Here is a 113,141-nt window from a genome sequence, read left to right as displayed (position 1 = left end):
CATCACAAGGTAGATACACAGACACACAGACACACCAGGGCCAATCTTCCCAGAAGCTAATTAACCTACCAGAATGTCTTTGGATTGTGGGAGTCAACCAGAGCACCCGGAGGCAGCTCATGTGACCACAGGTAGAACATACAAACTCCACACAGATAGAACCTCAGGTGCACAATTGAACCCAGGGTCCCAGTGCTGCAAGACAGCAATGCTAACCACTGCAACCACCATGCTGCATTTCATAAGGGTATACATAACACAGTCCTCTTCAAGACTGATTGCAAACCAGCAAGTTTCAAGGAATAATTCATTGTATGCTTTCAATAACAATATTGTAACTGCAGACATGTTAATGTCTGTGTGCACATCCAAGGAACAAAAACAAACTATTTGAGTTCAGTTCAATGAAAGCAATTTACCAAGCAAATATGCTGTTGTTTTATCCAACTACAATTTAAAGCAGGGGGCCTTTAAAAACAGTACAGTGTTTATAACAGTTTAGTATCTAAATCCCCCCAAACTCCCCATCAGTTGTGTCACATGGGTTTCAACATTTTAACTATAAAAAGGAGATAAAGTAATTAATGCATAGAAGAAAATGTTTTAAGCTCTTCATTCTGTATGAAAGGGTATTTGAACTTAGCTGTTTTTATGGCAGACTATAGTTTTATTGTTATTAATAGTGGTATTACTACTGAAAGTAATTAAATGGTACAAGTGTTGCTGAAATACCTTTGCCCTCTTGTTTAGATGGTTGTTGCTGGTATAGAATTGAATGTTACCATTAAATGAAACTAAACTGCATTCCAAAACAACCCAATCTTAGATTCTGGAAGCTCTGGAGGAGCAGTTGCAAATTCTTAGATACTCTCTAGTACCATGATTTAAGATAATTTAAAAAAATAAGATGACATGGTAAATAAAATAGTTTGAATTGAAATAAGACTAAAAGCAGCTGATGTGATACATTTAAAGTTATAAGTTTATTTAAAATGGCTTGACACATTTATTTGGTGTTTTCCACGAGAATTGTTCATATCTAAAAACGATTTTTTTGCGACCAAAAGACTATTTGTCCCATATGACACTCCGTAGAGCCTCTGACCCGTTCCGCGTTGCAGCCTGGGATATCGGAGGTTCTAGTTGTTGTGGAGCATAATGTAAGATACAATTCATAGGATAAATAAGGTTTCTTTTTGTCATAATTAAATATCTAAGGCTTTAAAATAGAATGCCAAACATTTTATATTATAAATTTAAAAGTGTTACATGTAAATCCGTTCAGCTCGTTTTAGGTGCTAATTCTTACAATGTCGGTTTGTAGCTGAACAGCGTTCAATGAAAATTTTCGTACGTTCTCAAAAGGAATATTGTTGAATAATGTCAAAATTAACAGTACAATATTTTTATTTGTTTCGGGATTCTGCTCTATAATTTGTTTTAATTTACACGGTCTAACACAGGTGTCCGATTCTATCAAAACAGTAAAAGTTTCTAGTTTCTTCAACAAATGTGCGTTGAACGCCTTTCTTTTTGTAATCCAGTACCGTGGGATTTCAGTTTAAGAAGGCAAAACGTGAAATGTACCGTTTTTTCACAGGCGTATTCTAAGTCTTCTATCATCGCATGCTAATAAATCTTGGATTTACGAATTTCTTACGTATTGCAGCAACTTTGAGGCACTGAACGATAATGTTACACGCATGAACATGTGTCCCATTGCACAGAGGTGGAGGTGTCGGCGCTATGTGCTTGGCTGCAGAAAACTGCTGTAATGAGTTTCACCAGGTTTACTTACGGCTGAGAACGAGAGCACCATCAGTTGGCACTTGCGCGTAACACTGCCGTTTAAAAAGTTTGCTTCTTTAGCACAGTGAAAATATTGCCCTTTGCTCTGTTTCACGTTTTTCCAGTGAGTGACGATGACTACAGCTGCCAGGCCTACCTTTGAGCCCGCGAGAGGAGGGAGAGGCAAAGGAGAAGGAGACCTCAGTGCTCTGTCCAAACAGTACTCCAGCAGGGATTTACCTTCTCACACCAAAATCAAATACAGGTTAGGCCTGCTAACAGTGGGAAATCCAGAGTTGGGGTGGGGGGATTTTATTTAGCAGTAGGTTCAACCACTCCTTGATTGTGAATGCTTCTAATTGTACCTTGTATATGATTTGAACCATGTATAGGTTTATTTGTACCTAAAGTTATTTATCTTGCAACAGTCATTATTTTTTTCTGTGTAAAGAAGATGGCAGGTGATGTTCTCACTCAGCATCTTCTTCTGAGAATGAAATTTGTCTTTTGGGGGTGTCTGGAAGTACATAAGCTCAACAGTATAGGTAGATTTCATTTTGAGGTAGAATTTTGAATTGGTTCCCTACTTTGCAACACATCTAAGTCTCCTTGTCTTGTCCTGTTTGCCAAGTCTCAGAAGTATCTTCTGTGCTCACACACATGATATTTCTCTCAGGCAGCCCACCCAGGATGCCCCCGAGGAGGTGCGTGCCCGGGACTTCCGCAGGGAGCTGGAGGAGAGGGAGCGAGTGGTGGTCAGGGAGAAGACCAGGGACAGGCCAGCCAGAGGTGAACGGCACAGCACTAGCAGTTCAGGTTGTGCCGAGGCCTCCGAGCCAAGGCACCCATACTGTTTTTCAAAACCTGTGTGATGGGCAGGAGGAAATTGTGTCCATTTTTTTTTGTGTCAGAATTAAAGGGGCACTGCAACACTATTTTAATATTTCGGGGTTAGAAAGAATTCAGCATCGATGAGGGCATTTCAAACCACAATAAAAGTAAAATGTGCACAGTAACTTGTAAAACCTCCAATTTACATTAAAAATGGATGAAATTTCCAGGTATGCACAGTGTCATATTCAGGGTTTCAGAACAAAATTTCTGGTGAGGTGTTGCAGCCCTGTGACTCTGAAGAAGCAGGCTTGTGAATACATCTCATTTAATACATCTCTCGACTTTCAGATGGTTTTGCCAACAAATACAACTTATTTGTTAACTCTGCATGCAGATCACGTTGGAACATTTCTGCGGTGAAGTGTCTGCTGCACAGCCTGTCCTTATCCACTCATACATCACATTACATTAGTCATTACGGTGACTAGTGAGCAGGAAGGGCTGCATCATGTCACAATCCGTGGAAACTGTTGCTCTTGCTTGCGGTGAGACCAGGGGTTTGCGATAACATGTCCACAGTACTTTCACAAATTTCACGATTTTGTGCTTAATTCAAAATTTGTTTTTTTTTCCTATAACGTTGATAAATTTGTTTTGTAAAGGAAATTTAATAACCAGTCTGAGAAATTCTGACTGCAGTTCCCGTTTAAATGACTCCACAGCCATAGTCGATTTATGGGCCTCTTGAGCTCATGCAGTGTTGTATATGAATCAAAGGCTTCTTGATGGATGTTAATACCCATGGTCTTGTTTTATTCCAGAGCACACCACATCCTCCTCCTCTTCTTCCAAGAGGCCACGGTTAGACCAGATCCCAGCAGCCAACCTGGATGCTGATGATCCTCTCACGGATGTAGGTGCCCTTAATAAAAATAAACTGATTTTATTTCCGAATTTAAAATCTTATGGTTGAGGAAAATGACAGCTGGTGTGTGTGCGTGCTCCTAAACTGTGTCTCTCTGCCAGGATGAGGAGGAGGACGAGGACTCTGAAGAGGACAGTGATGACGACACAGCTGCCCTGCTGGCTGAACTGGACAAGATCAAAAAGGAGCGCGCAGAGGAACAGGAACGCAAGGTAATTCACGCCACGTTCAGGAGCACTCAGCCTTTTCACAGGCTGCCTGGATGGACTGACTGTGCCTCAGTTGGGTCAGTGCTCTCCAGCAGCTCAGAGGTTCTATGAACAGGGGAAGATTAAAATTTGTTCAAATTGTACAGCTTGCCTAGTAAAGGGAAATCACATTTACATGCAGTGTCTCTATTATTATCTCTGGGGGCGGAGCGGTGGCTCTGTGGCTAAGGATCTGCCTCTGTGGCTGGAAGGTTGCCGGTTCGAATCCCGCAGCCGGCAGAGGAATCCTACTCCGTTGGGCCCCTGAGCAAGGCCCTTGACCCCAAGGGCGCTGTACAATGGCGGACCCTGCACTCTGACCCCAGGCTCTCTCCCTATCTGTGTGTCTGTGTGTCTCATGGAGAGCAAGCTGGGGTATGTGAAAAGACAAATTCCTAATGCAAGTAATTGTATAGGGTTAATAAAGTGATATTATTAAAATGAGAGAAGAAACAGATATGGCTCTTTGTTAACAGTGAAGAAGAATGAAGTGTTGTTCTATTCTTTATCTTATTTTAATCATAATATACCTTGTATGCTTTTAATTTTATTGTACTAACTACTTCTAGTGAGTCATTTTCCTCCTTGTATCCTGCATTCGAAGTGTGTTCAACTGAGAGACATAGTTAAACAGTAGAGGGCAGCAGAAGCCTAGACTTCTTGCCATACTATTTGCATCTCATAGAAGGACATGGGGATTTTATATGTACAAAAGCACGAGTATTTATGCAAATATTACTTTTCTTTTTATAGCATAGTACAAGTCTCTGGAGCTTGGTGTTGTATGACAGATGAATTATTTAAAGGGTGAAATACGCACGGGATATAAAACTGAAAGAGTAGTTCCAGGGTTCTCAGACTGATGGATTATGGAGGCATTTCTACTGTAGAATTTTTGAATGTTTGTCTTTTCTGGAGAGAACTTTGAAATTACAAATAGGCCCTTCTCCTTCCATTTCCATTTGTCTTTTAGTGCGTTGACTGCTCAAACAGTTTAATGCTCCCTACTATGTGGGGTGTGGAATTCAGTGCATACACATCCATAGTACACATAGACACATTGTACATGCATACATTCACTGGGCATCGTGAAAGAAATATAATTTGAATTACTCTAGTTTTATACTTATGGAGCAGATGCACTGCTTGCTGACACCAGCATGATTTTGTTTCAGAGGGACAGGCGAGCTGTGTGAACACTGCAGATTCTCCAAAGTCTTTACCGTTTCCATTCTTTTACCAAGAAATGAGATACAGATCAGAGTAATGGTTAATGCAGTTGTGTTTAGTTTACGAGGCTGGCTCAATCGTATGGAAATGTTTAGAAGAGAGCAGTGCTTTACTGCATCTGTAAATGTTACTTAAAAGGTTACATTCCTGTTTTTTCCTAACTAGTACTAGTAAAATTACTATTTTTGTATTATTACTTATACTGCCTAGGTACTAAAAGTAATACTACAATGTGTAGATGTTCCTAGTTAGTCAAACTTTTTTTCTCTGCCTTTTCAAGGATTATTTCACTAGTCTTTCGGGGATGACTTTTTGGTCTCTTGAACACATTGTTGAGAAAAAAATAATCTGGGTGTTCTGGAGACAGTACATTCTGACACACATGCCTAATTTTAGTGTTCTTTAAACTATACAAGCTTGGAGTTTGAAAAATGAAAGTCCCCTCTCTTTATAAGATATTCTGTAAGGAATTTTGGAAATGTTTATAGGTCACTATGGGTGATGGGTTACAACTTTGCCTCATTAAAAAGAGGCTGCAGAGCATAAAATAATCTCTGCAGTGTTGATTTTGTCCAGAGTCTAGAAACAAAGCCCTTTTCTTTTTTCTGTCTCTTCTCAGGTTAGAGAGAGAATCCCTCTTTTCTTTTGGAGCTGTTAACTGAGAGCACACTAATTCTATATGTAACGCGAGTAGTTTGCAGAACATTGTGAAATGAGTAACACATCTTAGTGTACTTTTAATTGCCTTTTGCTTTAATATGTAAGTGCTAGTATGTTCCCTTTCCTCCATATGAAAATACACAGAAATGTCTGGGAATATTTGCACGTGGAATCGTAAGCATAGCATGGAATGAACTATTTTCCCACGTGAAGGAGTCATACAGGCCTTCCCTGTAGGCTGAATTGATTTGGTCCAGGTTTTTGTGGGACCTTGCTTTTAGTGGTCATGATGGTGAGGTCCCTTGTGGCTATGTAAACTTTAAGGATTATTTTTATCTTGCTGGTGAAACCCTGAGATCCTAATTTGTTCCATCTCAATAAGTATAGTAGCGTATAGAAACCTATTGGGTGTAGTTGTGCACTGTCCAGCAAAATAACTTCTTTTTTACTTTGTGACAGAGAGAAAATCTCTCTCACACTTGGAGCTGTTTTCAAAAAAGGATAAATGTAACAAATCTTGACAGTAATGAAGCACTGTAAATCAAGGAAGCCAAAATAGGCATCGGGTTGTTATCTCCTGGTGGCTGAGATGATCTTTCAAAGGTTAAGTTGTCAGAAATAAATCTTTTTTTCTAGAAGGGGAATATTAGTATCTTTTATCAGAAGAATCAGAAGAGGTTCAGTGGCTGGAGGGTAAACTAAAAAAATGGACAAAATGTCACTTCAAGTGTATTTTACTCCAATATTGGTGTTTTTTTATATGAATGCTGAGAACTTTGTGATTTATAACAAGGTCTTAGATCTGCAACTGTCCTTCTGCAAAGGATTTATTTCTGGGTCTTCTGTCTTAATGTTGTCCAGAACACATGCAGTAGCAAGACATTAAAAAATGTCAGGAAAAGTTTCTTGGAACTGTGCAGGAAAACATCACAGTGACTGTAGCTGAGGGGCTCCTGTCCCCCTAAACAAATTTATTGTGGTCCAGACATCTTGTAAATTTCTGTTTCCATGCAAGGCATTTCCTGATTTGGGACTTAAGACACTTTTTCTCTGCAAATTGGCTTGTTTACAGGAAACCCTGCTGTTGGGTCATTAATTACCAAAAGGAATCTAACTGAACGTTTTGGAAGGGCACAAGGTCTTACAAAGAGCTATACAAGAGCATTGCTGTACTCTTACTGGAGTGGCAGGACTGGCTCGAAGATTTTGAGGAAATGTATGTAAAAGCTCAGTGGCATGTTCATCCTACTGTTACAGTAGCACAAACAAAGCTGAGTTCTCAGAACAGAATGGTACTTTGTTTTTACAAGTGCCAGCATTTGAACATTTCCAATAGAACAATTTACAGGACTCGGGACTCTCACTTCAGATTTAATAACGGTGCCAAATCCTCAGATGCACCCTGAATCCTAAGAGGGCTTTTTATTCTCCAAATGTTGAAGCGTTTTCTTTAATGTGGACACTCATTTCCTACAGGACAGCAGTCTAAATTGCATTGAATCGGCTACCTAAAATAGCATTCCCAAGGGATAAAATCCTAGGTTGAAATCTGCTGTGGTGGTGCTAGAATACATGTGATCTTGTGCAACAAAACTAATCAGTTTAGCTGAAATCCTGAAATTGTAGTTTCCTGGGTTATAAAAAGAGCCTTTAGATCCTTTGACGATCTTTAATCTGATATTCTGCATGTTCAGAAGGATTCTGTGAAGCAAGACTATACGCTAACCAATTACCTGAAGGACACTTGTCTGATCAGCAAGAGCTGTACTGTTGTGTGCAGCGATCACCTAGCGGGAAGGTGAGGAAATTATTTTTAAAATTGAGAAATATTTATGGTGTAGTTCTCTCCAGATTTGTGGGGAAAAGGGAGAGATGGCCACCTATGATTGGATATTCAGAAGTTCAGAAATGGCAGTGCATTTAAAAACAAATATGAAAAGTCCTATATTTTGTGGGCTTAGCATAGCTTTAAATATGTGTGCTGTGTTTGCTGTGCTTTTCAGGAGCGGGAGCAGAAAGCAGAGGAAGAGAGGATCCGGATGGAGAACATCTTGAGTGGAAACCCCCTCCTCAACTTGGCAGGACAGCAGCAAGTGGCACAGGTCCAGAACTCCTTCAGTGTCAAGAGGAGGTACGTTGATGGCAGACCTCTTGTCTTTACACTTCCCATGTCTTCTGGCACTTCCCAGCAAATTCCCGATTCCAGTCTTAGTTTCCTTTCCCAGAAGACGCCATGGTCATTTAAGAAACATAAATGTAATGCACAATCTCTCAAATCTGATATAACAAATCTAGTGATACAGCAAAAGTTTAAGAGCAATGTCTGAAATTAAGGGTGCTATGTTGTTTTTTATGAGAGGCGCTGGATAACATGGCTGTGTAGTGTCATGCAACTATTGAAGAATAGTGGGGACCCTGCTTACAGTAGCTTATAAACATTAAATAATTGTGTAGCTTCTCTTGTGTGCATGCATTTAGAATGATCATTTTATTATAGAACGTACTGCTGGGTTTATCAGTTATGTATAGCATGATTTGGGAAGTCGGTTTCAGATTTGTGTACAGGCATCATGGACTATAGTGATATTTTTGTATTACTGTAGAGAACACACTTATCAGAGATGTTTTATTACTGGCTAGTGCCTGTATTGTAGAGACCCTTTTTGCTACTTTATTTGAGTAGTCTGGTAGGTGTCAGCTGTTTGGAAGAACAATGAATGTAAATGACAGCACTGTTAAAATAACAAGGGAATATTCCACACAGCCGACTCATCACACACCATTTTGATTAACGTTTTGTTAATCAAACGACCAATGACATATCATTGGCAACAGCGTTTTATGTGTATGTTTGCATTTCTCTGTCAGGTTCAAATGTAAAAATTGCCAGAATTTAGAAGTTAAGAATTATTGAAGATTTGAATATTTATAAATTAAGAATAGTGCTGTAGTATATTAGTAACCTTAACTTAAATTCATTTCAAGTTTATTCAGATCAACTTTATTTCAATCTAGATTGAATCCACGTAACAAACTAAAATCAGTTCTTACTTGAGTTTCTGTTTGTCCACAAGTAACAAACAAACATTAACATTTTAGTTCCAGACTTAAAAAAAACTACTTTCTCTCTTCTTTCAGGTGGGATGATGATGTAGTGTTTAAGAACTGTGCCAAAGGAGTTGATGACTCAAAGAAAGAGAAGCGGTTTGTGAATGACACCTTGCGATCTGAATTTCACAAGAAGTTTATGGAGAAATACATCAAATAGTCCTGCCTTGCTTGAAGACTTGTTTTGTTGTCGAATATTATAGTGAAGCAAGGTTCTTGGATTTGATGTGTGATGTCTGTGTTTGAGGTCCACCTGGAAGAATTTGTGGTTCTGACACTTCTTGTTTTTGAGCTCTCTTCTGGACTGTTTAACACCGACTAACACGGGCAATGTGTCTTTTCAATTTTAAGACTGAGGTTAATGTTATTTTTCAACAAGATCATTGGTCATGCTTCCTTTGAATTTATGGGTTTCACTTGTGTACCCTGCCTAATATCTTTTTAGATTTTAGGCTCTGTAAGGTGTTAAACAATATTCCTAGCCCTTTATAACTATCAGGGTAGAGTTAGGGTTGGGTTTAGGGATTATGAATTTTTATTCAATATTGTAAAACCCACATACCTGCAATGTGTTTGAGAAGACAAGTTGAAATGGATCTTGAATTAGCCTGTGAGAAAGGTTTATGCCGGCTAAATAAATCTTTATTAAAAGGAAGCATTACTGATTGCTTTCAACGAACACAGCTGTAATTTAGGAATCTCAGTGTATCCTTTTAGATTTGTACAACTCCTGTTGCATTGTTGAATGTTCTGTTTGTCATGTATAAAGAAGAGTAAATACAGGAATACATTTTTTATTAAAAATGCTGGTTTTAATATGTTGAGAATTTTCAATGTATGGTGTAAACACTATTCATCTACAAAACAGCCTTGTGGCCAGATCGTTTTGGGACATTTCATTTAGAATGTTCATCGTTATCAAGTCAATTTATGAAAATATGCAGTCTGTTTCATTTAGTAACTATGATCTCTAACACAACAATTCAGTAGCAACCCATCAGTGGTGTTTAAGAATATGATTCCTGTGATTTGTTCATAAATGCAGTGACTGTAATAAAAAAAATCACTGCATTGTCAGGACATTCTCTCCAAACATTAATCTCTCTTTTTGCAGTGTCCTTTCAATCTGAAATTGTGTCTGAGAACATCTCCTATTCCTTTTTGTAGCTCATTTTCCTTTCTTTATCTTTAGAAGTTTCAGGTTGCTCTTGCAAGCTTAGCTGATTTGTGTTTCAGCAGCTTTCTTGGAATTCAAAGACCCTGTCAGCAGCAGCACTTCCCTGACCAGTGCTGGAAACACCAGGGCATGTGGCAAACAGGTGAAAGTGATGGGTGCCAAAAAAAACGACATACTCAGTAGAAGGCTTCACCCCATTTAATCAGAACTGCTAACTAGGCCGGTTTGAGAATGTGTACTTGTTGTACCTTATTGAAGGCGTGAATTTTGCCACACTGGTTGAATTGTATTTCATTATGACACAAGAATGTGTTATTTCATCTGTATGACTTGCCCTATTGGACATTTAAAAAAATATCTGTGAAGACATTGAGCATGGAAAAATTGAATCAGTGCTTAACTTTCAAAACCAGGATTTTAATTTTGTTGTTTGGGGAAGTCAGGGGTTACATGAAGAGAATTCTTAAGAAGCTTGTATAGGTTTTGACAGCAGTGATTTGTCCGATACAAAACCTTTCAACAGTTAATTTCTTGGCTTCTGTGGAGCATGGCTTGCCTGACTTACGTGTGTTAGTTGAATAACACTCCACTGATATGTGTAAAAGAGCTCAACAGCTTGATGGGTTTAACACATTCTGTTTAACTTTGCAAGTATCAGGCAACCAAACAAAAATGTCAGAGAGCGGTAGAGACATTCTGCTGATGGCAGACACGAATGCTGTGAAACACAATGTAATACTGAGGTATTTACATAAGAAACAATGATAGGCTACCAACAAGAGGAAGCTATTAAATTTTTAAGCTGTTTGGCTGGGTAACAGCTTCAATAAGATTCCCACACTCCTTTGCTTAAAAAAGTGCCTCCTGTTCGTCATTTAAAATGCACTTTCCTTTAGTTTCCATTTGTGTTGGGACTTGGTTGTTAGAAACTATTAGTTTTACTGATGGGATCTGGCTTCTTTGTAAAACACTCTGCTTCATTCAGAAGATATATTTGAGTGAGACATCAGCTTTTCCCTTTTGTTTGAAGATAAAACGGGTGATATAGGCCTGAGGTGTGTCTGAGAGTTGCTGCCTTGTAATCATTGCAGACAGGACAAAATCTAAGCCCTAAATGATACAGATGAAAATCAAGAGCTGTTTTTTTTTTTTAATTATGTAAGGTTAGGTAAAAAGTAATTTGAATCATTCAGAATGACTTTTGGATCCAGTTAATTCTGTTTTTATGTTTGCAATTTTTTTTTAAATGATTATTTTAAAAGAACTTCTGGAAAGCTTCTTTGAAAAGAAATGTTCTAGCCGTGTGATAAGTAGAATAGAAGGCTGGGCATTCATATCTGTCAGTCTTCTGAAACTAGCAAGGAAGTATTCCTGTTCTCCAGCACACACTCTCTGACACACCCTGATGTCCGATGAAAGGTTTGGAACTGCTGCAGGGTTCCTCAGCTGTGCTGGAAATCCCGCAGTAGAAAAAAGTGGTTTCAAAGGTAATGGGAGACACCTGGAAAAGGGCTTGTTCAGCCTTGAATAATAAATAAAGGCATCCTAAGACACACATGTAGTTTGGGGGTTTGCTCAACAATCCTGCTATAGAACACTGCTAAGCTGAAGTGGCTGTTGCTTTTTCACACTGTAACATCCAACATATTATGAAATCTTCAAATACCAAGAAGATGGTATTTGAGATTCTGACCCTGTTTTATGGTCTGAAGTGCCGTAAAGAGAATTTCTGTTTTAGAGACTTGCATCTGTTGCGGTTTCTTTAGCCTTTTCGGTTTGTTTTGGTATTCCCCTCTCCTTGTTTTTACTACAGACGACTGTCTGCTGGCTGACAACTGCAGCCACATGAGAAAGACCATCAGTTGATTTCTACTTAACCAAATCCAGGTGCTGCTATGGTGCTCCTATGATGAGTAAGTGTTATATTGCCAAAACAACTAGGAGTATTTAATATAATGTGACAGCTTTCTAGCAGTCAGTCTGTTGTTGTGCATGCCTGTGCCTTGCAGTAAACATGATGCTCATAGTATGCATATGTAACCCTGCACATTTGGACTATGTGTGAGATCTGCTTTCACTGCGGCGAGCCTGACCACAGAAGCTTCCAGGGGTAAGGTGTCACAGGGACATAATGCAGCTGAAACGTACTGTGGAAACTATGAGGTGAGACATTTCATTCATCTGGAAGCTGAAGTGACTGGTATGAAGCAGAAAATGCCCCGGGGGTCTTTTTAGGTTCACTGTCATGCAATGCCACGTCTTTTTATAGCCGTGTCGCCCCCCTGCGTTTCCCGATCTCTGGTCAAGCTCTCGCTGCAGACTGCCTCCGATTGCCATAATTCTGTGGTGTTTTAAATGTTTTTAGGTGTTAAAAAAAATCATTAGAGGCTTTCAATCAAATTTCATCGCAATATACTGTATGTGACATTAATCTCTGTAAAATTAGCATGGTATGCTAGCGATCCTGTGCTTCTAATTAGTATCTGAAGAGAAAAATCAGTTCTCTGTAAGTGTTAAATGGGTCATTCTTCTATCAATTATTCTTTAGCATTACGCTAATTTATCGTTACTATTGACTAAGGCTGGAAAACCTTCATTTCAAACTGAGCAGACTACTGACCTCACGATGTGGTTCCAAGAACATCAGTAAAACTTATTAACTCGATTTTAACCAAGTAATCAAAAGAGCAAAAGCAAATTTAAGAGTTTAGATCTGAATTTAATCCTGCATATGAGGAAAATCATTTGCAATGCAGATTTCTTAGTTATCAGTGTGGGGCTTGGATTTGAGCCCAGTTTAGTGATGGTCAACATGGTCAATGGAACTGTAACTGATGTTTGACCTAACTGGAATACATTAGTCTTCCTAATGTGAGGTGATTTTTTTAAGAAACAGAAAAAAAAGTGGCCAGAGCAGGGCCAGTACGTTGGGGGGGAGGGGAGGATTGATGAGGGAACAACCCAGTTCTGTCTCTTCTCTATATCCAGCCTGGGTTCCAGGTTAATGAACAAGGAATTCCTGCTTTCTCCCCTCCTCGCTGACACACAGCCATTCCTGTGTTTGCACAAACAGGTGCAGGGAAGCAGAGCAGTATGGAGAGTAACTGCGAAGCTTTCTGGTGGCATTCATGCCAGGCATAGGCGGAACGCTTTCAGAGCCTTGGGACACGATTCAGGAATTTCCTAATAGAATCATTCAGGCATGCGAGGGCTGGCTGTATTAATAGGCTGTTTGTAATGCACTCCTGTCCTTTCTAACAACACTTCAGCTTCTTCTGCCTGATAATTTGGAGTCAACCTTCCTACCCTTTTCAAGCCATGCCTTCCCAGTTCCTGTGTCTGAACCGGTTTGTCCATAGCCTTGAGCTGCAATTTTTTTTTGCAGCAAAGAAACACAGCACGTCTGTATGCTGTACAGAAATGTAAATGTACGCATTAAAAAGATTCAGTATGAAATCTGAAACTTAAAATGAAAGGTTGCAAACCAAATATTAAATATGATTTACCTGCCCCTATGTTGGCAGCATTACAAGACCTAATTAGTCTCTGGGCTATTCCCCTACTGCAGCCAGCTAGTAAAATGCAAAAGGCATAGTTGGTTGGAACATAGCAATTGGCGTAACTCTCACTTAAACGTCTCTGGATGCCCGGTCTCCGGCCAAGTATAGCAAAGTGGCATTCTTCTATCAATAAAAGAGTTTGCCACTCTTTTCTGCCATCTTCCCTGGCACGTGGAAGAAGCTAGGCTGAGTTACCCCTAGCCCTGAGTAGCTTCTGACTATAACTGGTGAAACTGATGGAAAGAGATGGATGTAGGGTCCAATTGTGGTGAATTTGGCCTTTCAGAATATAACTGTCCTCACGGAGCTGGTTTTCCGTTTTCTCTGAACTAATGAGCTGAGTATTGAAACAAGATCTCAATCTCCAGGCAACCTCTCTCTCTAGCATATGGTGAATGTCATTACTCAAGCAGTATATGTCCATATCTTTCACTGTCCTTTCCTTGCCTAATACACCATTTGGAGAACAGCTGCTTCACTCGGAGTGCCTCAGTGCAATACCTGCTCCATTAATGGGTGCAAATGTAAGTCCCATTGACTAAAAACAGTGGGCAAATAATTAGTAATGGAAGCCAAAGACAAAAGAGTGTCATGCGCAGTTTATTCTGTACAATACAATTTGTAAGGCACTGGTAAAAGCAGCAAAATGTAGGAAACTCTTTGGTTGACAAGATCACTATTTGCAAGGAAAGAAAATTCCTTTGTCCTTTTATGTACAATTGACCTTTCTGTACAGTTCTGTACAACTCTTCTGTACAAACCCAGAACCACAAAACCAATATTAATTTACACCTTTAAAATCTACATGGAATGAACTAAAAAAACACAATTGCAAGAAGAGGGAAGAAGTGCGACATCCACATACAACAAAAGAATTTCCTTTGTGAAGCAGGACCATTGGCTTAACACACATTCCGTTGCCAGGATTAGGAAAATAACATAAAACCAAAGTCATTGAAGTGTAGACTGGAAGATGCACCACACCATGATTAAGAAAGCTGATTGATTTTGAAGTGGAATACATTTGTTTCAAGTTAAACTGATAAAGCTCTCAAGGGGGATTACAACATTGATATACCACACCTCAGGCATTTAGTGATCTGTAATATTCATCTTGGAAACCAACCTGTACTAGCATTCTGACTGAACACTGCTTTATCAAAAAGGGCATACATAAAAAGTAGATACATTCTACAACAATTTGAGATGTTCAAGTTCAGAAACATTGACTATTCTCAATCTCTTACATCCTTTCAGACATTATGTATTGAGGTTTCCATTTTTGCGATCCCTGTTAAATCTCCTCTTTTCTCATTTTCACCCGTGATATTATATTTTCTTATCCCGATAGTAACCAGACATCTCTTGTTCATTACCTTGTGCTTTATTTGTGTACAGTGTCCTTCCTTGTTAGAATTTTCCTCAGAAAGATAAAGCGATAGTTTTGTCCGATTCTTAAATTAATTTAATTATTGTTACCATCTATGACATGTTGCCCTAACCTCTCAGATGGGAAAACTGTATTCCTTTGATTTTCACAGGCAGTCGGAGAAAGAAAAGAATCCAGGTGATCGCTAGCATGCTAAGTTGAAGGAAAGAAAATACAAACACAAAAATATGTACAACAGTACAGAATAAATGCAGTGAACAAGATTAATATATTTAACAAACAAACTTTTCACTTATGTGGCATTTCCTTGGTCTTTTTCAGACAAAAATAGATTTTCCTTTGCATCTTCATGTAACTCACATAAATGCCTTAATTTAAAAAAAACTGTGACTCTCATAGTTCTGTATTTCTTCAGCATTCTGGGTAAAACCATGGTGGCTGTGTTGGTCGACCAGCATCACAATATACTATTAACCCTGGCCTTACATTTTGAATAATGTCGTTAAGGGCAATCAAATTGAAAAGGTGGTTGAAAATTGTCTAGAATGGATTACACCCACCAGAAACAGTGTACAGGCCAGTATAAGAAACAGGTCAAGCTGGTCTTTACCCTAAATGTGTTGCTAGATCTCTTCATTCAGCTGTAACAGCTGTTCTAATTTTCTTGCAAAATTGTGATGGCAGACTGATATAGCCATCAGTCCCATACCTCCCTCCTTGATCTTTTGATGTCATGCTAGAGCACACTATGAGTAGGGGCAACAGCCTTAAGGAAAGCAAGGCAGAAACAAAAGGGCCTCAGAAACAAAGCTCACATTTAAAACCAGACATACAAACAAAGCTGATCACAGGACTAGCTTTTCCCCCCCCCCGTGTCACCCAAAGAGCAACTTAGTGAAACATGCAAACAACGTCTTCTAACATTTTTCCTCAGATCATCCTTTGTGGTTAATGTAAATATTAAGTGTCATGTGCTTTTTTAATCCCTCTCTGGTAAGTTGGCTTTCACTTTATTTTTCTATTGAACACAAGCTCCAACTGGTAGCTGTATCGATCCCAGTCCTCTCCTCTCTCTCATCACTGTCCCATCTTAGCCACCCTTTTTCAATACGCTGCGGTCTGGAACTCTCAGACTGCAGTTTGGACTGCCAGTGATTCGTACACAGAACAGAGTATTTAAGACTTCTTTGTACGGTAACAAAAACGAAAGCCAAAATAAAGCATACCTACTTTTTTGTGATTCTCAAGACAACTGAAAACTGTCTTTTCGTTTCATCCAGCTGCATGCCCTCGTTCACTTTCTCCATCATCGTCATGGTGCTGTCTCCATTCTGATCCTTCACCTTTTGTCGTTTTGCTTCCTTCAAGCAGTCTTCCCAACATCCTTTGCCCCCAAAACTTTAATAATACCTTCTCACCTTTACACATTTGTCATCTTCCCCTACATCTCTCACCATGTTCATCTCTCTCCAGGCTCCATGTTCTCCAACACCAAATCCTTGTGCTTCCAAGTGTAAATTCCTTGTAGTAAAAGTGCTTGCCATGTCCTAGATGAGTATTTCCACCACATCAGTATCCAGGAGCTCCTGTCTGTATCCAGGGTTGCTGCTGTTTCTGCCCATCAGGAGTCTGTTATCTGGGGATTTCACTGGAGCTGAGGAGCTCTCTGAACAAAAGATGAGAAAATTATTTCAATAGTTTCGACCAGACAAAAAGGAGTTTTTAAGGCAAATTGTGAAACTGTAGTTCTACTCCCTTCACCCAAAATTCTAAATTTACAGTCATATGAACAAGATACTGTATCTTCTTTTATTTCGAATCTGAATTCATCACAAATTTTGATTTTTGCCTAACTCTGGAGGTCGACAGCTTGTGACGAGGAAAGCTAATCAATCACAGAAAGCCCACCTGCAGAGTCAGACAGAAGACCTTAAAGCACCCCAATCTCTGTACGGGCCAAGAGAGCAAAGTAAATGCCTGGAGAGCTGTGTCGTTATTGTTTCACTAGGTCTTCCTCACCCATCTTCTCTGAGCCCCCTTTAGTGAGGGTGTGCCGCAGAATGGGGCTGCTGCCAGGGGTGGTTCCCAGCCTGGTCCTGCCAGATATGGGGGCAGCTCTCAGCAGCTCAGGGCTCTTGTCTGTCTGGGTGCTGCTGTCCTTGCTGCCTGTCTTGATGTGGCCCGAGAGCAGAGGGGTGGAGGGCAGGGAGGAGGGAGCAGGGACAAGTTGGAGGGAGGGCAGGAGGTGCTCCATGTTCTCTTTCCCTAGGAGGAGACCTGAAAGATAGAATAGTAGAGCTCAACCCACTTAGCAGGCCTACCTCGTTCTTTAACATAATGATCAGATGCCTAAAAGTATTTTCTTTTGTGTTTGGTTTTTATATTTACAACTGTACCTTATCGTTTGGGATTGAGAACATGCACCCCTCAGTAGCACTCTATGGGGTACTGCTCTAAAATTACTCTCTATGAGGTCTGTTTCTTTCAGAAAATAGAGGAATCTATGTTCACTCTTAGCTACTCCACATGTTTGTAATTTAATCAGGTGTGGATAATATCCTTCTAAGAGCACAGGAACATAGGTTAATCTCTGGAAAAAAATAGCTGCTCCTTACTTTTTCTGTATTTAAGTGAGGTCCTGGCTTTCGAGTGTGGTTGCCTGTCAGCACCTGCGTTTAGTTATCACATTACCCTCACCTGCACTGCCTTTCCAGCCTCTGTCTTCCCTCCTCTCCTCAGGGATCTGGCTGCTGGTCTGAGAGCTCTGGCGCAGATGCAGGCCAGTTGCCACGGAGATGGATGGAACAGAACGGGCGGGGCGCAGCAGTACAGCGTCAGTCTTCCCAGGCTCCTTCCTGGAGCGTTGCTGCAGCACCTTGATCATGGCATCCTTCTCGATGATCTGGGCATGGAGGTTCTTTATCCTATGAAGAAACAGCCACACGGCCTGTCACGGCTGGAGTTTCAGATCCACCGATTACAGTGATTTCGCTGATGTAGATGAACGAGAAACCATTTGCAATAGACCCATAATTTTTCATGGACCTTTACAACTTAAACTTAAAAAGTTATCAGGCTTGTGCTAAGCGTGGGTTGTGCTTAAAGAGTGTTCAGTAACACAGCTGTGCCAATCCTTTAAGAAAATAAGAAAATGCATTGAGAAGAGCGAGTCCATTTAGCCCTCGGTAGATCACCGCTGATGCAACTGGTGTTGCATCTACTTCACTTGCTGTGCCTTGCGGTTTTCAGAGGTAAATGTGTGGGCTCCACTCCCTACGGCCTGTGACTTGTGAGGAGTATTTCCATGTCTCTCGGGCATCTGCCTACCTGTGCTCCATATCTTGGCATCTCCGGTTGGCCTGAAGAATCTCCTCCTCTTCCTGCCAGATCCGCGCTTCCAGGGAGCTGTCACTGTAACTGCCGTTGCGGGAGTGGTTTATTATCGTAGTGTCCCTGTGGGCGATGGGCAAAGCCAGAACCGTGCTATTAGAAAATCCCCTCTGCTGCACATTTAGACTTCAAGTAGGAGCATGTCATATAAACAAAAGCCGTGAAGTTGGAAACTGGAAAGCCACAAGAGAAGGCTGAGCAATTTTCTACTCTGGAAAGCCACGAGAGAATGTTGAACAATTTTCTACTCATTAAAATTTCAATCCGTTTCACATTTTTGGGGATCTTTCCTATTTTCAAGACGTAAAGGATAAGCTGAGGCAGGTTATTCCATATTCTGCAATTTTAGTGTCTTTCTCCACATTGACATCCACTGTAAACTTGCCCTGGCGGAGACAGCCCCGGCCACACAGTGTGAGCCGGGCAGACTGCTCTGCAGCCGGGCGCTCTGCCAGCTCGTTGTACCTCTGTGCCGCGGCGGTGGCTGCGGCGTCCATGGCGAAGTGCCGCATGGCGCTCTCCTCCAGGTACTTCTGCTCCCACTTGGTCATGTCGGCCTCCAGCGCCAGGATTCGCTCCTCCTTCTCCCGAAGCAGCTCCATGAGCGCGGGGGCATTGTATTCTGAGGGGGGGATGGCCTGGGCTCCTCCCTGCCTCTGCACGCGAGAGAGAGAGGGGACGACTATTCTCACCGAGAGCGCCCATCACTGTGACCCTGAATCGAAGCACTGGTGCTCCAGGAGGTGCGAGAATGTATGTTCTCGCCAGCTCACTGCGTTCCCTTGCTGGACGTTTGACATACTGCTCTCTTTTCAAAGAGGTTCAGAACTACTTTCAAGCTTTTTTTTGCCACCTGAGTCTTTACTGAAGTGTTTTTTTTTGTTGTTGTGGCTCCCCCCACCAGACACACACACACACTTTGTTGTTACATACTATACACAAAAGCAAAAGAGCTTCCCAAACTAACCCACATGCTCAACTCTGGTTTCTGACAGTACAAAAATCAAACGTGTCAAGTTATGGGCAGTCACACGCTGCAAGGACTCCAACCACACAGTGTGATGCATTATTTGAAACTGAAACGAGACTGGTATGAATCCACATTCACTTCATAGTCTTTACCCAGCACGGCTGAAAGCCTTGCTCTAGGATGGGCATCATTTAAAAACCAATGTAAAGAGCACTTTTTGATTCATTTCATGTGAACATTAGATTTCTGTGTTCACTTTTTTCCCCAACTTAAAATCAGATAGGCCCTTTTCTTGATTTATCTATTATCTTAATTTTTGATCAATCTTAGTTTTTGTAAAAAAATTGTTCATGTCCTATTTATTTGTCAATACACCCAAAGCTAAGAAAAAAAGTAGCAGCATTCAGTTACGGACAAAAGATTCTCTAAGCTATTTTAATTGGCTTTATGTGCAGACCCAAAACATGATGCTATGAACAGAGGCTAAAAATATAACATCTGATAAGGAATTTTGTTATAAAGTCTTTGAATTTCAGAAACTCAACAATTAAAGACTAAAGGGGGAAGCTAAGGAGCGCTTTGAACATGTTACTGTAAGCACTTTTTAATAAAACAATTTACTTTTAATATAGTTTCCCTGAGCTTTCTTTGAAGCTTAATGTTTGATTTAATTGTATTTTCATGGTGGATGCAATTCAGTCTTAGTCTTGCTTTTTTTCTGGTGTTCTGTATTTATACCCTATAATTATGACTAAAGCAGACAACATAATTGCAGGCATAAAAAAATTCAGAAGCATAGAATGTGGAGACTCCCTTTTGCGGCAGAAGGAAACTGGCAAGAGACCTTTGGGATATAAGTGTAGATCTATCCACCAATAATTCCTCCTCATTGGTCACTAACCTCTAACATCTGTGGTTTCTGTTTCATTCCTAGGATTCGGGCACTGTTATGAGCCCTGGAATAACTGTCTTCAGTTTAAAATAAAATAATTCTTACATACTGTAGATCTAGACCTGTATATATCTGAAATCAAGATTGGGATGGACCTGCAAAGTTTAGAGAGAAGTAAGAGAATTAAGTCCCTCATGAAGTGCAATCACATGTACAACTAAGTATTTAAAAAAACAGGATTCTGAGGTGAGTAAAAGAACAATAGCGAATCCTGTTTTCACATCTCGAGTCCTTACGCGAACCGATAGCTCTGGTGCCGAGCTCGTGTCTGAAATTAAAAATGAATGGCGGTCTCGTTCGTGTCCCTGTCCTGACGTCCCATGGAATGTGGCGTGCAAGCAAGAGGTGGAGGTGGTGAGTGGGGGAGGGTTGGGCCTCACCTGTTGTGTTCGCAGCGACTCCAGTTCCCTCTCCAGCCGCGTGCGCAGCCTCTTCTCCAGCTGCTCCCGTTTCTCGCAGGCCGCCTGCAGCTGAGACAGGGCCTGCTGCAGCTTCTCCACCTTCTCCACGTACACCTGCTTCTTCCGCAGCTGTCGAGAGAGGACAGCCACGCTCGGGAGTCAGGAGTCCGCGCTCGCACGCCCCACACGGCCCTGCAACCTCCAGCCGGGTCTCATGGCTCGGATCACTTTACTGCCACCACTGGCCTTTTCGCCCAACACGCTTCTTATCTTTAAGGGCACGAACAATCTTAAGTACTAAATGACTAACGAGAAGAAGTTAGCAATTGCTTTGACTGAGCAACAGATTAAAAAAATAGTAATCTCCCTGGAAAGAACCCAGCAAACCACAACAATAATGAAAAAGGAAAAAAAAAAAATGTCCATTGTGATGAATGCACAGGTGCCACTGCAACACAAGCGGAGGGTATTAAGCAGCACCATGGAAACGCAAGGGCCTACATTTTACCTCCTCCTCCAGCTTGACTACTTTGCCCTGCGCGTTGTTCAGGGCCTGCTCCAGGATCTCGATGTGCCGCCGCTGGTCCTCATTGGCTGAACGCAAGGCCGCCACCTCCATCTCCAGCTTGTCCCTCTCCTTTACGCCTTCCCTGTCTGGGGAGAGACGGGCCTCAGCTGTAATCGTCCACAGATGGTGGGCAAGGGGCCAGATGACCTCTAACCATAAAAACGAACAGCCAGTAAAAGCTGAGTGGGTTAATTCAGAGTTTACATACCAGTAAAGCCTGCAGGTCTGGGGTGTGAGGCTGTTGGAGACCTCAGTAACAGGAAACATCTTATTCACCAAAGCACATTACCAACTAATCAGCACCACCAAAAATTCAGGAATTAATTATTTGTAAAGTGCAAAAGGAGTTCACATGAGTTTGCACATGATAATTCTTGCACTAATGGTCCCTGTATTAATATTTATTATATTTCTCTATATGAATATAGAGTAGCGCAGGCACTATCAGCAGAAATGCAGAATTGCGCACGGACTACGGTCTTGCTATCACTAGGCATCCCATGACTATCACATCTGATCCATCTGCATAACTGTTTTCAGACTGCAGGGGCTACAGTGCCACAAATTCCAGGAAGAAATATCGTATCCATCAGCAGAATGACTGTAGCTCTCAGTCTCTGCATGAAAATGCTCTGAATACTCAGAGGCCGTTCAGGGGCCATGCTGAAGCTGAGAGTCTCAATCAATATCTCCTGGAGGCCAGATAACACGGCAGCGGAGAATGGTAGAGTGTTTTAATTACCAAAGAGTGACACTGTGACTTTGACAGCCATAACAGAAGATAAAATTTGATGAAATGGGTCAAGGTAGGTGTTATACTGACTGAATGGCGGAAAGTGCCATTGTTACAGATTGAAGAGACTATTATTGCTCGGCAATACATTAACGGTCTTTCCTACAGCTCATTTCGCAATGTCCGTTTTGCAGTAGGACAAAGCAATTCAAGAAAGAGCTAGATTTACATTAGAAAAACTATCAAAAATTTGAGGTCTTGATGTCCAATAGTCCAATAGGGTATCTGTCGGTCTAACTCACCAATGCCATCGAGAGGAGACAATTTTAAGTACTCAGCCTTCACCAGGTGGCTGTAGTAGCACAAGAAAAGTGGCAGAACATCCCACAGCATTCCGTCCAGAGGCTGATCAGGTCTGAGAGTCAACAGTGCCAGTTGTGTGTTAATACTCATACCTGACTCTATGCAATGTTTTTATTTTTACAATGTTTTATACAGTAAACGTGATTCTCTGATATACTGATTTTGTTCACATTTTATTCACAGTGATATCAATATTAAAGATATTTGATTACAGTGTTGCATTGCTATTTTTAGAGGAAAAAATGTGAAAAAATATTGCAATATTTTGCACACCAGTGCACCTGCCCACATGTACTGTATACTGTATGCACATGTGTATTTTTAAACACAAACGTTAGTACAAGGGAATTTCATGTAGAAGCAGAACCCATAAATGTTTGTTATCCAAAATACTTACACAAGAATTAGGACCTATGTGAAGAACTGTGTATTTATGAAGTATGAAGAGGCACGGGGAGGAGTAGATGTCTTTCAAGTGTTGCACCTCCCAGATTCTAATCAGGACTCTGGAGCACATTGATGAGAGGCCTCAATTCCAAATGAGGAAACTGCTGACATTTTCATTTTGCGGCCCTGCATGCCGCTTTGTTCTATAAACGCAGCAGCAGGTTCAAAGAGGGGCCAGCAGACAGTGCTGGCCTTGGCAGCTTAACAAAACACGGACTTCTCTCTCAGGCATGGACGGCATGCCCTGTAACCCAATTTAGATAGGTGCACAGGACGGGAGAGCTGTTAGCATACTGATGCCAGGGAGATGAAGGGACTGCTATCACTCCACAGGAATGGGTGCTCCAAAATAGTGATGACTGACAACTTGCTTTTGGTCCTCTGCCATGGTTCAACTACCATCCGACTACTAAACCTCAAGACTTTCTTTGCAAGATAACAACTGCTTACAGGTTACTCTTCTTTGGCATTACAATGATGTAGCATCAAAATAAAAGTAATTCTGTCTCCTAGCCATAGACCCACATACAGTATCTCCGTTTTACATTCTTTAAATCTCACCGCCTTACAGACACATTCTAGTCGGGAACAGAGAGGAGGAATCTTGACTCATTGGAGACAAGAGCTGGAGTAATTTATGAAGGTGCATCAAGAGCAATATGTATACGGTAACAGCAAGATACTGGCTTGTCCTTGGAAAGCCATCTGTGCTTCTACCACATGGCAGCACAAGGGAAGAGTAACCATATCTTAACAGAAATTATATAAAATACTTTCATGGTGCATAATGTCTGCAATGGAAAGTAATAAGCACATAAGAATTGAATTAACTGTAAGTACAGTGTAACTGAGCATTGGAATTGTCGGGTATCCTTTACAAGGGGTGAGCATTTAGATAAACACATCTCACTTTACCTTTAGACACCTTTAGGGTATCATAAGGGCACAGAAAAGGAAAGTGAATAGGCTTCTTTAGTGTTAATGAAAATGCCCTACACCTACATAAACCCAGAAAGAAATTAAATAGCACAGCTTGGGCTTATTTATCTGCGCCTGTGAGCCAGCCCACGGTGCTGTACAGTATTTATTTTGTAAAGACTGATTTTTCTAGGCTCACAGTGCATGGCTAAAAGCACACAGAGATCACAAACCATGCCTCAGAGCGTGGCCAGAGTGGTCGTGCTTCAGTCTGTAGGTCACAGCCATGTAAGAATGTTTCCTCCTGTGAGCTTGCATGCTTGAGGCATTTCTCTAATAGCAAGTCAGCATTTCAGGCCAACAGTGCAAAATACCAGAGAGTTGAGAGATGAATACCAGGATTAGTCTTAGCGATTTTCAGAACTGGCTGGTGGCAGGGCTAATCGGTTCTAGAATAAGAACAACTGTGCTGACCACTTATTTATTTAAAATAACTCTAATTGTGTTACCTTCTTCATTTATGTGAAAGGACTCTTGAGTTTCTTAGTGTTTTTCTGTCCCCCAGGCTATCTTGCCCAGTGCCAAAGAAGACGATGGCTTACAAATCCTAGTTTTTAAGGTCCAAGACAAGCTAGTCATATTCCAGTCTCATCTTAAAGACAGCATCTAAAAACAGCAGCTTTTGCATTCACTTCCAATCATCTTTTCAAATTTTATTTTTTTAAAATCTTTAAAGATTTAATTCTTATGTCATAACACTAGCATGTGTTATAATGATTAGTACTAGTAAACGTGAGAAAGAATATCCCACAAGTATGCACAAATAAGGCATTTGACACACCAAGTATAAAGAGCGTACAATGATAAGACTATTTTAAGGTAGAGTTGCAATTGTAGCAGTAGCTGAGGGATTAATCCAGTTCCATTTCAGGTAAGAAATCATGTTGCTTTAAGTGGTGCTGGTGGACCTTTAGGTGGCAGTCTTCCCCCGGACCAGAATTTCCAACCTAACAACCCACTATGGTGACAGGGGACAGGGTGCTTTGATTGAGATGTTAGACCAAAATCCTAACTACTTGGTCAATAAAGATCTTATGGACACCTTTCTGTGCCAAGCACAGGGGTATTAACCCCAATGTCTTGGCTAAATTTCACTCTGGGCTTGGGCAATCTGGCATATCTAAAATTGTTAATACCTCAAACACAGACACGATCACAGTCTACATCAACTTCACAAGCCAAGTGGCCTCTTTTCTGACTAACAGAGACATTCATGACAGCCCCCATACGACCCTAATAAACTTAAGCTAGAGACAGGTGTTGTTTGCCAAGACTCAAAGACTGTTATGAGAACACTCACATTATTCTAAATGTTCACCAAGTGAAGATTAAACAAGAAAGCTTTGATCCAAAATAGCCATCTATATTTCTAAACATAAAGATTTTTTTGTTTGTTTTTAGAGCTGTACATTTGCACAGCTCTATGTACATTTGTACGCATTTTTGGAAAGTAAAAATTTGCAGCTCCGTTTTGGTGGAGACATTTTTTTTTATTTCTCTGTATATAGTGAATTCTCTCTCAGCCCAGCCGTGTTCTCATCAGTGATTAGCAGCAGGAGGAAGTGTGTTGAGCAGTCAGAGGGCATGGGATTACCTCTTTCTTAGTCAATGCTTGCCCAGGGGACAAAGCCATCATTAATTACAACTGCCATCTCTAATAGACCACAGAACTAAGAATGAGAGGGCATGACCACTGCTAACTCTCACTGAATCGTAAAGGCCGAAGATATTGTTTGACACTTTCAAACCTGAGGCAGACACTCAAGTGCATCCAACATGGCAGACTGTCATACAACTGCATTTCTATGGAATGCACATTTTTAAAATGACCAGACTTACTAACAATATTATATGCGATGAATTAACATAATATAACAGACTGTTCTTTTTCCAAAGACTATGGTGATTCCATCTTACTTAACTAAAACCAAGTGCCCTGTGAGCTTACAGTAAGTTTAAAGTCATGAAGGTAGCGGGAACAATTCCTGCTCATCTTTAACGATGGCCAAATTGTTGAATGCATCTTTACTGTTGTGTAATGGCGGTGAAACATTCCATAGCTTGGTTTCTCCAGCAATGTACATAAATGCAACATATGAGACACATGATCTGAATGTGAGCTGTGTAAAAGTCTTCAAAGATTATGGGCTATTCAGCTTTCAAGTGTTGCATTATCTGATCTGCTGTGAGTAAAAAACAAAACTAAATGGTACCATTGTAGTACCATTTTATTTTTATTCATTTAATTTTATTTGTCACAATTGGCCTACAGCACTATCCCACTTTTTCAGCCACAGCTTAAAAAAAAATTATACATATATAGCTCCAGAAAAAATGCACTGTAAGAGCAATCTGGAGAAAGCCTTGAACATGAGTGCATTAACGCAAACTCTGTTATTCCAAGAGCATGATCTTGAGAAGCTGAATACTCACTCTGTGAGAGATAAAGACCTTCTGTCCTGCAATCTTCACTCTCCTCCAGGTCCCTGCTGGCCAGCTGCCTGTTGGCAGTTTCTAGGCGATCTGCACACAAACAGGAAATGCAATAAAGCCAACAATTCTTAAATAAGACAGATGCACTCTCAAGGATGGAATTCAAACACAGCCCCCAGGATAGCTTGACTACAGCTCCTGTTATCACCAGTCTGGGACCACCTCATGTTGCTGCAAACTCAACTAGCATGCATGTCGGACTGATCAAGCCTTTAAAACTGGAATGTATTGTAAAATACATGACAAAGAAATCAGAAATCAATACCCATCCTCTAAACCCCAAAGAAATCAATTATTCAAAACCACATGGAGGACATATGGTTTTTGCATGGTATATTTAGGGAAACCATAATATGACCTGGACAGTAAAAATATATAAAAAAAGAAAATATGGGGAATGGTGTGAAGCATCCAGATTATTCCTTGATCCTCCTTTAAATTTGAGCACATGCCATTTTGGGGTCTTCAGAGTTTAGTTTACAGACCATGGTGGTGATCTCTGAGTGAAACTGGGATGAAGTGAACAGTAGAAAGAACATTTTTCTAATGAGCACATTTGTGCAAATGGCAGGCAGGAAAAGTAATGAAAAAGGTCATCTAAAATTGGATAAAAGAGTCTCCAATTAAAAGGAACTGTGAGGTTTCTGAGCATTATGCATTAGACAGGACAATCTCCTGAACACAGAGAGGGTAGAAGCCTGAGGCTTTTTGGTTTGTGTCCTGACCTCTCAGATCCCTGTTGAAGTCATGCAGTCTGCGGATCTCTCCCTCCAATTTGTTCTTCATGGCCTTGTCCAGCGATTCTCTCCTGGAGGAGCTTTTCACCAAGCTTTCATAGGCCTCTGAGATCTTCTGGATCTCCTTCTCAAACTGAAACACAAGACTCACTGAGCACAGCCCTTCACAGTGTGGAGCCATGGTCTCTGTGGGATTACTTGTGTGGTGAACTGCTGCACACCCCCATACATTCTTAACCACAGACTCATTACACGACAGGGCAGGATTACTTGTCTGGAAACTTACAGAACACCATGGGCTGGTATGTTTGTGAAAAGGCTACTGATATTAATAAGCTCAGTGGCAGGATATTTTAGCAGTGCAGAACATCCAGAATGTTTTAACTCATTATTTAGAAGCATCTTTACCTTAGCTATTCATAATATTTTAAATCTGTATAAAGCAGCTGTAAGGCATAAAAAATAACTGTGATATAAGCAACTTCAATGTGTAAAATGGCCTTTATGCAGGGATATTCGTAAAAAAAATACTAAGCTTGCTAACTGGTCCAATTTTATATTTTAGCTTGTCTTTTTTTACATTACCATGGTAAGAAAGCAACAGTTTGTGGATGTGACATAGGTAAATTAGTAAGGTTGTACTCTGGCATGCAAACCTATGCAAGAGAAATTCAATTTTGACCACACTCATCTATATTACTGCTGGAAAGCATTTATTAACAAATGCCCCATCCACCATTTATCTTATGTTTCCAGATCAGCAAGTTTAAAATATGAACTCTCTACACATAGCTGCCAGTCCAGGCCCACACACTTGTGGTGTATGGACAGCAGGAGCATTATCAAAGACACTTTTGTTTCAAGTTTTTATATGGGAGAGGAAGAGTGATCTGGCAATGAATCAAGCTCAGGTTTCTACTCAGTCACCAGTGAGCTGCTAGTGTCCCTTCAAGACCCACTCTCTGCAACACTTGCTGTTTGTGATGCCACATAGAGATACACAGTCCCACCCCCCTCATCAACAGTTCTGGTTGCCAATGCTCTCCAATGGCACCCTTAATGTGCACCAGTCACTTTATTAAAGTTTCATTTTTCTATTGTTTTTCCCTTTCACAGGCTTCTGCTTTGGGTCCTGGGTTTACTTTTTTTGTGTCTTCCCGATAGGAGGACAGGTTGTTATTTTTTCATCTGCACTTGTGGATCATTTATCTCGACCTCTGAAAGCGAGATAGATCCAGGCACGGATCTGTATCTAAGCCAGATCTAACAAGTAATAAAAGCTCCCCTTCACACCAGAAAGTCATAAAAAGAAAAGCTGGAGTTGGAGATTTGGCAAAACGTAAATTAAAAAATTAAAGAAACTTAAATACTAAGCTGATGGTAATTTTCTAAAAACTATACTGTAAATACAGATATACAGTACTTTTCTACTTCAGCAGCAAATCTCTAAATGCAGTTGGAAAATACCATCTGACTTACAGGACGCTGCTACATTTGGTGAAAGGGAAAAGGGGCAAAAGAAAGATCGGCAAAACTCCATCAACAAGAACAAACAACCGAGCTGTAATAGCTACCCGCTGCAGCTTGGAGGCTTTCTCACAGTAGCTCTGCATCTCCTGGCGCAACGACGTGTTCTCCTCAGACAAGATCTCCACCATCTGCTGGGCACGGGTCACAATGGCAAAGGCATCTCCTGGGAGCTGCTGGCTGGTGTGGGCAAGCGACGATGGCGGTGGAGGAGGAGGAGGCAGGGACCCCGACTGCGAAGAGGCCTGCGAGGACATGGGGCTGTGCTGTTGTGAGGCCGGGCTGCCGAGCGAGGGCTGGAACTGTCTGGGGAAAGAGAAGAGCTGAGCTCACCTCCAAAGGACCCAACCAGGCAAGAGGAGAAGACGTCCCGCTGCCTACCGGTTCAAGCAGTGTAATTTCTTAACGCCGGAGAGCAAAGGCAAAAACCACACGCATGGATGCAGGATTTCAGAACCGGCTCTCTTGAAAAAGGTTAAAAAAAGGTTTGCCAGCAGCCATATCACCCTGTAACACACAACTGGCAACCCACTGAAGCTACGCAGGTGTGAGCCTGGTCAGTACCTGGATGGGAGACCTCCTGGGAAAAACTAAGGTCTCTGCTGGAAGAGGTGTTAGTGAGGCCAGCAGGGGGCGCTCACCCTGTGGTCTATGTGGGTCCAAATGCCCCAGTATATTGAAGGGGACACTATACTGTAAAAAGGCGCTGTCCTTTAGATGAGACGTAAAACTGAGGTCTTGACTCTCTGTGGCCATTAAAAATCTCAGAGTGTTTCTTGAAAAGAGTAGGGGTGTAACCCAGGCGTCCTGGCCAAATTTCCTATTGGCCTTCATCAATCATGGCCTCCTAATAATCCCCATCTATGAATTGGCTTCATCACTCTGTTCTCCTCCCCACTAAGAGCTGGTGTGTGGCGAGCGTACTGGTGCACTATGGCTGCTGTCGCATCATCCAGATGGGGCTACACATTGGAGGTGGTGGAGGGGAGTCCCCATTACCTGTAAAGCGCTTTGAGTGGAGTGTCCAGAAAAGTGCTAAATAAGTATAAGGAATAGTAATAATTTTTATTATTATTATTAAAAAAGATTAGAAATGAGAACAAGCCATTCCGCCCTCTCTCTGCCCATTTTGTTGCTTGTAATTAATTGATCAGAGCATCTTATCCAGTCATTTCTTGAAAAAAGTCATTGCATCAATGTATTGACAACATAGCCGGGCAGCTTGTTCCAGACTCCCACAACCTGACTTTTTGATTTTTGTTCTTGTGCTAAATTTTTTGTTGGCATCAATGCATGTCTATCTGTGCCAGTGGTTTATGGGTAATCTACAATTCCATCTTCTTAAAACAATATATCTTGGATCATGGGGGTGGGCGGTTCCTAGCGTCTCCATGTTGGACTATTCTCACAACTAGCTATATTCTGAAACAGTTTTGATTCATAGCATTCCTAGAGCTTCAGGGTACTGTATAACCTCTTAACAGTTTTCTCGTCAAAATAAAGTTGCTAGCACAAATTAAAAATACATACTGTGGTTTACTGCACTGAATAGCTAAATACATTTTACCTCTCATTTCTGGCTTTGATATGCATAAGGGTTCTCTTACAACTCAGGATAAAATAACTCACAAATGTAGGAAATGCTTATACTGCATAATAAAATTGTGCTTATGGAAAGCTAGTCCACAGGAATGGTGAACTGGACTAAAACATAGCAGCGGATTTAAAATGCAGTCACAAGATGTCAGAAACACAGGTCATGGTATACTGTTTCTCTTCATGCAGAAAGCATTTAGAATTGCTTATATTATTCTTTTTTTATCCTGAGCTATAATTATGACTGGACCGTGAGAAAGTCTTGCCATTTCAGGAGTGTTTGTGAGGAGCAGAGATCTGCAGATTTTCAGCTCTTCTGTTAGACATGTTCTGATCCTCTGTAAATACACTATGGAGACAGACTGAAGATCAATAGGCTACTTATTGAAATTTAGACTGAGGTTATATAAACTGCCGTTTCTTCCTCCCCTTTATATCCAATACTCCAAGAAATAAAACAAGTGCTACAAAAGCTATAAAAGCAATATACTCTACTCTGGCAGAATGTTTCTTTTAAAAGACTTTGGGAGGGAGCTTTGACATATAAGGCTGTTATAGTTTAGAGAAGGCCTTAATACTTTATTTCCGCCTTGTTCTGATGTATTAACCTTTTAATGCCTTAAATAAAAGAAACTCCTTATATGTCAAACAGCAATTACTATTTTAGGTTAAAGACAGAAATGGGAAATTGGCAGAAGTTAGATGACTTTGAAAACTGAAGCAAGAATTGATAAGATTTTAACTCAATACATCTCCTGTGTGTACATTTGCTTAAAAAATATGTGCTGTTCTGAACACTGACCATTTACCTGTAATTAGTACTTTTGTATCTTGCTCAGAAACACCTGACATTTTAACTCAGTGTATCCTACTGTAAAAACAACTGAACTCTGTTAAATTCTCTTTTTGCTGTTCTACGCAGGTTTAAGGTGAAAAACCTATCTGTGATTTTTGGTACTGTAATTACAGTGAATGAGAGAAGAGAAGGCCCCTACCTTGTGCAATACTCCGGAGGTGGTTGGTATCTTACGAAGGTGACCTCCGTCTTCATCGACTGAGGTGCAGGATACATTTTGGGCAAGTCCAGCATCGCTCCTGAATGCTGGTCGCTGAAGAAGTGCCCAGTGTCAAGAGGCTTGCTCGTGGGGGACAGGGCCTGCTTTGTTTTGTAGGGGTACTCGGGAGGGGGGCCTCTGGGGTCCCCTCCCTTTCCCGAAGGCGGCTGGGAAGAAGAAGGAGCCGATACCCCTCCTCCACTCTTGAACCCTTTGCTGGCTGTGCTCTGGGACGGCAGGCTGCTGCTCCCGGATCCCTGCTGGTGCTGCTTGGCCCCGTTCCTCTCCAGGGACATCTGCATGATCCGTTCGCTAAGAGAGCGCACGTGCCCCTCCTTCAGCAACTTTAGGGCTTCATCGTTGTGGGGTTGCCCCGTGCCGGACCGGTTCACAGTCGCCCTCCCTTCCGTCCTGGCTTTCTGGGTGGCAGCAGCACTGGAGGTGGGAGCTGTTCCAGAGGCCACGTAGTAGCCCGAACCGATGGAGCTCTGCTGGGGCTGGCCACGGAAGAACTGTGACTGGGCCTTCGCTTCCTCGTAGGTGGGCAGCTCCTCGTTGTTCTGCTGCGGCTGAAGGGGCCGGGTCCCCTGTTTCTCCATGGAAGTGTTATCCACCTGATGCTCTTGCCCCTGGGGTTCCTGCCGTGCTGACTGGTGGACCATTTGTGGGTCTTCTTGGAGGAGGTTCTCGGTGGAAGAAAAGGTACTGGTGACGTTGCTCGGGGAGAGGCTGGTGCTTCCTGTGGCTTGGTGTTGATGTTGCTGCTGCGGCTGCTGTGGAGGTTGGGCTTGCGACGGCAGCTGCAGTGGCGGTTGCTGCTGCTGCATGGCCAGCAGGCTCACGTTGTCACTCTGATGGCCACCATACCGTAGGTGCTCTTGCATCAGGCGCTGCAATACTGTACCAGAGGCCACCTCCTCAGAACCTCTCATCTCACACTCTGGGGGACTGAGGGGGCTTGGCGCAGGACAGAGGCTGAAATGGGTCTCCTCACCTGCACAGAAATCAGACATGAGTTCAGCTGTAAAGAACATCACTAATTCAAACAAGTCACATCATTCAAACAATAGAGGTAGCAGCCATTTTTACAATTCTTCCTTTCCTCAGCAAAGTAACAAGTCCTGATGGAGATTTGCAGTTTACTGATTTGGAAATGCCTTTAATGTCAATGTCATCAAGATGGTTGACCCTAAAAAGCAATGATACACCAAGATCTGCAGCTCTGTTGGAAAAACACAGTATAATGTTATTAGAGAAGAAAATTGAACAGAGAGAAATGGCTTAAGATGTGGTTTCTGAACAAATTTCATTTATTCTGGCAGTGCCTTGTTTGTTTTCTTTACCTGATTCCCTCTCTCCTCTGGTGAGGAACTCTGCTGTTAAAGAGGAGGGTTCATGGTTGTTTGTATATGTGGTGCGCTCAGGATAGCAATAGACAAAGTCATCCAGGATGCCAAGAGGACTGTGCAGACTGTGATAGCCAGGAGAACCTGCAGGATAAAGAAGAGGTTTTCCGACTGATTCACTGTAGTGCTAAACTGGACACGTTTTCTTGAACTAAGCACTATCAAACAAATTCAACACAAGAACTGGAGTTCTTTTTTCCTTAAAGATAGTACTGCTCATCAAGGAGCAGGGCTGTGACCACAGTTACAGTAGTTAAAGTTAGTTTGTACTATGGGACTGTTACCTTTGGAAACCATACAAAACAACAAGTGACCTGTGAAATCAGATATTAACAGACAGGCCCACTTAAACTAAAGCTCCATGCCCATAAAGCAGGCCTGCACCTAATATAAACAATTACTAACACATTCAGAGCTGAGTGAAAATCCATAAAGGAGAACAAACAGAGGTCCAGAAAGGGCTAGTTTTCTTTTTGCAGTAATTAGTTGCTTGGCAGCCAACAGCACTCTCTTATCCGTCTCCCTTTACCGATATCCGATGATAATGGTAATTAGCTCTATTATCAATATTATTATTCATGATATTTGTGTTTATTCATTTTTCATAAATAGTTTGTGTGTTCACTTTGTGTTTCCTCTGGGTGCTCCGGTTTCCTCCCGTGGTCCAAGAACATATTGGTACGTTACTTGACTTCTTGGAAAATTGGCTGTTGTGCACAAGTGTGAGTGTGTGCATATCTGTGTTTGGGTCTTCCACGTACCTGTTGCTTGCCCGGTTAGACTCTGGCTCCCCCCATGACACTGAATTGTTAGAAGCAGTTGGAAAATGGATGTATTCATGGAATGAGTACCCTGTCGACATCAAACTTGTAGAAGTTGCCACACAAAACAGAATTGTATTTAACATGATTCCACCTATTCTCATTTACATTTGTTCTAACTTGTAAACTGCAATGCATCAGTTAGAAACGAATAAAAACTGCAACACAACAATTTCAATACTGAATTTAGTCACAACGCAGCTTGGGTATCTTGAACTAAGATTTCAAACAAATTCCAAACGGTGTAAGTGGCACATATGCTCTGTATAATTTTTTCTCAAAAATGTGAAAAAGAAAAATTATAATAGAGTAAGGTGACATGGCAATTCATTTACCTAGAAACATTACTGGTTTTCTGGCATTATTGTCATCAAGGGGAAATTTCTCCAACAATTGGAAACAGACCAGTCTGATAAAACCATACCATGTAAATTGGGCAGCATGTGACACAGGCTCTTGGTTCTCATGACTTGAAGTTCCTGAGGATGTGTACAGAGTTTTAGCAGCTACAGGACATGTGTGATCACTCCCAGCACAAATACCCTCAGAGAACTTTATGTTTAATAACATCGGAAAAAATGAAGAGGAGAATTCCTTATTTGACTCTGTTGAAACAAAGTCAGGCATTAAAAAAAAACTTTAGGGCTTGACTAAATCAAAACACCAATCCATCTGCCCAATGCAAAGTCCCAGCACACTACTCAATGTTGGTTTTTCATTGAATAGCTATAAGAAATTACTGGTTGAACAGAATACTGCCCTCAAGCTTTGTTCTTGATATATGGTTTACAGGTGGGTAACTTTTTCCTCTATATACATTAGATTTGGATTTTAGCCCCAAAAAGTCCTCTTCTTCTTCCTCCTTACACTATGTATCATTTCTATTATTGTGTGTCAAAAACAACAACCACCATCAGGTATTCATATAAAAAAGAGCCTTACTTTAAAAGCACATTTCATGATGCAACATTCTGTTTAAATGCAAATCTGTGCATAAATAAGGCCTAATCATTAATGACTTCTCACATTATGTATCTTATGGCAGTGGTGGGACATACTGATTTCTGGTGTTACTCCAGCTGAAGACAGGTGGATGAAGGAGAAAACTGAAAAGGTCTTGGGCATCAGAGCCACGCATGAACCCTTCCTATCTGGGATGCATTCACCTCGATGGATGGTGGAAATGCACATTGGGGGAGGGTGTGTACATTGGCAATGTGATGCCTTTGACCTCTAGGTCAGTGACTCAGTATTGTTGCAGTCAGTTTGATATTTCTTAGCATCTGCTTTGTAGGGAATCGTCGTCTTGATGCATCGCACCAGCAAACCCACTTGAAGGTGACAAGACTGGCAAAGCAGTGACAAGAGCAGAGCAGGCACCTTTACATTTGAACATAACACATTACAAGGGTTTTTCTTCAACAAAACGGCATGGAAGTGATTTATTTGATGTTTATGAAAAGATACAAAGTATTACATGTGGTATTCCTTTTATAATTAGAAGATGTGCTTTTTCCAGCTTTGGTGATCCAATGATGTACCCTAGAAGATGCCCATGGAAGGTCTAAACTGCCCTCTCTGTGATCAGGTATGATTTCAATGACCTTTTTTTTATTCATTGATGTTTATTAGTTTTATCTTGACAAGAGCAGGGATACAGACGTTTTTAAGGCTTTCCTTTCCTGAGAAAATATTATGGAGTCTGGTTTGACCAGTGTGGAGTAAGCAAAAAATCTTCCATTGCTGAGCACATTTACAGCAATTCACATTCTTTTAATTGGGTCAGAAACATCAAATAAACCAGACATTACTTCATAAAAGCATAATATAAGTCTAAAGTTCTGGTATTTTCAGTCTTCTTTTTGATCTTCTCCGTGAGATGAATAGTAAAGTGGATAACTTAAATTTCTGATAGTCTATTTTGGGGGGTTCAAATTAAAAATTAAATGTTCCTGTGCAAACCTCTTGAAGATTTTGTACTCTCCAAGTCAAAAATTAAAATTACATTTTAAAATCCCAAGGTGTGTATGAGTATTGCCAAAAGAGTTATTACATGACAAAAGTGGTTTTATTTATTTAAATGACGACATCTTTTAGTTTTTATAAAAATGAGGGACCCCTTGTCGCAATGAAGCAAGGTCTTAATGTGAATCCTTTGGTGGGTAAATATCACTGACGGACTTCTAACTACACAACGGACGCTCCACAAAAAGGCAGATGGCTGTCATCTCCCGTTAAATGTCTAGAAAAAAGACAAGGTCCTGAAACAACCAAAACTATGAGCACATACTGTGTTTCTGAAAAACACATTTTGGCCACAAATTAGGTTTTAAGTACTTTCCGACGCATTATACCAAAGTTGAAACAAAAGCTACTAAGGTACATTCCACCACCCAGTGACACTATACAGAGTATAAAATAAAGTAAACTTGTCAGAGCTATTGAAATGTAAAGCGTGTATTTCATTAGATTATTTAAGATTTCGGAAACACCTCGAGTTATCTTAAATTATTTGGAAACAAATGAAAATGTAATAAAAAGGGCATAAGATCATCTTTATTACTATGGAATGCAGAATTAAAACAAATTAGTAAATTGGGTTACATCGATACCATCTGCTCTTAAACATACCTAAGCCTAAGGATGAATTAAGGTTACAGTGCATCCAGGACTTCTTCCAGCTTTTAAACAGCTCACATATTTAAAGTGTTCAACTTTATCTAAAAAAATCTTTAACCTGAAGTCAACAAGCGCACAAATACCAATAAATGTTGAAACTGGGACTACAATTTCTTGTGTTAAATACTTGAAAACCAAGATACTTATCAGCATGGACACGATTGTACTTTTCTCCGATTTTGGAAAACAATCTGCTGTTAATACGTAAATGCAGATTACATTTTTGGGTAATTACATTCTGACGAAATCAGGAGATAAACTAGTACGACCGAATGTTCTGAATTTGGATGCCGAAATAAACATTTTTAAAAAATCACGGAACAGCTTAGAATGTTCTTCTGTATTACAGCAACATAAAAGAAATGCAAAGAAATCCTGCTGCAGTTCTTTGCCTCAATACACACAGCCCCTAAGAGAAGAGCAGCTCAACAGTACGCTATCACAGTACAGTAAAAGCCTAGCAGAGTTAGTGCATACTATTGACAGACACAGAAAAGTTCACTTTCAGCGGCACGAAGGACATAGTGTAACTCTCAATAAAGTAGTTACTATTTCTATTTTTTATTATTAATAATAAGTCATACAATCGGTTGTTTCAATAAATTCTACCATTAAAATGGACGAGAATGAATCGTCAGTACAGTATGTGACTTTCCTCTAGAAACCTGCTGATGAAAATTAAACACTTAATATTTGCTGAAAAATATATAACTTGAATTCAGTAGCTTAGCCGCTGCGAACAATGGGATACAAATTGACAATTCGAGTTCATTGAAATATTGGAAACTGCGGTTTTTTCTTTTTGTTGCCTTTGTAGCCTTGACTTCCCCGCAACATAAAAAAACAACACTGTAGCCTTTTTAGGTATAATGAAGTCGCAAAAATAACATGTGATATGTACCAGTCAGCGTTAGCTAATGACACCCAGCAGCAATAAAACAACAACAAAATACTGATCTTATGCATGAAAAATAAATTTTCTGAAGGGCTTACCCTTTTTACGTTTTTCTTTCAGCAGTTTTCGAAACGTTTCAATAGTCCAGTGAATCGCACAATCTGTCTTCTCCAGCACCGCTAATAATGTACGCAGAATTCAATCAATACTTTCCTTAAAGATGTGCCTGGCATAACGTTTTGAAAACGGTTCTATCTAGACAGAGCGGAGAGGGATAGCCCGACCAACAACAATCAGATCCATTCATAGTGGAATGAGAAGAATGCCTAACTTTTACCTACAGCTAGACCCGCTATTCAGCCTGCTGGGTCTTAAAGCCGATGAAGTTTGAGCTCATCTGAGTTTTGACATTCTACCGCATGGTCCTAATGTCCACTGAATCTGTTTTGGATTGCCATCCGTCATTTGGATTTCTATGTCCTTAGACAGCTGGTTTTTAATGGATAGGATTGTGTGTTATGTGTTACTTATTAGTTGTAATACTTTACAAGCCGAACACTATCATCCGGTTGCATACTGTACAACAGTACAAGTGCAAGTACAGTGTACGTCAAATTATTTGGTGTTCATTATTTCTTGCTTAAAACACCGTACACACAAGGCAGTTCAGGAAGGTGCTGTGCACTTTCAGTTAAAAAGTGGTTCAGCCTAAAAGAACAAATTTGACTTACCTATCTGATCCACAGCAAACTGATTCCCCAGATGTTCCATTTCATTATCTGCAAATAATGAAAATAACATTGCTGGCAAAAACGTATCTGTGTATCCAATACATTTGAGCTGCTCCTGTTATATTGTTCAGCAAAAAGACACTTATTACCTGAATTTAACATACAGCAAATTGGCATTACAGATTAAAATTAAAATTAAAGTTTGGTATATTCAAATTTCAATATACTGTGATATATATATATTTAGCTTTGGAAAACATCCATTAATATTTCTCAGTGGTTGAACCTGGCATTGAGCATACCATCCTGAAAATCCTATATATTTAACTTAAACCATATTGGCAATGTCAGGTAAAAACAAAAGGATAGCTATCACGGGCCTGAAGTAGGGATTTCTATCTATTCATCTGTATAAATACATATTATCATCGGCCTTGTGCTCACCTCTGAGACTGCTGGAGCAATGGTGGATTCCAATATGAGCCAACCACCGGGCCACATCATCAGGGATCCAGTTGTCACCAGGATCCATTACTGCTCCTTGTGTTTTGTAGATGCTCCTGGATTTTCAAGGTTTAAATTTCAGAAGGAGACATAAGAATCAGATGTTAATTAATGGCCTTTAATCGAAGAATCCCAAGGTGTCTTACTTATGGGAGGGGACTCACTTCCTTCACGAGTGAAGTGCAGCATCCATCTGGTGATGCATAGCAGCCATCATACACCAGCAGCCCCACTCAACAGCAGATTGAGCAGATTAGAGAGAAATTGCTTTACCAATTGAATTAAGGGGGTGCTTAAGAAGACCAGAGTGGAATTTATTCTGGACAGCTGGGGTTAATACCCCTACTTGTGCAAAGATTGTCATGGGATCTTTAATAACCAAGTCTGCAGTTTAAGATCCCATTTGAAGAAACCACACCTCCTGAGTGTTTCCCAGGTCACCATACTGGGTCAATGGCATGGAAGTTCTGAAGTACGATTTTTCATATGATTGTTACAGTCAAGGAGGCATATGTAAATCCCTGCATCTAATAACAGTTTAAAACAATTCTTTCAAATAATTCTATCCCAAAACATCATAACAACAGACTAGTATGAACTGATTCTTTGTCACTTTCTTTTTTTTTTCTGATGACCTACTTCAAAATGCACAGTGTTTGAGTGAAGGTGGATTAGTTGTGCTGTAGCATTATGAGAGTGAACCCGTGAGGCAATTCTGCACTGATTGGAATCATGATATGTATACAACTGTGAATAACGCAACCCATATATTCCCATGTAGTTCATATACAGTATATCACCTGTCATGTTGTGTAAAGCAAGCATTTCATGTAAAGGCAATGGAAAAACGCTAACGCATTATAATAAAACTATAATTTATTAAGATTCACTTAACCACAAACTAATGTTTGATTAATGTTTAATTGCTGTTCAGCAGATGTGGTTTGGATAAGGAAATGTAATCACTAATGGCATTTATGACTTTATATTGCTTTTTTAATATTAAATATGGGCTTTAAGTGGACATCGGAACATAAGAGAGGTTACAAACGACAGGATTGTGCCCATCTAACACATTTGGCTGCTTGTAGCTATGTGATCCAAGAATCTCATCCAGCCATTTCCTGAAAGATATCAGCTGGGGTATCAGCTACAACATATGTCAGGGTAACAGATGTACTTCTCATTCTGTAATAGCATAGTAACAAAATATTATAAAGGAAACCATAATAAATTAACAGACAAGCATATATTTTAGTAGGACTGCAAGAAATATGTAATATAAGTCCCTAAATAACTTTGAAATTTGTTTATGAAATTTGTTTTTTAGCGATACTTCCAAACTATCTTTCTTTATTGACTGATTTTTCTACCTTGGAAGAGTTTCTGTAATTCACCATGGTTATGGTGCTTAAGACAAAGGTCTCTGGAAACAGCATGCTGCAAGAATTTCAAAGCAGCCCATAAAACTCTTTTACTGCTGGAGAGATTAAAGCACTTCTGAGGTGCTTCTAACACCTTCGGAATGCACCTCAGGATAACCACTCACATGGAACTCCAAAGATCTCCATTACATGTTTTTATTAGTTGATGTTAACTCTTTCTGTTAATGCATATAGTAAATACAGGTTCCCATTTGCCGAGGTAATAACCAGTTTCCAAGAAAGAGTAGCACCAATGTGAAAATGTGTCTGAGCAATGGAGCAAAGACTTGGACTCACAAAGCTCATTTTTACATTTGGAAAATGTGCCATCCTTAAAAATAAGTATAGCAGTCTGCATATCTTTCTAGAAATATAATAAAGAAAAACTGAATTTCAAAAACACCGTGGGTTTACAGTACAGTTTGGATGTTTTCTGTCACATTTGTGTAATCTGTGGTCTCTAGATAAACACACTCAAATTGAAGCTATTGAAAGATAGCCTGGAGGAAGTAATATAACAATGGCAATATTATGATGTGGAGATAAAAGTCTTTTGATCTTGGCAGTATGCAGTGTATCTGTTGCCCTCATTGTTGTTTAATTGTTTTTGCTTTCTTGGTCGTGAATTACTGAAAGTTTCTTCTACATGTATAAAGTGTGGTTTGTGCATGTGAGGTGGCAGAAGAGCAACTTGTCTGGTCTCTTTCTGTTAACTCTGTACTTCAGAAATTACAATAAATAAAAGTTGTCTTAATCAAAAACAAAAAATAACCCCCTAAAACAACTGATATAATTTTAGGATAATTTTTCCTTTTCCTTTTCAATGTTTACTTTCTCGGGATTGAGCTGGCGAACACAGTAAATACATATTTCCTGGTAAGGGATTCATAATAGAGAAAAAAAAAACAGCCAAACTCAGTTGATGAAAATAACAAGTTTTCATGGCTGAAGTGGTCTGGCTGAATAAACCTGAATATGCCCTTCAGACTATGTGCATTAAGGCCACCATCTTAAACCCCAATATACACAGTAACAGCACTTACAGACCGCATGCTTGTGCCTGCCTTGGCAAAGCTCATAGAAGGTTTTTTACATACATACAAATATGTATACATAGAATTTGATAAACAAGAATTACTCTCTTCTGATAGTTTCCAGAAGATGGATTTCTTACCTGTGTTGTCTCCCACGATCTTGCTGATAAGCACGGTTCCTCTGTGGAGTCCAAACAAAAGGCTTTTTCTGGTTTTGATGTAAAATGTTTGTGAACCAGGCAGGGTGACGCCGGTATCAGAGGTATGCAGCTGTTGCCCAGACTTGCTTGGTGCACACTATGAAAGGCCTTGAAGCAAGTAAGCAGTGCTTTGCCAATGAATCTTCATTGAGCAGTCACACAACTTGAAAGAACTCACACACAAAAATGAGTGACCTTCTCAGCTATCTTTTCCACAGTAACAACACATTTCAAAAGGACAGGATTTGAACTCTGTCTCAGTACTTTTTTATTTTAATCTTGCCACATTTAACAGTGAAATTTAGATTGTTTTTGTGACATTTGGTCACAACAACCATAACAGTTAGAAGAGGGTTGGTGTGCGGCGTTAACCATGGATCGTGTTAATAACTAAAAATTACTTTACTTCTCTGGATTTCAAAATGTTACTTTAAGCTGATACATTTACCACATTTCCCTTATCTCTGTATTAGAAAATTAGTACAGCTGGTTGCCAATTTTAAATGGTCCTGAGGGAAGGAAACTATAAAATGTGAGTCATTCAGTTTTGTGTCCTTATAGGTACTGTTAGGAATGTTATATCACAGCCTTGGGTCAGTGGGTCAGTACATTAAAAACAATTACGAAGCGCCCGTGGCTGAATTTCAGTTCAAATAAATCCAGGAACATTTAGTAATATAAATTAGCATGATAAAAGAAACAAATGTCTCTGGAATTCCTTCACTTCCTGCAGAGTCCTCTAAAAGGAATGGTAGGTTTAAAGAAAACGCATTCAAATGTCACAGCTGAGGTGATAACTTGCTTTGTTAACGCCTGGAATGCAACATCTTTCCCTTTCTAGCCACACCAAAACAAACTAAGTAAAAAGAAAGAGAGACAAGCAAGACAAAACCCCAAAAAGAACACATTGAATTGTTTTTTTGCAAAGAGCCATGCTAGTGCTGCTCTTCTGCATTTAAAATTACGTCACTGGGTGCGATGTGAAAAACCATACACAAGTACTTTTGAATGCAAATAAGAGGAACCGATTTTAGATTTTTAGATGAGAGGTTATTTTCCTTATTTGACAAGGTGGCCCCCAGATTAATATAGAAAAGCATTTTAATTTATCTATCCATTAACTATAAAATCCATTCTGACAGAAAGAAGTATTTATTATGCTTAACCCTCAATCTATGGAGAGCGTTTCATGAATATGGAGCTCAGGAATGACTGGCTCCTCTGTGCCTCACCATTAAACAGTCTATTTGGGTGAAAGGGAAAAAAAAAGATTCAAGAAATTTCCTGTTGGCACCAGTGAGAGTAGATTTATAACATATAGGTCAAATGAAGTCAATGCAGCTGGGAATCAAAGGGCTGTCCAATGAATGTATTGTGTTACAAAACCAGATAGCAGAAACTTTTTTTAAGTTATTGATTCCCATAGTTAGAGTCCACTTTGAGGGAGAAGGTTTATTACTTCTATTATCTGGGGACACCTCAACATGCCCACAACAGCAACTTTTCATTATATTTGCTCATTCACAGCCGATTACAAACTGTTTAGCTCTGCATTGTTTTTTAAAAAACAAAACCTATTTCTGTAGGGCCATAAATTTGAATCAAGATGAATAAAGCTCTAGAACTTACAGCCACCATACCTGCAATTCAGAGGTGACGCATGCCTTCCACACATCAATGTTCAATGGAAAGCTGTACAAAATCTCCATTAACAATGTAATTAAGCACATTTATATCAGCATAGTTTCCATCATTGATTGCAAGCCCTATTTGGAGAATTTCTTAAGGCAGACAGCCACTCCTGGTGAGAATATAATGTGGATCTGGTGTTTAAAAAGGTGTTGGCTATATCTGCGATTGTATCTGTAATTGTAATTTCCAATTGTGCATACTATGACAATTTAGGTACACATGTCCTGCGAGTCTTTGGATGGTAGGACATTTCATCACTTATATAAGGCAAACATGCAAACTCTACACAAAAGCTGCCCTGGACCAGAATCAAATCTATCATGGGGCAAGGCAAAGAGTTCAAATTAGCTTCTTCAGAATCAACAGTAGAACATGGAACATACAGTAGGGCACAAATACAAACTAAGGATAACTGCATTTAAAACAGAGAATAAGAGGCTCTTTTTTATGCAAAGAGTTGTGGGAGTCTACAGCAAGCTTCTGTACCAAGCCATGTTGAGGAAGCCGATACTTGTTTCAAGAAACAGCTGGAAGAAACCCTCAGACTGTTTATGTGCTAACAACAACTGAGCTATATAGGCCTCATAGGTCTCCTCTCATTTCTATCCTCTCTCATGTTCTACTGTTCTAGGTGAGAATATGTTGAAGTGTATCCCCACTGAAAGGATGAAAGGCTATCAACACTTACTTTCGTTAACTGGGGTCACGACTTTAAACCTTCCTTGAGTGATCCACACTGCTAATTACTTCCAGACATTCGTTTGAATAGTTTTCATAATGTCCACTGCATTAAGACGTCCATTTGTGCTCACATTCGAAAGGAAGCTCCAAGCTATAAATAGGTAGTTTAATTAATGGTGAAAGGAAAAGCTCCATGCTCAGAGGGAAGATGATTTAGACACCAGGGAAACTTGGCCTCAGGTTGAGTAATTTGACAGTCTCTTGATGAAGATGCTGTTTACTTGTGTGCACAGAAGGGCATCAAACATCCCCATAAATAAACCCTTGGATACTGGAATGAAGCACTCCACAGATCGCTCATCTACTCAAGAGCTGTGTGGACTTATGGACTCAAAAATCCCTAAAAATAAGTTTGGAAAATGAGCTGGACAGCTTTTTTGACTTTTGTGTTTCTGCTGCCACTCCAAATGGGAACAAGTGAAAAAAGGTAAACTGTTGGTGGAAATGGTCAGATCTGTGGCTGTTGCTGCACTCTGCCAGTGTCTTAGTCATGCCTTCAGAGCAGAGCCAATCTTTGTATTTTGCTCTGCTGCTGTGTCTCGACATGTTGGTTGTTAATCACATGAGGGGAGGATTCACATTTTTCTGTCAGTATGAGAAACCCACCACTTCCTGTTGTGTAACAGATTTACATTCCACAGCTCTATTATATAGTAACCAAAGCTTATTCATAAATAAAAATAAAGAAGGCACTGAATCTGGGAGTGGAATAAACAGAAAATAACAATGGGAAAATGTGCCTCCTCTTCCTGACTTTCAGCACTTCTCAATATATAATACACACTCCCAGCCCTAACCATAATTACATGTCACAACAAGGCCCTAAAAGTGTATATACACAAGCTTTCTATATAAGAATAAGCACCCCCCCCCCCCCCCCCCTCAAACACTCTGGGATGTTCTGCTTCTTCTATCACACTCCTACACTTATAGTATAAACATAAATTTACGAGCATATGTATAAGACCCCACATGGTGTACAAATCCTGCTAGGTAAAAACACAAACGGTAAAAAACGAACGTATACAGTACAAATGACTCTTTTTCTCATGCTATAGGTTTGTGTTTTTTTTCAGCAATTCACATGAGTTCACATTAATGTACAATAGTTACTTTCAGGACTATTAAAACAGCTTGTCTTGACATCACCAAGTGGGCAGAATTCAGTCCACATGCAATGGTAAAGTTAACCTGGGCTCTGATTACAAACATTCGACTTCGCTGTCCGAATAAATCGAGACCGTGAAGAGTCCAAGTTATTAAACAACTGAAACGTTACTTTATGATCAAGGTGTTTTTAGACGAATGTCTTTCTGAAATCTACACTCACCTCACCTAAAACGTATTTACCAATTTACTGTATTTTAATCACATATTTTCATTTTTGTCATAACCAGCTGCTGACGACAGATATTTCAGACGTTTAACAGGACATATAATGTAGTAGTAAAATAAGTTATATCTATGATGTGAACAGTAGCGGTATTATGATCAACAGACATATTATTAAATACAATAAATACACCGCTGAAATTATTTATTATTTATGAATTATTATTATTATTATTATTATTATTATTATTAATAATAATAATAATAATAATTATTATTATTATTATTATTATTATTATTATTGTTGTTGTTGTTGTTGTTATTATTATTATTTGCTTTAGAAGACGGCATTATCCCAGGGGACTTCCAATAACATATATGACAAGAAAAAACATCTGCAATGCAGATTGAAAACATTGCCCATCAAGAGGTAAGACGTTGCAGTTAGCAACATTGCGTACATTAAATAAGGAATGCTACTGCGCAGAATGCGGTATAAAAAGTTATGAAGATTCATGACATTGTGAGAGAAATAATACGTGTTGTCTATGAGTCGATGAACGAAGGTCAAGGACTGAAAACAGTCCACTTTGAGCTCTCAGCGACCTGACTGAATTGGTGATGAATTTCCAGTGTTTCCAGGTCAATATCCATTCAAATAATTTAAGTTGTATGGGTGGTGGGGTTCTGCAAAACCCTGAGTTAGAAGCACTAGTTTGGAGTCAGACTTGATACCCATCTCGTCATTCAGAAATGCAGCGTTTCCAATGTAGAATCATATGTCCGGGTGTCTGTTTAGTTTGTGTAACAGTAGTTTGTCTTCTTGATACAGATTTACAAAGTTGCAAATTTAAAGCATTTTATACAAAAATAATGCAATTGAATACCCCGAATTTATTAGTGCGTTCAGAATGAATTTTGATTTTCTTTTATTGCATTATTGTCGGAATGCAGTTTTTAAGCTTTTTAAACAGCAATACATTTAAATATTCCTTACATTGGCTTAACCAGTGGGCTGCTGTTCTCGGAAGGTGAGGTGTTCTCGCATAATTCCCTTAGAACAGTCTTCAAAAGCGAGGTGTCACTGCCACATTGTGGTAAATGCGTTCATTGCGAACTGACCAGGAGATTTTCAAAAACATTCCGCTCCAGAGCAGAATTACTTCATGCCGACTGTAATTATAGAAATACGACTCAATCTACAAACAAAAAATGTGATAAAAATGTTTTTTTTTTAAATTCACCAAAAAATATTTGGAATTTTAAATAGTTAGCATTTGGAGGAAGGAAAAGAGAGAACAGGGCTATCCTTTGCTTAATTTAATAATTTAACATCTTATCTCAGTCCTCCGGGTTCCAGAACTGTGCCCACGACTGGACACAATGCATTTAAAAATGCCATGTTATTTTAAAATAGAGAAACCTGAAAGCAAGCATGTCACACCGGTGCTGGTGTGTTTCATGATAATTTCCGTTAAATCTTGTGCGTTATTGAGCTATGAAGACTCACTTTCCATACGGTATAAAAAACTAAATATTTTATCAAAATACCCTGCTATCGTGTCCAATACAATTTATCTTTTCAAATGATGCCAAGCATAGCTTTTCAGTAGAACATTTTAAATTATATAATTGTATGTAATTGATTCTCAGCTGATCTTGTGCGTTTAAAACCTGGCAAGAGAACTCTGAAACCTCACTGTAAAACTGAAGATGAAATGTTCGTAAAATATGTGCTACTGTTATTGGACACTCGGTGGTGCTGTAGTGCTTGGCTCGGAAAATAATATGCATACATGAGTCTCTCCTAAAAGGAAAGTTTACCTTCTACAGTGCATCGCAGTCTTTCCTCTTGGCGGACAGAAAACCAGGAGAGAAAAGGTATACGGTGCCGTAAGATACAGCGAAAATATTTTTTAAATAGTTTTTGCAACTTTTAACAGTGATAAAAAGCACTGGTAATTGCAACAACAATGCTGACACAATCGTTTCTGCTTGTTCAAAGTAAATGGTGCACTTTTTCACTCCAAAAAGAATAAGGTAAAGATATTTTGATATCTCCGTGATGCTTCTCCACCAGGTAAAACGATACCTTTGCATTACTCACCGAGTGTCAAACTCAAATCTGTGGCTATTACAGCCAGATTATTATTGGGCACCCTAGTGGACCACTTTTGCTGTTATGTGGGAAGGCAGACTGAAAACTGAAGCCTTGTGCTGTTATGTCACTAGGGCGACATACAAAAAATTAAACATATGATCCAAATCTATCCATTTTTTAACCCCTTTTTTCCAATTCAGGAGCACAGTGGAGCCAGAGCCTACTGCAGCAACAACAGGCACAAGGCAGACTGGATGGGATCAAAGTCCATCGCAGGGCTGACACAGACAGGGTCAATTTTCCCAGACGTCAATACACCTACCGGTATTTTTTATTGGACTGTGGAAAGAAACCAGAGCACCTGGAGGAAACCCATACAAACACAGGGGGAACATACAAGACCCCACACAGAAAGCACCCCAGGCCCCAGTAACTACTGCTCCACCATGCCACCATGAAAGAAAAAAAAATAAGAGCAAAGTCTCATCTACACCCACAGCTACAGTGACTGACACTCCAATTGAAAACCAGGGCCCAAAGAGACAGATCATTATTCACTTCTGTTTCTGTCAGAGATGACTGTAATACATCCTGGGTTCAAGCAGCTTGTTTTTAATTGTGCTAGTGAACACATGTAACTGACACCCATTGTAAGGCTGCCTCTGTGAAGTAATGCCATGCTACTCATGGGATTAAGAGTGGACCAATAAAATCTGTGTGCTATTCTCAATGAGCCACGATTCAAAGCCATTGGCAGTAATGAAAGCAACAGAAGACGTAACAGCCTTGATGCACCACATTTTTAACAAATCAATGTATTCATCTTTAAAGGTCCCAACCTTTGTGCTGCCATAAACCTGCTAAACCCCTTATTTTAGGAGTTTTCTTGTTATTTGACATTCTCTGGATTGCGATGGTTCTCTTCAGTCTGTGTCCTGCGTATGTATACTTCTGTGATTACTGTACTATTACATTGCATGTGTTGTACTACATTTCACAATGTTTTTACTATGGTAAATGGTTTATAAGGGACTGTCTTTTTAATCATTTTTTATATTAATACATTTTGCTGCCTGCATTCATAAGATTGCATACCTATTTTTCATATTCAGGTTAGGTGCGAACATGAAGTGAAATTGAGTTGAGTGCTTTTGAACCAATGGTCAGCAGTCAGTTTTTCAACTATTTGCGAAAATAGCTCAAATAATTTAATTTGAATCTGCTGTGCCACAGAAGTAGCTTGTAATATTATATTGTATAATCATTATTATGCATTGCTACCATTAAAACATCAGATGTCCTTATTGAAAAGTGCTCTTCTCATACAGAATAATCTAAGAGACCCTGATCTTGAGTATCTCTTTAACAAGGAGATGGTGATGAGCTGGACAGGCTCAGTGCAACATTGATGAAGAAAAAAGACCTTGACTGATACTTCAGTACTCACTGCAACCTGATTATGACTTGTATGCCGTGAGAACTGCACAAAAGCATCATTTTACTCTGGGAAATCCTGTGATATGAATTGAAGCTCTAATCCTAACACACAGTAAAGTATTTAAAGCACAAAGACAGTATATGATTATAACAGACACTAGGGAGCATGATCAAAAAATGATTTCACAAAAAGCCTGGAATGAAGAGAAAAATGGTTCTGCTTTAAGCATTTTTACTCTTCCCGGATTCAGACTCAGTCATCAGATAGCTTGTACTGTAATTTCAAATTTTGTCTTTGAAAAAGAATCAAACCACTTCATACTTTGGCAGAGGAATAGTACTTCTTTAAGCTTGACGGGTTTGTCGCTTACAGGGTTTTGATATTACAAGATTAATTTAGGGAAAAAATGTTCTGACGCAACTACCTTGTACTGTTTCAGGAGTGCTCTTGTTTACGGCATTAGAATTAATTTAATTTTAGAGCCTCCTGCATAATTAACATTTCACTGTGCTCGTAATTGATTTCTCAAATGTGGTGCCAAGATGGAGTTTTCAAAGAACCATGAATTTCCCATCTATGATATGTAAGCCTACATCAGAAAGCATAAGATTTACTACAAAAGTTAGGAATAAGATAATAAAAGATTACCAAAATAAATCCCACTTGAGTCATTATTGCTTTTTAATGTGATTAATCTAAGTAGAGCCAGCATCTGTACACCTGTCCAAGAGTTCTAAAAATTCTGCTCTGTTATCAAATCAGACAACTAAAGACGATCAAGAAAAAAGGTAGCAAATTAAACACTTCACATTCTGACACGGACATGCTAGCGCCTACTGATACATTCTTGGCCTCCATGTTAGGAAAGGGCAGGAAACACAGTCACAGTCTCATGCTATATTTATGAGGGTTTGAGATTCAGTGTACTCCTCTGTCAATAGCAATGCTTTGTTTCCCACGCACCAAGTGAAGATACTGTGAAGCCTGCTTTAAATAATTCACATACTTACTGTAATAAATGAACAAAGGCAACAAAATAAAATGAGAAACAGAAGAGCTGTTTTATTCACAATAGAAAAAAAATCTTTTTCGACACAACCCATAAGACCCATATCCACTATGGTAGAGGAACTGCAGTACTTGACAGGAAATAGAATGAATAAGCTAAACTTAACTACAAATTGCTGAAATTCATTTGATCTTTTACTGTTTTTAATAGAAATTTGCTACATTTGCTCAAATAGTCAAAAGTACAAAATCACCCTGTTAAGATATGAATTAACAATTGAGAATTGTAAAGCACAACTAAATCTTTTCTAAGAAACCTTTGTAAATCATTGCCTAATTAATTTACATTTATCATCAATGCAAATGAGATCCATGCTCTGTAAAAATGTCTTAACTGAAGTGAGCTTCACTTTTTCCTACCATTACAGTCATTATTGCCAAAAACTGAGAAATTGTAATATGATACTAGATTGACAAGAACCTAGCAACAATGTCCATTTTCAAAGTCCATAGAAGGCTCTCCAAACTCAGAAAAGTACTGCTTAATAATGGCCTCTATTCTAAAACATATGTAGTCCAGCAAACAAAGAGGGGGTAATGATATGGTTGTTATAGTGATGAAAAATAGTTATAGCTACTGTGCACTTCGTACTTCTATACCTATTCACAGATAAAATTACCACTTCCTGAGACAATCCTGCGTATTGTTGCAGTTTCAGAGTAGAAACAGAGCTGGGAGGTGGCCGGCTGAGTTGATTGTGTGCTGAATTCAACAAGAAAGACATTATATGCATTTCACAGTTGAATGTCTACATAACCTCACCTGATAAAGATATCACTACTTGTACTTTTTTTTTTCAAATAATACAATGATCTAAAAAGTAGCTACTAATCTACATACTGTTGAAGTTAAATATTTGATCTTGTGAGGAATTTCAGAAGCATATTTAGTTACATCCTGGATGAATAATGCACCGTGTAGCACAAGAATAAAACATACATTGTCTTGTGCATTGAACAATTGTACTTTACTTGTAAAAGGTAATGCAATATTTAGTAAAACTAGCCTCATAGTCCTCATTAACATGTGGACTGCCAACAAAAAATAGTACATTTCTTAATTTCTGTAAGTACTGTAGCTAACTGAATAACTTATTTTAGAGCTTGGAAAAAAACAGTAATCCTGGTTTCCTGGAGTGAATATATACATGCGTTCACATTTGCCTCTATAAAAAGAAATTTATAAAAGCCAGTTTGTGCTGTTTTCATCTGAAGGCAGTTATATAATAACACTACAGTAGAGACTGTTAAGCCTTCACTGTAATTTCTCTAAAAAGCAATGAAACTGTCCCACTCAAGCTTTAGAGTATTTGTTCTCTGACAACATTCAGTCATAAATGAAATACAATGTTTTCCTGAGGTGTGGCATTGAGATTGCATTATACAGGCTGGCACTTGAAACAGCCTCAGTCCCCTTGGTTGGTCCAAGAATGATTCATGGAACATTTTTATATAAAGTGCTCACTGCTGCTCTGAGGCTGTGCTCTCTGTACAGTATGTGCAGCATTTCAACTTTTTAAAATACTTGTTTCAGTGGAAATTAACAATGCTGATAAACATTGCCAAATTCATTGAGAATGCAAATTCTAACATTATACACATGCACATCATGGCTTTTCATTTTCATTTTCCCAGAGCTATCTCCCCCCCTGCAATGATTCACTGTGGTTTCTCCAAGTGTTGGAACATCAACTTTAGACCACAGAGGAAACTGGTATCGTAAACTAATCGTTTAATTAATGTAATTAATGTGTATAGTTATATAAATATAATTATACAGTGAACCTTGTTAAAGTGTTCAAACCTTTATTATAGTGTAGTTTTGTGAAATGACAAAATGATGCATGCGCATTTTTTAAACTTAATATTTTATTCAAGACATGAATGCTCAAGCTGAAGTCTTCCAGGGGAATGATAAGTTACAGTAAATATCTGCAAAAAGTAAAGAGAAAAAAACAAATAGGTTGATTGCATATGTATTCATGAACTAATATTTGATGGAAGCACCTTGGGCAGCCATTACAGCTGCTAGCATTTCTACGTATGTCTCAAGTTGGCACATTTGCTCAAGATCACTCAAGTTGCTTAGCAATTACTTATAGACAGCTGTTTTCAAGTGTTTCCACAGATTCTCTCTAGGATTCAAGTCAGGCACTCACTGGACAACTAAGGACATTCACTTACTTATTATTAAGCCACTCCAGAATTGCTTTAGCCCTGTGTTAGGATCACTGTCCTGTTGAAAACGTGGATTTTTGTCCCAGGTTTAGTTCTGAAGCAGGTGTTCTCTTAAGGTTTGAGAACAGTACTATGTTCACATCAGTCTTGACAAGCTTCCCTGTCCCAGATGATAAGAAGTGTAACCATAACCTAATGCTGGTACCACAATGTTTGACAGTAGAAATGAGTGTTGAGTGAGGGAAGTATTATGCTGGGCGTGTGTCACATGTAACACTTTGTATTAAGACCAGTAAGTTCCAGTTTTGTCTTATCTAACCAAAAATCCTTTTGCCACATTTGCATTATCACTTACTTATATTTGCATGCAGGATGTGAGGGTTTGTGCAGTTTCATAGAAGCCCCCTTTGTGCAGTGACTGGGTTATTTGACGACATGACCATTTTCTCCCATCACAGCCACTTATCTCTGGACCGCCTTCAAAGTCCCCAAGTGCATCATGATGGCATATCTAACCAGATTTCTCCTTTCCTATCTTCTCAGGTTGGAGAGAGAGTCTGAGACTGGCAGTGTCTGGGTGCCTTTCAATTCTAAATGCTACATTTGACCATGCCTAAAGAGTTATCCAAAGAGTCTTTAATATTAATGTTAGGTTTGCCACAGCAAAAAGATTTGACAGATGCTATTATGGCCTTTTTGTCTTTCAGATTATCTATTTACTTGTTTCCTTTTTTGCTTTAAAATGTACAAAAATTAAATGGTAGCAATTTGTGTATATTACAAATATAATTTGCTACTGCAATGTATCATGTATCAAACAAAATTTAAGTATTGCGCAAGAGTTTGAATACCTGTACTGTGTACTTCTAAAACAATCTGCATGTTTATGCTGAAACACGGTAGTTGTGTCATATTGTTACGACTCCAGTTACAGAGAACTAATACATGTATTAATTTCGGCAAATTTAGTTTACTAGACTGCCAAATTGATCCGGAGTAAGTTTTAAACAAGTTGACGAAGTGTCTCCCAGCTGGAGCTCACTCAGTTTCAACTAGAAAAATCCAGGGAACAATGTAAAATAATGCGGAGGAAGAAGGAAAAACAAAATCATTATGTAGGATTATGCACTAGCGCACCTTTTTATTCTGTGTACCTGTAAATTAGAGAATCAATTAAAAAAACGACTTTTCACACGTTGAAAGACAGGTATAGATCATTACTATAGGTATTCTCTGGCGCGGGTGTAGTGAGATTTCAGATCCCTAGAGATTAGAGCACCACTGTAATGCGAAAAATCAGTCACCTCAGCCCAAAGCGAAAGACAACGCCCGCACCTTCAGCACCACCCACCAGGAAAGCCTGTTTTGACACTTTAGTGGTGGCAGTCTTACACGTATGTGTTTATCGCCTCACCACACGTTCCTGAAGGTTTGTAAATCGGCTAGTCTTCAGGTTTCAAACCACAAGGCAAGATCTTTGACGGTTTTAGTCTGATATTGTGCTGCCCGGACTGCTTTGCACACTGCGCAGTAGTGTTCACTCCAAAAGCTGGTCACATGTACATCGTACTTCTTCCTCCAGTTGAAATATTTTCTGTACAGCCTGGGATTTTTATCTAGAAATTTCAGATAGGCAGCAAGCACTCGGGGGCTATGAAAGTCGTCCACGTGGATAAAAGAGTCAGAAGGGAGAAAAAGTTCGTAGTTTTCCCTGGGTGGCCCCAACACCACTGGTACCGCGCTGGATTTGAAAGCGTTGTTCCATAACTTCTCTGTAATGTAGTCTGGGTGCTGGGAATTTTCAAAGGCGAGGTAAAACTTGTACTGAGAAGCAGTCTGGACAATACTGTTGTTTATCAGCTCCATCCCTTCTCGGCCATATATGTGAATGGGAACATGCATTCTGAGTCTGTGGTAAAATTCAACCCGTGCATGATCCTCATTCCAGTTGCTAATGATCCACGCAATAAGACCTTTCTTCCGCGGCAACAGCACTTTCGTGGACTTCGAACCCGTTTTCTTCGGATGCAGGTAACCGTAAGGCATAAAAATGTCAGAACCCACCTTGTAGGACATTGTCCAGTTAAAAATTCCCTCCAGTTCTTCTAACCCCGAGGTGTGAGTAGGAGACTCGAAATTCATCCATATCCACTTTTGATTGAATGGTCGGGGTCTCTGTGGAAGTCTGCTGAGGTTCCCATAAATTTCCCTGTGGTGAATGATGACTGCTTCAGCCTGCGGGTATAAATCCCGATGAGTAGTCAGCGTGCATCCGTGGATGCCATACAGCCCCCCGCAATCTGTGAAGTTGTTCTTATTCCCGAAAGGGCGCCACCATATCAGAATGGTGATTCGATTCGCCTCGCTATCTAGACGAGGGAAGTTCTGGAGCGGCTGCGGCAGGTTCTGGTAGCAGAGAAAAAGTGCAAGAAGTACGCAGGCAAAAGCAGCAAAAAATACCTGCGGGTACAGAGTCTTCATTACAGTCGAATGGCATTGTTTATTGTCACACAACCCTTGTCGCTTCCTGGTCAGAAGTGCCTCGGTTTCCCAATCGGTGACAGTATTTTCCATAAATCGCGTAAGAGTCAGAAACTTCTCTCGGCTGTCTCTTCCTTGATGATCACGCACCACTTAGCATAAAACACTGAAGCAGGAGAGAGCCTGACTTCTGGATTTACCAGATTAATCCCAAAAAGTTGTTTGTCGGACGTCTCGCGTCTCTACTTCCCTTTATCAGCAGAGTTTAAAAACCAGTTCGGCGCTTTAGCAGAAGAACAGTCAGTGCACTTGTTCCGAACGCGAACACACGGCTGTATCAGATAATCTATTTAACAAAACGTGACAGTTAAAGAATATTTTAGAATCCAAAGAAATGATAAATATGGTTGATGTTTGAGAAATACAGCTAAAGTAAATGCTAAAAAAGCGATAATATTTACCCGATATATCAAGTGACTGACGTGGCAACAAGCACCCCAGACTAGTACGAAGTCAGGACACAAAAAGGGCTCTTTGTTAATTGCAGAGACAGCATGTTTAAAACTTCAGCTAATCCACCTCTCTCCTCCCCTCCCTTATGTAAAAGCGACTGCTGTTTGCATCCTGTTACACTGTACATTAGGAGAACCACTTAAATGACGTTCGGTGTCTTTGTGTTCATGAAAGAAAACCCTTTTCCCTAAAAATCCATGCATGTAAAATCCATATATTTCTAACTATCCATTTAGATTAAGCATGAATGGGTGGAGATAAATGTGTTACGGCTGAAGTTGTTTGCTCACCTAGAACTGTAGTTAACATGATCTGTACCACAGGCGCGTTAAATAGAAGCCAATTGTGTGAAGATTTGTGTTTGCGGGTTCTAGATCATAGCCTTGCATTATAACGTCGCTGTTTTTTTAAGACTTTCCTTTTTATGGTCACTCAAAAATAGAAGGTTTTTATTGGGTTTTCTTGGATAGCCACTATTGCTAAAAGTTAAAAAAGCTATGGTAAATAAAATGTAATTTTAAAAGTGGTTATCGGATTTTATAAAATAACCCATGAATTGAAATCTCTTTTCGAGATTAATTTTCACAAGGAAGAGTGGAGTGCTGACAATATCGTATTGTATAAAAATGTGTAAAATGGTCTTCAAGAACTGAAAATAAAATGATCAGTAATGTTTTCAAATACATAAATTACGTAATCAATGTATAATAAAAATCAAACAAGAGATCTTTGTTAATTTTAATCTTCTGGTCTTCGAAAACATTGTAATAATAAAATATATCCATGAGACATATTTGAGGTACAGAGGCCAGAACTAACTCAGACAGTGTTTATTTCTCTCCAGCAATATTATTTAAAAAGTAGACCTCTCTACCTTGAAAGTCTAGTGACAAATGTATGATAGTAACAAATAGTGTTCTTTAAAAGCCATAATCATCTTCTTCGATCTTTTGTGAGTAGGAAACCCTCATCTTCTTCTTTCTGTTGAAATTGCCATCTGTTCAAAGGATTAAAAAGGCAGTGATTATAGATCATATTTCTTTTAATACAGTGTGTTTTAAATCTTACGTTACTGCTTTGGACAAAATGGTTTCTACTTTATTTGCCCTTCCACTTTTATTTACATAAGGAGGCTGTAATTTGAGTAATATGTTTTGTAGGATCTTGGTTTATCTTTACTTTAAGTGTACTGCACAAGCCAAGAAAGACTCCTTGGATCCAATGACTAATTTAATGTATTTCATTTTCATCAAAGTTCATTGTATTTTTCTTCCTGATTTAATGAACACAAGAAGTAAAAAAAAAAATTATTACCTGAGATTTTGGGTGTTAAAATAAATACTCCTTTAGGTTTCTTATGAGCTGCAACACAGAAAATGGTTTTGAAAGAAGCCAATAAATGTGCTTCTTAAACATCAACCAGGAGAACTGTATGTTAATGTACATTGCAGATACATCGTCAAATAACTAGCAATTTTGTTCACATAATAACAAAAAGAGATTTTTTGTTGCATCAAACTCAAATCTGACTTTCAATCAGAAAAAATATTATTTTCTACCATAATACTAATTTAATAAAAATTGAAGACTAATATACATTATACATATTTAATAATATTATTATTCTGTAATAATTATAACAAAAACATTAGTACTATGGTTCTTTGATACAAGGATGAGACACTGAAATCACTGCTTGTGTAGAATACAGCTGATGTTTTTCACCACACTAAATACTACTGTGGTTTTAATTATTATAGACAAATTGACAGATTACAAGTAGCAATCAACAGCACAGGACTATTAAACCACATGGAAAAAGCAATGATACACTGGAATAGGTGCAGTGCTGGAAAATGTAATAAAAAAGAATGGAAATAAAAACATCAACCATAAAAACAGAATAATTAGATCCGGCCAATTAATAAGGAATTGGGGGAGAGACAAGTAGTAAAGATAAGGGCCCAAAGGGAGCTTTTTTGTAAAAAGAAAAATGCCAACATTTATCTGTCCTACTTTAGTCAGAGTAAAGTAAAAATAATACTGTTTTTTTAACCACTTCCCTTTGTGCTGTGACTCAGTTTGGCTGGTGAAGTTGTTCCTGGCATCACTACTAGTGTTATGTGCACAAGAGTATTTAATCACTTTAAACCTTATCCCTTTATCTGAGCCTTTCGGTGAAACCTTAGATTAACCATATATTTATATTTTAGGGTAACCAGATACATAGTAGTGGTATCTGGGCTGGCAACACATTCAAAATATGGTGCTTAATCTAAATGAATTGCAAGATGCAGTATTATGTTCTGTTTTCCTATTGTGGCTGTTCTGGGTAGCACTTAACCAGCATAGCAAAAAAATATATATATAATGTGAACTCAGCTAAGTAAAAAAAGTTACAGATATTTGGTAAAATCTATAAAATGCCACAGTGAAGATTAGTCACCAAGGTGAAGATAGTTTATATATACATTGACTTTTGATCCTACCTTTCACTGCTCCAAAACGGGAGAAGAATAACGTGTCTAATACCTCAGTGCTTTCCTTATTTTCACAGATTCTAACTAATGAATAAATTCTGTTGGTGCTCCACAACTCATCAAATTTATAGGCTAAAAAAGACAGAGGTTACAATGTGAAATGTAAGGAACACAAAAACAAAATACAGACCATTGTACCCTTTCCGAGAGTGGGCGAGAGAGAGAGGGACAGATTATATAAATAGCATTTAATTACTTAACTCAGTTCATCAATCTATAATTTATAGAACTTCTTCTAGTGACCACTACTGCAAAACAGTAGAACCTATTTTAATGCAGAGCACTGTAGGAATACTTTAGGCCAAAAAGGTCTAAGATAAGAAAGAAGAATGACAATTATTTAATCTATGTTAGTATAACTCTAATTGTGTAGGCAATGGAGAAACTATGTTGCATTTCCCATGTCCTAAACATTGCAGAATTAAAAAAGAAGGCTAAGGAAATTGTCCTGTGTAACCAAGTCCCTTGTAGAAGAAAAGAAGTGAAAATATAAGGACTATCAAGCACTTAAAAGGCAATTAATTCAAAAAGATGTGGTATTTCATGTAGATAAGTGCACAAATGCTAAGTATTACATGTAGATAATAAAAACAGTATATGTAGATATAGGAAATACTGAGCTTCAAAAAGTCAACCCATTGGATTCCTTCAGAACCAACAGTGAAAAATGAAGCACCAGGACACAAGTGGAAACTGCAGGGAAGTGCGTTTAGAGCTGAGGCCAGCAGGCACTTTTCTACACAAAGGATTATGGGAGTTTGGAGCTCAGCCATGTTGTCAAAACTGACACCTTGACTTTGTTCAAGAAACAGCAGCTGGATGAGATCCTTGTATCACTTATCTCCTAATGAGCTACATGGGCCAAATGTCCTCCTCTCCTGTAACATTTCTTATGCTCTTCAATCAGCTATCATTCAATAGAAAAATGCAGAATTTTCTTTCATGGCAACAAAAGTGGTCAAAATAACCATATCGTATTTGCAGTTGTTGAGTAAGCAGTAATAACCCACCAGACAGATTTTTCATTGACGGTTGACCATTCCTGTGTTCATTTGTGTCTTCTTCTGTTTCCCAATCCATGTTGTGACAGACAAATGTCTTACCTATTTACATGAAGATGAAGAAGAACAAGAAAGCAGGAACAAAATGACATGCTAAAAGGTTGCTAGCAATTGTGACCTATATCACTATGAGGTGTAGTAAATCTCTTTCATTTATGGTTCTAAGTTGTAGTTAAGCAGCTAAAATGCAGTTGTGTTGATGGAAGCCAGGATGCAGACATGCATCATGGAAAGTATCACCATGTTGCCCATATGACTAAAGTCTTGAACTTCAAAAACATTTTTGTTATATTTCCCTAACCCATTTCACATGGTGAAATTCCTACCCATGTAGTATTGCAATTTACTATCTTCTTCTTTTTCACAGCCTTAGTCCCAGACTGTCCTGGGGTCAGCTGCCTTGGTTGCTCTTCTCCACTTGTCTCTGTCGAGCACATCTTCCTCACTCACTTCACATACCTCCATATCTTTTCTCACACAATCTATCCATCTCTTTCTAGGCCTGCCTCTTCCCCTGTTACCTTCCACCTCAAATTCCATTACCCTCTTTGTTACTTCCTCAACGTTACTATAGTGCAGTTTGATGCAATGTATAAAGCATTGAAAAGCTTTAGAACAGGTCAAGAATGGTGGTGTACCTGGAATATGTAACTCACTTTAATCCCTTTTTTATGCAGCTAATCATGTATAATCAGAGAGGGAGTACATCTTCGATTCTGCCACCGAAAGCATTCTTCAAATATTACAAGGAAATATTATGTTTTTCACCTAAATTAAAAGATATATGGCTATAATAAGATAATGAATATGATTTGGATTCGGACTGGCAGTACAAATTATATTAGTAGCCTGAACCGAAAAGTTTTTACTTTTTCTTTGGTATTTAATTTGAGTAATGTATCTGTTTACTCAATTAGTTAACAACTCAATTAGTAACAACTCACGGGTAGTTTAGGACAGAAATCCATTTAAAAGCGTGCTGTCACAGGAAATGAACAAATTGACGCATTTTGATGTTATAGTATGGACGTACAAACAGCAAACGTAAAGTTTAGCCATTTCTTTTAGAGCATGAAATAGATAAATGATCGCTAGAGAATTCAGAAAATAGAAGAATTCATATCCGAAAAGATTAAACCAATATTCGACGTCTTTGTTCATATTCCTGCTTTTGTACTCACGCTGATCCTTATGGTGATCCGTTACATTATTTTCGCCTCTGACATGAAGACATTTCATGTTATTACGGTTGTAATCTTTATCGTCTATTTTACATCGGTGTAATGCTTACAATCAACAGAAAAAAACTTCATTGGGTGTTGTTTTCTTACAAACGTTGTTTATTTTTTTCCAGTTGTGATGGTTACCGAATCTTTTGAGATGACGTAACAAAGTGAATTTACTATACTGACATAAGTGTAACCTGCATGCACTAAAAAAGTAGGATGCATTTCTGTTGTCTTAAAATGCTATACAATTACATATGAACTGCTGTTCTGGCCAATATGTTCCTACACACGAGTAAGTATACTAATCGATCTATTTTTGTTTTGTATGAAAGGAAGAAATAAAAGTAATGAGCTACGTTGGTAATTGATGTGTATGATTGTATGGTTTAATTAAATCACATAGAGTTCATAGAGCGTGTGATGATTGTGCTAAATAAATTTTAAAAATGTTATTGTAATGGAATGCAACAATAATAGTAGCACTAACACTGTCAGTAATGATTGTGGTGGTAGTAGCAGTCGCTTAATTGACTTTATATTCTGGTTAGAAAACTTGGTCGGGTAATAATGGAAATGCTGAATGTGGAAATAAAAAATTGCAATTGGCATTAATAGTAGGGTAATAAGTGATACATTTAAATTCAATTTGAAATGCAAAGTTAAATTAGTTCACGGAAACTGAAGAACCGCTTATGGCCCAGCACCTCATACATACCTAAATATATAAAGACCTACTGTTTAAATGCCACTAAGTTGTAGTTTGTTATATTACGACAAGCCCCACGTACATTTCTAGGACCTCTGTATTACACAGCAGGCTTTCTGCTAAAAGTCATTTACACAGCAGTGGGTGGTATGCAGATCACTGCACCTTAGATTTGATGACCGTTAGTCACACCGAGTTGCATAAAAATCAACAATAAAATGCAGAAAAAATGTTCTTTAGCATTTTTATTGTTTTCTATGTCTCTGCCTTTGATATATTCCGAGCATTTATAGAAAAATCAGTTTTAAATGGACCTCAGTAACCCTGTAAATACAGAATTCTTAGTAATGGAAATAAAGAACAGCACATAAAACTACAATTTAAACTTAAATTTTCCTTCAGGAATTCCCACATTTATTGTCTTTCTTTCGGTGCGTGCTCCTTTTTCAGTAGGTTTTTGAGAAGAACCTCTGTTGTCTTGACTTGTGAAAACTGACACCAAACATTCTTTAAACTAAAATAGGTGTGGAGAATCTTCTAGCAGGCTCTTGTATCCTTGTGCACTCTAAATAAAGGAAAAAAAAGTATTTCCTCAGTATCCCTCTTCCATACTTGTTCTTCAGAGATGCCTGGGTATAAATCTGACTTGGTTTAAGTGTATTTCTAGTTTCTACACTAATGAACCCGGACATAGCAGTTCATACTCATATATATTTGTTGCACCTGTTTTTTTCTGTCTACAGAATATTGCAGACATGGACTTGTACAGTGTCACTTAAACATTACACCATAACAACTGACCTTCTGCTAGCATTTTTGGTGCTTTTTTCAAGTTTGTCAGATTTGCTGGCACTGTTGAAGAGTGATGTCTGATGTTTGAGACTATTCTGTCTCCAAACATTTCCAAACAGAGGATATAGTGTCGTTATCTACTTATATATATATATCACTATATATACACTATATATCACTATATATACTCACAGCCCACTCAGTATTGATGGAACGGAAGTGGAAACAGTCACCAGCTTTAGGTTTTTGGGAATTCACATCTCTAAAGATCTAACCTGGACTGTGCACACTGACTCTATCATGATGAAGGCTAAGCAGCGCCTTTATTTCTTGAGGTGCCTCAAGCGATGGGGGATGCCAATACATGTGTTGGTAAACTTCTACTGCTGCACCATCGAGAGCGTCCTCACCAACGGGATCACCGTGTGGTATGGCAACACCTCTTCGCGAGAAAGAAAGGCACTGCAGAGAATGGTCAATATGGCCCAGAAGATCATCGGCTGCGGTCTCACCGAGATTAAACAGCTCTATGAGGACCGCTGCCGTGGTAGAATTCTGGCCATCACAGAGGACAGTCACCACCCCGGGCATGAGCTCTTCACCCCAGTGCCCTCGGGCAAGAGATATAAGAGCATACGGACACTTACCACTAGATTCTTCAACAGCTTCTATCCACAAGCAGTGAGACTGGCGAACACTTTTAGCCATCCCCCTCGGACCACACCTACACCATCACCATCTACCTCTTTATGATTTCTTATTTCCTATTGCACATCTCCAGTCATTGTTTACACGTCTGTATTGTTTACGTTCAAACTGTCTACATGTTTACTTGCACATTGTCTATTGTTTGTACATTGTCTTGATGCACTGTTTGCACTTTGTCTTGTTTTTTACACTTGTTTTACAATCAAGAGACTTTCTGTGAGTAAGAATTCCATTGTACCAGTACCGGTTACATATGGCAATAAAGTTCAAGTTCAAGTAAAACTACTGGTTTGCTGTTTCTAATGAATGTAGGATAGGGTAGTAGAGTTTCTGCTTTTGCTCACACCCCTTCCCCACTGCCCTCACATAAGTTCAGATCTTGATTTGATGCACATTAATTTTATCAGCACATCTGAACAATGAACCATTGGTCTCCGTGCTTTCATATATCAAAACAAAATACAAAATGAAATACTCTTTCAGAAAAACATATCAGTAGTAACCAAATAAACTGTCTGATGTTGAATAAGGATATTTCTGTTTTTAAAATCAACAAGACCAAACAACTGATGGTGTTTGTGCTGCGGAAAGGTAGAACGAGATTAACTTCACTATTGTTTGTCCCAGTGGGAAACATGGGTTTGTGTAATTTAGCTACTGGTGGTCAAAGCATTCCATATCTGGGGGAAAAGCACACCTCAAAGAACAAACGTCGAGGGAGGAAGTGACAAAGAATGCTTCTGCTTTAAGCACACTTTCATCCTACATACCAAACCGTATTATTGCTACAGTACATACTGTTTAGAGCTTTTGTTTTGCTGTCATTGTTTAGATTCTCATGGAATGAGGATTTTTATTACTGTCTAATTATAATGTACTGAGATTAAAGTCAGTGTTTCGGATAGCAAGGAACCTTTTAAAGTCTTTTCTCACAAATATATACCTACAAAATAATGTATAGTATCCCAGATGCAGATAAAAGCTCTTACATCAGAGCCGTTCTTATTACCTGTACATATTTTCTATTCCATATCTCATACTGAAACTTTTGCTGGTATTAATAAAGCTTTTATTTCAGTTTCACTTCAAGCTTTATTATCCCTGGGGGAAATTTGTTTTATAGCAGTGTCCAACACATCAATACAATAGAAAAAGACAAACATCACCAACAAAAAATATACAGGAGAACAGTGCTTCAGGAGATAAGAGAGTTATTTTACATGGTTTTTGAGTGAGATTGCAAAGGGGATGAAAGACTTCTCGAGTTTATTAGTGTTATACCTGGGGACACAGAGGAGTCACCCAGATGGGACTATGGTCCTCCTAAAAGTAATTTCGGATTCTACAAGTTGCCAGCAGTAAAGGGATAAAATTAGGCTGAAACTGCCTTTTCAGAAATTAATGTAAGACACGACACTGGTGGATTCAAGCTCTACAATGTCCCTGTTAACTATAATACTATCATTAAACTATAGATTCAATATAAAATCACGGTACTTTCTAAAAGGATTGGTGTTATTTGATACAATAAGTAAGTGTTATTTACTTAAAGCAAAAATAATCCTACTGATTCTAGTTTACCTGTGCAGGGAGAATTTGGGGTTTTATTTTGAGGCTCTTGGAAGACACCAGCATTCATGTACTGACTAGATTATAAAGACATTCAGTACAATATAATAGAAAGAATGCTAATTACAGTGAATTGTGCCAGGTAGATTTTTGTTGTGGAAAGAAGTGTTATGTTTCAGGACCGGGCAAAACTGCAGGGATTTTCCAGTCTCAATTTATAAGGAAGTTTCTCAATTTAGTGTTCATGAAACCTAAGTGTCCAACAAGGTACAGCTTAGTTAATAAACATATTAATAAACTGGTGTGCCACCTTCTGTCATTTTCAAAATAATTATGCCACAGGAATTGATTTAAAATGTGTCAATTGTTTTGCATTTATTTTCCCTTGTGCTACAGTCCTTTAATCTGTAAATTGTAGAAATCAGTAATATTTGCCCCCCCCAAAATATTTTCCAGTTACTTGAAAATGCTCTGCAAACACTTACTGTACATTTGCCAGTTAAAGGTGCAATAACAACACATTCAGTTATAACTACATTTTGCTCAATTAAGATTTCTACTAAGCACAGGCAATTACTGTGTGATGCAGCAAGTTCAAGCCTCAATTTAGGTTTTAGGGAGAAATTCTAAAAGCTCGCTCACAAAACGACTGGAGTATCCTTTTCAGATTGCCGAGAATGAAATCTTTTTTTCCCTAAATGAATTAAAGAATACTTCAGGTTTGAGGAGTATTTTTGTGCAAAGAGGCATTTCCTGAACAATAAAACCAATCCATGAAGACTTATAAGAGACTTTTTTAATGTGACACTGCCACCAGAGTTTATATGCCATTGACACTCATGGGATAAAGAACATTTTCAGGAGTTCAAATGTGCCTCAGTCCCATCCTCCCTTCCACCATCATTATTCCGGTAGGATATTATTGCAGGGCTCCACAATTTCAAACAGGTGGTAGAGCGCGCTAGTCCTGCGAGCGATGTCAAATGCGGTCTCACCACTACTGCTCTTTAATTTGGGGTTGATGTGGCGGCTCATGAGCAGCAGCTCCAGGGTCTGTTTGGCCCTGCTGTTGCCGGAGGCCAGGTGTAGCGGTGTGAGCAGGCCGTTGGTCTGGGCGTTGATGTCCGCCCCCTGCTGCAGGAGATAGGAGGCCACCTGGGTGTTATTCCACTTACAGGCGCTGTGCAGAGGAGTCCAGCCGTCCACCGTCCTGGCGTGGATGTCCGCCCCGTGCTGGGTCAGCAACCGCACGACCTCCAGGTGTCCGTTGTACGCTGCACGGTGCAGTGGGGTGTACTCGTCATCATCTGTAATGCGCCCCAGCTCTGCACTGGCCAAGAGCAGGCGCTGAACAGTTGCAAGCTTGGTTAAGAAAAAGGAAAAAGAACAGCGAATAAATAAATCAGGAATGAAAAAGAATCCAAAATAATCCTGCGGGGAACATCTACTGATTTGTTTAAGCAAGAAATACTTAGGGGATTATTCTTTCTTTCATCTTGACTAGGGGAACTTCACTGAACTGGATGTTGATGGAAAATGGAAAATTATTCTGAAGAGGCAGAGAAGCTGGGAACATGAGATTTTTCACCAGGGACGTGGGACACAAAGCCCGTCTAACTGATTTAATTAAGCCCTGCCCGAAAGAACACGTTTCTCTGGAGAGGCAACATTTTAATAGTAGGCTGTGTCAAAGAAGTTAAGTATAAAGAAACGCTTTTCAATACCTACTTAAAAACACGGGACACTAGCATGGGGAGGTGCTGCCCTGACATTCATTTCTAAATGCCAAAGTAAAAAGGTTTTAGCCGATGGGCACACACGCTTTTATCTTTGTAAATTTACATATCTTTGCTATTGTTATTAGAAACTTGTAAGTCACAATTATTTAATTAGGATTTCAAAAAGCGACTATGGATTCTGGTAACGTGACATTTCAGTGGCATATTAAAAACAAACAAATGTATTGATTTGACTTTTTATATCATTAATGGTGTAAACAAACAGTCCAGTTAATCATTTTGCACACATTTATATAGGAGCACAAAGCTGAATTTTCATTTTGCAGAACACATGTACATATATTCCACCAACTGCATTATTAATTGGAGAATGCACTCAGTGAGGGAAACTGGCCTATTTGCTATGTGCTTATTTTGGATTTCATTTCGCAGGTTTCCCTGGTAGCTCGTCATTTGCATTGTCATTGAGAATTACCAGCCACTTGTGACCTAGACACTGACGATCTCTGCTTGGGCACAGATCCCCAGGAACATTATGGAAATCAGATTATATACAATTTAATTATGCCTGACGAATAACTCCCTATTATAATTAATGACTGTGAAAAACAGTCACCCTCGACTTCATTTTCTTTCATGGCAACTCATAAGAATAAATCAGCTAATGATTAAAATGATTTGTTTAAACTCACACCTCTCCTGGAATACACTGTCATGCATAAAGCTTTTCCATCTGCATCCTAGTTAGTAAATTAAGCAGCAATTTTTTACTGTGGAAAAAGTTGCTTTGTACCAAGATCTGGGCATGGGGGGACTGAGGGTCATGAGGAGTGTGGTTCCTTATATATTAACCTTGGATAAGTGGGTACAGTTTACACATAATTACTTTGGGAACTACAGAGAGTGCTGTTTGTATTATGCCTATTTCTTCTTGTCTGGAGAAAATAACCAAGAATGAAAATGTAAAAAATAAATGCAATAATAAAAAAACAGCATAGAAAAGCAAATAAAACATAATGAGCAAAACAGATGCAAATGCAAGGTTCTGTGACATATATTATCTTAATCACTTTTAAGTAAGATAATTCATGGAAATTCTTATTTTCTTAAACTGTCCTCTTTGAATGTCTCCATTTTAAAGCACAGCTCTTTTAGCCCAAAGCTGCTGTTATGGATTTTTAAGTCAAAGCTGTGCGTGAACAAGCAGGCCTACAGTTAGGTCTAGTAACATTTGATGTTACACACTTTTTAAATTTGGAATACATATCATACAAAAAGCACAAAAATTAAAATGTTCTTCAATTTATGCAACAGAAATGTTTTTTTTTGCTTTAACAAATGCAGAACTTTCAGAGGCAACAAGTGAAATGACTCAAAATGCCTCTTAAATGGCATTCAACACACAGCTCAGATGTCCACTTAGTTAATAACCTGCTTGTCAATACAGAAGACAAGAAAATCACCAGTAATGGTAGGTGTACTGGTGAAAATATAGCGCAATTTCTGAGATTACAAAATTATTGCCATTTTAAAACTGAAGTTCAGGTTATGAACTTTAAAAAAAATCGATAGCACTGCAAAGATCTTGCAAACGCAGCCTTATTGACTTAAAAACGTTAAATTCACAACATACTATTCAAAAGCAGGGTAATTCATAGTGACCCAAATTTGCATTTTACAATTCATTCAGCCTCTGAAGAGTATTTTAATATTACACATCAGACGGAGCTGTAAGTAAGACCCCAAATGCAACCTTTGTAATAAATTCACTGGCTGTTTGAGTTTCCTGTAACAGTAGAACACAACTCAGGACCTCATAGACCACAACCCAGCAGGTGTCACTGCTTTCTTCAGTTGATCAAAAGCTTAAAATCTAGGCCTACTGAATTTTCTGAATTGCATACATGGATCCAGTTAAGGAAATAATCACCACTGATAATTTGTAGCTTAAATAGTGCAAAAAAACACACACACAAATATTCCATTCCAGACTTTGTCCTGCATGAGTTTGGACTGAGACAAAGGCCACCTGCTACTCAAAAATGACAAAAAAAAAACGGCGACTGCAATTTCCCCCTTTTTTATTACTTCTGTCCTATGGCCAGCTGCCTTCACGTACAGCACCGGGCTTCGAACGTGTGGGTGGACATGAGTGTAGATTTTGGGTGCTGGAGGGGTGAACCGTGTGAGGTAGGGGGGTGGCGATTTGAAAGCTGTGACAAACAGCGGAACAATAATAATAATAATAATAATAATAATAATAATAATAATAATAATAATAATAATAATAATAATAATTATTATTATTGCTTTCACTTATATAGCGCTCCACCACCACCAATGTGCAGCATCCACCTGGATGATGCGACGGCAGCCATAGTGCGCCAGAACGCTCACCACACATCAGCGATCAGTGATGAGTAATGAAGCCAATTTATAGAGGGGGATTGTTAGGAGGCCATGATTGATAAAGGCCGATGGGAAATTTGGCCAGGACGCCGGGGTTACACCCCTACTCTTTTCGAGAAACACCCTGGGATTTTTAATGACCACAGAGAGTCAGGACCTCGGTTTTACGTCTCATCCAAAGGACGGCGCCTGTTTACAGTATAGTGTCCCCGTCACTACACTGGGGCATTAGGACCCACATGAGCCGCAGGGTGAGCGCCCCCTGCTGGCCCCACTAACACCTCTTCCAGCAGCAACCTTAGTTTTTTCACAGCAGGTCTCTCATCCAGGTACTGACCAGGCTCACACCTGCTTAGGTTCAGTGGGTTGCCAGTTGTGAGTTGCAGGGTGATATGGCTGCTGGCTAATGAAACCAATTCATAGAGGGGGATTATTAGGAGGCCATGATTGGTAAGGGCTGATGGGAAATGTGGCCAGGACGCCGGGGAACAACAGGTTCTGCACTCACGCGGTTCCTCTCGGCAGCCCAGAGCATCAGCTCCGCGGGCCTGCTCTCAAGTCTGCGCTCCTGCTCCTGATACCACTCCTCTGTGCGCCTCCCCTCCTCCTCCTCCTCCTCCTCCTCTTCCTCCTCCTCGGGCCAGAGACTCAGGGTGCCCCTGGGGATGAGGTGCCGGTGTGTATCGAGCAGTTCCAGCTGATTGAAGTCCTCTGGGAATTCCATCGGGATAACCGTTCTCTCACGACTCCCCATCTGTCTTCGCCTGTCTCTGTAGGCCCAGGTATAACACTCTTGCTCCCACCTCTCTGGACAACACAAAAGAACTTGATTTCTTATTTGTCTCCCTTATATGAAAACAGAATTAGACTATTTCTCAAATGAGTGCTCAAGTCCTCTATCTAAGGAGAGATCGTAAAGCAATCACAAATATAGACCTCACAAGCCTCACTCATTCCTCTGAATCTTGAAGTTTCACCTAGCGTTATCTGAAGGGAACGTCAGGATGAATGAAAGTTTCTACATACGTGTTCATGGCACAGCTAACCTTTTAACTACACAGGTATAAAAATATCGCTGCAATGTTTGCTCTGGGTATTCAGGCTTAAAAAACAAAATCAAGGAGCATTTTTACACGTCAGATTCATATGTTCTGTATTTTTATAAAAAATGACTGAAGCTTCTGAATGCCCTAAAAATTCATAGATTCCAAAACAGAAAGACTGTTGTGTGTGTTGCACTGTGCACACTAGTAGTAAATTAAGACGTATAACTGGCATCCTCTTCTAAAACAGAAATGCAGAACCAGCATGGACAGCAGGAGATATCTTAATTAATTCATAATAATTGCTTACACTTATATAGCGCTTTTTTGGAAACTCCACTCAAAGCGCTTTACAGGTAATGGGGACTCCCCTCCACTACCACCAATGTGCAGCACCCACCTGGATGATGCGACGGCAGCCATAGGGCCAATGGGAAATTTGGCTAGGACGCCGGGGTTACACCCCTACTCTTTTCGAGAAACGCCCTGGGATTTTTAATGACCACAGAGAGTCAGGACCTCAGTTTTACGTCTCATCCGAAGGACGGCGCCTGTTTACATTATAGTGTCCCCGTCACTACCCTGGGGCATTAGGACCCACATGAGCTGCAAGGTGAGCGCTGGCCCCACTAACACCTCTTCCAGCAGCAACCTTAGTTTTTTCCCAGCAGGTCTCTCATCCAGGTACTGACCAGGCTCACACCTGTTTAGCTTCAGTTGTGAGTTGCAGGGTGATACACAATCACAGCTTCTAAATGGAAGCATACATTAATAAACTCAAACAATGTGATCTTAAATACGTTTTTATAAAGATGATATTTTATTTATTGTTGCTTGAAATGACGCACCTCCCAGTTCCACTCCCGAATACCTTACAACGAATTAACGGCAGGTTTTTGGTCGGACCAGATTATGTTGCATTTAAGACATCACGATTTAAGATCCCTAAATCCACTGCCATTGATTATTGACTAGCAACAATACAAATTGAAGTGTAAAAGCATAAGCGACAGTAGGTCATCAAGACGAAGATTTATAAACTGTTCAGGAGGTCTGGGAAAAATTAATTTTCCAAGTAGCCTCTCAAAACACATGAAGAACCAACGTGTCTCTCGAGAATTGTGATGCCTGTCAAATCTCTTCAAATGCCACAAAAATGAAGTCTTTCTGAATTTGCAAATTCAGATTATAAACAATAAAACATGGTAGCTATATGCCGAAACGAGATAAAAATTATTTGGATTGTAATAACATCTGTCCCAAAATTTAAAACAATATCCATACTCCTCTAGGAGCACATCCCAGAAGAACAGGGCGCAAGGAGAGACGGCATTCTGGACGGGCAGTCCATCATAAGATAATAATAATAATAATAATTGCTTACACTTATATAGCGCTTTTCTGGACACTCCACTCAAAGCGCTTTACAGGTAATGGGGACTCCCCTCCACCACCACCAATGTGCAGCATCCACCTGGATGATGCGACGGCAGCCATAGTGCGCCAGAACGCTCACCACACATCAGCTATCAGTGGGGAGGAGAGCAGAGTAATGTAGCCAATTCATAGAGGGGGATTATTAGGAGGCCATGATTAGTAAGGGCCAATTGGAAATTTGGCCAGGACACCGGGGTTACACCCCTACTCTTTTCGAGAAGCGCCCTGGGATTTTTAATGACCACAGAGAGTCAGGACCTCGGTTTTACGTCTCATCCGAAGGACGGCGCCTGTTTGCAGTATAGTGTCCCCGTCACTATACTGGGGCATTAGGACCCACATGGACCGCAGGGTGAGCGCCCCCCGCTGGCCCCACTAACACCTCTTCCAGCAGCAACCTTAGTTTTTCCCAGGAGGTCTCCCATCCAGGTACTGACCAGGCTCACACCTGCTTAGCTTCAGTGGGTTGCCAGTTGTGAGTTGCAGGGTGATATGGCTGCTGGCTTAAGATATTAAAGCATCCATTGTCTTTTTTTAAAGAAGTGAATAGATTCATATCAAGTGAACATAACATTCAATCTAGTAAACAAGATATTTAGTTAATTAGAAATGTGTGAAGTACAAAAGTTATTTAAAATTACACAATAAATTTAAATACATCTATTCAATTAAGCATTTAATAATAACGATGAAGAGACTGCGTTTTACACTCTACAAATTACACAACGCTGCTTACTAACTACAGGAAGCTTAAAATAAAACCACAGTTCAAGCTAAAACTGGGATGCACTCATAACACGCTTAAAAATGCTTAAAGATAGGGTAATCTAAACACACTTACCAATATTGCCTCATTCTTTTTTTAAACAGGCCATCCATTGCTCCCTTTCTCTGTCGCTATCGGAAGTGTTTCTGGGAATTGTAGTTCTTTTTTGAGCACACCTCTACAGATTTCGTTGCTACCTTCGAATTTAAACAAACTACAAATCCCACAAGGGATCTGTTGGCTCGTAAACAATCATTTACTTCCGTAGGAGTGAGGTTTCACGTGGAGAGCGAAACTGACTTAACTTAGGAAAAAACAATTCCAGAGGTTGTCCTGAAATACAAAAGGTATCAGAACATTCATTCATAATGAATTAATTGAATGCATTTCTGTTAATTCATGTCGGAAGTTCAATGACACATATTACATACGTAAATAGGCCATTTTTGCTGTTACGACTGCGTTAATGTAATATCATAATTATTTCATTTTCAGTAACTTGTTTTTATTAAGTATTAAGTATTTCAAGTAGTTTTAACAAATGTCGTATGAGCTTGCAGTTCCGGCCTTTAAAGAAACAACAAGCAGTTAAAAACAATGAGGTAGCTACACTTGGTAATTTAATCAATCTTTATTGGGTCTTACGTAGCCATCCATTCAGTTTTCCTAAGGAATGGATTTAAATGCCATTATTAACCTGTTACATCTACCTTTTTGCACAGTATTGTTTTAGAAACATTAGCATGAATACTGCAACAGCTAATCAAATATTTGTTACCTATTATTGTCCAGTCATTTTCAATTCATGTACCATCAGAAATAGTTCCTTTTCTGGTCTTTCTGTTTTTTTGACAGAATGGTTTCCGTTTTTGCTTGCATGTGTAGTATAAATAAGTAAATCATGACATGTTTCTTAGATGTCTCCACCCATCTCTACAGTATTATTGAACTAAAATGATCCAAACATGTCATCTTTGCAGTTAAGCAATTAAAATACTCATTTGCATGGACAAAAATAGAAGTGTACAATGTTTTGCAACTTAATGTAGATTTTAAAATGACTGATGCTTTGTTGCTTACAGTATTTACAGCTTTTCTTCATTTTTCCCTAGGCTTAGGCTGTGGGTATTTTGATGTGCATCGGCTGAAAACGGTTTAACTTCAGAATGACATCTGGAAATAGCCTGTGAGTGTCTCATTAAAGATTATAAAATTTCTCTGCACAAACCTTATGATTCTCAATAGTAAAAGGGAACCCGATCCTTCTAAACTCCGATGTCCTCACTAACTCCACTTTGGGGCTTTGACAATCTGGCTTTCCTTCAGTTTCCTTTAAATTCAAGCAGTAAACTAATTTCTCACTTTTCCATCGGATTTGCTGTGTAGTATTTGTTTTTCGTATTTAATGGTTGCCATGCATCACCCTGCTGGATCCTACACTGATGTGATGGATGAAGTACATCTCCTCCTATAAATGAACCATTGTGTTATCTTTCAGGGTGAAAATCACTGTTTCAAATGCAAGCAATCCTTTATGATTGTCTTCCTGAATTAGTAGTTATTGTCATGGTGCCATCATCATTATTTCTGTTTTTTTTTTCAGGGATGATGAGGACACTTTCAAGATTTTAATAGCTACTGACATTCATCTTGGCTACATGGAGAAAGATGCGATCCGGGGAAATGATACCTTTGTGACGTTTAATGAAATTTTAAATTGTGCAAAAGAGAATGAAGTAAGAGACAGAGGGAGGACATTTAAATTTGAATTCACCTCTCATGTTTCAGCCCCTCATTTGTCACGTTCCCAGTCCCAGTTCCCAGTCTGGAATAAAGTATTTTTAACTTCATTTATAATTGACAGTTTTTAGTTTTATGTGTGAGAATGTGTTGCTCTCTGTATTCTTACCAAGGCCAAGATCTGAGTTTGTGGACAGTTAGTCCCATTAAAACTGCCTTGAACCCTGTTATTAGCTATGTGTTATACTTCTACCCTCATAACTGTGCTTTTGTAGGTTGATTTTATATTGCTGGGTGGTGACCTGTTTCATGACAACAAACCGTCTCGAAAGACCTTGCACAGCTGCATGGAGATCCTCCGGAGATACTGCATGGGTGACCGACCCATACTCTTTGAAATCCTGAGTGATCAGGCCGTCAACTTTTCTAATAGCAGGTGAGTATGCAACATTTCATAGGTGGATTACCACGTTAATCGTTTCTGCCCCTTTTCCAGCTTATTTCTGATCTGGCTTTGGAACAATCACTCTGATTGTGATTGTTGTGTTTGTTTCAGGTTTCCATGGGTTAACTATCAAGATGGGAATCTAAACATCTCCATTCCAGTGTTCAGTGTGCACGGCAACCATGATGATCCCACAGGGGTAATGAGTTCTGCAGCATTCCTGGAATGTTTACTAGCCATGAACTAAGTGTTTAGATGAGGGGGAGCAGGCAGGAGTAATGGGTAGCACTGCTGCTTCCCAGTGTTTAGATTGAATGCATGGGTTTTCTCTTAGTACTCTGGTTTTCACCCACCAAAGATATAGTATGATGCAAGGTTAATTTTTGTCTCTAAGTTGTCCATTTAAGCTTGTGTATGTGTGTGCAGTGAAGAACTGGTGTACCTGACATCCAGACATGGTTACATCTTGCTCCCCATGATTCTGGGATAAGTCTTTGAGGTGCCCTACCCCTACCTGCATTAAGTTGCTTCTTGATAATGGATTGATGAATTGTTTGATGGGGAAAATGGAACGTTGCCAAAAAGGATAGTAAAACTAAAACAAACTTCATTGCAAGATTAGTTTTTATTGCGGTGCGCTGTTAATTTGTTTTTGTCCCATTTAGAACTGCTGAAAATGCATGTGTTTGTATCACATTAAGTAGGGTCCCCTTTGAAAATGGAATCTTTTGTGCCCCAAACTAAATTCCTGCTTTTTAATTGCTCCCAGGCAGATGGGTTGTGTGCATTAGACCTCTTGAGCTGTGCTGGGCTGGTTAATCACTTTGGCTACTCTAAGTCTGTGGAGAAGATTGAAATAAGCCCAATTCTGCTGCAGAAGGGAAACTCAAAGATAGCACTTTATGGCATCGGTAAGTTAGTTTTGAACTTTTGATCTTTAAACCTACTTTACAAGGCTGATGGAGAGAAACTAATAAGTTATATAGTGACAATCAGATTTCAGTCACGATTTCAAGACTTGCCAAGTGTTCCCAAGAGGTTTCTTCTTTTTCTCTTAAAATGAGCCTTTAAAGTGATGTTGTATTAGGATGATCATGACAGCAGGCTAAATCTAAAAATATTTTGTTTCTGGAGTCCCAATTTATTAGAATGACAATTAGCCTGGAAATGTTAAGGAATATTTATTAATTATACAGTACTTGTGTGGCTTTTATTTTACAGTGTTCAACATTTTAAGCATTCAATTTAGTCAGTAGGATTTTAAATCTGGAATTAATGATTAACTTAATTTATCACCTTTTATTTTGATAATCATAAATCTTCTGCCAGTAGTAGATCAAAAGTATGTGATAAACATGGTAGTTTATCACAGTTGATACTATTCAATGTCGTTATGCATTAATGTATGTGTCAGATAATTTTCAAATGAATTTCAGTATAAGATATGAAAACGTTCAAAAAACCAACACCATAATAAATGATAAGTGAAAAAATGTATTGGATAAAATGGCTATTAAAATTAAGCAGCCACATCTTTCAGATTTTTATTGCCTTTTTTGCTGAAAATCCATGAATGAATGCAAATTATAAGGCTACCTGATACATTACAGAAGTTTAAGGAGACCTTTTCCTTTTCTGTTGCTTAATCTTGCCACAATTTGTTCATGTGTCGCATGAACTATGTGAGTGTCTTATTTCCTGGTGTGAAAAGGCCTTGGACAAAGGTGGGAAATAGGGCAAGATTAGCCTACGATCATGAAAAGCACATTTCTGCTCTTTAAAAATGTCCTGGGAAGATTGTACAGTAGGTTCTCAATTTCACAAATAGCCCAATGCGCATATAGCCAATTCCCCTATACTGTCGCGTAATGTACTACAGTATATTATATGTATGGTAATGAAGCTCCCCAATAAAACTGTCGGGGAGTCTGTAAAGTCGTCTCCAGCCTGTCATTCCCTGACACAGGACCTGGAGTGTTTGTTACGATATAAAAAACAAGACCGCTTTGAGATGAGGATGCTGGGTAGTGGGTACTTGGGCAAGTGGCAAGGAGTGAGAGGCTCACTCACTAGCTAGATTTGTCTCTCAATCCTAGTCTGTTGTACCGCCAATTTTAAATTTACGCGTAGTAACCTTAAGCTTGGTTTCATCCCACTCTGCTGTTCTTTCTAATAACTGAATTTTCGAATGTTAAATTCACAGCTGTCAAAATTTCTACCATAGCTCTCTTTGGTTTGGCATCGCACTATACTCCCAGGTGCCCATGGAACCACTTCAATGGCAGCTCAACTGACTTTCCAAGGCACACCTGGTGCCTTGTAATCTTGTGTAGCAGTCACAGGCTCTAACACTCATAGGTCCTCTCAATCACATTACACATTACACACATTGGCTCTAAGTCTTAACTAGTGGCAATGCGGGAAATCTGAGTGGTTGCCCTTTGCTGATATAAACTTTCACCTTGCAGATCTTATACACTTATATTTTTGCTGTGTACAAAATACTTGCATAGAAAAACATTGTTTTCATTTGGAGCTTCTGCTTTACTTCTTTTTACATGTTTAGTCTGTTTAAATATCCATAGCCTGTTTAAATAAATATATTCTTCACCTTTCAAAACAAAGCCTTTTGTATGAAATGTAAGTGTTCAAAAACCACATACCTAATTTTTTCAAAGGCTCAATAGATATATCTTTCCCACAGTATCTAAATTTAGTCATTTCATTTTACCACTAATCCGCACACACAGAATAAACAGTTAATGAATCCACAATTCCAAAGTTAAAAGATGAAGCTCCCCAGCCTCCTGTCAGGCAGAAAGCAATTAGCAAGTGTCAAAGTCAGTTTAAACAGAACAGTTAACAGACTTGTTTTTCTGACCAGAAGATACCAGGACAAAATACTTGGCATTGAAAAGTACCAAGCCTGTACATAATTGTATTAATTGTATATTTCCTATACTTGTTTAAAATACGATGTGGAAAACATTTCTTTAAAATGGCACATTCTTTATGTATTGATGAGGAGCTAGTGTCAGGCCTGCATGTTATTAGTCAGTTTTCAAAACCAATTTATAGTTGCTCAGTAAAACCAAAGTAAAAGTGTGGCAACTGCAGTTGTTATCTGCCTCCACCTTTTTAAGATCTGGCCTGTTCTCGGGAGGCGGTCATATTCACTGGTTCAAGGTCGAGGATCACTTGGCCAGGCTGTGTTTTGCACTCAAAGCGCAACCATTGTTTTCCATTTATGGGCGGAAGTCAGGGATTTTTTTTTTTATCGTTGGACAAAGTAAAATGTCTGCATAGATACAAGCTGCATGGGTGCAGCAGTGGCTTTGTTAGCTTTGTAAAGCAATAAGACACCCATATCTTTAGAGAGAGCTGATTGTTAAAACATTCTCTAAAGGGGAAACTAGGCCCTTGTTTTTCATGTTTTTTTTCTCTTCATGGTCTTTATTTTGGTGTTTGTAGTGTAATCTGAGTTCACCAAAAGCCACAAGTGTAAATAAAGCACTTTAATACATCTATTGATGCCGTTCAACATAAAATACCGTCCACACAAGGTGGAGTTTTAATTTTTTAGTATGTTGATTAAATGCTGTCGCCATCATTTTGTCTAAGTGATCATTCTTGGCTGACTTACTCTTGAGTGCCTTTAACTGTGGCATTAGTCAGAGACTTGATTGGGTACAGGCGATGAGGTGATTTAATCTGCTGAATGTCAAGCCTGGTGAAAATCAAGAAAGAAAAACAGAAAAAGTGCCGCTCGTGCAACAGTGGAATTCTTGGGAGATGAGAATGCCTTGTTTGCTAGATGTGAGTTTGATCGAACATTTATGAAATGCGCTCCGATGGCACTTGGCATTTACAGTAGGACTTAGGAGCCAGGGAACAGACAGATGTTTGTCCAGGATGAATGAAAGAAATGGGACAGACTCCCACAAGACAACCTAGTGCAAAGCATGAGTCACAGCTTGTAATGTTTCCAGCTGTGGATGCAAACCATACCAGCCTGAGGATCACAGCAGATCCCCTGTTGATCAATCCTCTTGATCACAAATATTCATGAACCTAATGAATTGAGCTATGTTCTGTGTGTTCAATAAGATATCAGAGCAAAAAAGATAATTTTTCAGGTAATAGCTTTATGAATTTGTTGCAATTATTAACCATCCTTTTCTTTTAATGTTCAATATACTTTTTTAATGGTATTTGACTCTTTTAGCTCTCCACCTAACATGGACCCTCACAGGGAAGCTCATTTGTTTATGATGAGATTATTCTGCTGTTCTAAAGCTAATGAGCTGCTTGATATGAGGTCTTGTTCTAAGAAGCACACTATGGTTTTCAAAAGTATTCTTTACTATTGAAAGAGTACAGAAAGGTTTTTGGCTTTAAACTCAAATTAATAAAATGAATTTTCCTTTGCATTTTATAATAATAAACTTTATTTTATATAATGCTTTTGAAGGTGGCTTCTCAAAGTGCTATTTTGTGCCATATGCAGTACTTAGCACAAGCTGGTCCAAGTGTACTACTTTAGAGTTACAGTAAGTGACTTGTTTTTTTTCTCTTAGGGAAATCTACTTCACTTTTTTCCATTTCACTCTACACAAAGGGCTGATTCAATCTGCGGTGTGACCATGAGCCAAATGTAAGCCTGTGTAGAGAAGAAGGAGAATTGAATGTAGAGCATTTTTTTAGAGTGTCTTATTTAGGAGGTCAAAACTGTGATCTACAATTTTAGACCCTTTTTGTAGTCCTGTCCTGGTTTTGTTATTTAAGGCACTTAAGCTGAAAATAGTGTTTAAAGACTGCAAAAGTGCAGTCTTTAAACTTTTATCACCAAGTCAGATTTTTATGCTTCAGAAAGTAATATTTATTATCTTTTAAAATAGGATATGTTATATTTGTTTTGTCTCGGTGTAGGCTTGCAGTCCAAGCAATATGGTGGCCGTCTAATACACAACTTGAATTGGAAGTACTCTGTGCCCCAGAAATCTCTCATTATGTGACCACTAACAATCTACTATGTTTTTATCTCATTGTCACCTGGGCAAGTTTATTTTAAAGGGTTGTCATCCTGTTAAAGGTTTTGGAGTTGATTCCCTGCGTGGTTGATAATTTGGGGATTGCAAAGATATCCATCAGGAGCAAGTGTAATATCTTTCTGCTTTTCTTTCAGGCTCCATTCCCGATGAGAGGCTTTACAGGATGTTTATCAATAACCAGGTGGTCATGCTTCGACCCAGGGAGGATGAAAATAGCTGGTTTAACCTGTTTGTTATTCACCAGAATAGGTACAGCTGCTTTCTGAAACAAAAGAGCACTTAATTCCTGCAAAATAAGCTTTGCTTCTGAAATGTATCTGGGCCAGAGATATAAGAGGCAATCTAAAGTATGTCACCTATATGACTGCATCAACCACAGTACATTGTCATTCCTGATCAGTGAAGTGTGAAATAAAGGTGTTGATAGAAACATATTTTCTTCATTTGTCTGCCAGCTTAGCTTTGAAATCCTTTTCTTAAGTCCCTTCCTGCCTCCTGTACTCATTGAAGGACCAGTTGGTGGTTTTCAGAAGTATTATTTTTGGCATGTCGACCCGGGTCATTGTAAATCCATTGAATGTCATCTCATCTTTCAGCTCTGTCTCAGAGTAGTAATAAAGAGAGGTAAAATAAGTGAAATTCTTTCCGCTTCAATAGCAAGATTTCTTTAAATCAAAGTGGAATGTACTAGAAATTTTTATCAATGATGACTGTATTCAGCTGAATACCAATTCAGTGGCCTCTGAAGTTGACAAAGAGCTACTGCAAGAAGAGATGATTTACGGTCCTCTTTGTGTGTGTGTTTTTCTGTTCAAGGAGCAAACATGGTGCCACAAATTACATCCCCGAGCAGTTTCTAGATGACTTCCTGGACTTAGTGGTGTGGGGCCACGAGCACGAGTGTAAAATCTCACCCGTTCGCAACGAGCAGCAGCTGTTCTATGTCACGCAGCCTGGCAGCTCTGTGGTCACCTCCCTGTCCCCAGGAGAGGCGGAGAAGAAGTAAGCATGACTTCCCTGTTCCCAGTGTTACTAAGCTGTGGTGTGACTCGCAGGAGTGCAAGCAGACCTGGAGCTGCTGTGAATATCGCTAGTTTGATTTTTAAGAGAGTAGCTGTATAAAAAATAGAAAATGCTTCTTTCCTGGGAGTTCTACAGCTGATTCTGTTGTTAGTGGAAGTATTTCCCTTAAAACCTGAATTCTGTTTATTTTCTGTTAATGACATGGTTTTTTGGCAACAAATACAACGTGTTAACTGCAGATCACATTGGAACATTTCTGCTGTGAAATGTCTGCTAAGCAACCTGTATTTATTTGCTCGTACATCGCATTACATTAGTCATTACGGTGACTAGTGAGCAGGAAGGGCTGCTTTATGTTGCAATTTGCACAAAGTCTTGCTCTTGCCCATGGCGAGACCAGGGGTTTTGCGACAACATGGTGACTTACAATACTTTCACAAAGTTTACGATTTTGTGCTTAGCTTGGAATTTCTTTCTAGAACGTCATTGAATTTATTTAGTTACCGAGATTTAATAACTGGTCTAAGACATTGGGACTGCAGTTCCCCTTTAACCTTGATGTTTGGTTTGCCAGGCATGTGGGTCTGCTGCGAGTTAAGGGAAAGAAAATGAACCTGCAGAAGATCCCTCTCCAGACTGTGCGTCAGTTCTTCATCCAGGATGTGGTACTGGCGGACCACAGTAGCCTCTTCAACCCTGACCACCCCAAAGTCACACAGAAAATCGAGACTTTCTGCATCGCAAAGGTACATAGCCATGATCCTGTTTATAATGGTTTTGTTTGGTAAGGGCAAATTAATTTTCTTTAGGGTAGCAAGCGTTATGTTGTGGAGGTTTATACAGTGAGTCTTCCCTGTTGTTTCACTGTAGTCTGTTATACATTTGCTTTTCTGTAGGATCTTTTTAGTAACTAATTGAAAAAGATGATTTGAATGGTCTCCTCTCATTGTATCCTTTCTTTCTCATATTATTCCTTGTTCTGTGAAGAGGTTCATACAGTATACCGGTTCTCCTGTAGCATAGAATTTGCGCTGCCTGATGCTTAAGTTTATTTGACTTTGAAACCTATTTCATTTACAGTATTAGGTTGTTGTGATGATTCTTTTTCAGTTATTTTTCTCAAGCTGCTTAGTTTTTCCCCGAGAAATCATCCTCAAAAAAACCTGAGGTGACAGTGCAAAAGCAAGTCACAAAGAAAAAAAATTGCTTCTTGGCATCACGTAGTGTGTTATTTTCTCCTTGCACCTCTTTTTACTAAATTTACCGTATAAGCTGGGGAAGTCATTTTGCCTTGAAAGAAATCTACAGAACCTGTCTAGCAAAGGGCTAGAAAAAAGTTGTCCTTTTACTTGATCACCTAAGCTTTTCAAGGGCATAATAAAGCACCCACTGCATCCTAGAGAATTTTAGAATTATTAAAAATGTAATTAGACATAAAGACTAATTCCCTTTGTGCTCGTTCACTTAATGGTAAATTTGTGAATTAGAAAAGTGTTTTTTTCCTTTAGCTAAACTGTATTTCAATAGATCCACTTTCAACAGAAGAGCATAGTACATCAATTTGTGTGCATCTTATGTAGAATGTGAGGAATATAGCTGAGGTATGATTAATAGCTAACATTACTTCAAGGCTGTATGAGAAATGAATCATTTCCAATATCTCAGTATAAGTGCACTTATAGTGCTTTCTAAATGCTTGTCATTATGTCTCTCCATGCTTTTCACTGCACACCCATCTGAGCTTTTCCTGTCACTACACCTAGAACATTGGTGATGTAGGTTTACATGAAATTGTGTTAAAAAAGATCCCTGTTTTTTGTTGTTACCCAGAAAACTTCTAAATAACAGCTATTCATTAAGTTTGATTAGACAACGTGTATTACATGGTGTAAATGGTATAATTTACAAATATAGCTGTTTGAAATGCAATTAGATTTAAGGTATCTTGTTAAATGCTGTATTCATATAAGCCACAGTTTACTTATTGTAGTTTTAAGCTTTTGCAATATCTTTAAGACATAATTAAAAGTCTGTTTGAACTTGACCTTCTTGTGCTGCAGGTTTTTTAATGAGCCACTGGAGGGTGACAAAAAAGATCAATAGTTAATCTTCTCCTTTACAGCTCAGATGAACCCTGTTTTAACACCACAGCTCTGTTTTATTAGAGAGTTGCTTAATCAGTTTTAAAGCCCAGATGAGCAGAGAGGTGAACGCAAATGGTAATGACTGGTATCACATATGTTGTCATAGTTCAGAGGGAAAACAAGTATTACCTCATGCTATAATGAAGTAAATTTTATTTCGTAATAAAGTTTGCTTTAATTGATTTCTGATATTGTCATTTTTTTAGTTTGCTTAACCAGCCTTCTGAAAATGCGGCTTGAAACTCACAGTGTTAATTGGATTTTGGGTACTTTTCTATTTTTGAATTAAATTGTAAATGTTTAAATATAGCAGACTTATTAAGTACACTGTTTTTCTTGTCAATAAAGTTTGTGACTGTCTTGACTTGTCTAAAATTCGTTATTCTGCTTCTTTAACATGGAATTCTGGGAAGGCACTGAGGGTGCCCCCTCACTTTGCACTTAAAGGGAGTCCTCTTGCTCAAATCTAAACTGAAATAGTGTGTTCTCTTTGTCTTTCCCTTAACCATGTCTTCAGTACTGTTGCCAATGAGATATGTATTCTCTGAATTGTGAGACTGAGACCATGATTAGCTTTTCAGCTCCACATTAACTCTAGAAACTGCTCAAAATGACTGAAAATTACATAGATAGATACTTTATCCCGTGAGGGAAATTGCAGTGCAACAGCAGCTTAACACAGACAACACAGACACGGTGTAACGAATGATACAATAATAATAATACAATACATACAATACAATCAGTAGAAGAGTAACATGGAGTATGTTTCAAATTGTAGCTTTTATTGTGGTTTTTAATAATTAATGCTTGATTTTTTTCTGTAGTTTACCATTGTACCATGCACTTGCTTTGCCTTTTTGTCAACCATTTTCTTAAAAAACCAATCTGGGCTGGTGCTCACCAGAAAAAGGCCCTACAGAAAACCAAAAATTAATGGCATCCAGTCTCATGATAGAAAATACAGAATGATCAGTAAGTGACTTACTATCCAGTACGGTTTACTTTATTGAAGTTTTTGGTATTCTGGGTAGTAATATTTGATGCCCCGTTTTTCGCACAGGTTGAAGAAATGCTTGATGAGGCTGAACGAGAGCGAATTGGGAATTCCCAGATTCCAGACAAACCTCTCATTCGGCTGAGGGTGAGTGCGATTACAGTGGAGTGGCTACTTTTTTGCAGACAGACTAACACTCAAGGAACGGAAAGTCGTTTTTTGATAAGATACACTCAACAGAGGTTTCTAAGAGCAAAAAGTGGGTGAAGTTTTAACTAAGTGAGGAGATCTGTAAATGCAATTGATTTAGATTTTATACAGTATATGAAGTTGCTCTGTACATATTATATTTATACTCTTGACAATATATATTTTTTTATCTTCTAAGTATGAGGTCTTGATGTGTAAGGCCCACATCTTCTAAAGCATGATTTAAAAGAGAAAATAACTACTTTCCTCCCAGACGTTTATGATTGACTATTTTGTATAAGCTAGCACAGAAGCATACTGTAGTTGAAGGAGCACTTTCAATCAAGTGTCTAGGCGCTTTGTGTAAATATCTCTTGCATTTCAGCACTTGCCTTTTGAGTTTTTTTTTTAGGGTGTTAGGTGTGCATTTTTTAGAATAATTGTTCCAACTGGAGTGATTACTCATGTAGCACCCTAACATTACAATCAGGGAATTGTAGTGTACTCTGGGGGTATTTGTGGATTTTTCAATTTGGACCTTCAGGGGGAAGTGGGGCGGTGGAATTTTGAAGGCAGGGAAGTGGGGTTTTGGCAGGAATAATTTGTAACCAGTGTCATTGACAATAAGTTTTCTAAAGCAAAAATGTATCCTTATGAAGAATGAGAACTGCTTGAAAATCAACCTGTAGCAATTACAGTGCACGCAATTTTTGTTGAGAATTCTGCGGTTTTCTTAACCTTGTAAGGATAGCTATTGTATTTGTAACAAGGATCCCCTATAGCTTGCAGGACTAAAATGTTTGGGAAGTACAAAGGCTTCTTTCCTTTCTGTCTCTCAGGTTGACTACAGTGGAGGATTTGAACCATTCAACACAATGCGTTTCAGGCAGAAGTTTGTGGACCGTGTGGCAAATCCTAAAGACATTATTCACTTCTTCAGGCACAGAGATGCAAAGGATGGAAAAGGTTCCCAGTGTTTGTTCTAGAATGCAGTTTAACAATACACTTCAATTAATTAATATAGTCAGTCCCCTGGGTACAACCCATCTTAATGAAGACATTCTGATAGACTCAGTCACATATTCCCTCAAGTATAGTTAAAGGCACATCTTTTTGGAAAGAAAACTAACTGTTGTGAACTGTTTTAAACTTGTATTTCTTTATTTTGGAGGCTGCAAAACTCAATTTAGATCTCCAAAGCACCATGGTTAGAAGTTTTATTATTTCACAGTGAATGATTCTTGTATTTTTCTTGATTTTTCAAGGAGATGAGAATATAAACTTTGACCAGCTTGTGAGCAGGACCTCTTCGGAAGTAATGCAGCTGAGAGTGGAGGACTTGGTGAAACAGTACCTTGAAACAGCAGAGAGAGTGAGTATGAGAAAAGAAACAGGCAGAATATATACTGTGCTCATGCCAGTCCCTTCAAAGCACTAATGAAAGGTGATATTTACTTGCTGAGCTGGTTTGGAATGAAAACCTACAAACAGACCAAAACTCTAGAACCAGGATTGGACACTCTTGATCTAGAACATTAGAGGCTACTGTCTGCCGTTTTCAAGTTTTAGTAAACACATCCTTAGTTTGGATGTTAATGCATATTGGATATGCTAAAAAAGACTCTCCTTTTCTCTCTTACTGAGTGTATTATTTTCTATGTTTTTTTATTCATGACCTAACATTTAACATTGCACAGTCTTGAGTTTATAAAATGGAACATGAAGATGATATACAGCATGGTTATTGAGTTAAAGTGTATTTAGAATAGACCTTGTGAATTTTGACAGAAGGGTCAGAACAAACGGAACATGCCTAAGTTTTTTTAGTGATATAGCAGCAGAAAAGCCAAATATTTCTCTTTCAGTGCTCCTCAAAACACCCAGTAGGTGGCCTTCAATCAAAATCTTCAAAACAGTTTGACATTCCTGCATTGGTTAACAATGTGTTGTATCATGAATTGAAAAGTACTTTTAGCGGGGGGTACAAATAAACACAGTTTGATGCCACTTTGGCAGTGTGTGAAATATTGTTGCTGTCCCATTCTGAATTAAATTTCTATGACACTTTCAAAATGTAATCCCGTTAAATCTTCACTGATGTCAAAACTTGATTGAAGTTCCTCTAGTTTAAAACTGCTGGCTTCTAGAGATTTAAAAAACTGAATATGGAATGGGGAAATATATTGCACTTCTGCTTCATGCATTTTCATTTTATTTTTTAAGCAGTCCATTTTTATTAAGCTCTGTAAGTCGCTCCAGTTGAATATGCCAATACTGTGTTATGGTATAATGTTTATATAATTTCAGCATAAACATCTCTATACCAAATCTAGCTATAATTAACCTGGAAGTGGCAAGAGTTGCACTGTGGAACATCAGGGCTGTGTGTTCTGGTATCAAAGGGAATTTTTTTAAGTAGGTGGGAAGAAAACATTCTGCGTCATAATAAAAATAAACCTTCAGTCTTATTTTTGGTCACAGTATAGCATTTTAATATCCTTTAATATACTTTGACATGGGAGTGACTTTTGTCTTCAAATTCGTGTTTCCTTTGTTATTTTAAAATGTTCTTTGCTGATAATTGTCTGCCTACAAAACTGTTTATTTACTGTTCCTACTTGTTTCATAATGACACATGACATTTTCCTCAGTGATATTTGAGTCCTTCAGCTATTGGAGGAGCAGTTAATACTACGAAGCCCCTTGAGAGCAGGATGATGTAGAGCTTTCAGAACGACCAATTTGAATTGGTTCCTTTTTTGCATATTGATATGTGATGTGTTAGTGCAACAGTACATGAGGAGTTTATCTCAGGACAGAACGAGAATGAAATTGTCAGAGGTGAATATTAATGAAGAGCAGCATGAATGGAAAGCAGTCCTTTGAAATTAAATTTGCGAGCACGGTTTCTTTATTCTGCGACAAACAGGTGTTTTCAAATTATGCATCCACTATTGGCAGTTTGAATTCATCTGATTAATCATGCCAAACCTCAATTAATTTTCACTTAATTGTGAATAGCTTTGCATTCAAAGTTGCATAAATCCCTTTATCACAGCACCTGTTTAATTTTAACATGTTCAGTTTTTTTTTTTGCAAATTGCAAACCCAGTACCCAGTGGTGCATTTTGTTTGACTTGGGCTCCTTCTCTTAATCCACTGGGAACCCACTATCAGGTATTGGTTTTGTAATTTAACATTGGCAAGTGCATTGAAACTCATGCATTTCCTTTGCCACTGCCCCTTTAATTAAAAGAAGGTAAGAGAGAAAAGAAGTTGGATGCCGAAGGAAAAAGACAAGGCAGAAAGTTAAGCCCAGATGCCATATGTGGTACTTGGCAGGCAATAGAAAGACAGAGCACACTAATCTCATTTTCAATGCACCTTACCAGGCGACTTGAGTCACCTCTACTGGCTCCTCCCAGGTCAGGAGCATAGTAGCTTTATTCTAAGATTTTCACACCCTTTCCAGGAGAGTAAACCCAACAGCCTGCACAGAAACCTCATGTCTTGTATATGTAATCTTGACCTTTCAGTCATTGCCCATTGTTTGACCATAGCTGATAATGGGGACAAAGATCAGTCTGTAAAACAAGAGTTTTGTCTGAAATCTGGGTTCCTCCTTCACTACCACGGGGTGGCACAATGCCTACAACACTACTGATACTGTACCATTCCACTGCTCAGTCTCACCTTCCTGCTTGGCATCACTTTGAGAACAAAAACACAAGATACTTCAACTCCTCCTTTAAGGATCCTCTTTTCTGGGAGAGAACCTAGAAATAGCAGAGATGTCACCACCAAGACCCCAGTGATACTCTTCCATCTTCCTCAGTCCTTCGAGTAGGGAACTGTGTCAGCATGTGTAGGTTGCTGCAAAGGAACAGGAGGCTTCACAGCCAAAACACTGTGCCTTTTTTCTTTTCCTTTCAGCATGGAATAAACCTTTACCCATTCCTTTGCTTACCTCAGTCGTACCTTGATGTCTTGCCCATGAAAATCAGAAACCGTGGAACCAAAATACACCCTTGGCCAATACTGCTCGTTTTGATTGAACTCGACTTCATGATAAGAATTTCCCTTTTTCTGCCGGTCAATGTTTTGTGTTTGACTCCTGTACTCTTTCAGAGTATCTCAACATCTCCCATATCCTGACCAGCAACCCCTACCTCCACTTTGCATCTTTGAATGTGTGGCTGAATTGTTTGTAGATTAATTTAGCTATTTAACATCTCCATGTCCAAGAGAACTACTCTGATGTCTGTGGGTAACAAACGTTTCAGATTCTTATTGGCTAGTGTATGGGTGGGCAGCCTTGGTCAGTTTAGGAGAAGTTGTGCTGATTTAGGTTGTAAAGAGATGAGTTAAAATAAAAACCTCCTGACGTACTGGCTCTAAAGGACCAGAATTGCCAAGCTAGCTCTTTGCCTAACGGCTGTGTAAAATTGGTTTATTCTAGAATGTGCAGCTCTCACTGCTGACAGAGCAGGGGATGGGCAAAGCAGTCCAGGAGTTTGTGGACAAAGAGGAGAAGGATGCCATCGAGGAGCTGGTCAACTTCCAACTGGAGAAAACGCAGCGCCTCCTGAAGGAACGCCAGGTGGAGGCCGTGGAGGAAAAGATTGATGAGGAGGTCGGTGAACTCGCCTGCTTGTTTCGTCGCTAATGCTTTAATTATTTTTTTTGTTCATGGAGCTATATTTGTAACATCTGTTCTTCCCAAAAATCCCACTTAATTAATTCGGTGAAACAATTATTCACTTCCCTATCTGCTGTTTAGTGGGGCTGTTGATGAATTACGGCTGTCAAGTGTCACCCAGGTGGGTGCTGCACTACATTTGTGAAAGATAAGGGTCCTCTCTGTTATGTAAAGCACTTGGGAATCCTTTATGACTAAACACATTATTAAGTATTATTAAAGGAAAAACTTCCACATTTGGCCAAATTCAAAACCAACCTTTAGTTAATTAAACAATTTCCATTGTGAGAGTCATGTGACATTTCTACTGTTTCCTGTATTACCCTTATTATGCTCCTGGCAGTGTGACTTCAGGGAACTTCACACTTTACCTGTATGCAACATACACATTACATGTATGCAAACATAAATCGAGGGTGTTCCTGGCTGTGTTATTGTGGCATTCTTATCATTGAGCCAAAAGACATTACAGAAATTACAAAATAAAACATAACTCTGTCTGAGCTCTGACTATATAGTTGATAAATGCAAAAATTCAGGCACAAACTTTACAAACATAATGACTCGAAGCCCCAGCAAATGTTTTTGCTCTCTGGTCTACCAACCATGAAACGCCACAAGCATCATGGACCCTACCGGTGGCCTCTTTGGCACTGAGCCCCAGCCTCACATGGGCCAGACCGCCAACACACACAACCACACATACAGTACAGTATATTTACAGTACTGATACCTTCTTTTTCCCCTGGAAATTCCAATTTTTGATCTAAAATAACTTTTGACTTAAGGAAATTAAATAGTTTAAAAGTTCTGGGGTGAAGTCTAGTAGTTGCAAGGTGCTTTTTTTTATCAATTTGAGATTCTTAAAGGATATCCATTTTTGTACAGTCTTTGTCATCTTCCATTTGTCGCACTTGTCTTTGGTGAAGTGCTGGCTTTGAGAGGGGGTAGCATCATACATTAGTAACTCTGTTTGATTCTCTCTGCGCCAATCTTCTATTAATGCCCAGAACCCATGTGTTAGCCCAGATGCCTTTTCCTTTCTTACTTTGTCACACGTTGCCAAGGTAACAAAGAAGACAGAAGTGAGAGCAGTAGATGATACAGGGGGCTGCGACTGTGGACTGAAGGAGCAGGGAACCTAGGTGGGCAGTCTGTAAGGAAATGTCAGATACAGTTGTCCTGGCTTGAATGAGTTCAGAACCCTTCACTGTATTTTGTCCAGAGGGATCAGTACTCTCTCTGTGGCAGCAGAAACACTAGCAGTGCCGAATCACATTCATATTACGAGCCAGCTGTAAGCTGCCTTTCTTCCTCTGTAAATGGCACAGTAAAATACATTAAGTTATTACATTAATAGTTTCCATTGAAGGAAAACACTGTGGGAGGTACAAAGAGTTGAGCATGTGAAGAAAAAATGAAACAATTTAACCAATTTCTGAGTTATAAAAGTAGCTAAATTATATTAACCAGCTATTAGTTGCTAGCTTTTCATAAAAGTTAAATTATCTTAATATTGTGTCAGAGACTTATGTTTTTTACACTTATTCTTATGCATTTGGTTCCAATTTAAAATTACAGCAGCAGAATGTGATACAATATTGTTATTTTCAAATATTAAAGAACTTGTGAAGTCAGGGTGTACTAAGTGTTATAATGAACTGATAACAGACTAGTTGTCTTGCTTATTGTAAGATTTTTTTAAATCCCCACAAATACAGTATACTCTATTCTTTGCATGGTACAAAATAACGTTTTGTGTGAGAAAACAGCAAAAGCTGTTGCAGGAGTGAGTTTGCTAAAGAAATGTTCTTAGCTCAACATACTGAAATTGAAGAGCTGGATTTACCTTTTCATGCATATTTGCCCAAAGCTATGCTAAATGGTTTCAAGAGTCAGTCTCAGGCTAAGTTTATAAAACATTTTTATGATACTATTTAAGTTATGTTCGGTTTTGGACTTTTTAACCTCTTTCCAAGATATTATGCTTGTTAAGGAAATGTTTTAAATCGTGGAATGTAACTGAATGATATCTAAAGATGTCATCTAAGTAAGTAGCAGGTCTTGTGTTATATAAGGATGTGAATAGGAAACATTGAAAACAGATTTTTATAATAAGATATAACTTAATAAGCTCTTCAGTCTGTTTTCATCCTTAGTCTATATTCATTAATCCCAAATCATCTAACAATATTATACTTTATTGATGTGTGGATTACTGTGATGGATTGAGATGTCTGAGCCTTATAATAGCTCAAGTGTTTACTAAGCTCAGTCTTCTTTATGTGCCTTAGGTTCTGATTCAGTGATTAAACTTTTTTTTTCCTTGTATAATATGAATGAGAAAACCTAGATAAAAAAAATGATACATCATTTGCTGGGTGAGAGAAGGGATTTTTACTTTTGTATGGATAAAGCATAATCTTAGAAACATAGCACTTTATAAAAATGTTTTTATCTTCATAAACAACTGATTCGGCAGCCTGTGAACTTCACCAGTATGTTACACGTCAGATAGTGTATTAAGAACAGATTAGTCTACAGTTACATATCATGTAACTTCATGTTATTGTGTTTAAAGGTTTTATGACATGAGAGCTGTCTTTCTTGTGCTGTAACACCAACATGACAACACAAAGGATTCAAAGTGTGTTTCTATCATGTGTTTCTGACATTCAGTAATGTAGTGCATTGTGCACTGCGGAACCACTGAAACCACTCTTCCTGACTCTTTGCTGTGCCTGCAGCCTCTGAGTAAGACTGCTAGAGCTGAAAACCTTGCTCAGGTGGTGTAGTGCTCACGCACTTGTTTAATCAATATACTGGAGCGCACAGCATATGTTCTCGCAGGTAGAAGCAATTTAAAAGTAGAACAAATTCATAATGCATATACAGTATACACATCTGCACCGGCACTAACTGACAGCTTTTGCATTGGCATTCACAGAACTACAAATCAGTCATTCACATTTTCTGTTCCAATTACTGTCATTTAAAGTACAAAAAACATATTTTGGTGCAGTTTAAGTTGTAAATTATTGCTAAGTGCTATTTTAGATTCTGACCACCTCATTGCAATTGTTTAAGGCCCAACAACGTATGTGCTTAACCTTTTTCTCGCTTGTGTGTATTATGTGTTTTTCACCTGCAGATTCGCTGTTTGAGAGAATCAAAGAAGAATACTGCCGAGGAGGACGAGGAAGTGCAAGAGGTGAGCGACCATGTCCCAGTTTACACTCTAGTACCTTGTGTGATATGGTGAATTCGAGGGTAGTGATCCTTGTGCTTTTAAATGAACTGTTGCTTTAATTTGGATGTACTAGCCCCTTCTGAAAGCTAATCCATTTCCCCTTTGTCCAGGCTATTAGTAGGGCTAAAGCACACCGCACTCGGGAAGAGAGGCCGTCCATGTCCACATTCCTGGATGACGAGATGGAACTGTTCGGAGACCCCACTGGCCAAGACTCTGATGACAGCATCTCCCCACCTCCTCCCCCATCCCGTGGCAGAGGGAGAGGTCGTGCACGAGGTGCTAAGGATCAGAGTTCAGCCACCAGAGGAACCTCAAGAAGAGGGAGAGGTCAGTGACACACACACACAGATTCTTGAATATGCTGAATGTTTATGAGTAGATCTTCAAAGGATGCTACGTTGGTTGTATTCTAGACTTTTTAATAATGGATCCACTGCTCAATTTGTTGTCTTTGCAGTCCAGTTTCTGTAAGAATTATTTTGTAATGCTCTAAACTGTAGTTCCCATGTCAAGTCAATCTTACAAAACATCTTCCATAGAAAAATAACCTCTAAAAATTCTCTTTTGGTCCTATATTCCTGAATCTAAAGCAAACTCCTAAACTGTATTTCATAATTATTATTGTTCTTCTCCTTTCTTGCATTCATATAGTGATTTTTATCCCAAAGCACTAATATACCCAGCAGTCTTTGAAAACAATATCCCTTTTTCTTAATCTAATATTTCCCAAATAAGAACAAGCTTTACTTTTTAAAATGTCAGATGTAGCTTTTTGAGAGCACCGAAAAGAGATCTAGCTCTGTCTGTTTCACCTAAAGGCAAGAAACAAAAGCTTTAAGTGCCACTGTCATTAAGAAGTCTCCTCCTTAAAATGAAGCGTACAGCATCCTCTTACTTACCGTAACTTCCGCAATATGAAGGGTTATGATGTTTAGTAGTATAAAATGTTAGCACGTAATATCTACTGGACATACATAAAATTTCTTTGTAGGATAATTCGATAAGCTCTTCCTTCATTCTTGGAATTTGTACTTTGACTGGTAATATTTAATAATTCAACTGTTTTTTTTAGAAAATCAATTTCCAGACCTCTTTTGCCCTTGTCTTTGCTCATGTTATTCAATCACAGTCAGGGAAGTGCACATTAAAAATTAAATTTCGACGGCCAGTTGAAGCCAAGCAAATATAGCAAATCTTTCATAGCAGAGGGTTCAGTTCAACATTCCATTTTATGGTGCAGGTTGCCTTAGGCTTTTACTATTCCTGACTCTAAGATACAAGACATTAACATAAAAACAAGCTTAAAGTTAGTCTGTGTCCAAATCAATAGTTTGAAATTATTTTTAGTTACTTTTCTGGATGCAGAAGAAAGTTCATGTCAATTGCAGTGACAGACACTGTGAAATGCAGGTGCCTTGAGCTGATGTACTTCAGACTGAGACTACTGTGCTGTTGTACTTTACGTGACATCTGTCTTGAAGACAATGCTTTTTCATGCTGCTCTTCTGATAATTTCCCTAAATTCTAGTTGGAAATTATAATAAGACTGTCATTGGTACATTATATTTTGTTTAGTCTCTGCATTATTTTATTTTAGATAGGCATTTATTCTTATGTTTCATCCCTCTTTGTTTTGAGGAGTCAGAGTTCTCAAGTAGCATTGGGAATACTGAACTGTAATAAAACAGGTACTGAATGTTTCCAAGAAGACCATACTGACTGATGAATCAAATTTCAGTCTGCTAGTACACTTTTGCTGAACTTTATTACATTGCATACCAATGAAAACATGCAGTGAAAGCCGACAGCTGTCTGACATTTCCTATTTTATCACTGAAAATGTCACAGGTGTTTTAAGGCATTTTAGTGCTACAGAAACATTTAAGAGAGCAGTACATAAATAAAACTGATTTTTACGTAGTAGAGCATACGAGGTTTAAAAAAGCAAAATAATTTATTATGGAACACAGTTTGTACTTTAATTCTGCTGTATGTTAAAACAGTGCAGTCTACGAAGCTTTGGTTACATCTTAGTAGCCAGAGAAGTGAAATATACACTGGAAAAGTTGTGATCATGACTGAACAGTACCAATAAGGTCATGATTATGAACGCTGTCTCAATTCATTCCATTAAGGAGCTGGGGTTCAGTCTGAACCAAAAAATTCTGGCCGAGGACGTTCATTCAAGAACCCCGTCATCAGCCCCACTAAGAACATGTCAATCATGGATGGTGAGTTCCGTCCAGTCTCCTGGATTTGGAGTTTTCAACTTCTGTTTCAGAAAGTTTCCATTTCATATGAGAAAAATAGATAATCATGGAGCCATGGGCTCCTTTTGTTGGTGTTAATATGTCTATGTACATTTGAGTGATTGAAGGTGACATACACAAATGGTTCTCATGTAAAAGGTAGCTCATCTAGACACATCATGATGATAAATTGCACTTCATTGCATAAAAATCTTCTTGTGTGTGAATCCCGTAGTTGTTTTTCGTTTTTATTTAATCAATGAGTGGGTATGATATTATGTGAATCCCACAGGCTTGTTGAGTTGGGTTGCCAGTGAAATCTACTCATCTGAAGAAAGTTTTTGGTTTCTTGTTTCTTTTACCTGCAGCTTTCCTTTCCCGTTCCCAAAGACCTTCTAGAAGTTCAGCTCCCAAAAAACTATCGGAAGAGGTGTGTTTTAAATGATCATTCATAATGTCAGTGTATGCTGTCTGTTTTACATGGCACATTTAAGGATTGAGTTTTAATTTTATGTACTGTTTGCCTAATTTACAGTATGCTAAACACAGTTTTTGTAAACCCTTTGCGAAAATCTAAGAGACATCCCAGTTAAAAAACAAAAAACGAGCTATAACAACTGCTAAAGTAACATATGAAGATCTTTATTTTTCAAAGCACAGCTTTGCTAGTGGAATTCTTCTGCTTATTCTGATAGATTTCCTTCATTTATGTAGGGCTCTGATTCTTAAATGAGGAATGTTCTTTCATAATGAATGAGCTGCCATTGGTAATGTTTTTGTTAATACAATACACTGAAGATTATTTATATATGAATAATTTCTGTAGAAATCGATATTTTCTGCAGAAATGCTCAAGATATTATTATAGGCAAGGTTGTTAATGTTTAAGAATCTTCACTTATTTCCTTTTCCCAATGAGTTATAGGATCTTTTCATTCTAGCCTCAGTTGTTCAGTAATGCTAACGAAATTCGCGTCTCATTGTCGACTCTTGTCACTTTCATTTATCTGCGCTGCAAAGAGCTTATTCTGATGTGTTGAAATTCTTTATGGTGCATGGGTTACTGATGTAATAATCGTTGACAATTCATAACTTTACTTTCCCTTGATTTGTCTAGCAAGGGCTGCTGGAAATTGATTCTGTTAAATGTGTTCCAAGTCTCACAGTAGAGAGTAACCTTAGCGGCGGCAATGAAATTAAATATCATGCTGAATATATTCATGACTGTGTCCATGCTGTTCTGGAAAAGCTGCACGAGCTTAGAATACCGCATCCACTGAAAAACTGGATTTTAAAAACAAATTATTTTCCACGAGTTGCACCTTCACCTCTACCGATGAGCTAAAGCCCACATCTGTGACATGAAGTGCTGTGTTCCCAGTGAGCCACATTGTAGGTGGGATAATTTCCTGAGGACACATTGGTCTTTGCAGCAGGCTCACTCAAAGCTAAGTGCCCAGAATTGAAGTACTAATCAATTAACCCACCATGCCAGAATGAATTGAATGAGATTTTCATTTGTTGCCATCTTCAAATGGCAAACCCTGTGCGATGGGGGCTGTCTTAGTACTCAGAGTTTGCTCTGATTTCCAGAAGTTATCAGTGCACTGAGTGCAGCACCATCTTCTTTGTCTGAACCTTTTTTTATCAGACGGATCACTGAAAAAGTCCCACTCTCTGATTAAATCTAGTCATCACTAAACATGTAGAGGATGTACTTTTGCACAATGGGAACAGTCAGTCAGTGAAGAGTGGAAAGTGATGTAGGGACAGATCCCCAACAGGCAGTTTGTGTTCCATGGATGTAAAGCATATTTATCAATGGATTATGATTTCCCCATTCAACAAAGGAACACAAAAGAAGCTTATGAGATCCCCTAACGTCTCTCACATTGAGGATTAAGTATTTTATTTTTTGCCTTCCTGCATTGATAAAAAACACCCTGCAGAAGAAAATTAGTTTAAGGATTATGTTGTGCTCATATTATCTGTTTATGCTGCACTGCTCTACTTTAAAAGGTATTTCATATATTCCCAAACTCATTTGAACTTTATTTTGAAAAGTATTTCTTAAGCTGCAGTAGCAATCTTTATACAACAAGACACACAAACTAGCTCTTTCTCATGCCCTCCTGTAGTTTCAAAACACCAGACAGGAGAACTAGTTCTGACTGGACCAGTAGCTCATCTTTCATCACTGTTATCCACAAAGCTCCCAGCAAGTCACAGGGAGCCCTGGTTGACTAATCAAGCGTGCACAGTACATTGCCTATTCCTATAGTTAAAGATTTCTCCCCAGATTGTGCTTTCCCTAACTAATATTCAGTGAATTTGCCCTGCCCAAATGTATTTGCTAAGGAGTGCAATAAAATGTGACTTCAGGCATACTGTAGGGGCAGTAATTAATAATTACTCCTGCATTACATACAATATTTGCTTTTTGAGTCACATTAAAGATTCTAAATAACAGAAGTCAATGGTCATTTACTTTTCATCTGCTTCAGAATTGATCTGTTCCTATGACATTTACATTTTAAAGAAAGCTTTGGAGACTTTAGAAATGCACCTTTCAAGATGACATGATGTAACAGAACCTCAGTGCAGGAAATGAAACAGATTTTGTTCTGCTGTAACGGAGGTGCTCTCAGGAGATTTCAACACGGGAGTATCCTCAGAAGCAACCTGGACTCCAGGATTGTCTGATAACTAATACAAGAAAGTAAAGGATTTGAGTTCCTCTGTAATGTCTGATGTGCTGCATAGATTTCATTGTGCTCATTACAGTTATGCAACACGTCAGCCTCTATCATTCTGAGGTACAGTATTAGAAGTGTGAGTATTAAATCTAATTTGATGTGAAAGTGACAGAAGAGAGGCTCAAGAATGCTGCTATGATTCCACTAATGCTGATAGTGAGGCTGTCCGCTTAGGAGGCTTGAAGTGGAACCTGGTGTCACAGTGTTGAACATTTGCTACAGTATTTAAGAGTCATGCTTCATTTCAGTTGTGATTATAGGATTCGTATTTATGTAGCTTTTTGTATCTAAAGCAATTATAAATTTCACAATACGATTTTGTCTGAAAAATAGTGTCTTTACTGTAAAATACTTAAAAATTTAAATTAGATTTTGTGGTTCTCCATTTCTTGTGGAAGAGAGCTAGCATTAGACCTATCTAAATAAATATTTAGTAAAATACTGCCTTAAAAATGTACTGAATATGCAGTCATATGTCTTAAACATGTGTGGAGTGGGAGGCCTCAAGCTCAGAAGAAAAAAAACTATTTTAAATATATATTTTTGAATACAAAATATAGAAAATAATTAAGCTTTGTGCTATTTTCTTCTCACAACGCACATTCTGACTGAATAGAGGAGCTTTGTATATAATAAAAGGGTTATTATTAGACCCAGGCCTAAGTCCAATGCAATACTTCAATGTCATATGCCTCTCAGTATAACAGGTTGAACTCTGGTTAAATTCATTTTTTATTTTATTAAGCAGGGTGGGTAATAAACAGTGACCACCGATAAGTGGTTAAACTAGGGAAATTGTTATATCTTCTTTAATGAGAGGAGCGTGTTGGCTCATATTGCCCCAAGTGTCAATGCTTGGCATTAGTGACATTGTATAGAATTCTGCTAGTAAGTAGGTGTGGGGTTATAAGCATGGTTTCAGAGTAAAGAGCTTTCACCTGGTGTTTTGTAGGCTGCTGTTCATTCTGCCTTTCATTTTGATTGATTTCTGCTTCAAAACCAGAGCATTGGGCTTTTGAGAGGACAAATAAGTGTTTGAAATTGATAACCATTTGGACTGTCTTTCAGTGGGAAAGGTTTTATTATTTAGGGAAGGTGGTTCTAAATAAGATTCTGTGAAAATTCAATTACAGGACCCTTTAGTACCTCTTATACATTATTATGGTACTGTGAAGATCCTGGAAAAGTCAAATCACAAATTGTCCCACTATCTCCAGAGTGACACTCTGTCTTTAGAATGGCTGTTCTGAGTGGTGCGACCTCAAAGAAAGAGTTATTTGTCATTCATATACTGTATCATCATGTATTTCAGAAAGGGTGAAAAATCACAATATCAAGCTAGGTATTTTAAGGGACATAAACTCAAGTTGAAGAACAATATCAACGTGTGAGACAGTAAGGGGACGTTTGTTACCTGTCTGCATTGTTTCCGGTGCATAACTGACATAAAGTTTTTATTTTCCAGATTGTAATTGATGATGACTCAGATGAAGATGTGTCTTTTTCCAAGCCAGCTCAACCATCCAAGCCCAGTCAAAGGTGGGTAATTAATGTAGTAAATTATTTGAATGAAAGTGTTTGTAGGCATTTCAATTAACACATTTTATTATAAATCAAATTCCTTAATATTAAATGCACATAACATAGCTTGAAATATTTTTTTTATTCATTTAATTCATTCATTATTAGCCTTTGTAGTATATTTACCAGACATTTTAATGGATCAGTTTAATTAGAAAGGAGACACAGAGTCTTCTGTCCTGCACAGGGAGTATGTTTCTGATGTATCTTCAAAGTGTTACCCAGTGCTTTGTGAGTACTCAAGCTTCAAACAACATTTATCATCTCTTTCCAGTAAAGCTATTGTCTTATCTGTCTGTGTTTAATAGCTCCAAAAGCACTGCCAAATTATTGTTCCAATTAATGGCAATCCTGAGTCTATTTATATTTTTAGGTCAGAAATGAAATTAGATTGCCTTATATTCTAATGAACCTGCAGTCAGAAACAGAACAGTATTGGATAGGCTATTAATGAGCACAAAATGAATTTAGATACAGTTGTTATGTAACAAACATTTTGATTGGCACATGCTGATATATTTTCAATATAGCTGTGTTCTCCTGGTCTAATGATTGCCATTTTGAAGCTTTGGGCTGGCAGAAACATACTGTAAATGGGCTGTCTCACCTTTCATCTTTTGATGGACTGTTCCTCCCTGTATAATTTGAATCAAGTCTGTCCATCTGCTATATCTATTGTGTGAACCAAGACAGGAAATAGTCTTTACTCAATGACACCCTCATTCCACAGTAGCAGATATCAAACAAATTTGTGGAGATGGATCTGCTCGTATCATATTGTTCGGGGTCGTAACCTTTGTGAAATTAGGTGGTTTTCTGTGAGCTTCTGAGACCAGCTTTTTTCATTTTGTAAAGTATTATGCTCTGTGAGATTAAAGTTAAGGGACCCAACACACTTGGAGCACATTCTAAGTATGAGCTTATTAAAATGTAGCTGTGGGCCCAGCCTCAACTCCTGCTCAGTAATTGCTGTGCCTTTTTTTACCTGTACCTGAAAGCTGTGCGTTTAAATTAGTGTGTAGCTACTGTGTTATGTACAGTATATACAATTTTAATTAGAGAAAACATAACTTTCTGTCATTACTGGTGAAGTGTGCTGGTATTTTCTTTTCAGAGTTTCCAGCCTATCATCAGCATCATCTAGCAGGAGGGGATCTCAGAACCAGTCATTGGGGGGAGTGTGTTTTGAAGATGATGATGATGAGGTATGACGATTCCCATGCACTCTTTCATGGTGTATAATTCCATTTTTAAAGAACTCGGGAAAATTACTTAAATTCTGACCAATTTAAAGCATCCGATGTTTTCTTTAAAAAATCTTGCATGATCAGGATAGATGTGTTTATTACTACTTCTCAGTCCACTAATGAAATATTCATTATATGCCTCTCTACAGCAGAGGGTAAATAAAGTAGTTAAAGGCAAAAGAAGACCGAAGTCTTGGACTAAACATAGACCCTGTCCCATAATATCACTCTCACTAACACTTTATGAGTTAAATATTTAGTACAAATGGAAGAATGCAGTAACCTTCCGAATTGTTTACCCTTTCATCTGTTCACTGTCTTCAGGAGGAGTACAACCCCTTCAAGAGCTCTAGCAGCTCCAGCACCAGAGGCCGGAGATAGCTGTCATCAAACCTTCTGCCTTGCCAGGAGAACCACATCATAGCTGACCTGGTGTTCAATTTTTTGTTTTTTTAATGTCTTTTATTTCCCTCCCCAAGATTCTACTCTTCATGCGTCTCTGGTCGTTCATGTTGTGGGACAGTTGACATATGAAGTTGAAAAAACTGCATCTAGCTGGACATGGTGAGGGGTATCAGGCATGTTCTCGACTACCATCTGTTCAGTTTCTTTTATTAAGTTCCTTGAGCTCTCCCCAGTAACACTCAAAATAGGATTTAGACTGTAGCTAATTCCTTTTAGCTAAGATATTTGTTCTTGCTCCTAAAGTAGCAGCCTTTGGTTGACTCATAAAAGTTCAAAAACATTTCCTACTTCTTTTAGGTTCTTAGAAAATTTCATTTGAATTACCTCAGAGTGTTTGGTACTTTGATATTGATCAAGTATGGCTGACATTCATCTGAATTATTTGACTTGCAGTTCACGGTAGTTTCTTGTTGACATCACATCACACAACTACTAACACTGATTAACTTTGTAATTAGTAGAAAGTTGGTGCACATATGACCTAATTACAGATACAGAGTGATATGTTGTATGTTAATATAAATTGGCACAATAGGTTTTTGTGTTGTTGGGATTTGGTAAAGATACTGTTTGCTTATTACCTTTGCATAATGATATCATCAGTGCATTCATCAGAGCTTCTAAATATCACAGCCTCCTTAGTCTAAAGGTTACTGCCTTTTATTGTTTGAAGTGTATTACTTAAGACTTTGTCATAGTCTTTGAGAGAAATGATGTTGTCCTAATAAACAAGTACAAAGGCAAATATGTTAACAATATTTATATTAAAACACTGCTTAAAAATGTTGTCTCATTTTCTGAAATGAGTTGGTTTCAGTGTAGGAACAGCCATGCAAGGGAAGTCAATGCCAAAGAAGAAGGTAATTAGGCTCTTGGGTTCAACTACTTAAGGCAGGTAGGGAAAGTTATTATTATTTTGTTCAGCCAATGCTTTTGTCACCTGTAGACTCTTATATAGCAGAGTATTTTACTGGAGCAATTTAAGTGAAGTACCTTGCTCAAGGGCTTAACAGTAGCGCCTCACCTGGAATTTGAACCCACAACCTTCCAGTTAGTTCCAGCCCCCTACTTACCCCGATGTTGTGAGTCTGTTGTAAGTCTGCTCTAACTTTTGCTTTGCAGTTATTGCTTTAAACTGGAAAATAACACAAGGAGATTGTAGAAAATGTCTGATTGTAATGTGTACGCAGCAATTTCAAGGTTATAGTTTCTTTTAAAAACAAAAAATGCAAATTATATTTCACAAAGCTGCAGTGGGGGCATGGAAGATAAAACTGGCCTTAAGCAGGCATTTTTCTGACAATTATGCATCACAGTCACTCATCTTGCTTGACTTTTCCTCACCATGATCCCCTTGAGTAATTCCATTGGGCTTTGCAAATTACAGCAATGGCATAATTTCTAGCACTGACATCCGTTTACAAAGAATAATATACAATGTAATTCATGTGACTTTTCCGAAGTACAGAAATATAATTTCCCTAAGGTTTTTATCATTAGAATTATTTTGTTTCCATGTCTCTTTGTCTATTTGGCATAGCAGGCTGGCACCTGTAATTAAACCTTTTGTTGGTTTTCAGTGGATAGTGTCTAGTTGTTGATGCTTCTCTCTGCTGTCATCTGAGAGCTTTCATGCTCTTCAAGTGATGAAAAAGAATTTTCAAAATTAGACACCACATTCCTTCTGCACGTTGAATGTTTCTTCTGTTAGCTGTTCTTTTTTTAAAAGCAGAATGTGGTTGTGCTGCCTTCTTTACCAGTTATGAGTGCTGTAATTAAGGCTGTTTGCAAAGGGTGGTATTGTTACTTTCATTGATTGAGTCTTCCTTGTCAGAAGAATGATTATATAAAATATGTGCATTTACAGGTTTATTAAAAGATTTTTTGTACTCCAAAAAGGCAAGTGTAATTTCTTGGTTAACAGTTCCTGTTCAATATTAAGCTACAGCCAGGATTCTGTAAGCTTTTTAAGTCCAGCTTTGGAGAGATACAGTACAGACCAGGTGTTTGAGGTTGCTGTTGAATTAGTCAGACAGTAGTAAAAAGCATGTGCGACCAGTATCTTTCATTAATTGACCCTGTTCAGACAGCGAGCACCACAATTCGAAAAAGCATTAGAATGTAATTTCTCACTTCTTGAACGACTGCAATTAGTTACTTTTTAACATGTTTGTTTCACTGACCCTTTCAATTAAGCCCCCTTAATGCAAACGTGCAATTAGGTCTGTTCATTCATTCTGTATTTTACTTGTTCAAAACTGTATCTTTTATATGAATAGTGACAATACATGTTTTCAAAAAGAAAAAGATTTTCTTTTTCTTTTAATCTATTTTATCTTTGTTTAGCCTCAAACTGAAATTTCAGGAATGAAAGTGTTGGCTATCACCTTTATTATTAGTGTCACCATAGTTCTGATTTAGGGATGACTTCAGACACATCTGTTCCAGGCTGAAGTCAGACTGAAACGATTGTGGTGGACTTCCAGCAGGTGCGGTACTGTATTTGTAATTTTAGAGAAAATGGGTGTATTTTTCTAAAAAGAAGAAAAATGTGTTAATCTGCATCACAAAATATCTTTCAACACTGAAATAAAGTGTTGAAAATTATGAAAAAAGGTTAAGATATTTCAGAATATATCAACCAAAAAAAAGCAACAGACAGTATTCAAACTGTATATTGATGAAAGAATTTATCTTTATGAACTTCACACTTTTGTTCCTGGCACTATAAAATGTAATGTTTCTTACATTACATTGTAGTTATGTGTTCAAACTTAATATGTATAAAGAACAAAGAGTTATTGCTGAAATATTTTTTAAAGTTATTAAACATATGGTAATCACAGAGGCTGCAAGGTAAATAACTGAAAAAATATTTTCTTTAACACCCATTTAAAAATAACTTGTTGCTTATGTTGGTGCATTTTTTACATGAAAGTATTATGAATAACAAAAGATATCTGAAACCAAAAGTGAAAACAGCTAATGTAACATTACAGATACTGGTTCAAATATCATCATCATTGCCACGAAGTATGTCCTACAGGCTTCAGATCAAAGGTTTTTTTCACCCATTTTGAAAAACTTTTAGGAGCTAATCTGGGATGAAAATAAGTAAATACTGTTTATTATCAAACAGTTATGAATGGTATCTCTTCCTTAAGAAAAACAGAATTTTTAATGTTTTTGCTTGAGGAAATTTAACCACTGTGCCACCATACCACCCTAAGATTAAAACAGCTTTTTAAATTGTTAGTAATGTGTATAAAGCACAAAAATCAATTAGTTTTCTCCCTTATAGTGAAATATACATTATATAGACCTCTGAATAGGACACCTTTTAGTAAATGTTTTATTTTTGTTAATACCGTTTGACTTGCAGTTGTGGTCATCTTTGAATATCTTCAATACTGTCAATTTGGTTTTAGTGTTTCATTCATTTAATAAACGTGAATGCTTTATTGTAGATTTATGGGTTAAGAAGGCCAAAGTTGTCTAGCATGTACTGTATAGTTACTCTCTTTAAGTCTCTTCAGTCACTACTGCATTAGAAAGAAAAACAAACAGTAAACCTTTACAATTACTTTAACCAAAACAACAAATCAATTACTGTACATCTCACCTACAGTAGGTGGTAGTGTACTATATAAATGTTCTTTAATCAATTCATTCAGGGCAGCTCTTTGAGTTTGTCAAAGAGATGAGGAGCATATAGCAGTCTATCGTGACAACATGGACTAACATCAAAAATTGGCCAAATATGTTTTTTGAACTTATTTCCTGCAAGACCTAGGAACATACAGTCAAGGCCTGGGAGCTGAGACATCACCATCACAGATATGAAGTTCTGACACCAATCACCATAACTTCAATCTGTGATGATGCCATCAGAAGCTCAAGAAAGAAATAACCAGTGATTGTTGGAGACTGTTCTCTGAAGCACTGTAAGGGTGAGTTGCAGATGAGACTCCCAAGTCAACAAACTGTTCTCTAGAAAATGCATACAACCAATAAAAAATGTAAACAGAATGTTAAGGTATATAGTTAAAGGACAGAACTTAAATCAATTGGTGTTATGTTAAAATTGTACAATGTAATTGTAAGTCAATTTTAAGATAATCTGTACAGTTTTAGTTACCCTGTTACAAACTATATTTTTACACTGGAATCAGTTCAAAAGACTTTCCTATATTTACAGACTAAAAGAACTATACCATTTTAGTTCTGAGAAGAGAAGACTATTAGGAGACTTGATACAATTCTCAAATACCCTTAGATTTTTTCATAATGAGAACAGGAGGAACTTCTTTTCACAAAGGCCTCTGGGTGTCTGGAACACGCTACCCAGCTGTGTTATTAAAGCTGATACTGTTCTTATGTTATATTCATTTACAGATATTGTTCCTGTAGATAGAAGTACAACCAGACTTAATTGGATTGATACTGTACATGGAATGTCTTGGCCTGGACAGCTGTACAAATCTATTTAATTGGCCCCTTCTTTCTCATTTCTTTTTTCTTGCGATCTACCTATTTTATTACTGCTTTGTAGGTGCGTGTTATAGTTTGCGGGGTTCTTGCCATGTTCTAAGGATTCAATAACTTGTTCACAAAAATCGTTTTTTCTGCCTGGAATGAAGTCCTATTACTCTTGAGCTGCAGAACTAATGAAAATAATTCATTTGATACATATTAGATGTCTAATCTTAAGTCAGCTGGAGCCCTTCTCGAGTTTATCAACAAATGTTATGAGGCAAGTAATGGGCTGCCCAAATTCACTCCAACACTTCTATAAAAGACGTTTAATATTTGTTACAAGTCTAGAGACATAGAGACATACTTAGAAATCGGAAAAACCATCAAATTATTTTATCAATTCGCGTAGCACTGCTGATTCTTGTCTGTAAAAATAATAGCCTATTAAAGAGAGACGTGTGTATTATACAGTATATTGAAAGCCTATTTGTTTCCGAACTCTGTTCTTTATTTGCTCTGTCAGTCTGATTGTCTGCTTTATGATAATGAGAGTATGTTTTTTTTAAAAAAAATAAATAGAAACGTCAGCGTTATCAGATTAACTGCAGACCAATGGTGTTTTCAGTTAGCGCGTCCTAATACAGAGGGTGAAAGACGCACATTTTCAAAAGGGGAGAGACACAGTTGTCGAGCAACAACCGCGAAATGGACCAAGACGTGCTCAGTCAGTAAAACTGGTGGACTTCAACTCATGTTTAAGTGCTGTACGGAGACATGGAGTCTTTACAGTAACCGCAGAGGGATTCGATTTACAAGATTTTTCTCATTTTAACTCTGAGATGCTGCCCTAGATTTAAATGCAGAAATGGTGACCACGTTCGTGTGGTTGTCTTTGACCTACCTGGCAAAAACCTTTCCGAAATCCGAGGCACGATTTTACAACGATACATTTTTTGAGAGAACTTATGAAGCTGCGGCAAACAGGTCGAGATACTTTACTTTGGACAACAATACACTGGCAGACTGGCAGTATGTTATAGGAAAGAAGAAGTACGGAGCAGAATCGCAAAATCCGACCATCAAAGCTCTTCTGATTATTGCCTACTCCTTCATTATTGTAATTTCCCTTTTTGGAAACATCCTAGTTTGTCATGTCGTGATAAAAAACAAGAGGATGCATTCTGCTACAAGTTTATTCATTCTGAACCTTGCAATATCAGACATATTAATAACTCTGCTGAACACACCATTCACTCTGGTATGAATCTGTGCTGGACTCGATTTGCAATTAATATTCTGCGTTGTGTTTATGATGTGACCATAAAGGACGACATTATTTTATGTTTATGGTGGTTTTCTCAAATCAAAATGGTAAACGTAGTCATCTTCCAGTATTTTAGGTATTACAGTTTCTTCCCAATTGGTTTGATTTCAATCGCTAATTACAGATATGTCGGAAACTTTGCATAAAAGAAAAATGTATTCAGGGAATTTCTCGTTCCACAATCTGTATTAGATATAAGATCTATGCATGTGTAACCCGTGGCGTGTTTTGTTTAGTATGTTAAGCATTTGATACAGATCATTTGTACTTTGAAATCGCGGCTAATACCTCTATAAAAAGATCATATTCGTCGTTCCCCTATAATGTGCATTTTGTGTCGGTGACTAACATTTGGACTCTTTCTGCAGGTTCGCTTTGTTAACAGCACCTGGGTGTTCGGGAAAATCATGTGTCATGTAAGTAGGTTCGTTCAGTATTGCTCATTGCACGTGTCCACTCTCACGTTGACAGCGATCGCCATGGACAGACACCAGGTAACTATTATTCCGTCCTCTCGAAGATGTGTTCTTAGACGTTTAATAAGAACCGCAGGGAACTCGTTCCCTTTTAAAACTGTTTGAAATAACTATTTCAAACTTGAAGTCACGAAAACCTAAACACAAATGTCAATTTAGTGTTATTCTTTCTGACTAAACTTTACTGTCCATGATTTGATCTATGTAAATGAGCACCTATGCACTGAGACCAACAACGTCATGAAGCCCTGAACGATGTCCGTCAAATGCTGCTGAAATCTCTGCGGTGCTAATTGGATGTCATTCTGCTGCTCGTTCGGGCAATATTGAAGCGCTTTTCGACTCTTGGGGCGATTAAAACTTTAGTTTGGCAGCTAGCTTTTCTGAGATCTGAGCTGGAATATGTTAAACGTTAAGCTCTCAGAAGCTTAAGGAAACCGCGCTATATTTTCATTCTACCAATTACGAGTGCAGAATGGGATGCCCATCTTAAAGCCAGGTGGCGAGCAAATTAATTCACCTCACAATACTGTTTGAGGGAAAAACCGTTTGCGAACAAACAGAAATCGAAAGTGCAAACTGAGTCCGTGTTTAAGTGCTCACACACGGCGGTTGCACATCCTTTGTCACAGGTGATACTGCACCCCCTGAAGCCCCGAATGTCCACGGCGCGCGGAGTGGTCTACATCGCGATCATCTGGATCATGGCGAGTTGCTTCTCTCTCCCCCACGCCATCTACCAAAACCTCTTCACGTTCGCTTACAGGTACGTGTTGTTGCCGGGTTGTACTAAAACGGCAACCAGCGCTAAAATCTCAGTGCGGCACTACTGAAAGTATTTGAAATCAACTGAGTAAATTACTACACGCTCGGCGATACCCTGTATTGTTCCGAACTCTCTCATACAGTACATGCATTTTTAAAAATAGAGCTCTGAAATGGTTACTGGAATGAAAAGACTACTGGAAAGACAAATGAACTTTTGCACGTTTCGTTAAATTTACGTATTTTCTAGCTTAATCTAGACTGCGTCCTCTTGATTTTCTATATCCTTAACTATAGTTGTTGGACGATACACTATGTAACAGGTATTATTTGCTCTAAAATATTACTATAATCATTATTTAGATAATATTATGTATAACTCGCAATTCAAGGCAGCGTAAAATCAAGGAAATTCAAAGCTTAACTAGAATGTATACGTGTTAAACAATTTCGATTAAAGTGAGTAATGATATTTTTGCTTTTCTACATTTTTAGCAATAATATTTTATAATAATAATGATGATGTAAAGTCATTGCCATGAATAGCTGCGACTCCTTCATTCAGGATTCTTTTGGCTTAATAGCAAGGATATGATCCGCAGTCTGTGCGTCCCCAATTTCCCTGAGCCCTCTGATCTCTACTGGAAGTACACGGACTTGGCCACTTTCGTCCTACTGTACGTGCTACCTCTGCTGATCATTTCCGTTGCCTATACGACTGTGGCCAAAAGGCTTTGGAGACGCAATGCTATTGGGGATGTAACAACGGAACAGTATTTCGCTCACAAGAAGAAGAAGAAAAAGACCATCAAAATGCTCATGATGGTCGTGGTGGTGTTTGCAGTGTGCTGGTTCCCCCTGAACTGTTACGTCGTCCTGCTGTCCAGCCAGACCATCCGTAGCAGCAACGCGCTATACTTCACGTTTCACTGGTTCGCGATGAGCAGTACGTGCTACAACCCGTTCATTTACTGCTGGCTGAACGAGAACTTCCGATCGGAGCTCAAGTACCTGTTGAGCATTTGCAAAAAACGAGAAGGGGCGCAAGAGAGGAGCCTTCCATCTACCGCCCCCTGCCAACGAGTCGCCTGGCCGGAGAACAACGCAAACTACAGCAGGGCCAAAGAGTCTCAGAGTCTCAGGTCCGCCTCCAACATGCAGTCGGCGAAGACTGACATTTCCTCCGTGGAGCCAATTGTAGCCGTTAGCTAATCTCACCAGGTGGCCATTTGATAAATTACTTATTAATGCTCCATTGTGTCGTTTTTCTGCGCAGTAAAAGTCCTGCAATATCTACAGTGAATTCAGAATGGTTAGAAGAATTACCGGAGGAGGTTTAGTTTCTATATATCCAAAGAAAGTGGTGAAATGTTTTGGGGTTCTTGTTTTGTTTTTTTGCATCAACGCTGCAAACCGGTTTCCGTGTTGAAGGCGAGAGAAAAGTCTTTATTCCCAGGTTTAGATCTTGTTTAGCTGCCACTGGAGAGTACAGCACAATTTTAAAGGAGATACAGAATGTAAAACTGAATGCATTCATGGGAATTCACGTGAAAAGTGTTTACGAGGCATATTTCATTTCTAGGCAAAACAATACTGTATTAAGTTATTCATCCAGTCAGCTTTATGTGTATATTAAAGCCAGAAAAGGAATAGTGTTTTTTTTATTTATTATTTGACTGGTATTTGTTTCCAAAGGAGGATTTGGATCTTTTTATACACCTGGACATTTCACTTCAACAGTCTGAAACACTGTGGTATCCTATTAGGATTACAACCCCACAACCTCCAAATTAAAAGCCCTCACCACTCTTATATACTTCTGCCTAACAGGCTATGTTACTAACTATTATAGGTAGATGTTCTGACATGTAAACTACTTTTTGCCAAAGGAAGCTCTTTGATGTGACAGTATGTGATATTTGACATCCGTCAGTACTGCATTTAATTTTCTGTGCACACTGATTATCAGACAGTATTTTCCTTGTGATAAAATACGTTTTCAGTGTGTTTATTTTTTTTTAAAGGAAGGTACAAAAACGCAATGCAGAGTGGATTCTGACTTATTTTTGTTTGCAGGTTATGTTTTGTATGTGGAGGTCAACAGCAGTCTGCCTGTTCTTTTCAAAATGCTGTCATATGAATTTGTTTTAAGTGTCTCGAATTAGCCATATTCTTGTGTTTTGAAAACCACGGTATGCTATAAAGATAAAGCTCTCTTGTGGTGACTTCTTTAGCACAATTTCTAGTGTTTAGTTTGTGACATACTGTATGTTTTTCAGCAGGTCCTGCGGTATTTGAACATTGTTACCCATTTTGTGATATCTCTGGGTGTGCAATAATCTGTAACACAAAGTTTTATTCTTGTAATACATCACCCCAGATTTTGTGATGGCTTTTTGTTCTGCACTCTTGGTTGTTCATGGGAAAAGCTGTAATAAAGATGTTCAAGTGTGAATTTTCTGCCTTGTTGTTCATTTTCTGAAATCTTTGAATTGTGCATTTCTTATGCAGTTTCTATACAGTATATGTTCTCTGAATACACAACATTTTTCTTGTGTATATGCTTTTACCAACAGATGTGTGCTTACTATTTCTAGCTTCCATAATGTAAAACTGCTTGAATAAATCATACTCTTTCAAGAGAATGCTTATGCTTATCAGATCAACAAGAAATAGATAACCTGTAAGATGGTCAGATATACTCTGCTTCCCATCTAAAATTGTTAGCTGGCTGAGTGTCAGTAGGGTCTATGTTTGTCTTAAAGAAAATGAAAGAAAGTGAACATAGAGAAGGATTTTTTTTCTGCCTGACAGCCAAGCTACTTTTGAATTATTTATACTACAGTTGTATCCTTCATTACATTATATAATAAAAAATCAAAGTACTATCCAGTTTCCATAAATATAGAATAAGCCACGTAGGCTGTGAGGTGTCATTCATCTTAGCTTTCTCCAGACTGGATGAGTTTGTTTTCTAAGGATCAACAAATCCATATTGATCTTCTTCAGCATAGTTTTAAAGTCATAACTGAAATAGAAGTAAAGATTCATTTTTGAAATGGTAAGGTTTGGTTTGAATTGATATAAACACAGAAGTACTGAGCTTTTAATTCTGTGGAAAAATATAGATCCACATTCATAATGCAAATTCCACTAATCATTTAAACAGGCAGCTTCAGCATGCAAAGAAACAACATCATGATTCAATCACAAGTCTGCAAGGGCTCACAGACACACCCCTGGGATTTAATTAGTGTGAATGTTTTACATATTCTTGCATAATGTAAATGTTTATTAGAATGACCGTTATTTTGATAAATGAGGTGAGTGCTTTATTTTACAGATACAGTATATAAAAATAACTTCAGCTGAATCTTTAAGCACTGATTAAATATTACATTTTAAAGAACAGGGAAGGGTGTGTGTATCATTCAAGGGGAGATAATCTATTAGGGTCCAGTATAGTTCAGCTACAGTATATGTGATTTGTTAAAAAGGTTTTGAACTGTGACTGTGTAGAATTCAGCTCTTGACTGTCTGATGAACTACAAGATAGAAAACGTAATTATTTCTTGTAAGAATCACAGTTGCTCTATGTCTGCCCTGGAAGCAAAAGGAAAACTACACCCTGGATAGGGCACCTGACCCATTGCAGGCCTTCACACTCATGCTGGGACATTTTAGAGACACCAATTCATCCAGCCAGTATAAAGCAGGTGGCAAGAAACTGCGTGGAAGGCGGGATGAAATCAAAGAACCGGGAAAAACGCATGCCAACTTGAGGAGAACATGCAAACTCCACACAGATAGCACCCAGCCCAAATTTGAACCCAGGACCAAAGGTCTGTGATGCATCAGTATGAAACGTAGTCTACAGAGTGAACCATGATTTAACAGTTATAGTTAATTAAATCTATTAACAGTTTGATTATGGGTTAGCGTTTATCTACAGGATTATAACAAACTGAAAGTTTTACAATTCAAAAGGAATAAACACTCTACCCTTGTGAGATGGCTGATGACAAATGAATATGGCTTGTACAGAGAAGCAGAGTTAACATGTTTGAGCCCTGGAAACAATTTTCATATCCCTGGATACTGTAATGAGAAATCAACTCCTAGGATGAAAAATATTTTCACCTCAACTGAGACTAGTTCTATTTCTGTGCTGACATTTCTGTATTCAAAAAGGAGTCCAAGACTAAAATTTAAACAGGAATCCTGCCAGAATGTCATTATAAGTTGCAGCCCCTGAAAAGCCCAGTACTCTTGTAATTTTCAATGCCCTGATCACTCATTTGCAAGTCTTTTATAATCCTTATGAGTGAATTTGGAAGCAAAACTACCTTCTTATGATCTGAAAGCAAAATCAAGGAGCTTTTGAAAGAAAAAAAATAATGGAACCTCAATGTAAAGAACATTTAGTTTACTAACTTTTAATCAACTAAGCTGTGGAATATTTAGATGTTATTTTTAGTGTTGATGAAGAAAGGAAGTCACATCCAATTGCTGTTGATCTCATTTCATAATGAGCCTGCTACTCTATGGTAGCCAGCCATATGACTCACAGGAGCATACAGATCTGAAATGTTAGGGGACTTGTGTTTCTCCTCCCAGAAATAGCCTCAACAGTCATTTCAAATAATAAATCATACTACATACACAACTCCCTGAATAGGTCAATTAAAGGACGATGACTACAACTAATAACAATGACGCAGTGGTTAGCATTGCTGCCTTGCAGCGCTGGGACCCTGGGTTCAATTCCTTGGGTGCTATTTGTGTGGAATTTATATGTTCTCCATATGTTTGCTTGGGTTTCCTCTGGGTGCCCTGGTTTGTTCCCACAGCCCAAAGACATACTGGTAGGTTAAGTGGCTGTGACTTGTGTAACAACTGACCTTGGTGCGAGTGTGTGTCTGTGTGTGTGGCCTGTTATTGCCTGTTGTCCCATCCTGGGTGTACCTTGCCTTGCGCCCACTGCTTGCTGGGATATAGGCTCCAGCTCCCCCGTGACCCAGTATTGGATTAAGTAGTTAGAACATGGATGGATGGAATCATATCATAAATAATACAGTAAGGTTATTCATTTGAAAGCATTTCAAAGAAGAGAGACAGAATAGAGGAGCACACAGACCTTACCCCTGGAACTTACCCCTGGATCCTAGGGCCCAGCACTCTGAGACAGCAATGCTAAGCACTGTGCCATCATGCCAAACATACAATATGATTCATGTGTTCTAAAAATTAATTGTCATTGCTCAATCATTTGGAACTATCATATTCGTTTTAGTTTTACATAATGGCCTTTTTAAATGTGAGCATCAATATAGATTCCTATCTACAGACATCAAATTTTCATTAAATTGTACGAAGTACTCCTAAAGAACCCTTAAGGGTAATACTGCCCAATATCCTCTTCAAAAATACTGAAAAGAACAAGGATAGCTTAGAACCAAGAACTATTTGCATATCAGATACTCCAGGAAAACTCTGTATACAATGTACTTCATGAAAATGAACATGTTTTTATCTGAATAATGCAAAGCCAGCATTAATTCAAAGCTGGACAATGAGAAGCTCACTTATGTCATTTATAACAGACCATTTGCATTTTGTTTATGTGTTTTTTTTTTACTTCTCCAAATTATTCAAGTGCAGAAAGAGTTGTGTTGCAGCTGTGGAAGACCACCGCTGTTGTTTGTAGCATGGAGGAGGTGCTGTATGTTATTGTGTTTCTGTTTTACTAAAACACTGTTGCATGTAGCTTTTCCTTCCTCATAGATGGATGATTTTGAAATAATATTGCAAAATGATCAAGCAAAAGTAGCCGACCAAAGGCAAAAAAAAACGGATTTATTTGTAGTTTGACAACCACATCTACCTCGTTTTTGTGTACTTTGTTGGCCAGCAATGCATATTGGAAAAGAAAAACAGCATTGGTTGAATTCTATTTAAAAAATCCATAAATGGCAACATTATAGTGTTTTTTTAAACCTTAATTATCCACCTCTTTGTGGACAAAGGCTAGTGTGCTTTATAGACAAGAGTGAGTCGGAGGTCTGGCATTAAGGCTGACACTGCTTTTAAGAATGAATAAAGCAGTGTTTCATTGAACGATTTGAAATGACATATCTACATTGAGGTCCCAATGGTTATAGGGCATACAGGAAGCCTGATGTTTTTCTTATCCTTTCCTTCCTTCAGTCATTAAGTCAAATCAGGAGCCTTAGGTACAAAATCTTTCTTACTGAAAAGCTTTACACCCAGGTGAATCGTGTCAGGGATCGCTACACCTGAATAGGCACTGCATTGTGAGGGGCACATATCCATGTATTTTTCATAATATGTAATCTTATTGCTATCCAACACTCTTTTTTTTTTATTTCAACTGTGCAGTTTAAAGATGGGACTTATTGCCTGTGGTAGGATTTTGTTGTTTTGCACTAAGTTGCACACAACACAATGAATGAGGATTTTACCCTTTGATATGAGTTGTCAAAATCAGACATTAGATAAAATATATATATATAAAAGTACAAGTTAATCCAGCTTTAAGTTATATATTTTGTGTTTTAACAATGTCTGATTCACTGCCATAAAATTATACTACAGTAGAACATTATGTATAATGCAGACATATTATCAGGTTAATAATGATTGCCAACATTTTAATGAAAAAAATAATGATTAATTTAAAATTATTCATATCCTAGGATTATAATGAAAAGAAAAGCTCATCAGTTTATTCATGAACTGGTGGACCCTGGAAACATCCAGACATTACCTTGAATAGCCTCATAAAGTATGATAATTAACTAATTCAATAATTAAAGCAATGTTCTGTCTCTTTGAGAAACCCTTACCTGCCTTGTTTAAGTATCAATTGAATTAGAACAATTGTAATCTGCAATTAGAAAATTTGGTAATGATTCTGAATTAAACCCAAGAATGTTTGATAGAAACTTTGGACTCACCTGATCTCTGAGATAATTATTTGATTCTGTGCCAGAGTTCCACTGAAGCAGTCATCTCTGAAGAAGCAACATAAACAGCAAAACAGGAAATTGTGGTACACTCATGAATATCTGAATGGCTATTTAGACACATGGAAACATGTTTTGAGGTAAAATGGAAAAAAAAGATCTTTTAAAATATTTAGACTGGTGCCTTTGACTCGAATGATAAAGAATGTCTTTCCCTTCTTCTATGCCTTGGGGCTGATGAAAGAATGGTTTTCTAACTTTACTGAGGCATTTTAATTAAAAATCTTGAAAGCAAATTTCAAAGACATTTCCAAAAACATATTTAATAAACCACAAGCCTTTTTAAAACAACATTCTTTAAAAGGAAGAAAAAGTAGATCTTTATTTTTTCCCCCTCAACAGATCAAAAATATTTGATAGAAAGTAGGCACAGTCTTTAGTTTAAAAAAAACCTATCTCATATCAGACATCACGAATCGTAATCATCTGGTCTCCCTCCTGTGTTTGTGGTGCCTGCAGATATGTGCTTTGTAGAGAACTCTTGACAAATATCAAAAGATAATGAAAAGACACAATGACTCCAACTGCTCAGAGACTGACTGATCAGAAATGTTCAAACATGACTGACAACTCAACCCCCCCCCCAAAAAAAAACAACAACAGTCAAGCTCTTGAAATAAACACAAAATAACTATCCTTGGTACCTCTGATTTGGCACACTGAATGAGACACTATGGACAGAGCTGATAAAAGGGAAAATGAAGACTCCATGGCCTCAGATTTTGCAGGGCTGAAGTTAATATTCAAGAAAAAAATATTTTAAATTCCACCTACAGGGTGCCAAGGGTAGATTAAAATGCATGCAGTAGTTACAAAGGCAAATACTGAGTACAGAATACTGAAGAAAT

General features: G+C 38.5%; 7 protein-coding genes across 15 annotated transcripts; 3 read left to right on the top strand and 4 right to left on the bottom strand.

The window, feature by feature from the left end:
• The first annotated feature begins 1,092 nt into the window (after nt 1-1,092).
• On the top strand, nt 1,093-9,609 carry cwc15 (CWC15 spliceosome associated protein). 2 transcript variants are annotated; one of them, XM_088639292.1, is made up of 7 exons: nt 1,093-1,160; nt 1,918-2,053; nt 2,465-2,577; nt 3,444-3,535; nt 3,649-3,759; nt 7,689-7,816; nt 8,824-9,609. In XM_088639292.1, the coding sequence occupies exons 2-7, from the start codon at nt 1,923-1,925 to the stop codon at nt 8,951-8,953; spliced, it is 705 nt and encodes a 234-aa protein (XP_088495418.1). In that variant the 5' UTR covers nt 1,093-1,160; nt 1,918-1,922; the 3' UTR covers nt 8,954-9,609. The 2 variants fall into 2 exon arrangements, with proteins under 2 accessions (XP_088495418.1, XP_088495417.1); XM_088639291.1 differs by having other exon boundaries at nt 1,097-1,160; nt 1,914-2,053.
• A 4,505-nt stretch (nt 9,610-14,114) lies between these two features.
• Nucleotides 14,115-40,909, bottom strand: LOC148658202 (angiomotin-like protein 1). 4 transcript variants are annotated; one of them, XM_088639289.1, is made up of 16 exons: nt 40,765-40,888; nt 38,331-38,398; nt 38,107-38,222; nt 37,663-37,710; nt 32,474-32,620; nt 31,071-32,124; nt 28,527-28,785; nt 26,941-27,085; nt 26,156-26,245; nt 21,142-21,287; nt 20,613-20,762; nt 18,776-18,966; nt 18,248-18,373; nt 17,618-17,844; nt 16,940-17,197; nt 14,115-16,586 (listed from the first exon to the last, which is right to left on the bottom strand). In XM_088639289.1, the coding sequence occupies exons 3-16, from the start codon at nt 38,192-38,194 to the stop codon at nt 16,468-16,470; spliced, it is 3,048 nt and encodes a 1,015-aa protein (XP_088495415.1). In that variant the 5' UTR covers nt 38,195-38,222; nt 38,331-38,398; nt 40,765-40,888; the 3' UTR covers nt 14,115-16,467. The 4 variants fall into 4 exon arrangements, 3 of the variants coding, with proteins under 3 accessions (XP_088495415.1, XP_088495414.1, XP_088495416.1); XR_015940040.1 differs by lacking the exon at nt 38,331-38,398 and having other exon boundaries at nt 16,829-17,197; nt 40,765-40,909; XM_088639288.1 differs by lacking the exon at nt 38,331-38,398 and having other exon boundaries at nt 40,765-40,908.
• Nucleotides 40,910-49,165: 8,256 nt separating this feature from the next.
• On the bottom strand, nt 49,166-54,757 carry LOC148658201 (4-galactosyl-N-acetylglucosaminide 3-alpha-L-fucosyltransferase 9-like). The gene is made up of 3 exons (XM_088639649.1): nt 54,687-54,757; nt 54,317-54,419; nt 49,166-53,834 (listed from the first exon to the last, which is right to left on the bottom strand). The coding sequence occupies exons 1-3, from the start codon at nt 54,755-54,757 to the stop codon at nt 52,824-52,826; spliced, it is 1,185 nt and encodes a 394-aa protein (XP_088495775.1). The 3' UTR covers nt 49,166-52,823.
• A 397-nt stretch (nt 54,758-55,154) lies between these two features.
• Nucleotides 55,155-59,313, bottom strand: LOC148658200 (uncharacterized). The gene is made up of 5 exons (XM_088639287.1): nt 59,151-59,313; nt 57,919-58,011; nt 56,858-56,980; nt 55,683-55,730; nt 55,155-55,365 (listed from the first exon to the last, which is right to left on the bottom strand). The coding sequence occupies exons 1-5, from the start codon at nt 59,206-59,208 to the stop codon at nt 55,289-55,291; spliced, it is 399 nt and encodes a 132-aa protein (XP_088495413.1). The 5' UTR covers nt 59,209-59,313; the 3' UTR covers nt 55,155-55,288.
• Nucleotides 59,314-62,450: 3,137 nt separating this feature from the next.
• On the bottom strand, nt 62,451-70,532 carry ankrd49 (ankyrin repeat domain 49). Of its 3 annotated transcripts, XM_088639285.1 has the most exons (4): nt 70,443-70,530; nt 68,857-68,915; nt 67,630-67,928; nt 62,451-64,335 (listed from the first exon to the last, which is right to left on the bottom strand). In XM_088639285.1, the coding sequence occupies exons 3-4, from the start codon at nt 67,873-67,875 to the stop codon at nt 63,877-63,879; spliced, it is 705 nt and encodes a 234-aa protein (XP_088495411.1). In that variant the 5' UTR covers nt 67,876-67,928; nt 68,857-68,915; nt 70,443-70,530; the 3' UTR covers nt 62,451-63,876. The 3 variants fall into 3 exon arrangements, with proteins under 3 accessions (XP_088495411.1, XP_088495410.1, XP_088495412.1); XM_088639284.1 differs by lacking the exon at nt 68,857-68,915 and having other exon boundaries at nt 70,443-70,532; XM_088639286.1 differs by lacking the exons at nt 68,857-68,915; nt 70,443-70,530 and adding an exon at nt 70,039-70,083.
• A 66-nt stretch (nt 70,533-70,598) lies between these two features.
• Nucleotides 70,599-100,104, top strand: mre11a (MRE11 homolog A, double strand break repair nuclease). Of its 2 annotated transcripts, none has more exons than XM_088639279.1 (20): nt 70,599-70,714; nt 71,480-71,553; nt 71,971-72,103; nt 72,383-72,543; nt 72,664-72,751; nt 73,322-73,463; nt 77,738-77,852; nt 78,420-78,605; nt 79,201-79,372; nt 81,834-81,914; nt 82,796-82,922; nt 83,222-83,328; nt 86,416-86,589; nt 89,807-89,866; nt 90,016-90,235; nt 92,044-92,139; nt 92,526-92,587; nt 96,379-96,452; nt 97,609-97,699; nt 98,066-100,104. In XM_088639279.1, the coding sequence occupies exons 2-20, from the start codon at nt 71,534-71,536 to the stop codon at nt 98,120-98,122; spliced, it is 2,166 nt and encodes a 721-aa protein (XP_088495405.1). In that variant the 5' UTR covers nt 70,599-70,714; nt 71,480-71,533; the 3' UTR covers nt 98,123-100,104. The 2 variants fall into 2 exon arrangements, with proteins under 2 accessions (XP_088495405.1, XP_088495406.1); XM_088639280.1 differs by lacking the exon at nt 70,599-70,714 and adding an exon at nt 70,901-70,969.
• Nucleotides 100,105-102,176: 2,072 nt separating this feature from the next.
• LOC148658197 (G protein-coupled receptor 83-like) lies at nt 102,177-107,702 on the top strand. 2 transcript variants are annotated; one of them, XM_088639282.1, is made up of 4 exons: nt 102,177-103,940; nt 104,375-104,422; nt 105,115-105,248; nt 105,832-107,702. In XM_088639282.1, the coding sequence occupies exons 1-4, from the start codon at nt 103,548-103,550 to the stop codon at nt 106,457-106,459; spliced, it is 1,203 nt and encodes a 400-aa protein (XP_088495408.1). In that variant the 5' UTR covers nt 102,177-103,547; the 3' UTR covers nt 106,460-107,702. The 2 variants fall into 2 exon arrangements, with proteins under 2 accessions (XP_088495408.1, XP_088495407.1); XM_088639281.1 differs by having other exon boundaries at nt 102,181-103,940; nt 104,375-104,500.
• The last annotated feature ends 5,439 nt before the right edge of the window (nt 107,703-113,141 follow it).

Source organism: Lepisosteus platostomus, chromosome 7 (genome assembly GCF_059453375.1).
Source record: "Lepisosteus platostomus isolate fLepPlt1 chromosome 7, fLepPlt1.hap1, whole genome shotgun sequence".
Lineage (NCBI taxonomy): Eukaryota > Metazoa > Chordata > Actinopteri > Semionotiformes > Lepisosteidae > Lepisosteus > Lepisosteus platostomus.
The sequence above is the reverse complement of the archived record's forward strand: the minus strand, read 5'-3'. Positions and strand labels throughout refer to the sequence as shown.

Coding starts and splice junctions, on each gene's coding strand:
- cwc15 (XM_088639292.1), top strand. CDS start 1,923: ATGACTACAGCTGCCAGGCCTACCTTTGAGCCCGCGAGAGGAGGGAGA. Junction 2,054..2,464: donor CACACCAAAATCAAATACAG/GTTAGGCCTGCT, acceptor TATTTCTCTCAG/GCAGCCCACCCAGGATGCCC. Junction 3,536..3,648: donor CTGATGATCCTCTCACGGAT/GTAGGTGCCCTT, acceptor TCTCTCTGCCAG/GATGAGGAGGAGGACGAGGA.
- ankrd49 (XM_088639284.1), bottom strand. CDS start 67,875: ATGGGGAGTCGTGAGAGAACGGTTATCCCGATGGAATTCCCAGAGGAC. Junction 64,336..67,629: donor GGGCTGCCGAGAGGAACCGC/GTGAGTGCAGAA, acceptor TTCTTAACCAAG/CTTGCAACTGTTCAGCGCCT.
- LOC148658201 (XM_088639649.1), bottom strand. CDS start 54,757: ATGCAAGGCTATGATCTAGAACCCGCAAACACAAATCTTCACACAATT. Junction 54,420..54,686: donor TTCTATTTAACGCGCCTGTG/GTACAGATCATG, acceptor GATTAGCTGAAG/TTTTAAACATGCTGTCTCTG. Junction 53,835..54,316: donor TCAGTCACTTGATATATCGG/GTAAATATTATC, acceptor CTGTACCCGCAG/GTATTTTTTGCTGCTTTTGC.
- LOC148658202 (XM_088639288.1), bottom strand. CDS start 38,194: ATGGATCCTGGTGACAACTGGATCCCTGATGATGTGGCCCGGTGGTTG. Junction 28,786..31,070: donor CCTCCGGAGTATTGCACAAG/GTAGGGGCCTTC, acceptor CTCTTTCCCCAG/ACAGTTCCAGCCCTCGCTCG. Junction 17,198..17,617: donor AGGCTGGAAAGGCAGTGCAG/GTGAGGGTAATG, acceptor TCTATCTTTCAG/GTCTCCTCCTAGGGAAAGAG.
- mre11a (XM_088639279.1), top strand. CDS start 71,534: ATGACATCTGGAAATAGCCT. Junction 92,588..96,378: donor CCAAAAAACTATCGGAAGAG/GTGTGTTTTAAA, acceptor TTTATTTTCCAG/ATTGTAATTGATGATGACTC. Junction 96,453..97,608: donor CCATCCAAGCCCAGTCAAAG/GTGGGTAATTAA, acceptor TTTTCTTTTCAG/AGTTTCCAGCCTATCATCAG.
- LOC148658200 (XM_088639287.1), bottom strand. CDS start 59,208: ATGAAATGTCTTCATGTCAGAGGCGAAAATAATGTAACGGATCACCAT. Junction 58,012..59,150: donor GGATCACCATAAGGATCAGC/GTGAGTACAAAA, acceptor TCATGTAAATAG/GTAAGACATTTGTCTGTCAC. Junction 55,731..56,857: donor CCGTTTTGGAGCAGTGAAAG/GTAGGATCAAAA, acceptor TCTGTGTTGCAG/CTCATAAGAAACCTAAAGGA.
- LOC148658197 (XM_088639281.1), top strand. CDS start 103,548: ATGGTGACCACGTTCGTGTGGTTGTCTTTGACCTACCTGGCAAAAACC. Junction 103,941..104,374: donor TGAACACACCATTCACTCTG/GTATGAATCTGT, acceptor CTCTTTCTGCAG/GTTCGCTTTGTTAACAGCAC. Junction 104,501..105,114: donor TCGCCATGGACAGACACCAG/GTAACTATTATT, acceptor CCTTTGTCACAG/GTGATACTGCACCCCCTGAA.